The following is a 144,179-nucleotide window of genomic DNA, read 5'->3' on the forward strand; positions in this document are numbered from 1 at the left end:
CTATATTTTCTCCTTGATTTTATTATGAACATTCAGCATCTCTCTTTATTCTCTCTCTTGCCCTCAACTTTTCAAAAAAAAAAAAACACTCAGTCTTATTTCAAAATCATGATCCTTTCCCTGATTGAAAATCACACTTATAAAAAATTTAAAAAGGTTGAAGTCTGAGCCAGAAATAGCAAAGGAACCATTTAAACACCAACAGGTCTATCCTAAACTCTAACCAAAAATACTAAGTTATAGAACAATCAGAGAAGGAAACTAAAGCGTGGGCCCCTTTCTGTTCCTGGCAGGGATGGAAGAAATGATCAGTAACACCATTTGTGTTATGAAGAACTCCAAAGGGTATTTGGCGCCATCTACTGGACGTCGAGCAGCTAAGTATAAAACAAAGGGTTTTTCTAGTTTTTCTAGAGATTATTTTACACAAACATATTACAATGACCAGTTAAATAAGATAATCTGAGAACATATGTTTCGAAGAAAGAACTGAAATCCTAAGACAGAGTAGAAGTGGTGTGACCCCCGAGCACCTAGCAACTCAAAGGCATTACATGAGCACTGACAGACAGGCACAACCCTAGAAATAAGACTTAGAAATTCCAGACTGTTTGAACCAGAGCTTTAAGTTAAAAAGTTATGCGTAATAGCAAAAAAAAAAAAAAGTAGGAGTTCCTGTTGTGGCTCAGTGGTTAACAAATCTGACCAGCATCCATGAGGACGCAGGTTCAATCCCAGGCCTTGCTCAGTGGGTTAAGGATCTGGCGTTGCTGTGAGCTATGGTGTAGGTCGCAGATGTGGCTCGGATCCTGTGTTGCAGGCCAGCAGATACAACTTTGATTTGACCCCTAGCCTGGCAACCTCCATATGCCACAAGTGTGGCTCTAAAAAGCAAAAAAAAAAAAAAAAAAAAAAAAAAAAAAAGCTATGTGTAATAGCATAAACATAAGCTGGCAACAGTTTTTATCTTTGAGTAGGCATCAAGCTAAACTTATTAGACTGGGCAGTAAAAGGAAATGTTGAAAATGATAAGCACAAAAGATTAGACTTGTCAGATAATCTTTTCTGCATTTTTGAAAAATCCCCAGTTTCCTTCCTTTGAGGTGCTTATACTCTAGATAAGGATAGTATGTAAATACCAATGCTGAGTGGCAGGTTCATTAACGCCATGGAACTTCTAACAGAGATGTGCCAGTCAATAAGGACCTCAGAGTGGCAGGGAAGACAACTGTTTGTATTATAGTATATAATATATAACTGTCTAAAAAGTTCCAAAACTGCTGAATTAAAAAACTATTTAGGAGTTCCCACTGTGGCACAACAGGATTGGTGGCATCTTGGAAGTGATGTGATGCAGGTTCCATTCCCAGCCCAGCACTGTGGCTTAAGGATCCAGCATTGCTGCAGCTACAGCTTAGGTGGCAACTGTGGCTTGGATCTGATCCCTGGCCCAGAACTCCATATGCTGTGGGGCGGCTAAAAAAGAAAAAATAAAAACAAACAAAAAAACACTATTTAGGGAATTACTGCTGTGGCACAGTGGGTTAATGATATGACTTGTCTCTGTGGCGTTCCATCCCCAGCCCAGCACAGTGGGTTAAGGATCTGGCATTACCACAGCTCTGGCATAGGTCACAGATGTGACTTGGATTCTGTCCCTGGCCAGGAAACTTCCATATGCCATGGGTGCAGCCAAAAGAACAAAAAACAAACAGGAGTTCCCACTGTGGCTCAGAGGGTTAAGAATCAGACTAGTATCCATGAGGATGCAGGTCTGACCCCCAGCCTCGCTCAGTGGGTTAAAGGATCTGGCACTGCCACAAATGCAGCTTGGATCTGGCATTGCCGTGGCTGTGCAGCTGCAGCTGCAGCTCGGATTGGACCCCTGGCCTGGGAACTTCCACATGCTGCAGGTGGAGCCCTAAAAAAGTAAAAAATAACAAACAAAACACTATTTACAAAACTGAGTTTGACACAGTTAAGCACAATGACATGAAAATGAATTTTATTTTCTAAGTTTTGGGGGAACTGATTTTATTCTTCAGAGTGTAAAAATCAGGACTGTAATTTTCTGCTTTAATAACATCAATCCCTCTCTGTGGCTATTTTGGACACTCCAGTATCATGATATCCAATATCATGAAGTTAAATTTTAAAAACCTCTAAAAATAATGCTTTGCGAAAATTACTCTACAGATATTTGTGATTTAAAAAATAAAGCAACAGCTAAATAGGGGTCCATATATTACACACACTATGTAGCAGTTAAAAAACCAAAAGGTAGAGGTACATATACCTGCATGGAAACATCTCCAAGACAATGCTGAGTAAATAATTAAGTTGTAAAATGATCCTTACAGCATATTATTTGCGAAAGAAAAAAAAAAAAGCCCAGGAGTTCCTACTGTGGCACGGTGGGTTAAGAATCCAACTGCAGGAGTTCCCATTGTGGCACAGCAGAAACAAATCTGTCTAGGAACCAGGAGGTTGTGGGTTTGATCCCTGGCCTCACTCAGTGGGTTAAGGATCCAGTGTTGTTGTGAGCTGTGGTGTGAGTCAGACATGACTTGGATCTGGCGTTGTGGCTGTGGCATATGACAGGTACAGATCCAATTCGACCTCTAGCCTGGTAACCTCCATATGCCGCAGGTGCGGCCCTACAGAAACAAAAAGACAAAAAAAAAAAAAAAAAGAAAAAAGAATCCAACTGCAGTGGTTCGAGTAGCTGCAGAGGCATGGGTTCGATCCCCTTCCCAGTGTGTGGGTTAAAGGACCTGGCATTGCGGCATCTGTGGCTTGCATTAAATCCATGGCCTGGGAACTTCCAAATGCTGTGAGTGTAGCTGTAAAAAAAAAAAAAAAAAAAAAGCCTAAACAATACGTATTTTCATTTACAACACTAGCTGTTACATACATAGATGAACAAGGGTCTGCAAGGAAACACTGCGAAGGATTCACAATGAACTAGGACTGTTCAAAGGGGATCAGCGGTCATGTTTTATAATTTTTGTAGGAAAAATGTGTTCATGTATTAGTTGGGTAGCTAAAGGTTAACTTAAAAACCAAGGGAAGTGGTTAAGTGAAAAAAAAAAAAGTTACTGAATTGTATCCATGAATTCCACAGGTACTTACTGAGTGCTTTACTCTGTGTCAGGCACCCTGAGGTGCTGGGGCTACGGCAGCAAACGAGACAGAAACCCTACTTTGCAAAGCTCAAAGTCTAGTGGAAGAACCAGACAGTAATAAATGAATACAGTGTGTCAGGCAGTGATAAGCTGTACAGAAAAGGAACCTGCACAGAGCATGTGGAGAAACGGGAACCCTCACACATTGCTGGTAGGAACGTAAAATACTGCGGTTCCTCCGGAAAAGAGTTTGACGATGCCTCAAAAGTTTAGCATAGGAGTCCTGTAGTGGCTCAGTGGTAATGAATTCAACTAGTATCCATGAGAACTTGGGTTCGATCCCTGGCCTTGCTCAATGGGTTAAGGATCTGGCGTTGCCATGAGCTCTGGTATAGGTTGCAGATGTGGCTCGGATCCTGTGTTGCTGTGGCTCTTGCGTAGGCCAGCGGCTACAGCTCCAATTCGACCCCTAGCCAGGAAACTTCCATAGGCCGTGGGTATGGCCCTAAAAAAACAAAAAAGAAAAAAAAAGTTTCGCATATAGTTTACTTATATGACCTAGTAATGCCACTCCTAGTTATGTACCCAAGAGGATTGAAAACATATTCATACAAAAACTTATTTCAGCAATATTCATAACAGCCAAAAAGTAGAACCACCCAAAATCCCATCAAATGATGAATTATAAATAAAAATGTGGTATATCCACACAACAGATTACTAGCCGTGAAAAGGGATAGAGGCCTGACACTCACTACAACATGAAAAACCTTGAAAACATTATGCTGAGTGAAAACAGCCACATACAACAGGCCACGTATTGTGTGATTCCATCCATATGAAATGTCCACTTACATAAAAAGGGCCAGAAGAGCCACATTTAGAGACAGAAGTACATTTAGTGGTTTCTGGGATGGAGGTAGAGGTGGATGGGGGGGTGACTATTAATGAGTGTGGGGTTTCTTTGGGGATGATGAAAGTATTTTAGAATTAGATAGTAGTGATAAATAGCTCTGTAAGTATACTAAAACCACTGAAATGGTATACTTTAAAAGGGCAAATTTTATTTCAATTTTTTAAATGCTGAAAAAACAGTAAAACAGGGTGTAAGGTTGGAGAGGACAAGAGGGCTGCTATTTTGGATAAGGTGGTCAGGAATGACCTTATTTTGAGCAGCAACCTGAAAAACATAAAGAAGCTACCCATGTAAATCTGAGTTAGGGGGAGGGGGACGAACATTCCAGGAAGAAAAGCAAGGAGGAAGACGGTTGAGGTGGATACACATCTGTTCTCAGGGAACAGCAAGGAGGCAAGCAGCGTGGCTGAAAGCAGCAGCCAGGGGCAGATGCTGCAGGAAACTGGGGTTCAAACTTCACAGACACGTACACCACACTAAGGACTGGACTTCACTCTAAATGATAGAAAAGCCCTGAAGCCAGGAGCAATGTGACTAGACGGACATTTTTAAAGGTTCACTCTGCTGCTAGGTGGGGCATCACCTGAGGTGGTAAGAGAAGGAAGGAAACCTACTGGGGGTTATCATAATGGTCCAGGCAAGACAGATGGCTGTAGTGTGGATGGTGAAAAGTGGTCAGATTCAATGTACATCGAATCACCACAATGAACACTTTAATATCTTAAAATTGTTTATGTCAACAATAATGCAATAGATCTGGGGAAAAAAAGTGGTTGGATTCAAATTATACTCTGAGGTTAGAGCTAAAGGGATTTCTCATGAACCAAATGTGGGGCACAGAAAAAAGTGAGGTGTCAAGGAAGACCCTAAGGATTTTGGTCTTGGCCAAGGCGTAAACAGAGGGGTTGCTTAATGAGATGGGGAAGCCTCAGAAAAGAAGACTGGGCAGGGAAATGAGAGTTCAATTAATCTTAAATTTGAGGTGCCTAATAATGCAAGCCCATATACAAGCCTGGAATTCAGTGAAATGGTCAGGCTAGACGTATACATTGGAGAGCCACGGCAGAAGATGTATGAAGCTATGTGAATGGATGACTCACCAGAGAGACTGGAGCATCTGGGGATTGGGCCCTGGAGCGCTCTAATCTTTAGATACTTCGAAGATTTAGCAAATCTTGGCAGCAGCTTGTTAGAGGAAGACAAGGATGCTCCAGCTTTGTTATTCTTCCAGAATCAGATGACCTGATGGATGAAAGTTCCTTCAAACCAAGACTTCTCTTCAGATCAGAGGTATCGTCTCTCTGGATTTTTAAAGATTTCCACTGCCATATCTTTGGTGTTAGCTCACAGAGGGTGAACCTACTGACCTATCCGATGTTCTCAGGTTATTTCTTTACAAAGTATGCTGCCTTGAGGATCTCAAGTCAAATCTCTACTAACATTACACTAAGATAACAATCCAAAAACCTATAATTCGATTTTGGGCATATTATTTCATCTCAGAAGTTTTAGCTTCTTATTAGACAACAATTGGGTCTGCTTTCCCTTAGATGTACACAAATGTGGTCAGAAGCAGTCCCTGTCGTATAAACAATTTACAGACAGACAGTACCTTTACAGAAAGGAGGGGATAAGGGATTCTATTTAGCTCAACTGGCAAAAAGTCTAAGCAAAATGACACCCGTGCAATGGTTACTAGAATTTGTGCAGTTGATGTAGCGTATTTAAATATTTAAGTATTGGAGACAGTAGGTAGATAAACACTAATGATTTCCTTTTGCTCTTTGCTTTTTAGGGCTGCACCTGTGGCATATGGAAGTTCCCAGGTTAGGGGTCGAGTTGGAGCTACAGCTGCCGGCCTACACCACAGCCACAGCAACGCAGGATCCAAGCCACACCTGCGACCTAAACCACAGCTCACAGCAATGCTGGATCCTTGATCCACTGAGTGAGGCCAGGGACTGAACCAGCATCCTCGTCAGGTTCGTTTCCGCTGAGTCATAATAGAAACTGCATAAAACACTAATAATTTCTGCCCCTAAGGTCTGAGCAGCCTCAGGTTTCTCATGTGGGAATGGAGATAATAGTATTATAAGGATTAAATGAACCAAGGTGCTCTATACACTGTATTATGCAATGCAGTCATACTACTATTATTTTCTTCACAGGGGACTAATTAGCCAGGAAAGCTTTTAAAAAATTCTAATAGGTGGTCAAATTTCCCAGATGCAGTAAGGATTTAAAAATCCAGCTAAAGACACTTGTGAAATTATGTACATATAAGAATAGCGATTACAGAAGTTCCCATTGTGGTGCAGCAGAAATGAATCCAACTAGTATCCATGAGGGTGTGGGTTTGATCCCCGGCCTTGCTCAGTGGGTCTAGGATCTGGTGTTGCCATGGCTGTGGCTTGGCTGGCAGCTGTAGCTTTGATTACATACATATTTTTTTAATGGCAAAGCATTAGAAAGAACTTGAATGTCTAACAATGCGGAATTAGTTAAAATATAGTCCATCCTATAATGAACTATAATTGCTGGCCTTAAAAAAAAAAGCAGAATTCCACTGGGGTGCAGTGGGTTAAGGATCCGATGCTGCAGCTGGGATTCAATCCCTGGCCTGGGAACTTCCACATGCCACAGGTGTGGGACTTAAAAAAAAAAAAAGGCACTATTACTTATACTAATAAGAAAGTCATAAAATGTAGCAATAAGTAAAAAAACACAGGTGCAAAACAGTCTATAGAGTTTGCTCATATTTGAGCAATAACATGCTTGTGTATATATGAAACATCTCTGAAAAGATACACAATTAGCTCATCACTATTTACCCATTTGTGCTGTCTATACTGTTCCACGTGTTTGTATTACTGAAAAAAAAAATTAAAATCTAACCACAAAGGCTCAAATTATTAGTGAAATATGAAAAACAGAATGGGTAATGGCATTATGATCACTATAAAAAGAGCTTCTTTCAAATAAGAAAAAGAAAAGCTTACCAAAAGACAAATGGAGCCAAGGTATGGAATTAGTTCCTCACAAAAGAAATACGCATGGCTAACACATTCTTAAAATGTTCACTTTCCTTAGAAATAAGAAGCAAGCATAAATTGACAGAATATTGTAAATCAGCTATAATAAAAAATTTTTTTTAAATAAATTAAACAAAACCAAATACTATCATTTTACCCATCAGAAACTTAAAAAAAAAAAAAAGATTACACTCAAGACTGGAACATGTATATGAAATGGGAATGCTCATGCTTCACTGGTGAGACTTGGCTGTCACCTCTCTAGCCACACACACACACCTTAAAAGCCTTAAAACATGCACACGAAGAATAAACTCGCACACTTTACCTCACCCAGCAATGCACATCCAAGAACTAACATGAGGCAACAAGTACAAAAAGAAATATGTAACAGGGAAACTATTCACTTTTTTTTTGGTTTGTTTGTTTTTGCTATTTCTTGGGCCGCTCCCGAGGCATATGGAGGTTCCCAGGCTAGGGGTCGAATCGGAGCTGCAGCCACCAGCCTATGCCAGAGCCACAGCAACGTGGGATCCGAGCCGTGTCTGTGATCTACACCACAGCTCACGGCAATGCTGGATCCTTAAACCCACTTAGCAAGGGCAGGGACCGAACCCGCAACCTCATGGTTCCTAGTCGGATTCGTTAACCACTGTGCCATGACGGGAACTCCACTTTTTTTTTTTTTATCCCTGAAATAATCTACTCAGTTTTAATTATAACAGCAAGTCATGGGAGATAAGTCAGTATTCACCAATGAATGATTAATTAATAAATTATGGTATAACCAAGCAGCTATATAAAAGCTGAGTTTCCAAAGAATTTATAAGAGCATTTAAAAAATGTTCACAGTACATGGGAGAATAAGGATTAGAAAAAGAGAGCAGCATAAACATTCTGATCTCTTTGGCCACAGAAGCCTGGAAAACACAGATACCAAAATGTTAACATTCTGCGGGTAGAGTACAGCGATTTTTTTTTTTTTTTTTTTTTAATTTCTGACTCTTCCCAATTTTTTTTTTTTTTTTTGGTAACAAGCATGTATTGCTTTTCCATTGAGAAAATAAATGGTATGTGGAGGGCAAAAAACAAAGACACAAAAATCCAGTTATAATTTTTCATTCTTCTAATTTTTAAACTATGAAGAATCATGATATCTAAGTCTTATGTATGAAAAAATCAAATGTATATTTATTTATTTAATTTTGTCTTTTAGGGCCGCACCCATGGCATATGGAGGATCCCAGGCTAGGGGCTGAATTGGAGCTGTAGCCACTGGCCTACGTCACAGCCATGCCAGATCCGAGCCAGTCTGCAACCTACACCACAGATCATGGCAATGCTGGATCCTTACCCCACTAAGTGAGGTCAGGGATCAAACTTGTGTCCTCATGGATATTAGGTTCATGTCCACTGAGCCATGCTGGGAACTCCAAAAAAATGTAAAGAGACTCTTTTATCTAGTAATAAAAATATTAAATACAAAAGGGTAGAAATATTGCTTTATTTGAGAAACTTACTTCCAAATTACTTTCATGTGTTTTAAAAAGTCCTAAGGAGCATCCAAGAAGAGAACATATACAGCTTCCATAGGAATAAGGACAAAAAAATGGGGTTGATGACTGCCCCAAATGGTATTTCCTAAAGGAAAAAAATGTAATATTTAACCTTTTTTTGAGGCAGGGTAAGTGAACTACACACATCATAAATAAAATTTTCTTACTTTACAAGGAGGAAGGACTGTGATCCTGTTTTTGATGCACATTAAATACAAAATACAAAATCCACAGCTCTGATCAAGATGAGGGGAAAACATCATTCTTCAACATTCCAATTCTCATGCAATGAAATCCAAAGGTCTGTTAAATCCACCTTTTCGATTCATGTACTGCCTATGATGAAAAAAGAAAATTTATTGTTTATTTTAAAAAAAACCTCTTCATTCTTATTAAAAAAGCCAATAATTGACAATGCTTCAGAAACCTATAAACCATTTTTTAAATGGCAAAGTCTAGGGCAAAAAATATTCAAAGTTAAAATCCAAACAGAAGTATGGAAATACACTTTCAAAATTATTTGGGAAGATTCTATAGATAAAAAAACATACAAGTGAAAATGGTACTATTTTAGCTAGTTTAAGGCAACAGAAAAGTTTCAAAATAGGTATTCATCAAGCAAATTCGATTTCACACTATATATTAGTTCTTCCCTTAAGGACCTTATTTGAAGGTAAATGTACAACAGACTGCTGATGATTCTGGTACCTTTACTCACAGCAGTCTCAAATCACACTACTGATGTTCAAATTAATTGGAATATTAGTCTTTTGTCAGTGATAAAAGTAGAGAGAAAGGCAATGTTGATGTCTTGACTTTTTGGTTCATTCAGTGAGATTTCAAGTATGGATTGGTTTCTTCTGTGGTATTAATAAAATACACCTATACCTAAACAGAAGGATATTTACATTTAAAAAATCCTTACACAATCAATCTAGATAAGTAATTCAGGAAGAATTCATTTTAAAACCTGTAATTATAATGAAAGTAAAGCCTAAAGACTTGAGGTTATGCTATTTTAAAGAAAGAAGTACCTACAGCCCTAAAACATTTAAGCCAACCACCCTGTCCTACAATAGTTATTAGTTCACATGTAAATTTGAAAAACATCAGAATATAAGCAAGATTAAAACAAGGACAGGAGTTGCGGTGCAACAGGATCAGCAGCATCTCTGCAGCAACAGGACGAAGGTTCAATCTCTGGCCCAGCACAGTGGATTAAAGAATCTGGTGTTGCCATAGCTTCGGCATAGGTCACAACTGCACCTCAAATCAGACCCTTGGCCCAGGAACTCCATAGGCTGCAGGGTGGCCACAAAGAAAGAAAGCAACAACAACAAGGAATAGTATGGAAACTATTAATAAGGGACTGTATGGAAAACTGCTACATTTCATACAAATATGATTATCCCGTCACAAATTCTTTCCCAAGTATATAATTTATGTTAGTTCAAACATAATAATGGCAACTTTGCATACCTATACTTCCTCTTCTGAGACACATTTATGGCATAGGCATTTACAGAGCCATCCACCTTTTTTCCCTAGAGAAAAATAAGAAACAAAAACCAAAAAAAAACCAAAACAAACAAACAAGAGAAAGGATATAGTAAATGTCCTGATCAAAAAGCTGGGTCCTATAGATACATTTAAATGGTAAGATTCAGGAGTTCCTGTTGTGGCTTAGCCGTAACGAACCCGACTAGAATCTATGAAGAGCAAATTCAATCCCTGATCCCACTCAGTGGGTTAAGGATCTGGCATTGCCAAGGCGTTGCTGTGAGGTGCGGTGTAGGTCACAGATCCAACTCAGATCTGGTGTTGCCTCGGCTGTGGCATGGACCCCTAGCCTGGGAACTTCCGTAGGCCTCAGGTGTGGCTCTAAAATAAAATAAAATAAAATGCAACATTTATTTAAGAATGAGATAGCCCAATGAGTGAGGAGTTTCCTGTCGTGGCGCAGTGGCAATGAATCCGGGACTAATATCCATGAGGATGTGGGTTCGATCCCTGGCCTTGCTCAATGGGTAACGATCCTGCGTTGCTGTGGCTGGGACGTAGGCCTCCAGCTGTAGCTCTGATTGGACCCCTAGCCTGGGAACTTCTATATGTTGAGGGTACAGCCCTAAAAAGACGAAAAAAAAGAATGAGGTAGCCCAATGAGTGAAAGAATTTTCAGACCCCAATGAACTCCCAAGTGTTATAACTCTCTGTTCACATTTTCATAGTTACATACAAGCAATTAAACCAATATTGAAACCAACAAACACTCATGGTACATATATTATGTACAGCCATGCAGGGAAATAGGGTAGCAGATCCTCACCTTTTCTGATCAAAGAGATCTTCAAAACCAAATATAAGTTATAGATATTTTTTCTAGAAAATTCACATTCATAAAAATTTAACTTGGGACCTTAGCTCAATGCATTCTCAAATCAGTCACCATTTACATCTAAATCCCATTTCTGGCCCAGGCCTTGCAATTTTGATTTTTAAATCAAGAGTCAGAATACAGAATAACAGATGTTAATGTTGTATTACGTGCATCTTGGACTTTTTCATTAATTCCTTTATGGGTTTTTTTTTTTTTTTTTTTTTTTTTTTTTTTTCCTTATGCCATGGCTGCGGCAGCAATGGATCCTTTAACCCACTGTGCCACAGCGGAACTCCCTCTATGGATCTTATGATTCATCCAAATCAACTCATTTTTTTTTTCTCTCTCCTCTTTTAGGGCCACAGGTGCAGCATAAGGAAATTCTCAGGCTAGGGGTCAAATCACAGCCGAAGCTGCCAGCCACACACAGCCAAGCAACGCTGGATCCGATACGAATCTGCAACCTATACCACAGCTCAAGGTAACGCTGGATCCTTAACCCACTGAGCAAGACCAAGGATTGAACCCTAATCCTCTTGGATACCTGTCAAGGTTCATTTCTGCGGAGCCACAAGGGGAACTCACCACTTTCTGTTCCTCATGCCCGAACTGCTTTCCCAACCCCCATCCAACCTTCAACCAACTGGTTCTTATCCATCCTTCAAGGCCCAGTTCAAATAATCCGCTGCCAGGAAGTGCCTTCTTCTTTAACTCTCACAGAATGTTAACTGTGCTGTCCTCAAAACAGCCTCCATTTCCTACCCCGCATTATCATGATGTATATACATGATATTATTTCCTGAGACTACAAACTCATGTGGAGGGATACGGATGCGAGTAACTTTTGCATTCTCAAATCCTAGGCCACTGCACTTACAGGTGCTTAGAAAATGACTAAATGTATGAACATCACCAGTTAATGCCAATATGCAGGCACACACGTGACCGGCCCCATTACTCACGGGCGTGTACCCTATCTGTGTGGCACATTTGTTTGATGGGGGAGAAAAGGATTCTTATCCACTGGCATACACAGATGAGGTACATACTTGAAGCTGAATGAAAAAAATATATATCTGGTCTTCCTTTTCTATTCCTATCTTTTAGGGCAGGGAAAATACTAGGTGAATTACTTAAGGTGTATTATTTTGACCTCCCAATAGTAGGAGGTAGGCATGTTCTGGAAAGACTGGCTTGGAAAAAAAGTAAATGATATAAATCTTTTTTCAATTACTGATGGCTTGCTGATTTTGAATTTGCAGAGTGCTCTATTCTCATTTGCATGTTGGAAAAGAAAATTACCCATTAATAAATATAACCAAGCTTTGAAACTTGCTAGAATGTTAAAATGGGAGAGAAAATAAGTGACTACACTGGCATATGAAGAGGTTCCAATACAGATTAATGATGAAATATCACAAGATACACATTACTGTAAAATATAAATGGGCTGAGACTTTCTGATAGTCATGGAGCCAAATGCATTTGAATTAAATTAACATCCTTGTAGCTGTCCCCCCAAAATTCTAATTCTAGTAAGAATTCTTTCCTAGTCTTCCAAAAATAGTAACATTTAGTTGTCTTATTCAGAAATATCTTCATTCATCCAATATATGTATTAATAAACCAGTTCACTTATAAAATAGTCTTTGTAATAACAAAGATTCAGTATATTCAAGGAAAAAAACTTGATAAACTGCATGAAGCTCTAAAATGGGGTTCACATAACCATTTGTGAGAACAAGAGCTCACTCTTAATGTTCTCGCCTTAAAACCCCAATCCCTCTAGTACTCCTTCTTAGGTTATACACTGACATTTTAAGAAAAAACCATAGGAGCTCTACATAATCACATCAGTTAGAAAGAAACTCTAATAGCATCTGAGATTATCCCACTCCATTTACATTTAATGGAATACAAGATCAGGGGAAGTGGATTATTTTTGACAACTTCCCTAAAAAATCTCAATTTCCCACTTGCAAAATGAAAAGGACTTAAAATTCTGTAAGAGAGTTTTAGAAATACATGTTCTCCCTCTCCACACACCCTCTCCCTGTCTATCCTTATTAGCTTCCTCTCTCTATCCTCCCTTCTCCCTTCATTCAATTTCCTCTCCCCCTCATCTCCCCTTTTGCCCTATTTCTCTCTTCCACCTGCCTTCCTCCCTCCCATCCCAGCCCTCTCTTCATCTCCTTCTCCACGATTCCTCCCCCTTCCCTGCCCCACTTCCTTATTCTCTTCAATATGAAGACCTGGGCTAGAGAGCTCTCACTCTCCAATCAGGCCCTCTTCCAGCAATGCGAGAAGTATGCAGCTAGGCCACACATCTTTATTTGGCAGCTGCATTTCATTTCTGTCTCACAGCACTGCCCCTTCCTATAATCCTTTCTCAGTTAACGCTATCGGCTTGACACCTCAGAGTCATCACCTGACTACTCAACCTTCACTCCCACCACCAACTGGCTCCTGAATGGTTCTCAATATTGCAGCCCCCTTCGAAGTTCAGGCCTTCATTATATCTTTCACTGCATGGTTCTGACTGAGCAGTTCTCCCAGCCTCCCATGTGTCCTCCATGATGCCCCAGGTCATTTTTCTAAAACACACATTTAATCTGTTACTCCCTTGCTTAAAAACCATTACTTTCTCTTATCATCTTAAGAATCAATTCTAGGAGTTCCCTGGTGGCCAAGTGGTTAAGGATCTGGCATTGTCACTGCTGCAGCTTGGGTCACTGCCATGGCAAGGGTTCAATCCCTGGCCTATAAACTTCTACGTGTACCACTAAAGCAAATAAATAAAATAAATAAATCAAATATATAATCAACTCTAAATTCCTAAGCACGTCTAAGGGTATCAAAAGCCTTTGGTCAGTTGTTTCCGCCTTTATTTCCAGCCTTATTCACAGTCATAGTCACAGCCCATCAACAACCTTTTACAAGTCCATGAATTTGAAATCCCCACAATACGCCATGCTATTGCTCCTTCATGCCTACATGACATCTTTAGAAGGTTTTCCCTCTACTTCAAATGATCTTTCTCCTGATCACCTCTACTGGCCCTTAAAAATCTAGTGCAAACATCCCAGGCAAATACTCCCTGAATTCCAATGGCAGTTTACCATTTCCTTCTCTTTGCTTTCATGTATCTCTTCACACAAATTGTTACTATCTTCTAATGGAATAAACTTGTAGCAGTGGAAGAAATTACAAGTGACAGTAAAAGAACAAGGAAAAATGGGATAGTCATAATACATTAATTCAAGTAAGACTACCTAAGTGGCTACACGTTTTACTTACTTTTGTAGAGTCAAAGGAGGCAAATCCCATTAACTTCATCATTTCTATTTCTTCCTCTGTTTTGCCCTCTAAGTCTTCCTCTACAAAAAAAAAAAAGTGATAAAAATTTAAACTCTATCATTATATATATATAAAAACAGAGGCAACAATAGATTAACAGTCGTTCCAGCTTACCAGCAGAGACTACACTAGACAATTATCTAAAGACTTGAGTTTTAATTAAACTCTTCAATTTGGATAGAATATAATTTAAGGTGCAAGAAAGTATTATGCTCTCTATCCTCTATTGTAAGAGACTGCTTAAAAGGATATGCTTGGAGCCTTTAGGCAGGACCACCTTTATGTTATTTATTTATATTTTTAGGGCAACACCCACAGCATATGGAGGTTCCCAGGTTAGGGGTCTAATCAGAGCTGTAGCCACCAGCCTACGCCACAGCCACAGCAACTCAGGATCCGAGCTTTGTCTCCAACCTACCCCATAGCTCATGGCAATGCCAGATCCTTAACCCACTGAGAGAGGCCAGGGATAGAACTCACATCCTCATGGATACTAGTTGGGTTTATTAACCGCTGAGCCACAATGGGAACTCCAGGACTACCTTTAATATCAGACAGGACACTAATCTTCAAGGTACTTTCAAAACAGAATATGCTCATGTTTTTAACTGTCCTTCCTGTGTCAGGAACATCAGATAACCAACAACTAAAGTACAACTGAAACAAAATCTTGGAGTTCCCATTATGGCTCAGCATGTTAAGAATCTGACTAGCATCCATGAAGACTCAGGTTCAATCCCTGGCCTTGCTCAGTGGGTTAAGGATCAGCATTGCTGTGAGCTTTGGCGTAGGTCGCAGATGTGGCTTGGATCTGGAGTTGCTGTGGCTGTGGCGTAAGCCAGCCGCTGCAACTCCAATCTGGCCCCTAGCCTGGGAACTTCCATATGCTGCAGGTATAGCCCTAAAAAGAAAAAAAAAAAAAATTACAAAAAAAAAAGGACACTGTTTAACTTTTAACAATTCTCTCTTAAAAAAAACTCAAAACCACATGCAATGAAACATAAAAAATAGTGTTCCAAAATTATACTTTTATAATTTTATCACAACTGAAGTTATCTATAAAAGGCTATACCTTTCCTACAGTAATTTATCTAAAATTGTTACCAGTAATCTGACGTTCTTTGCTCTTTATTTCTTTTGTTTCTTTCTTTTCTTCGTCTCTTCTTTCTTTCAGTCGAGAAGGGGAGGGAGATGTGGATCTATGTCGCCTTGGAGACCTAATATTTAACAGATAAAGATGTCAGAAGCAGAGACATACTTGTAAGTAAGTTTCTCAAGTAAAGCAGTATTTCTGCCCTTTTGTATTTAATATTTTTATTAATAGACAAAAGAGTCTCTATACATTTTCTTAGAGTTCCTGTCATGGCTCAGTGGAAATGAATCTTACTAATATCCATGAGGACGCAAGTTTGATCCCTGGCCTCGCTCAGTGGGTTAAGGATCCAGCATTGCCATGAGCTGTGGTGTAAGGTGCAGATGTGGCTTGTGCTGATGAGCACAGAATACATGAATACCTGAAAAGTAAAGGCTCTCCAGAGCAGGAAATTTGCTCCCCAAAGCAGGATGAGGAAGAAGGTTCTGCCTAGAGCTTGACTGTTAACAAAATTATTTACTGGTTAACATCAATTACACTCAGTATAGCTAGGCTAAAAAAATTTTTTGCGAGGCAGAAAAAATTAACTGTTTCTAACAATTGCACACAAACACACAAAAAGTATTTTTTTCCTGATCTTAAGAATCAGATTCCTAGAGTTCCTGTCCTGGCTCAGTGGTTAACAAATCCGACTAGGAACCATGAGGTTGCGGGTTTGATCCCTGGCCTTGCTCAGTGGGTTAAGGATCCAGCGTTGCCGTGAGCTGTGGTCGCAGACGCGGCTCTCGGATCCCGAGTTGCTGTGGCTCTGGTGTAGGCCAGTGGCTACAGCTCCAATTTGACCCCTTGCCTGGGAACCTCCATATGCTTTGGGAAGTGGCCCTAGAAAAGACAAAAAAAAAAAAAAAAAATCAGAATCCATTTCTAAGTTTCATCCAAGCTCTCACATTCTTTTTTTTTTTTTTGGCTTTTTAGGGCTGCACCCTGTGGCATGTGGAGGTTCCCAGGCTAGGGATCCAATCAGAGCTATGGCTGCCCGCCTACACCACAACATCTGATACGAGCCACAACTGCAAACTACACCACAGCTCATTGGCAACGCCAGATCCTTAACCCACTGAGCAAGGCCAGGGATCAAACCCGAAACCTCGTGGTTCCTAGTTGGATTCCTTTCATTTCCGCTGCATCACAAGAGGAACTTCAGCTCTCACAATTCTTTTTTTTTTTTTCTTTTTTTTTTGTTGTTGTTGTTGCTATTTCTTGGGCTGCTCCCGCGGCATATGGAGGTTCCCAGGCTAGGGGTCGAATCGGAGCTATAGCCACCGGCCTACGCCAGAGCCACAGCAACTTGGGATCCGAGCCGCGCCTGCAACCTACACCACAGCTCACTGCAACGCCGGATCGTCAACCCACTGAGTAAGGGCAGGGACCGAACCCGCAACCTCATGGTTCCTAGTCGGATTCGTTAACCACTGCGCCACGACGGGAACTCCTCTCACAATTCTTGATTACATAATTGAATAAACCATTATCACGAAAAGTTAATAAAAAATAAGATTAAAGGACAAACACATCTCTTACTCTTGCCAAGCTAAGTGCTTGCTATGTGCTTTTAGTCTATTTTTTCTCATTTACTCCTCAAGGCAACTCTACTATGTGGAATGTTATCCCCCCCCCCATTTTACAAATGGGATTGTGAGGTTTAGAATAAACCTCATAGGATGAAGTTCCCTTCATTTCAGGAAATTAAGTCCCTTTATAAGTGATACAAACAAAGTTAAGGGCAGTGAATACTTACGCAGTTGCGGTGAGACTTGCGGTAAAACTTCTGATAATTTTCTGCACTTACCTGGAACGTCTTCTGTGGGGGGAACGAGAGCGGCTCCTTCTCCGATCTCGCTCGCGGGACCGGGACCTTTCTCGGCGCCTGCGTTCTCTCTCCCGGGATGTGGACCGGGATCTCCTACGCTCTAACACAAACACACAAAATTGCAGAGTCAAAAATTACTTCAAACACCTATAGCTGCGTCATCCAACGGAACTATCATGTGAGCCACTTTTAGTTGTCACATTAAAAAAGTAAAAAAGACACTGACAAAATTAATTTTAACAGTATATATTTAACACAATATAGTCAAACTATTATCATTTACATGTACTTGTTACAAAGAAATATTAGATATTTTATATTTTTTCCCTGCACTAAATCAAGGAAATCTGGTGTGTATTCTACACTTAAAAACAGGAGTTCTCAATTCAGATTGAGATCATGTTAACTTTTAAGATCAAATCTGATTAGTTGAACAAGGGGACAGAGCCAAGGGCCTAAGTGAGATCTCCCGATCGAAGTCTCGGCTTCTCTACCCCTTTGTGGGGACGGGGGCCAGAAGACATTACGACGTGAGCTCCCTGCACAAAAACTCCCAAACAACGATTTCCCTATAAACTGGAAAGGAAACACTGAGCATCGAAGAACCTGGCGGTTACCATACGCTGAGTGTTACGGAGTGTGTCATCAATTTTCACGGCAGTTTTTAAAAATAGTGTTACCCACCCACCCCACCCCCATGTCTAATTATTACTGGAATTCGGACACAGGAAGATTGGACGGTTTGCATTCGGCCACTTACAAATCAAGGGAAACATGGTCTGATTCTAAATGCCCCAGCCACACGACAATAAAGGTTACTGTACGAGGCTGACAAAGTCTCGGCCAAACCCTAACTTTGGAATAAAACTGCCTTCAAACCGGAGGGTTGAAGCGTGTAGGGCCCGGGTCTTCGTTCCCCCATCTACCTCCGCTCTTCTCCTCAGGAAGAAAGGGTCGCCTTCTCTGCTGCCCCTAAACTGGGGGGAAAGGGGGAACAGGTCTCCAGCGGAGCCCCAGATCCTAAAAAGTGCTTCTGGACTTACCCCTCCGCGGAGAGCGGCTGCGGCTGCGACCCATTCGGAGTCCTCTTCCACCTCACACCGCCCCGGAAACGACTTTGCAACTTCCGGGGGGCCCGGAACTGACCTTTCACCGCCGACTGGAAAACGACAAAACGACTCGCCAGGGTTCCGGTTTCTAAAGCCTGGAGGCGGTAGTGAGCTTGTTGTGACTCTAGCGGCTACGCCGCGACGCTCCCTCTTCACAGTGTAGGGATTCAGTTGAGAACAGAGTTGGCATCTCTCTCCCTCCAACCCCCCTTTTCGCGGTGGCTTCCCCATCTTCTCTGTGGGCCTTAAACTATGCTACCTGATGCTGTTACAGAAATGTCTGGGAAGGGCTGTATATAAACCACACTAACACAGACCTCATTTTCCCTCATTTTCCTTTGCAACTGTCTTGTCCACATGCATATTTCATATCAGACCAATTCTAAATATTGCACGTACAAACAGTTTAAGTCCACACGGGGAAACACTAGGGTGGAACAGGTGGCAGAGAAGCAAAGGGAAAGAAAACATGGGTGAGAGCTTTTATTGAGTTTTGTGGGAAGGAATAGCAGAGGCAGGCATGTTAGCTAAACAGGTTTACGATTACTAATTTGAATAATTTCAGCGGGCCTTGGGATGTAGGGGCTGTCCGATGCCTATACTCCCGAGTTTGGCAGGGAAGGTGGGCTGCTGAGTACAGGCTTTCCACTGGCTAGTCTGCATATGAAAGGCACGGTCAGAAGGGAAATCTTTTGCTGTCTCTGGGAATTAGCTGGCCCCGGGAAGGGCAGTCTCAGCAATGCCCTAGATGACAAAACACCAGAAAAGAAATTAAAAAGGTATGATTAATAAAATTATTCATACAAATATTACACACCTATGTACCAGAGTATTAATCAGTGCAAAAGACACAAGTCAGCTCTTGACTAGGGTGCAGTCAAGTGAGGGATACAAACAAGTATAGTGTCAAGATGCATTGATGGGGCTGATCAAGATATTATGTGTACATAATAGGGGTACCTGCTTTGAGGGGGAGGGTTGTCAAGAAAAGTTTCCAGGGGGAAATGATGTTCAAACAAGACCTTAAGGTTGAAATACCAATTAGTCAGGTAAAATGGGGTGACTTCTGTGGTGGGGACAGGTGTAAGATTATCCAGGCAGAGATTGCAGGTGCCAGGGCAAGAGGCAAGGGAGAGGACAGGCTGAAAGTAAAGAACTAAAGTATGGCAGCTACCTAGGGAGCAAGGAGGGAAAGGTAGAGGCTAGAAGCCTCGTGAGCTACGGTAAAGAATTACCCTGAGGCAAAAGCAATTGAGAGCCTTTTAAGGGTTTTGAGGATGAGAGGGAATCACAACTGAGTTTATTCAGAGGATACTTTGGGTAATGTGGAGTTTTCACTAGAGGGGAAAACACATAGGGAAGAAGGTACAATAATCTATATTGGAAATTACAGTGGCCTGTACTAAAATGGTACCAATTGGTAAGGTGGAAAATGGCTGAATTTGAGAAATAATTGGTAAAACTGGGAAAACTTGGTCATTTTTTGATGCAGAGGATGAGGGAATTAGGATTCAAGCATAATGTCCGGGTTTCTGGTTTGTGAAACTGGGTAGATGGCAGCATCATTTACTAAAATAAGGCATATACATTTGGAGAAAGGAGCTATGTTCAGATCTGGACGTGCCCCTTTGAATACCAAAAAGGAGATGCCAAGTAGATGTGCCTGGAAGAAAGATCTAGGCATTAGGGAACCACTGACTGAAACCATCCGCCCTTGGCCAGGAATGATAATCTTTTGCATGAGGTGTCTTACAACAGGAGGTCCCAATTAGTAACAAGGTGCTGTGGCCAAAAACTAACTAGGAGAATTCAGGAAGGGCCGTAAGGAGGAAGGAGATGCCAGCCCATAATGTGTCCAGCCAACCTCCTAGAAACCTTCATGCTGGAATCCATCTTGACTGACACGCCACCAGGAAGGGCCTTGAGTTGGATCAAATTATAGGCACAAGCAGGTTGATGGGCCAGAGGCAACCTGGAAACCAACCCAACTTCCATGAAACCTGAGACTGTGAGCTATATGGCAGAGCAGATCCCGAGTTCCCTTACACCTGCTGCTCCCATTTGACTACCCCTTTCCAATGAAGTCTTTTGGTTTGTCAAAACATGTGACTCCTAGGACAATTCATATCAAGTATTATACAAGAGCTCACTCTCCAGCCCTGGAAAGTGTCCCCCTTCTGGTAACATACGTTGTAACTACAGAGAAAAAAAAAAAAAATCATCAGAATACAGAAGTTCATTTGAAGCCACAAGAGTACATGAAACCACCCAAGGGAGACTAAGGAGAGAAAAGGGCCTGGAGACAAAGGAAGAATCCTAAAAGGATACTAAGGAATAGGCAGAGAAACAGAAGGAAAACCCATTAAGTGTGGTATCAGAGAAGTTTTAAGAGAAGGCTTTTTTTTTTGTCTTTTTAGGGCCACACCTGTGGCACATGGAGGTTCCCAGTCTAGGAGTCAAATCGGACCTACAGCTGCTGGCCTCACACCAACATCGGATACTTAACTCACTGAGCAAAGCCAGGGATCAAACCTGTGGCCTCATGAATGTCAGTCAAATTTGTTTCCACTGAGCCATGACAGGAACTTCAAGAGAAGGCTGCTTTTTAAGGAGAGCAAAGTGGTTAATTTTAAATGAAACAAACCAAAAAAAAACATCTAATATAAAGGCGTTAGCAACGAACTTTTTGACTCAGGAAGTTTTAGTGGAGTTGAATTGTGAAAGGCTTTTGCAGTGAAAACAGAATATGCAGAACCATCTTGAGAAGTTTGGCTTTATGCAGGGCAAAATACAGCAGTCGTAGAGGTAAATGTGTAAGGCTTTTTGAAGATGGGAGAAACTTAAGCACATGTAACTATTGGTGTGAATGGGTATGGGGGGGGGGGAAGAAAAAAGTACAGAAGAGAAAGAAAAAACAAAGGGGTAAGTTTCCTAAAGGGACAGCCCTAAGATTAACCATAGCTGGGAAAAGAAATGCTGTCTCCAAGTAGCTCCTCCTCCTTAAAGATGTGGGATGTGTTCTGTCAGGGCTTCCCCCGCCTTTTTTTTTTTTTGGCTGCACCCATTACAAGTGGAAACTCCTTGGCCAGAGACTGAACCCATGCCTCAGCAGCGACCTGAGCCACAAGACGCCGGATCCTTAACCTGCTGTGCCAGTGGGAACTTCTGTGAGGGCTTCTTTATTTAGTGATCAAGTTGCTTTCTTACTAGGATGTAGATTATCCAGCACTGTATACTTTTAGCCCTGTATCTAGAAGAAAAATCCTGTTTCCAATACAAGGTTTGATGTTCCCTCATTTTAATGGCCACTTTAGTGGATTCTGAGTTGGGGTAGGGCTGGGGTACCATCAACATTTGCGATCACACTTGCTTACAAGTTCCCTCTCCAACCAGACAGCAATTTTTCAATAAAGGCAAATTGTAAAGTATGTATATGTTTAACATAAGAATTAACATTAACCACCTGTGATTCCTGCAAATGTACTATTTCCAGCCTTGGTTAAATGTTTTACTGTTGCTAGTCCTACTTCATATAAAATCACCAGATTTTATAAAACTATCCTACTTTATCATTGCAAATGGATGCATGCTGTTGAGTCCATAATTTCTCCACCTAATTAGATGTAGTCTTATCACTAGTTAACACTGACTGATGATGTTTTAGGATTTTTTTTGCTTTTGCATCCCTGTACCATGGACCTTGGGAAGAATCACAAACTCTGTGGTTGGGAGGAAGTGGTACTATGACTTTTGTTTTTTAATGTAGTCAAGTAATTTAGGTACACATTGCTTGACCTTATGATTCGACATACTGTTTCAGCTAAGTGACTATCATTTGCACCCCTGGCTCTATTATCCTTTCCATTTTTTACACAGGTTCATCTTTAAGGGAATAAAACTTCCAACATAGTTTCAACACAGGCAGTCTAATATCCTAGATCAACTGCATTCAGAAAGAACTTTCTGTAATGATGGAAATATTCTATACTGGCCCTAGTACAATAGCCATTAGATACCTTGTGGTTAACTAAGCACTTACAGTGTGTCTAATGCGATTAAGGAAGTAAATTTGAAATTTTATCTAACTTTAGATAACCACAGTTACTCTTGGTAACCCTATTTTTGCATTTGATGTTGTGAACTATTAATTAATGATGGTAATCAATCCTACTGAAAGACTTGAAATGTGATAGTGCTGGCTGATATACACTTGGTAAAAAAGCTAATGACTGCCATTGTTCATTTAATTTTGCCTACATTGCTAAATTTCAAGCTAGATCTATTTAAGAAAAAAAAAAAAGGTACACTTACATCCATCTTTCATAATTTTGCATTTAGAACATTTTCTCTTAAGGACCTCTTCTTTACTGATAGCCAAGTAATTACTAGAGGGTAAATATTGTTTTCTAGCCTCTGCAGGCTTAAAAAAAGGCTTGGCGAACATTATAAGGCAAAAGGTGACAAACACAAAAGTTTTCATATGTAATGGTTTATGATACTTTAGCTGGCAATTTTAATACTTTATTGAAAATATTCCAAGTAAAAAGAATGAAAAGTATGCAAACATTAAAGTGTTTGGTAAGAAAACAAAAGCCGATCTTTACTATCAATGTGAAGTACTAGCTGACAATTATCAATTTCTCCAATGAGAACACAGCTTACTTGTGACTGAAGAAATAATTATTTTATGAATGACATAAGCAACGTGGCCAAGGAAAGAATCAATGGACAGGAACCATATGTAATTCCAATTTGATTGACTCATATAAGTGAAATGAAGTAATTTTTTACTAATATACTCGAATTTTATCTTTACTCCCAAGGTTTGTAAAACTTCAATTATTCAAATAATTCAATTTAAGATTGGTATTTATATCTTTAAATACGTAAAGGTAAGGAATCTCTGATGTTATAGTAAGACAGTAAAAAAACAAAAGCATCTCTTGAAAGAGATATAATTATAGCCAAATACAAAAACAAGAAATGCAGCCTCTTGATAAGCCAAATTATTGTATTAAAACACCTAAACTACAGTTCTGGGGGTGGAGATAAGGGAGACATTCAAAAGCTTCCTTTAAATTCCCCATGAGGATGAATTTTGAAAGGACAAAAGTGACTTATGAATCTGTGGACGTATCACAAGGGAAGAAAAACTAGCAATAAATTATAAAAGCTAAATCTAATTGGAACAAAAATCTAAATTGAAAAAAATTTCTGGCTTCCACCAAGGCTTTTTTTCCTTCATTTTATATAATAGCTTATTTATTCTTTTTCCAAATGGGTATTTCTTACTTGTACAGATACATAAAGGTATTTCCAATTCTTAAAACATACTAAAAATAGACATTAACCACAAAAAGCACTATGACTTGAAAGATAATGAGCATGGCTATTTTTGAAATAGCAATAAACAGAAGCAGTCAACATATATAAATCATGACAAATGTACACCTCATTTTGATAAAAATAAGTTCTATTTGTACATTAATGCTTTATTATCAGCTTCTGTATGATATCCTCCAACCTTATTTACATTTACTATGAGATTTCTAATAGCATGTATAACTTAAAGGCACTCAATTCAGAGGTTATAGAGTCCTGAGCTTAAGTAGAAAATAGGATTCCCAACTAAAATTTGAACATAAATAATTCTAAAGTTCATAGAATATGGAAATGTTTAAAGTATAATATCTGGTCCATAAATAATCTATGACCTTATAATAAAATTGTACAGAATGTCAAAGAAAAGGCCATGTAAGGCAAAAGAATATCCTCAGATTCCCGGCACCACCACTCCATTCAAGTGCATTTGAAAGTCTGAAGCTGATTTTTTTGTTGTTAAAATCCTAAGAAAGCTAAATAAAAAGCAAAATACAATAGTATGGAAATGCTTAAGTTAAATAAAAAGTTCCTCAGCTTAGTCTTCAAAACTGTGAAAAAAAATTTAATGATTAAAAACATATATAGATTAGAAGAATATTGGACTAGGAGGAGGAATCATAAAGAGCAGTTGAAAAAAATTAAAGGACAGCTTTAAATGCACTAATTGAAACAGTATTTATAATTGGCCAAATTACTCCTTTAGCATTTTTTAAACCAAATAAAAATAAAACTTATAGATGGATAACTGAAGTTTACTAACATTAGGTAGGAGGATCAAAGTTCAAGCTAAAAATTAAACCTATATTTGGTTGCAGAGAATTGTGAAATTTACCTACAGCAATTTTCTACTGATGTCAAATTAAAAAGCATGAATCAACAACATCTTTATAACAGAAATGGTTTGACAGACATTTTCTTGGCTTTAAAATGTTTTTTCACATATGCATAGAAATGTAATGATGATCAGAATAGTCTTCTGTATTATCTGCACAGTTCATAAGGCCTTTGTCATTATTAGTCACCTTAGATGTGAATATCAGTAGGGCCATTAAATTAAAGCTGGCCAAACAAGTTTTCAAAGTGCTACTGCTTCCAACTGATGGGATCCTCAGTTTTCTGGATTTTCTGGATGACGATTATTTTCAGTTCTTTTTTCAGGCGATATATACAGGAAGTTACAACAGATATATAAAGGGAAGATCAGAAGCCTGCTGTCCAAGTTCATCACTACTTGTTCCTATAAAACAAATTTATAGCTTTAATGGTAATAGTAATATTATAAAAATAAAACAAAGACCTAAGCTATTGAAATGAAGGTTAGTATGGTGGTTCAAAGCTTGCATCTGGAGTCTCAGAGTCACTGCTCAAACCTCCAAACTCCCACCCACTAACTGTGTGGTTTTTGGCAAGTTACTGAACTTATTAACTGCAGCTTCTTCACTGTAAAAGGAGACATTAAGAGTACCCACCTCACAGGATTACACTGAGGATTAAATGAGACAATAGAGCACAAAGAGGGCTCATTCATAGTTGTTCCTATAATTCAAATAGCAGGAAAAATTGCTACTGTAAATCAAGGTGCCCAAGTTAGAAAATCAGGTACTATTGCTGACTATCTTCCTCACCCCCACTCATACTTGTGCACCATATTCTTTCAATTGCACCCCTTTATTTCTAGAACCCATCAACATTTCTGCATCTCTACTGCTACCTTCCTTAAGTTAAGGTTCTCATCATTTCTGATTTGGATTATAGCAATAGCTTCTAAACTCTTCTCGCCATTAGCATGTGTCTAATCCTTCTTACACATTTCTGAGATCCTTTTATAATGCAAATCTAGTTGGTAGAGTCCTGTAAGATGAGTTTTAAAATAAATATATAAAAATCACTAGCCTTCTTAATATGTCATCAAAAACTATTACGAAAAGATTCATTTCATATGAACAATTAAAATATAAAATACTTAGCATTATACTTCCAGGAAACACAGGAATAATATGGGGGAACACTAAATTTTAGAGACTTAAGAGACCTGACTAAATGTAGAAAATATCATACTGTAGAAGGGAAGATATCAATTTCCCACAAATTACTCTGTATTTAACAGTATACAGGGGTTCCTGTTGTGGCTCAGCAGGTTAAGGACCTGATGTCTCTATGAAGATGTGGGTTTGTTTGATCCCTGGCCTTGCTCAGTGGGTTGAGAATCTCAATTGCTGTGGCCGTGGCGTAGGCTGGCAGCTACGGCTCTGATTCAACCCCTAGCCTGGGAGCTTCCATACGCCACAGGTGTGGCCCTAAAAAGACAAAATGAAAGAAAACAACAGCAACAAAAAAAACCCTCCCAATATATAGCAAAACCCTCATAGGATTTTTTGAAAGGAAACTTGAGAAAATGATTCTTTACCTCATACAGAAGAATAATCATGCACAAAGAACCCAGGGATTTTTTTTTGAGAAGATGAGCTTGATGAAGATGAGTTTCCATTACTGGTATTAAAATTCTTTTTTTAAAGTGAGTCTAAGAGTTTCCATCATGGCTCAGCAGTAACAAATTTGACTAGTATTCATGAGGACTTGAGTTTGATCCCTGGCCTTGCTCAGTGGGTTAAGGATCCAGCATTGGTGTGAGTCTCAGATGTGGCTCGGATCCAGTGTTGCTGTGGCTATGGCTAGGCCAGTGGCTGCAGCTCTGATTTGACCCCCAACCTGGGAACTTCCATATGCCACGGGTAAGGCCTTAAAAAGCCAAAAAATAAAAATAAAAACAAAGTGAGTCTAAAAGTTCCCTGGTGGCTCAGTGGGATCCATCCAGCATTGTCAGCACTGTAGTTCAGGTTCATGTCCCCGGGAACTTTTGCATGCTGTGGGTGCAGCCAAATAAATAAATAAAGTCTAATTAAAACAAAGTATTACTGATTGTCTCCACAATAAAATTAGTAAACATAACAGAAATAAAACCAAGTATACAAGGACTTAGTATATGATAAAAATGGCATTTCTAATACATTGATATATCTGATACATTTCATTTGTATCAGCAAAATACTCCAATGAAAAAATTAAATAAAAAGTAGAAAAAAGCCCAAATGGCTGTTTATGTAATCCCAGTTAGAAGGCCTAAATATCACATCTACCACATCAAAAGAAGAATTCATTAAAAGGAGAGACAGATTGTTTCATGAAGGTTGAAAGACAAATGACCAAAATGGGAAAAGTACTGCATATCACAAATGTTATTATTATTATTCTTTTCTTTGTTTTGTTTTTGGTTTCTTTTTGTTTTTGGCTGTACCCACAGCATACAGAAGTTCCCGGGCCAGGGATCGAATTTCTGCCAGTTATAACCAGAGCCACAGCAGTGACAATGCTGGATCCTTAACCTGCTGAGCCACAAGAGAATTCCCAAATGTTATTATTCTTAATACATAAAATTAATAAGAAAAATACCCTTGTTAATTAAAAAGCAGAATTATCAATTTATATATTTAATAAGTATAATAAAAAACCCGACCATATCAGAAACCAAAAGATGAAAATTAAGGAGTTCCCATTGTGGCGCAGTGGTTAACGAATCCAACTAGGAACCATGAGGTTACAGGTTCGATCCCTGGCCTTGCTCAGTGGGTTAAGGATCCGGCGTTGGCGTGAGCTCTGGTGTAGGTCGCAGACGCGGCTTGGATCCCACGTTGCTGTGGCTGTGGTGTAGGCCAGTGACTACAGCTCTGATTAGACCCCTAGCCTCGGAACCTCCATATGCCGTGGGAAGTGGCCTTAGATAAAGCAAAAAGACAAAAAAAAAAAAAAAAAAAAGGAAAATTAAAACATGATTTGTTTCTACTTACTGTACTGGGAGAAAGAAAGGATAGTAATACACAGTGTTGCATATACTCTCCCATACTACTGGAGGGAGTTTAAGTTAGATGGTATTTCTGGAGGGCAATTTGGCCATTAGAAAATGTATACACCACTTCTTGGAATTCATCTTTAAAAAATAAATCAGGGAGTTCCTGTTATGGCCCAGTGGGTTAAGAACCCAACCAGTATCCATGAGGAGGGGGCTTTGATCCCTGGCCTCACTCAGTGGGCTAAGGATCCGGCAAATTGCAGTGAGCTGTGGTGTACGTCGCAGACATGGCTCAGGTCTGGTGTTGCTGTGGCATAGGCTGGTGGCTGTAGCTCTGATTTGATTCCTAGCCTGAGAACTTCCATATGCCGTGTATGTGGCCATAAAAAGACCAAAAAAAAAAGAAAAAAAAATCAGAAAAATATACAAAGATATATGTACTTTTTTTTTTTTTTTTGGCATGGCGTGTACAAGTTCCTAGGCCAGGAATCGAACCCAAGCTGCTGCAGTAACAACAGCAGGTTAAGTATCCTGCTGTGCCACAAAAGAACTCAAAGATATATTTACATTTTCTTTTCTTTTCTTTTTTTTTTTTTTTTTTTGTCTTTTTGCCATTTCTTGGGCCGCTTCCATGGCATATGGAGGTTCCCAGGCTAGGGGTCAAATTGGAGCTGCAACCACTGGCCTACGCCAGAGCCACAGCTCTGCAACCTACATCACAGCTCACGGCAACGCCGCATCTGCAACCTACATCACAGCCGCATCTGCAACCTACATCACAGCTCACGGCAACACCAGATCCTTAACCCACTGAGCAAGGCAAGGGATCGAACCCGCAACCTCATGGTTCATAGTTGGATTCGTTAACCGCTGAGCCACAACAGGAACTCCTATTTACATTTTCTATGACAGTGAAAAAAAGGAAAAAAAACAACAAACATCAATATTTTCTTCCACAAAAGAATTATCTAAATTATGGTATATGTAAAGTAAATATAAGCAGTAATAAAAATGATGTGTATGTATATTTATTGACAAGAAAAGCTATATAATAAGGTAGAAGAAAAGTAGGTTACAAAATAGTTAACAGTAAGATATGCAATTTTGGAAAAACGATATAGGTGAAGAAAAAAATGTCAGCAGTGTCATCTCTCAGTGGACCATGTATGGTATTTTTCCCCTGCTTATTTATACTTTCTATTTTTTTTTTTTATAACAAACATCTATAAGCTAGGTAAAGCAGACTATACAAACTCCCTACTAAAATCCTTCCATAGCTCTCTACAGATCTCAGGAAAAAGTCCAGACTCCATCTGCAGCCCATCATGCCCTGGCTCTACTCCTCTTGCAAACCTCAGGACCTTGCATGAACCACATGCTCCCTTGCCTCTATTTTAGTCATCATTTGAGGCTTGGTATCCACTGTTTTCACCTTGTCCAGGAGAGATTTTCCCTGGGCTGTCTTCCCTTCTCCTCTTCCCCCAATAACCGCCCCTGCCCCAACCTTATAGTAAAGGTTGGAGACGTCTTCCTCAATATACTACACTCTCTCTGAGCTCATCTCTCTCCTACTACTTAGCTATACAGCATAACTCCTCTTTATTTCCTCCACTCCTAGCATAGAACCTAGTATGCAGCAGGGACATAAATGTTTGCTGAATGAACAAATCAAGGAATACCTGGGATACAATTATTTGGTGTGGGGCTTTTTAATTAAGTGTCTGGCTACCCAGAGCGATGACATTATTTTTTAATGAAGTTAAGGTAAAGACAGACATTGTCCATATAGCTCCAGAGAGTGTGAGAGGGACCAAAATAGAATTCCACTGGTGGAAGATTTTTAACTTTCTTATATATCCACTTTCTTACTAACTACCTACCATGTGAGAGGACCAGCTCTGTCACGAGCTCCAACAATGGTGGAGGAACCCTCCGTAAGAATGCTGTTAAAGGATTCTCATGAACAGGGGAGGTGAGGGTAGAACTATTACTTCCAAGCCTCCTTGCAGTACTAAATTTTGATTTTCTAAGGCAGTCTCTTCAGTCTGAGGAAAACTGCTACCCTCTAATAATTTATGTCCACTATAGGCTCTGAACCCTTTCTTAAAACAGTATGTTCTGGAGTTCCCGTTGTGGTGCAGAGGAAACGAATCCAACTAAGAACCATGAAGTTGCAGGTTCATTCCCTGGCCTCACTCAGTGGGTTAAGTTTCTGGCATTACTGTGGGCTGTGGTATAGGTCACAGGCACGGCACCGATTCTGCATTGCTGTGGCTGTGGTGTAGGCCACAGCTACAGCTCCAATTCAACTCCTAGCCCAGGAACTTCCATGTGCTGCGGGTGCGGCCCTAAAAACAAAACAAAACAAACCCTACAAAAAAACAGTATGTCCTTTGGAATGGTGGGACTAGCTTTAATAAAAATAAATTTCCTTCATACTTTAACAGCTCTCATTTTACTTTTTGAAAATGGTTACCTTCTCATCATGACATTTTGAAATTTCTACATGCATGTTATATAGGAGGAAACAAATGGCTTTAGAGATAATCTTGGGAACATAATAGATTTGTCATTTTAGAAATTTACTGTGCTAGAGGATATAATGTTCTCTTAATACCCAGGAGCTATGGAGGCACACTGGACTGTTTTTGAGGTATCTGTTATTAATGTATAAATAAATGCACTAATGAACACAATAAGAAAATAATTAAAATTCATAACTTTTTGAAGATCGTGTTCAGGATGAGTAATTATTTACCTATTGTCAGCTTTTCCCTATCCCTCAAATCATTTTCTTTTTTTCTTTTTAGTTATACTTCTGGTAGAGTGGGTCAGATTATGCAAAGTGAACATAGTATTTTCATCTTTACCCTCAAAAAAATTTCAAACCGGTCTTTTTTTACTTTTTTTAAAATAAATTTAGTTGACCTAGAAAGTTGTGTTAGTTTCAGGTGTAGAGCAAAGTTAATCGGCCGCACATACACACATATCTGTTCCTTTTCAGATTCTATTCCCATATAGGTTACCATTCAAACCCATCTTTAAATCAAATGTTAAATTTACTTAAGCATTTTCAAAAGAGGATTCAAAAGGCAACTATAATGAAAAAATTAACAGAGAAATAAACATACCTGATCCTTTTCAAGTGTAAGTATTTGATAGCCAGTTGTTCTACTACATATTAGTTTTCCACTGCTATCAAAAGAGGCCAAACGTAATCTAGAATTTTAAAAAGCACACAAATAAAAAAAATGATTTTTAAAACTTCAGATTAGTTTAAATAAGCCTTACCTTACTTTAATATTTACTGCCCCCATATTCTTTGTAAATCTTTTATTTGATGGGACTTTAAACAAGTCTTTCCAAACTAATTCCATTTAAATTCATAAGCTTGTACTCTTACACATTTTGAGATACAAAAATAATGGATAGGCCTTTTTATAAAATTTACCATTTAACCATTTCTAAGTGTATAGTTCTTGGCATTAAACACATTTCACAGTATCTTGCAGTCATCACCACTATCTTCCTTTTCTTCTTCCCCACCTGCAACTCCATACCCATTAAATACGAATTCCCCATTTCCCCCGACCTCAGCCCCTGACAATCACTGTCCTACCCTCTTCTACACATGTGTTTACTCCAGGTACCTCATATAAATAGAATCTGTAACTGGTTTCTTTTTTTTTTTTTTTTTTTTTTTTCTTTTTAGGGCCACACGCACAGCTTATGGAGGTACCCAGGCTAGGGGTCAAATCAGAGCTATAGCTGCCGGCCTATGCCAGCCACAGCAACGCCAGATCCAAGCTGAGTCTGCAACCTACACCACAGCTCAGGACAACGCCGGATCCTTAACCCACTGAGCAAGGGCAGAGGCCGAACCCGCAACCTCATGGTTCCTAGTCGGGTTCGTTAACCACTGCGCCACGACGGAAACCTCCTCACTGTGGTTTTGATTTGCATTTTCCTAATGATTAGTGATGCTGAACATCCTTTCCTGTGCTTGTTAGCCATTAGAAGATTTTCTTTGGAGAAATGGTTAAGTTCTTTGCCCATTTTTGAATCAGGTTCTTTTTGCTGTTCTTATAGAGTTTTTGGAGTTCTCTATATATTCTAGATATTAACATTTTTTCCTTTTTTAAATGGCTGCACCTGCGACATATGAAAGTTCCCAGACCAGGGACTGAATCCGAGCCATAGCTGCAACCTATGCAGCAGTTGCAGCAACACTGGATCCTTTAATCCATTGCACCGGGCCAGGGATTAAACTCATGTCTCCACAGTGACCAAGCCACTGCAGTCAGATTCTTCACCCACTGCGCCACAGCAGTAACTTCTGGATATTAACTTATCAGATGTACAATCTGCAAATATTTTTTTCCATTCCATGGGGTGCCTTTCCATTCTATTGTGTGTCTTTTGACACACAGTTTCATTTTGATGAACTTCAATTTATATATATATATATAAAATTTTTGTCTTTTTCTGGGGCCACACCCGAGGCATATGGAGGTTCCCAGGCTGGGGTCTAATCGGAGCTGTAGCTGCTGGCCTAGGCCGGAGCCACAGCAATGCCAGATCCGAGTCATGTCTGCAACCTACACCACAGCTCTCGGCAACACCAGATCCTTAACCCACTGAGTAAGGCCAGGGATCGAACCCACAACCTCGTGGGTTCCTAGTTGGATTCGTTAACCACTGAGCCATGATGGGAACTCCTTCAATTTATATTTTTGTTGTTGTTGCCTGTGCACTGGTATCATATTGAAGAAATTATTCTCAAATTCAATGTCATGGAGCTTTTCTTGTTTTCTTACAAAAGTTATTTTATGGTTTTAGCTCTGATGTTTAGCTTTCTGAACCATGTGGGACTAATTTTTGTATATGGTGTAAAGTAAATTTCCAGTTCAACTATTAGGCAAAGCTGGATATATGAAATCCTATAAAAAGTTAAGGATAATACCAGACATGTTTTCCTCTAAAAATACCTTGTTGTAGTTCCAGTTTGGACATTTTATTTGCTAGGAAAAGTAGCAAAGTAACAGCTTCAAACTCAGTATCAATCCTGTCATTCATATTTCAGCCTATTCTTTCTTCCTGACATACTAGATCTCGGTATTACAATTTTGATTATTAATACATTTTGTAGGAATGGAGCCTTATTTCCTTGCAGTTTCATATACCCTGTCTCTTCCCAAAGTTCTGCTAGTGTTGGTATAAATGATGGTTTTATATCATTTCTTGTAATTCTTCTGGAGTAAGGAAGAGTAGGTGGGAAAATCTCATCCTACCTAAATGCTATGCTCCTTCGAGGTTGTAAACTGACAGATCCACTACATGGCTGATTCAGTGTGTTGCGTTTAAAAATGATGTATCGATTGGTGTAAGTTACCAGCAGGTCAAAGCCGAAGTTAAAACCTGTCCACCGCCAGCAGTACTAAAATACAACGGAGAAAGAGTTACTTCAGTTTATCATACTAGCCAGTTTATCATACTGGTGAGCAAAAAATAAAAACTTCAAAATGTCTTTTCTTTTTCTAATTCATTTCAAATATTTCTCTCCCATGGGTCCCTATTTTTTGTCAGTGCTTTAAGGCTTATCACACAGGATGTTTGCCACATAGACATGGCATATATCAAAGACAGAAAAAACAGCTTTTATGATCATTATTACTTATGGTACTTTCCTAATATTATCCCTTCATGATCTGTTTCATTAACTCTCCACACTATAATTTTATCGTAAGTAAATGGCTTTTCTCTGCAACTCTGAGTAGGAATGGCTTAAGGAGTCTAGATAGAGGTAATAAGAATCCATTAAATTTTATCCTGCTTTAAAAATACTCTGAAATACTTTAAGTGATTACCTTGTGTGATCTCTTGTCTATGAAAAAGCTAAAAAAAATGTATAAAAAAAATAACCAAAACCCTAAGCTCATAGATACAGAGAACAGTTTGATGGTTCCCAGAGGTAAGGGGTAGGGATTAGGAGAAATGGGCAGACTTTTTTTTTCTTAGTTTAAATAAATTTTTCAAATATCCTAAAATAAGTTGGTTACGTAACTAAACAACAGATACACAACCATATGATTTTAAATACCATCATGAAGTTCACCAGTTTATTTATTCTATCACCTCATAGCTAATGAGAGACTACTAAGTAAAGTAGCATGGTATAATGAGATACAGTGAGGGCTTCGAGTGTTTGGCTGACAGTCTGAATTACAACATTAATTCAACACTCCACTGATATTTATTGAGCACATATTTTGTGCCAGGTATTGCTCTAGGCATTGAAGAAGTAGCAGTAAATAAGTTTCTGCCCTAGTAAATGCACATATTATTTTTGCTTTTTTTGTTTTTTGTCTTTTTGCCTTTTCTGGGGCCGCTTCCATGGCATATGGAGGTTCCCAGGCTAGGGGTCGAATTGGAGCTACAGCTGCTACACCACAGCCACAGCAACTTGGGATCCGAGCCACATCTGCAATCTACACCACAGCTCACGGCAACACCGGATCCTTAACCCACTGAGCGAGGCCAGGGATGGAACCCGCAACCTCATGGTTCCTAGTCGGATTTGTTAACCACTGAGCCACGACCGGGAACTCCGTAAATGCCTATTTTAATAAGTGCATATGTTTGTGTGGAAGAGATGAACAACACACATAGAATAGAATGGAAGAGAAGAGGACAGAAGAGAATGTCAGGAGAGAGTGACAGTTTAGAGGAAGGAGGCTGGCAGCTGGGTGGCCTGCTGATTCAGACAGATGGTCAGGGGAACATCTCTCCAAGGAGGTGCTATGTGAGTAGAGCCCTGAGTCAACTAAGGAACTGATCAGGTAGCTATCTGGGGGAAAGAGTGACTCAGACAAAGAGAACAGCAAGAACAAAGTTCTGGAGGTTAACAACATACTTGGTGTATTTCAGGAACAGCAAAAAGGGCTATGTGGCGGCAGCAATAACTGAGGGGATGGAAGCTGGAGCTGAGTTCAGAGAGGCAGTCAGAGGCCCTAACGGTACACAGTAAGGAAGAGTCTGGATTTCTTCTAAGTGTGGTAAGAGGCTAATGGAAAATTTTAGGGAAGAAAGTTATATGATCTAATTTGCAAGATGACTTTGGCCACTCTGTGGAAAAGAAAATGTATAATAACAAGAGTAAAAATAGGTAGAGCAGTTACGAAGTTTCAGCAGCAGTCCAGCCAAGAGATAATGGTGGCCTGGACTTGGGTTACAGTGGGAGACGTGCTAAAGAATATATTTCGAAGCTATACATGCAAAGGAATTTCTTATGGACAGCAGGTGTGGAATGAAGGAAAGAAAAATCCAAAGTTTGGAACGAATGCAATAGATGAACAAGGGGCTATTTGAGGATTACAGAACACCTGAGGAGGAGGGAGTTTGGTAATGAAAATCAAAGAGCTCAGCTGGGACCGTTATATTTGAGATGCTATTAGGATTCTAAGAAAGATGTCAGGTGTGTAGCTGGATACAGCAGTTGGGAATCAGCGTAGAGTCATGGGATTAGATGAGATCACTTAGAGGTCAGCACAGGGAGCACAGATAGGGAAGATGTCCAAGTAATGAGCCTCCAGTTATACCAACAGTTGCTGAGAAAGAGAATGACCTAGCAGACTTAGAAGGAGCAGCCAAAGAAGTAGGAAGAAAACTAGCCCAGAATGCTATCTAGAAGTCAAATGAAGAAAATCTCTAAGGAGTGAGTTCCCATCGTGGCGCAGTGGAAACAAATCCGACTAGGAACCATGAGGTTGCAGGTTCAATCCCTGGCCTCACTCAGTGGGTTAAAGATCTGGCATTGCCATAGCTGTGGTGTAGGTCACAGATGCACCTCAGATCTGGCATTGCTGTGGCTGTGGTGTAGGCCAGCAGAAAAAAAACAAAAACAAAAAAAATCTCCAAGGAATGAGTGAACAGATGGGTCATGCTGCCAAGAGCTTTCAGAAGACTAAAAACTACTTGATTTGGTAATGTAGGAATCACTGGTAACAACAGCATAGCAGTTTCATTTGAGTTTACTGGAATAAATGAATTGGAGTGGATACAGGCAACTTTATTCAATGCATTTTGCCTAAAATGGGTGCAGCAAAATGGAGTGGAAGCTAGAGAATCAGGGTATGGTTTAAGATGGGTGATGCTATACCATATTACAAGCTAAATGAGAATGATACAAAAGAGAAAAACTGAGGATGCAGAGAAGGAGGTGATGACTACAGGAGCAAACCTTCTGAATAGGTGGCAATGGACTGAGTCCAGCATAAGAGCAGGGAATAGACTAGGATAGAAGCAGGCAGTTCACCCATTCTAATAAGAGGAAGAAGCACAGCATACTGCTGCAGATGTAGGTAGCCTGGGAGCACTGTTGGTAGGAGGATGCACAGATTCTCTTGCTACTGCTTTTATTTTCCAAATGAAAGAGGCAAGGCCATCAAATAAGAACAAGGGCAGTAGTGCGACCACCCTTTTGAGAAGGTATGGAGCATTACTCTAAGAGCGGGAGAGTGAATTCAGTGTAGGATGATTACCATGCAGCACTAAAGACCAACCTGAAAGTTATGGTTACAAACGTTCAAGTGAAACCTGCTGGGCATGTATGGCACTTTTCTTCAGTCACATTCATTTGTATGGGAGCAGGCATGGGGTACACCATAGGGTGGGATTTAACAAGAACTAGGGTTTAGTCAGGTAAATCTGACAGAGTGAAAAAGGAAAAGGAACACTTTCGGAGTTCCCATCGTGGCTCAGTGGTTAACAAATCCGACTAGGAACTATGAGGTTGCAGGTTCGATCCCTGGCCTTGCTCAGTGAGTTAAGGATCTGGCATTGCCGTGAGCTGTGGTGTAGGTTGCAAAAGCGACTCGGATTCCGTGTTGCTGTGGCTCTGGTGTAGGCTGGTGGCTACAGCTCCGATTCCACCCCTAGCCTGGGAACCTCCATATGCTGCAGGAGAGGCCCTAGAAAAGGCAAAAAGACAAAAAAAAAAAAAAAAAAAAAAAAAGGAAAAGGAATACCTTTGTTTCCTTTATGTGCATTTATACTGGGTCGTAACAATAAAATAGAAAGAATCACTTTTAAGACTATGTAATATCTCCCATTTAACTTCTTATTTATCTTTTTTTTTTTTTTCCCAGCACTATTCCAGTTTTTATTTTTTATTTATTTATTTTTTTAAATTTTCCCACTGTACAGCAAAGGGGTCAGGTTATCCTTACATGTATACATTACAATTACAGTTTTTCCCCCACCCTTCTTATTTATCTTAATTTCTGGATTGTTGAAGGATCTTCTCACATTTCTTATCTAGATCCCCAAAGTTCAACGGTCTTATGCAAAGCTAAATAATCAATAACCACTGAGCATGTAACTCCTTGCCCAGGAGATCATGCCATAGAAACTACCAAAAGAGCTCTTTCAAGGTATAATGTATATCAGGATTGTTACTGGAAGTTTATTTTACACTAATGGTACAGTGATTTGTATAAGAATATTGAGAGTCACAGTTCATACTTACTTCACCATCTTTGGCAAGCTTTCTACCACATCTCATGCTATTTCCCTCTAGTTCTTCTTTATTGATTTCTTGAGGCCTAGAAATATACATAAAACAGGAACTTTCATAGAAAGTAAGCAATAATTGAAAAATAATTGAGTTAAGGAGAAAAACATGCTATTAGACTTAAAAATAAAATTTTGTGGTACAGATAAAAATCAAAATGCAGTGATTAAATCTAGCCCATTACCTTTGCTAAATAAAAAAAATTTAACTCTTTGGTGTTTCACTTGTGGCCCTGACTTCTAGAATACTTTTATTAGGGCACAGTAAAACCAGAGAAGGGGGTGGTCTTTCTGCTTACAAAGTAAATAAAACACTTAAAAGTCTAACTACTAAGTAAAATAAATTAAAATCTATTATTTAAGATGTGATGTGGTATCATCCACCATTTGATATTACTGTTTCACATGTAAGCCAGCTTTTTAAGTAGCAAAACCACAAAAACTCAGTATTTAATAGAAAACAGCTGTAGAGTTTTATCAATTAATCTTCACTTGGCCCCTTTATTTTTGGCCACGCCCATGGCATATGGAAGTTCCCCAGGCCAGGGATGTGACCTGAGCTGTGGTAGTGACAATGCCAGATCCTTAACTGCTAGGCCACCGGGGCGTGGCCCCTTACTTTAAAACCCTTAATCCAAAACAAACAAACAAAAAACAAAAACAAAAAGGAGTTCTCATCATGGCGCAGCGGGAATGGAAACGAATCCAATTAGGAACCATGAGGTTGCGGGTTTGATCCCTGGCCTCGCTCAGTGTGTTAAGGATCCAGTGTTGCCTTGATTTGTGGTGTACGTCGCAGATGCAGCTCAGATCTGGCATTGCTGTGACTGTGACGTAGGCCGGAAGCTGTAGCTCTGATTGGACCCCTAGCCTGGGAACCTCCACATGCCACAGTTGCAGCCCTAAAAGAAAACAAAACAAAACAAAAAACCTTGATCAACTACAAGAAACACTGTTATTTCAAGATATAATAAAAAAATGACATCTTTATTAGTTTAGAATTCCAAATTCTAAAAATAATACAATATATTCATTCATATACAGCATTTATTAACAGTACCTAGATACTGGGGCCCTCATCATCAACTAATAAATACACTGAAATGAATACATGAAAAATAAATGGAAATAAAACTAATAAAACATGTCCTTCACATCCAATAGCTCAGTCTAGAAGGAAACTTACATATACTTATATATAAGTAATAACAAGATGGAGAGAACTGATGTTTACAGCATGAAGAAAACACTGACTTACTGCCTGGGGTTAGACTGGGGATCATCACAGAGGAAGTATTATTTGTGCCTGAGAAGGAGTTTGTTGGGGGTAGAGGTCAGGGGTGAACTCTCCGCAGTGGAAGGGCATTCCAGGTAGAAGGAACAGTCGGTAAAAAGGGACTGGAGCTTGGAAGGATCCAAATGTATGAAGAATTTAGTTCAGCTAGAGATCAAAAGGAGCATAAGAGGAGAAGAGGCGAAGGCATTTGCCGTAGACTGTTGAAAGGCCCCCCACAGGCTATGCTTATAAGAGTTTCAACTTTTCCTGTAGATGAGAGTTCCCAAGCATTTGCTGTTACTTTCAAGTTTTTTCTTAAGAAAAATTTCAAACATATAAAAGTAAATAGCATAATGAGCCAAATTTTCTCACCATCTAGGTTTAATAATCTTGTTTTAGTTTTAGTCCCAACCCACTTCTCCCCACATTCTTTCCAACTGATTATTTTGAGGCTGACCCTCCAAACATCATATCCTTTAATCTGTAAATAGTTTAGTATGTATTTCTTAAAGGACTTTTAAGAAAAGCTAACAATAAATATCACCCATAAAACAATAATCCCTATCATCAAATGTCTCTGGACATATTTAAGCAGGGAAGTGAAATTATATTTCCTAGGAAGATAATCCTGGAAATGTGGAAAAGAGCTTAGAAGAGAAGAACCCAGGAGGGAGACTTTACTACACTATAACCTGGAGTCCAGGGAGTTCACTGTCTTCCTCACTTCAGGGGCCCTGCAGTAGTGAGCAGATGCTCAGTATCTGTGAAATAGAAGGCTTCATCAGGGGCAACAGAGTCATACACTTTTGAGGGCAAGAAAACCACTTATTCTATCTCAGTCTCTTAGGTGAGACTTTATATAGAACTCAAAAAGGATAGATGAGACATATTTTGAAAAATAAACAACATCCAATATTTAAAAACTGCATATACGAAAGAAGTAGGTAGGATGGTTTATAAGACATTTCATACATTACAAAATGCTTCAAATCTGAATTCCAGTAAATAATGAATTTTTTTGGAGGGGCTTATTCTATCTATTTCAACAATCTTACTATATTTGTACAAGATAAGTAGGCTGTGAATGTATTTGGAGAAAGATGGGATATAAATTACAAATAAAGTAGAAACTAAGAACACTGGATAATAATCTTATAATCATTATCATGATGTTACACTATTTCATACACTATTCATACACTATTTAGATATAAACACAATGAGGCTATTATTTTAGTAAGTTCTTTGGCCTATAAAAATAAATTAAAAGAAATTGAGGCAGAAAAAAAATTAAATGTAAAACCTTTCTATATTCTCACAGGCGGATTATCTCTTCACACTGCCTAAACCAAGAAGCTAGTATAAAGATCAAATAGTAAATGCAGAAGTACTTCTGTGAACTGCAAAGCAATACACATTGAAAGAACAGACAATGTACTTTTTCTTAAAATGAAGAAAGTTCATGGGAGTTCCCCTGTGGCTCAGTGTTAACAAGCCCGACTAGTATTCAGAAGGATGTGGGTTCAATCCCTGGCTTCGCTCAGTGGGTTAAGGATCCAGCATTGCCATGAGCTGTGGTGCAGCTCAGATCTCACATGTCTATGGCTGTGGTGTAGGTCAGCAGCTACAGCTCTGATTCAAACCCTAGCCTGGGAACTTCCATATAACTCAGGCACAGCCCTGAAAAGCGAAGGGGAAAAAAAAAAAAAGTACATAAATATTTTGTAAAGTGGTCATACGCTTTTGATGAAGGCACCTGTTAGTTAGATGGTGTTAGTTCATCTTAGACTCAAGCCTTCAAAAAACCTATTCCATTAGTGAGAATTTGATGATATTACCACAAATAGAATATTAGCTTTACCTATACATATATATGAAAATCATGCTTTATGAAAGCATTATTCCAGGTAATATTTCAATAGGTTGAAATAAAATCATAACACTAAGTGAAACAAAATACATGAATTATTCATTTTTACTAACATATCAAGTGACAATGCAAACATTCCATTATACTAACTGACTACAAAGATAAATATTTATAATATAGAAAGTTACAGAAATACAAGAATAAAAGCTGATTACATGATCTTTTCTCTAACAGCTTCTTGATTTTAATACTGTTACTAATTTTTCAACATAATGAATGCATTTAAAAATTCACAACAAAATCCACACATCTGTGGTCAACTAATCTGCCACAAAGGAGGCAATAATACAATGGAAAAAAGACAGACTCTTTCACAAGCAGTATTGGGAAGTTGGATGGCTACGTGTAAATCAACAACATTCCCTCACGATATATACGAAAACTCAAATATGGTTTAAATATCTAAATATAAGACACGACACTATAATCTAGTAGAGAACACAGGCAAAAACATTCTCCGATATAAATTGTAGCAATATTTTCTTAGATCAGTTTCCCAAAGGCAGAATAAATAAAAGCAAAATGAACAAGTGAGACCTAATCAGACTTAAAGGTTTTTGTACAGCAAAGGAAACCATAAGTGAAAAGACAACCTATGGAACAGGAGAAAATATTTCCAAATGATGTGACCTAAAAGGGGTTAACTTCCAAAATAAACAGCTCACACAATTAAAAAAAAAAAACAACCCCAAAAAACAAACAAAAAAATCAAAAAATGAGCAGAAGATTGAAATAGATACTTCTCCAAAGAAGACATAGATGGCCAACAGGCACATGAAAAGATGCTCAACATCACTAATATTAGAGAAATGCAAATCAAAATCACAGTGAAGTATCACCTCACAATGGTCAGAATGACTGTCATCAAAAAGTCTACAATTAATAAATCTGGAAAGGGTGTGAGGAAAAGGAAACCTTCCTACACTGCTGGTGGGAATGTAAACTGGTGCAGCCACTATGAAAAACAGTATGGAGGTTCTTTAAGAAACTAAAATTAGAGCTACTATATGATCTAGCAATCCAACTCTGTGGCACATATCCTGAAAAGACGAAAATTCTTAATTTGAAAAAGATACATGCATCCCAATGTTCACAGTAGCACTATTTGCAACAGCCAAGACATGGAAACAACCCATCAACAAGATGACTGGTTTAAGAAGATGTGACATACGCCTGTGCATACACACACACAGGAATATTACTCAGCCATAAAAGAGAAATATACTGCTATCTGTAGTAACATGGATGGACCTAGAGAATATCATACTAAATGAAATAAGTCAGAGAAAGACAATTATATGATATCACTTATGTATGGAATCTAAAAAACAATATGAATAACTCTATATAAAAAACAGAAATACATGAGGTTGCGGGTTCGGTCCCTGCCCTTGCTCAGTGGGTTAACGATCCGGCGTTGCCGTGAGCTGTGGTGTAGGTTGCAGACGCGGCTCGGATCCCGCGTTGCTGTGGCCCTGGCGTAGGCTGGTGGCTACAGCTCTGATTCAACCCCTAGCCTGGGAACCTCCATATGCCGCGGGAGCGGCCCAAGAAATAGCAACAACAACAACAACAGCAGCAAAAAGACAAAAAAGACAAAAGACAAAAAAAAACAAAAAAAACAAAACAAAACAGAAATACAGACATAGAAAACAAACTTATGGTTACCAAAGGGGAAAGGGAGGGGGGAGGAATAAATTAGGAGTATGGCATAAACAAACTATTATACATGAAATAAACAACAAGGATTTACAGGAACCATATTCAATATCTTGTAATAACCTATAATGGAAAACAATCTGAAAAAATATATATATAACTGAATCACTGCTGTATACCTGAAAACTACCACAATATTGTAAATCAACTATATTTCAGTAAGAAAAAAAGTTATTAAAAAAAAAGAACAATGGTATGATGTAACATACTTACCCCACCTCACTGTCTTGCTCTGCCCGGAGCATAGCAAGCCACTGCTGTTTGTACACAGCAGACAGCCATTCTAAAATGTAAAAATAAATATAATAAGAAATATGGAAAACATAAACGACTTACAGATTTTAAGACGTTGATAAATTTTTATCATTTTAGGAGTCCCCATCGTGGCTCAGTGGTTAACGAATCCGACTAGGAATCATGAGGTTGCGGGTTCCATCCCTGGCCTCGCTCAGTGGTTAAGGATCCGGCTTTGCCGTGAGCTGTGGTGTGGGTCGCAGACGTGGCTCGGATCCCGCGTTGCTGTGGCTCTGGCATAGGCTGGTGGCTACAGCTCTGATTAGACCCCTAGCCTGGGAACCTCCATATGCCATGGGAGCAGCTCAAGAAAAATGTAAAATGACAAAAAAAAAAAAGAAAAAAAAAAAAAAGAAAAAAAGAAATAATGGAATTCAACTATGCTTGACACAGTTAAATCCTAAAATAAAATGCTTCTATGCAAAGTCTTGATTTAACCTGAAATTAATTTCTATTTTAATTATAATTTGTTTTCTATTAAAATTTTAATTTTTTTCTACCTTTTTTTTTTTGGTCTTTTGTCTTTTGAGGGCCGCACTCACAGCACATGAAGGTTCCCAGGCTAGGGGTCGAATCAGAGCTGCACCTGTCAGCCTACGCCACAGCCACAGCCACAGCCATGTCAGATCTGAGCCACATCTGCAACCTATACCACAGCTCATAACAACTCGGGATCCTTAACCCACTGAAAGAGGCCAGGGATGGAACCCACAACCTCATGATTCCTAGGTGGATTCGTTTCCGCTGTGCCACGACGGGAACTCCTTAGTTTCTATTTGAATTTAATTCTGACCTAAAGATGATCAAAATGTAAATACTAAAATTCCCTAGACTACTAAATGCATAACTTTGAATAAAGTTAACACATTTTTAGCACTGTTTCTGAAAAATGATTAATGAATTTTAGCTATAAAATCATTTTCATTTACTTCAAATTTAGGATACATTTCTACTGAGAGCATATACCAGTGTATCTTGAAAATGTGAGTTATATGGCCACTTTTTGCCCTCTCACAAACAGCATGGAACATAATTTTAAGTTATAGTGTTTTTGGAATGATAACTTTTATTTAGATACACAGGAAAAACTATCTACTGTCATTTTAAGTCTGAAATAAAATGGATGAAATCTGCTCACAAATTTAGGATCTAAATTCTTTTCAATTTTATACTAAATAAAATATTTTAACTAGAAATACTTGTATTCATCTTGCATTCCAAAAATGTAACACTTATCCCCTTGCATCTCAGACACAGCTAAATTATTTTACGCTACTTAGAATAGACTTTATTTTTTAACCTCTTTCAAAATTCATTACTAGAGAGCCTTAACCGGAAGAACAATTAGAGTGGGAGTATGTAATAGGCCTTGGCATCTAATACTACACCATTGCTAGGACCTGGTGTATAACACAAACTAAAACTATTATAGAACTGCTATATTACGGGGGAACATAATCTTCGAGAGAACCTTAAAAATCCCCAAACCCCAGTCTCACAACTATACAAACAAAATACAAATGATCCATACAAAAATACCAAAAAAGGAGTTCCCATCGTGGCTCAGTGGAAAAGAATCTGACTAGGAACCACGAGGTTGCAGGTTCAATCCCTGGCCTTGCTTAGTGGGTTAAGGATCCTGAGTTGCTGTGAGCTGTGGTATAGGTTGCAGACGCGGCTCAGATCTGGCATTGTGGCTCTGGCATAGGCTGGTGGCTCCGATTAGACCCCTAGCCTGGGAACCTCCATATGCTGCAGGTGCAGCCCTCAAAAGACAAAGACAAACCAAAACAAAAACCCAAAAACACCAAAAAAGCACTGTCTATAAATCTGCCCAGAGTGCTTTTATAAAAAATGCATTACTTAAAATTACCAGAAATTTCAACTCTAGGTTTACTTTCCATTCAATACCTTTGTAAATAAGTGTATAGATTTCAAAAATAGGTTAAATCTATAAACACACAGCTATGTTAAAAACTGAAATCACTTATGATGGAGCATGATAATGTGCAAAAATATAATGTGTAGATGTATGTTGTAACTGGATCACCATGCTGTACAGTAGAAAAAAAAAATTGTACTGGAGAAATAACTATTAAAAAAAATAAAACAAAACAAAAACAAACAAAACTGAGGTGTCAAAAATTACAACTTTTCAAACATCTATACAAATTTACATGTAAATCTTCAAAAACTCTATTTTCTATTTCTTATATGCAAATATAGTACTAAACTTAATCCTACACAAGTATAAGACAGAGAATTAAATCAGTAATTGTTTCAAAAGTTTTGAATTAGCAAAGACATTACATTTGCTTTGACATAAAATTTAAGACTAGAATAAGCAAAAAAAAGAAGACAGCAAAGTTAAGGAGTATTAACAGAAAAAAGCTGTTATAACCTCTAAATTATACTTCAAAAGTCTTTTTAAAAAGTCTAGTCCAGGAGTTCCCTGGTGGCTCAGCAAGTTAAGGTTAAGGATGTGGTGTTGTCACTGCTGTGGTGTGGATTTGAACCCTAGCCTCGGAACTTCTACATGCTTCAGGTGCAGCAAAAAAAAAAAACTAGTCCAAAATAGTGTACTGGTTATGCAAATTAAAGAACAACCACATTACTGAGTACAATATAGCCATTTAAATGTTCTGAAAAGTAACAATATGGGAAAATATAGTATATTAATGTGGACATAGAAAATTATTTATGTGGTATGATTCTGCTTTGGTATAAAAACATATACCATGCTGGAATTAAGGATAGTTTTCCTGTTTTCTTCATTATTCTTTTATATGATATATATTAGCATTATAATCAGAAAGACAGTACTTGAAATCATAATTTCATCATGTTCTTACCTGAAGGTACCAGAGAATCTTGTTCAATAATTCTTGCAGAGGCCAAATCACTGATAATATACTGTAACCTTAAATGTCTGAATACTGACACAAATGGTTTTCCTTGCTCAGTTTCAAGGAAGGTAATACCTTCAAAATCTGTAAAACAAAATAACCCCCACATTAAATAAGTAGCCATTCTTTTCAAATCCATTAAAGTATTTATTTCTAAATATTTTTATGGGTAGGGACAGACACACACATAGTACAAATCAGCTAGTTTCAAAGTTTTCAAGGATTTTTATAAACTTCAGGTATGTGGATAAAAAACTTGGGGAGATTCAGAAAAAGCCCCAAGAAATTAACTTTGATCCTAATTAGACCCTTGAGCTGAAAAGTCAATTGACACCTTTCTAGGGTTTGGAGCTTACAGTGCAGCAAGGTTGGAAAGGAAGATTTGAGAAGGATGGTTAGGGTTAGGGTATCTTTCCAGAATCCCTTTCCCAGGGATTGAACACTACTCCAGTGGAACTCTGAGCCCATGGGTCTTCACAAGATACACAGGACGTGGAACATCTCTCTGGATTCTTCTAATAATTTATGCTTTAGTTACATATGATGAACACTAGTTAATACATTCTCTATTAAAATACAAAATACAAAGACATTGTAGCTAAGGATTTGCAACGCGAGGGTAGTATTTACTTTTAAAATAATTCAGGTGTACAAAGAACACAAATTTTTTTCTTTCAGGGAGAATTTACAGTTATTTCTTTTTTTTTTTTTTTTTTTTGTCTTTTGTCTTTTTGTTGTTGTTGTTGTTGTTGTTGTTGCTATTTCTTGGGCCGCTCCCGCAGCATATGGAGGTTCCCAGGCTAGGGGTTGAATCGGAGCTGTAGCCACCGGCCTACGCCAGAGCCACAGCAACGCGGGATCCGAGCCGCGTCTGCAACCTACACCACAGCTCACGGCAACGCCGGATCGTTAACCCACTGAGCAAGGGCAGGGACTGAACCCGCAACCTCATGGTTCCTAGTCGGATTCGTTAACCTCTGCGCACGTCGGGAACTCCTGGTTATTTCTAAAAATAGTTACTCTCAAATGTATTTCCAAGTGCTTTCATGAGTGGGAAGGAAAGGTCTGGAATTACTCCTATCAAGCAGGGAATTGTACATAAGCCCTAGCCTCTTTTCTTTCTTTTTTTTTTTTTTGGCTGAGTCTGCAGCATGCAGAAGTTCCTGGGCCAGGGACAGAACCCATACCACAGCATCAACTAAAGCCTCAGCAGTGACAACACTGGACCCCTAACCCGCTGAGCCACCAGGGAACTCCTCTAGTCTGTTTTCTAATACATAGTACATCCATGGGAGTGAACTCGGCCCTGCTGCTATTAAGGATAGAAAATAAAAGCTGAGAGTTGCCATTCTAGACTCTATGCCTCAAACAGTGCTCCACATACAAAACAGGTTTACTGTGAAAACTACAAAGGAGGCGTTGTCCACTAAAATAATTTTCTCCTGAAAACTGCAAAAAGACAATCAAGGAAATGAAATGAATTTTCACAATATTCATATTTTTATCCTATACTCTTTTGTATTCCTTTGACACCTGTCTTGAGTCAAACTAAACAAATGAAAAAGCAGTTAAAAATCATTTTAAAAATTAACAGTTAACTTTGCTTATTTACATAACAGGCATGTAACTGTGGATTTTATATCTTACCTTAAAAAAAATTAGCTCTAGTTCATATGTGGAATTAAATGTTTAAATTTCATGGGCTGAACTGAGAATGCCATCATGTTCTTACAGTACGCTATCACATGAGCAAAGTTATAAAAATCTGCTTCCAGACTGTCTCATAGAAATCTGGAAATTATTATAGGAAGCCTCTTCTTCAAGGGCATAGAAGATATTGGCTCACTTCTGTGAGAATTCATGGAATTAAAAAAATATTTTGAAGATTCTAGCTGGCCAAATGTGGCCATGTCAATTGCACGAGCCAAATTCAACAGCAAGCCCTATGATTAATTGTGCAGGAAAATTTCTAAATTTCTATTGTTCTCATAGTCCTGACCCATACATATCTGAAAAGTCAAATAATTAAGAAAACCTAAGAGAAATATACTAAAATATAGTGGGTACGGGGAGCACAAGTGATTTTTTGGTCTTATTTCTTGAGTATTCATCACTTTTATAATTCATTTTTTAAATTTTTAAATAAATTTTTATTTTGTTGTCTTTTTTAGGGCCGCACACGTGGCATATGGATGTTCCCAGGCTAGGGGTCTAATCGGAGATACAGCTGCTGGCCTACACCACAGGACACCAGATCCAAGCCATATCTGCGACCTACACCAGAGCTCACGGCAATGCCAGATCCTTAATCCACTGAGCGAGGCCAGGGACTGAACCTGAAACCTCATGGTTCCTAGTCGGATTCACTTCCGCTTCACCACGATGGGAACTCCCTCACCTTTATAACTTAAAAACTGTTCGAACTGGAGTTCCCATTGTGGCTCAGTGGGTTAAGAATCCAGCGTTGCCATGAGCTGCAGCGTAGGCTGCAGGTGCAACATGGATCTGGCATTGCTATAGCTGTGGCACAGGCTAGCAGCTGCAGATCCCATTTGACCCATAGCCTGGGACCTTCCACGTGTCACAAGTGCAGCCATAAACAAACCCCCCCCCCAAAAAAAAAAAACCCAAACTATTTACTCATAAAGTCCTCACTGAAAAACATGGGCATCAGATACATATTTTGCCTTGTGCAATAAATGTTTTCCTGAAAAGTTATCTTAAACTGTGTACTTTCACACTACTGAGGCTGGGATGGAGAGCCTACAGTGGGAAAACCAGAATATGAGCTTATGCCCTTAGGCCACAGAGTAATTGAGTTTCTGCCACTTAGTCTACAGAATAATTTCTCTCTTGATGGACTGTTGTGTTTAGCCCAACTGGAGCTCAAATGAGCATAAATTTATGTCAACATTTACCTAACATCTACTATTCCATTAAGTCTCTTTGTCCTTCTAGCTTCTCCACCTTCCTTATCTTTTCAGCTTTTATCTCTTCCCTTTTTTTTTTCTTCCTAAGGGCTGCCCCTGTGGCATATGGAACTTCCCAGGCAAGGGGATGAATTGGAGCTGCAGCTGCTCAGCCTACCATACAGCCACTGCAAAGTCAAATCTAAGCCGTCTGTGACCTATACCACAGCTCACAACAACGCCGGATCCTTAACCCACTGAGCGAGGCCAGGGATCAAACCAACGTCCTCATGTATCCTAGTTGGGTTCATAACTGCTGAGCCACAACAGCGACTCACTTTTTTTTTCAACTTAAATTTTCTCCTCTACCTTTTTCTAATTTCTCAAATCCCTCTTTAGTTGCCATAATGTAGCCCTGACGTATAATTTAAGATAGAAATTTAACATTATGTTCTTCAAGCAAATCAAGTTAAATCATATTGATATGATCATTTACACACTTTTGGTTCATGAGCTTGAAGGAAAAATAATCAGCTAGGAAACCTCGATACATAAACTAATTCTACAAAATCTATTTAAATGAGACAAAAAGAGCAGTAAATTTTTTTCTCTTTTTATGGCTGCACCTGCAGCATATATGGAAGTTCCCAGGCTGGAGATCAAATAGGAGCTGCAGCTGAGACCTATGCCGCAGCCACAGCAACACTGGATCCTTAGCCCACTGAGCAAGGCCGGGGATTGAACCTGTATCCTCATGGACACTATGTCAGGTTCTTAACCTGCTGAGCCACAACAGGAACTCCAAAAAGAGCACTCAATTTTAAAATTAAGAACTTCTATTCATCAAGAAACTTTTTTTTTTTTTTTTTTTTTTTTTTTTTTTTTTGCTATTTCTTGGGCCGCTCTGGCGGCATATGGAAGTTCCCAGGCTAGGGGTCGAATTGGAGCTGTAGCCACAGGCCTAAGCCAGAGTCACAGCAACACGGGATCCAAGCCGCGTCTGCAACCTACACCACAGCTCACGGCAACGCCGGATCGTTAACCCACTGAGCAAGGGCAGGGACCGAACCCGCAACCTCATGGTTCCTAGTCAGATTCGTTAACCACTGCGCCACGACGGGAACTCCCTCATCAAGAAACTTTTTTTTTTTTTTTTAATATTTCAACATTATTTTACTTTATTTTATTTTTTTATTTTCCCACTGTACAGCAAGGGGGTCAGGTTATCCTTACATGTATACATTACAATTACATTTTTCCCCCAGCCTTTCTTCTGTTGCAACATGAGTATCTAGACAAAGTTCTCAATGCTATTCAGCAGGATCTCCTTGTAAATCTATTCTAAGTTGTGTCTCATCAAGAAACTTTTAAAGGAATTCCCATCATGGCTCAGTGGTTAATGAATTCGACTAGGAACCATGAGTTTGCAGGTACGATCCCTGGCCTCGCTCAGTGGGTTAAGGATCTGGTGTTGCCATGAGCTGTGGTATAGATTGCAGATGCCGCTTGGATCCTGAGTTGGAGTTGCTGTGGCTGTGGTGTAGGCCGGCGGCTACAGCTCCGATTAGACCCCTAGCCTGGGAACCTCCATATGCTGCAAGTTCGGCCCTAGAAAAGACAAAAAAAAAGAAACCTTTAAGAAAGTGGAAAAAAATCTACAAACAGGAAAATAAATGCAACACATATTTATGACAAAGAATTGATTACCAAGAATATATAAAGAATGTCCAGAACTCATTAAGAAAAGACAAATATGATATTAAAATAGGAAGGAGGAGTTCCCATCGTGGCTTACTGGAAATGAATCTGACTAGTATTCATGAGGATGCAGATTCAATCCCTGGCCTCACTCTGTGGGTTAAGGATCAGGCGTTGCCATGAGCTGTGGTGTAGGCCAGCAGCTGTAGCTCTGATTAGATCCCTAGCCTGGGAAACTCCATATGCTGTGGGTGTGGCCCTAAAAATAAAAAATAAAATAAAATAAAATAAAATAGGAAAGAGACCTGAACAGATATTTCACAGAAAAAACATGGCTGACAAACACATAGAGAGCTATTCAATCTCTTTGGTTTTCAAGGACATGAAAATCAATACCACAATATGAAACAGTTCAATAACAACAAAAACAGGATGATGTGCTATCCAGTGGTGTGCTGGGTCTGATTGTACTGGCTCACAGAAGCTGATGGTGTGGATATCTTTCCAAGGTTTCATTCAGTGGTGTCACTTTGGCAGCATGCAATCATGCATACTGGGAGAATTTGTATCATGAAAATTTAAAAAATGCTACAAATAAATGATTATTTTTTTCAGAGAGCCAGTTTACCAGCGTATCACTATGTTATAATGTACAGATATACATGCAAAATGCAACATTTTTAAAAAATTTTTTAATTCTTTTGCTTTTTAGGGCCACACTTGCGGCATATGAAGGTTCACAGGTTCAGGGTCGAACTGGAGCTGCAGCTGCCTATTCCACTGCCACAACAACGCAGGATCGGATTTGCATCTGCAACCTACACCACAGCTCACAGTAACACCAGTCAGATTCATTAACTGCTGAGCCATGATGGGAACGCCCCAACATTATTTTTTAAAAGCAAGGGAATAATAAACACAAAATTGAAGACAGTGGTTGGGAGAAATCAGAGTGACACAAGAGGAAAGAACATGAGTAGACAAATTATTAATGTTCTAGTACTTGAAAGTTAGTTCACTGAAGTTCAATACATTATTAAAAATAAATGAAAAAGGTGGTCATGCACACACCAAAAATGACAGTGAACTAAGAAAATCATGAACTAAGATTATGATTTTTTTAAAGTTAAAGTATAGTTGATTTACAATGTTGTGCCAATTTCTGCTGCACAGCAAAATGACTCAGTCGTACATAAATGGATTTTTTTTTTGGCTGCACCCATGGCATACAGCAGTTCCTGGGTCACGAACTGAATCTGAGCCACAACCTATACCAGATCCCTAACCCACTGTGCCAGGCTGGGGATCAAACCTGCACCTTCACAGAGACAACACTGAATCTTAACCAGATGTACCACAGTGAGAACTCCTACACATCCTTTTTTTATATTACTTTCCACCATGGTCTGCCCTAGGAGACTGGATATAGTTCCCTGTGCTATTTAGCAGGACCTTGTTGTTTATTGAAGGATTCACATTTTTTATTACTTCTTTGCAAATGAGGGTCATAAAAAATTCTTTTTAAAATATCTGTTTTATGGAGTTCCGGTCGTGGCTCAGTGGTTAACGAATCCGACTAGGAACCATGAGGTTTTGGGTTCGATCCCTGGCCTCGCTCAGTGGGTTAAGGATCCAGCATTGCCGTGAGCTGTGGTGTAAGTCACAGAGGCGGCTCGGATCCAGCGTTGCTGTGGCCCTGGCATAGGCCAGCAGCTACAGTTCCGATTAGACCCCTAGCCTCAGAACCTCCATATGCCGTGGGAGCGGCCCTAGAAAAGGCAAAAAGACAAAAAAAAAATCTGTTTTATTTAGCTTCAGTTTTCTCAGTGTGAATGAGGGGTTTATTTAGATCACTGCTCAAGTCCTCCAGCTCTAAAATTCTCTGGGTTTATAAATAAGTCAGGGCCTAATTTTTATTAAACTTCAATTAAAAAAAAAGACAAGTTCTCAATAAAAACGTTAGGCATACCTTTTTTCCTCTTAGAAAACCAGACATCTGTTTCAGTCAGAAGCTGTTTTAAAGACCCATTCCAAGAAGGCACAAGTTGAAGGAACATCCACTAGGTTAAAAAAACAAATTAGAAAAAAAAATTACAACACTTATTTTATGATTTTACATTTTCAAACTGCTTCCTGAAAATATCTAAAAAACTTAATTTCCATTTTATAAGCAATTGGAAGTAGAACTATTACATGATTTAAAACTATGAGTGTATAAGGAATAAGCTAATCCCTGAAAAGTACTTTCAGTCTCAAACACAATGTAGTTTACAGTATTAAAAAGGTAAATGTTTTATGTGTATATATATCTATACATAAGTATATGTATCCATATGAACATTTATATCTGTAAAACATTAGTAATTATTTCCTAATTTATTCCACCTACCAATTAACAATTCAGTTTCACTACATACTGTGTGAGATTATAAAAGAAAAATTAAATATGGGAAAAAGGAGTTTCTTATTGTCCTATTGTCTTACTATTCTTGAGACAGTATGTAGAGTAGTAAAGAGCACACATTTTACAACCCTGGCCTTGCCATTTAATAGCTAGGGAAGGAGTTCCTGTCGAGGTGCAGTGGTTAACGAATCCGACTAGGAACCATGAGGTTTCGGGTTCAGTCCCTGCCCTTGCTCAGTGGGTTGACGATCCGGCATTGCCGTGAGCTGCGGTGTAGGTTGCAGATGCGGCTTGGATCCTGCATTGCTATGGCTCTGGCATGGGCCGGTGGCTGCAGCTCTGATTAGACCCCTAGCCTTGGAACCTCCATATGCCACGGGAGCGGCCCAAGAAATGGCAAAAAGACCAAAAAAAAAAAAAAAAAAAAAAAAAAAATAGCTAGGGAAAGATTTTTTTTTAAAAAATGTTATGGTCGCCACCTGTGGCATATGGAAGTTCCCAGGCCAGGGACTGAATTTGAGCCACAGCTGTGACCTACATCACAGCTGTAGCAATACTAGATCCTTTAACCCACTGCTCTGGGCTGGGGATTGAACCTGCACCTTCACAGCAACCCAAGCTGCTGCAGATGCATTCTTAAACCCACTGTGCCATGGCAGGAACTCCAGAAATAACCTAATTTTTCATTTGTAAATTCTTCATTTGTAAGATGAGCATGATAATATGTGTACCTAAGAGGATATTAAATCAGAGGCCTCAGTGATAGAAGAGTGGCTTTCTACCCCTCCTTTAATAATCATAAACCCAGTTACTAAGCTTCCTTGAGGAAAAATAGTAATACAATCTCATCTCTATCATAAAAACAAACAATACCAATGATATAATCTGGGAGGTGTCTTACTCCTAAAATTCATGACCATGTTAATGTTGACTCAGTGCTAAAGACAAAAAAGCTAAAGGTAAAATTATGCAGTGGGAAAAGCAATGGACTAGAATTCACAGACCTGGGTTCTGCCTCAAGTCTGCTATTTGGTAACTTCAAGAATTCTAAGTCTCATCTACAAAACAAGAGTAATAGCTGATTTGGCTCTTTAGAGAGTTGGAAAACAAAGTTATACTAAAAATGTTGAAATCTTTCAAAAGGATGAAGTGAAACACATGCCTAAAGTACTAAAGAACTTAAAAGAATTTCAACATTTTCTAGAAAATGTGTGAAAAATTCACCATAAAGTTATTAATTCAACTAAAGCTCAATTCTGAGAAATTTCTGAAGACCATGAACAACATTTGACATTTCAGGAGTTCCCGTCGTGGAGCAACAGAAACAAATCTGACTAGGAACCATGAAGTTGTGGGTTCAAACCTTGGCCTCGCTCAGTGGGTTATAGATCCAGCATTGCTGTGAGTTGTGGTGTAAGTCACAGACATGGCTCAGATCCTGGGTTGCTGTGGCTGTGGCCGGCAGCTGTAGCTCTGACTGGGCCCCTAGCCTGGGAACCTCCACATGCCACTAGTGCAGCCCTAAAAAACTAATAAATGAATAAATGAAGACATTTAACATTTCAGATTATGCAAATAATATAACAACATGTTAGCTGTTGGAAAAAAGTCTGGGAACTGCCATGTTTCAATCCCTTATTTGCATGGCGGGAACTAAGAGAAGATCTGAGTTCCCTTAAAAAGAGCCCAAACCACTACCCCATGACAGATAAGCAATCCTGCCCACTGCCTCCCTTAGTAGTCCATTCAGTAAATCTCTTCTTACCTACTTAAAACAAAAACAGAAAAGAAAGAGAGACTCTGAGAACAAACAGAAATGTATTCCCAGAAGAGGAAAGTATAAAATATACAATTAAGGAGTTCCCATTGTGGCTTAGTGGTAAAGAACCAAACTACTATCTATGAGGACACAGGTTTGATACCTGGCCCTGCTCAGTGGGTTAAGGATCCAGTGTTGCCCTGAGCTATAGTGTAGGTTGCAGACTCGGTTTAGATTTGGCATTGCTGTGGCTATAGTATAGGCCAGGAGCTGCAGGTCCAATTCAACCCCTAGCCTGGGAACTTCCATATGCTGCAAGTGTGGCTCTAAAAAAGCAAAAAGCAAAAAGCAAAAAGCAAAAAGCAAAAAAAAAAAAAAAAAAGGAAATAATTAAAATCACTCATGATACTGACTCCCTAAACATAAAGACCTTTTTTTCCTAACACTTTAGTATATATCCTTTTACTTTGCTCACATTTATATTATAACCATTCCCTTACCACTGGACTCCAGCAGTTCCCAGTTTTTCACTATTATAAGCAATGCTGAGGGGATGGCCTTACACACAGAATATTATGTCAATACCTTTTTAAGGGCTGTATAAACATCCATCTCCACTTGCATCACAAATAAGTTAGATGAACCAATGAGTTGTTTCATGACATTTATACTAGGAAAGATAAAACAGAAGTAGTGAGCCTCTCTTTAAGCACAAGCTAAAAGACCTTGGTGGAACTGAAAACTTTAAGTATTTTTTATCAAAAGAAAATGTGAAATTAAAAATTACATCAGTCTTTTTCAGGTTTTTTTTGCCTGAGACAATCTTAGAAAAAAACAATCTATCTGAACACAAAGATACTTTTAATTCAGATAGTATGCTGTGAAAGGTCTTTTCTTGCACTGATTGGGGGAAAAAAGAGCTTTGTTCTGCTAATTAATCAAGTTAAAGCAAGGTCTCCAGAGAAAACAATAATTCAAAAAGATACACGCACCCCAATGTTCACTGCAACACTATTTACAACAGCCAGGACATGGAAGCAGCCAAAATGTCCATTGACAGAGGAATGGATAAATAAGATGTGGTACATATAAACAAAAGAATCTTACTCAGCCATAAAAAAGAATGAAATGCCATTTGCAGCTACATGGATTGAACCTAGAGATTATCATACTAAATGAAGTTAGTGAAAAACAAACATCATATGATATCACCTATATATGGAATCCAAAAAAAGGATACAAATGAACTTATTTGCAGAACAGAAACAGATTCACAGACTTTGAAAAACTTATGGTTAACAAAGGGGACAGGGTTGTGGGGGATGCACTTGGGCTTTGAGACTGGCATATATACACTAAGGTATATGGAAAGACTGGCCAATGGGGCACAAAGAACTCTACCCAATATTCTGTGATAATCTATGTGGGAAAGGAATCTGAAAGGGGGGGGGTTCCCATCGTGGCATAGTGGAAACAATCTGACTAGAAACCATAATGTTGTGGGTTCGATCCCTGGCCTTGCTCAGTGCGTTGATGATCCGGCGTTGCCGTGAGCTGTGGCGTAGGCCGGCAGCTGTAGCTCTGATTCGACTCCTAGCCTGAGAACATGCCATGGGTATGGCTCCAAAAAGCAGAAAAAAAAGAATCTGAAAGCAAATGAATGTGTATACATGTATAACCGAATCACTTTGCTGTAGAGCAGAAATTAGCACAACTCTGCATATCACCTGTACTTCAATAAAACTTTAAAAAATGAAAGATACTATATCGCAGTCAAAAAAAGAAAAAAAAAAAAAAGAGCAAGGTCCCAATAAGATAACTTAGTATGCTCTGTTAGAATGGCAGCCTTCTGCTTTTATCTTTCTCCCTCACTCAGCATAAAAAAAAAAAAAAAGGCACTTGTCAAAAATTCACTGAAAGAGATATACCTTCAAAGTGATATTTCACCCCTAGGCTTAAGAAAATTAGTCATAAACATGTTTTTATTACTATTGAGGAAAATAAAATCAAGAAATATGTGTTTTTTTAGAATGGAAATGATGTCACTCCCATTGGAATGGAACAGCTGTTTTCTTTTTTCCTTTTTCTTTCCCTCCTTTAAGCCACAAAACGTCAGAAGAGCATTGGGGTTTTTAAGCTGGCCACTATGATTTATCTTCCTTTTGAAAGAGCTCAATTAGAAATTATAAAAGAGAAAAAGTGTGTTCTAATGACTTTCAAACTAAAAATACTGCAGTGCTTTGTTTACGTCTTCACATCATTAGGTGACTTTTTGGTAGAATAATGAGTCTCAAACTTTTCTAGTGAAGTTAAGATCTCCTAAGGGCAGAGGAAAGGAAAGGACCAAGGAATCAGGGAGTATTAAAAATAGTATTTCTGGAGTTCCCATCATGGCACAGTGGGAACCATGTGGTTGCGGGTTCAATCCCTGGCCTTGCTCAGGGAGTTAAGGATCCGGCGTTGCCGTGAGCTGTGGTGTAGGTCACAGACAAGGCTTGGATCCTGAGTTGCTATGGCTGTGGTGTAGGCCGGCAGCTGTAGCTCCGATTCGACCCCTAGCCTGGGAATCTCCATATGCCATGGGCGCGTGCCTAAAAGAAAAAAAAAATATATTAATTTTTGCATTTCATCTTGTAAGTCCGAAGAAACTTGAATTTTATTCCACAAGGTATTTAAACGTAAAAATGTTTACCTCTCTCCTACCCCTGCCCACAACTCTACCCCCCATCAGTAAAACTGATATCCAAGTAAGCTATTAAAGTTAAGCCTTTGGTTTTGTACATTTCCATCAGAATGCTATATACTCCTAGGGACTTTTGTACTTGTCTCCGAATCACCACTGGAAAGGAAATGCAAGCTTAGAAAGTGCCTGTACAGTCCAGTGGCTTTAAAAGCTCATTTCAGAATTGAACTGAATTTCTCAGACCCATTGCAGATATGACAGCTCCACTGTTAGAAATAAGTTCGTGATGGGCAGAGAACATAACATAATCATCTCTGCCTTTTTCACAGCAAACATTTAGGAATTATTATTTAAAGGAAGGAATAATAAGCAAACTTAATTCAAAAGGCCAATTTAACTGTGAATTTAATTTCATTAGGCTTAGCAAAAAGTATAAAATAATTTCCTCAAACTTAATTTCTCAATGGTAAAAGGTAGTTTTTATATTTATTTTTATGTATTTATTTATTTGTTTTGTTTTTTAGGGCCGCACCTGCGGCATATGGAGGTTCCCAGGCCAGGGGTCAAATCGGAACTGCAGCTGCTGGCCTAACAGGATCCTTAACCCACTGAGAAAGGCCAGGGATCAAACCTACATCCTCATGGATGCTAGTCAGATTTGTTAACCACGAGCCACGATGGCTCCTCCAAAAGGTAGTTTTTAAAGTCAACTTTTAGGGAGTTCCTGTCATGGCTCAGTGAGAGCAAATCTGACTAGTATCCATGAGGGATGCAGGTTCAATCCCTGGCCTCGCCCAGTGGGTTAAGGATCTGGCGTTGCCGTGAGCTGTGGTGTAGGTTGCAGACTCGGCTCAGATCCCGTGTTGCTGTGGCTGTGGCATAGGCTGGTGGCTAAGCTCCAATTCGACCCCTAGCATGGGAAGCTCCAAATGCTGCCAGCGCAGCCCTAAAAGCCAAAAAAAAAAAAAAAGTCTTGCAAACTTTAACAAATGAAAAACTGTATTTTATAATGCAACACTGTAAATCAACTATACCTTAATTAAAAAATAGGGGGAAAGAGCCAAAAAAAAAAAAAAAGAAAGAAATACAGTATTTTAAATGATTAATTATAAAGCCATTTAAAATTAAAATACCTGAGTTCTTTAAAAAGTTCAACATTCTGGTGAGTCATCAAATTGTTTAGAAGCCATTCAAGGCACCTGAAATTAAAACATGAATCTTTACACTACATATCATGTATTTATCATTTAAGCAGGACTTAACAGTTAAAAATAGAATATTAATCATGCTCAAATTTTTAAATTTAACGACTGGAAATTTAGTATTGTTTTTGTCAGCAGTTAGTATGGGAATATTCCCTTTATATTAATATAAGAGCATTTCTAATTAAGAAAACCATTTTCAAGTTCGTGTTAAATGGTTTATGAAGGGATTTACATACTTCTATTACCTTCTTTATAATTTGAAAATGGGAACTGCAAGTCTCAAGTTAAAACCTTTGCCAGTAGTTGCACTGATATACAGTCAGCCCTCGGTATCCGCGGGTTCTGTAGCCGTGGATTCAACCAACCGAGAATTGAAAATATTGGAGAAAAAAAATAATTCCAGAATGTTCCAAAAAGCAAACCTTAAATTTGCCACAAGCCAGCAACTATTTACATAGCATTTACACTGTATTTACAACTATTTACAGAGCATTCACATTGTATTAGGTATTATAAGTAAGCCAGAGATGACTTTAAGTATACAGGAAGATGGTTGTTTGCAAATACTACACCATTTTATATAAGGAACTTGAGCATCAGCAGATTTTGGTATCCACCCAGGTCCTGGAACCAATCCCCTGCGGATAGTGAGGGAGGACTGTAAATGGCTATTATGCCTATTGCTTAAAAAAATGTAATAGAAATGTACAGTAAAGAGTAACCACAGTTTTCATAAGCAGGTATAACCCACCCAGTCACTTACAAAAACCACACTTCTGAGGAATTTACCAATTAGTCCAAATGTAAAAAAGAACCTTTGTAAGACATCTATTCTCCTTTTCATTTTTAGAGCTATACATTCTCTTAAGAAACTAAAGCAGCCAAATTCCCCAAAGTGGGATGAGAGGAAAAACAAGAAACGTAACTCACTTTTTCTTTACAGAATCTAATCCATAGGTCCCTGCTGATGTGTAATAGCCACATACAGTTTTCACATTAATTGTTTCCTTCATTGTCTCACCACACTGCTGTATTAAACCATCCTGTAAATATAAATAAGCACTAGAAAGGCCCATTTCACATGGGAAAAGTTAGCTCTGAACATGTGCTTTTACATATTAAAAAGTAGAAAACAAAGGAAGAAAGAAAACTTTGAGTGTAGCAAAATTAAGTTTTCTTAAAAATAAATCCTGTAAAAATAACTTAAAAATCCAGCAAGTATTCAACTAAATACTTGGAACTGAAAAATGGAAGGTCGGGGTAAAAGCAATAAGACAGAGATGATCATTGCTATTCTCTTTCTTTTCTGTTCTTCCCACCTCGGGGACCTTTGAAAATTTAAGTAGCATTCTGTCTGTTTTGCCTGTTCTTTTTAAACTAAGACCTTTTTGCATAGCTCATCACATGACCATGTGATGAGCTAGCCAAGTAAACAATATGATTCATCAGAAAATTTTTTGGTTTGTTTGTTTTGCTTTTTGGGGCCACAAGTGCGGCATATGGAGGTTCCCAGGCTAGGGGTCAAATCAGAGCTGCAGCTGCCGGCCTATGCTACAGCCACAGCAACGCCAGATCCCACCCAGTCTGCAACCTACACCACAGTTCACAGCCAGATCCCTAACCCACTGAGAAAGGCCAGGGATCGAATCCAAGTCCTCATGGATACTAGCGAGGTTCATTACTGCTGAGCCATAACAGAAACTCCAAAAGTTTTTATTACAGTTTAAAACTTTATTGATATCTAAGAAATGCACAAATATATTACTATTTTTAAACTCAACATTTAAATTTTAATCTAAAATGTTTTTATAGATTTCAAATAGCTAACTTTAATATATGGATAGAATACTATCATTTTTTTCACACGAATGTCTAAGAAATATTCATCATGCGAGTGTATTATTGTTAAATAGTTAAGTCATAAAGGTAATGCAGAAAGTGAACTTAGAACAAAACCAAAAAAGGATTAAAAGTTAAAAAATAAAATAGAAGTTCCCATCGTGGCACAGCGGTTAACGAATCCGACTAGGAACAATGAGGTTGCGGGTTTGACCCCTGGCCTTGCTCAGTGGGTTAAGGATTCGGCATTGCTGTGAGCTGTGGTGTAGGTCAGACGAGGCTCGGATCTGGCGTTGCTGTGGCTCTGGCGTAGGCAGGTGGCTACAGCTCTGATTCGACCCCTAGCCTGGGGACCTCCATATGCCGAGGGTGCAGCCTTAGAAAAGACAAAAATAAATAAATAAAATATAATTATTGGAAAAAGGACTGAAAGGATCAAAATATTTTAAAAATCAAATTTCTCCAGCCAAGTATATTTAGCAAGCTATTAACTAATATTTCAAATAAACCAGTATAAAAATGACACATAAAAAGAAAATTAACTTTTTTAAATGGTCAAAATAAAATGTTGACAGCATGGGGATTTTAAACATCTGAAAGTCTTCCTTTTGACATCTCACCTGTCACCACAGTCCAGCGGATTATCCCTGCTTAACCTCTCCAGTATCCAGCTTTCCTTCTCTATGCTTTTTGCTACTGTCCCCTCCCTTGGATTACTAAAATAGGTTTTATACTTATCTTTCTTTCAGTTCATCCTTCACACTGTTCTTGAAGCATTCTTTCTGAAATGTAATTGCCTTTCCCGTGATTTGAAATTTCCAAATGTACTTAGAAGTATTAAAGTCTTAGCTTCTGAAAAGCTATAGAGGGACTTTCACGATCTGGCCTCTGTCTCCCTCTCTATAACCCTTCTTATATTCTATGCTAGATCTATATTCCACTCAGATTCTCTAATCCCCCATTGTTTCAGACTTCTAGGTCTTAATTTTCTGTCTGAAATGTTCTACCTTCCCCTCTTTTCTTCACCAAATAAATACATTTTAAGTTTTTAAGGCTCAGCCTCAAACACATATTCCTTGAAGTCACCAGGTTAAACCGACCACTTTGTGCATCCACTGAATGGTACAGAAAGTTTATTATCACACTTACAATATTAGACAGCTCCTACTTCACCTTTGGGTCTGTATATCAACCCTCCCTCCTCCACTGTACAAACTCATTAAATTTTGAGCTTCTTGAAGATGGGGATTGTATCTTAATTAACCTTTGGATCTCTATGCCTAGCCTGACACATTGCTCAATACACTTCTGTTGAATGAAGAGATCTGTCATCCTAACAATAGATTATACACTTAGGTGGCTTATAAACAATCATTTCATAATTAAGAAAACAATGTTTTCTGAACCTATGAACTAAATAAATAATCATAAGCCACATGCTTAGTAACAGTCAATATTAATGAATAGAAATCTGTAAATAGACTTAAGACAACTACATCCTTTCCACATTATAGCCAATCTAAGATATCCACACAGAAATAGCTTGCATTCTTTTTACACAGGCATTGTGACTCTCTCATTTGTAATAAAGTGCTTTTGGTTAAACATTTAAAATGATTTATCACTAAAGGAATATTTATACATTTCATTTGAAAAACTATAAAAAGCTGAGTTGTATTATTGTTTTTGGAACAGATACCTTGAAATAAAGATACAACTGTGATCCTTTATTCAAATAACATGCATACTTACCAACTGTAGCATACAAGCTGCTGCCAAAATGGCAATGACTCGACTGGGCTTTATTAAGACATCATCACGATACAGTGACCCAAATGCCACTTGCAGTGCTGAAAGCAAAAGTATACAGCTAGAATGAAACTACAATTTTAAGAGTATTACAAAAATAACAATAACTGTCTCCATACACTAAGACATATGTCTAAATCTAGTATGTACATGAAAGGATAAGATTAGCATCACTAAATAAAATTCTAGTAATGGTTATGGACTGATGGTGCTAATTTTAATAACAATGACATATATTTCCACTTATTCTTCCAAACTGCACTGGATTCTTCTACAGCTAATCTTTCTCTTTTTTTAAATTTTTTATCAAATGAATTTATCACATCTGTAGCTGTATAATGATCATAACAATTCAATTTCACAGGATTTCCATCCCAAAACCCAAGCACATCTACATCTAATCTTAAAAATAGTTAGTGGTGCAACAACAACATCAACAACAACAACAACAAAAGACAAAAAAAGGCAAAAAAAAAAATAGTTAGTGGTCACAATTAAGACATCCTTGGAAAAAGTTTTATAAAGATACTCCTGAGGAGACCAATCATTAAGGACAAGTACACAGACCCAATGATAATCTCAACCCTAGTGCTTTCTTGTTGGTGCTTCACTGCTGGGGAGTGTGGAATTGCTCCTGGTCCTATGCATGCCACACTCTCACCCAGCCACCACAGCTATTTAAGCCTGTCCAGCCTTTTCCCTACTGCCACTCTCATGCATGTCCTACATGATGTGCTTTACAAATATCCTTCTCTCTTTGCCAATGAGGTGATACTATGTACTTACACTTGAGCCATCCAAGACAGAAGCAAGAGCAGTGGAACAGGAGTCAGGCGACCTAGAGTCTGATCTAGCCTCACTAAACTACTCTGAGGCCTAAAACAAATCTTTTAAACCATCTGGGCCTCAGCTTCCTCATCTAAGGACCCTTATAGCTCTAAAAAATACTGGCTACATGATTTACATACTTGTTCCCAGAAAAGGTCTTCATATATAGAGAATAATCAATGAATTACTATTTATTGGCTTGCTGTTTATAGGCCATACTTTTCTTTCCTTCATTCTACATCCTCCATATCCCAGGCAAACATATTTACAAAACTGAAGTAAAGAGACTGATAAGGCCCACATAACTAAAGAGATTAGAGATAGGTGAAACAGAGCTGATAAACTATGGAGTAAATCAATATAAAGACATCATTCTGAGGTGGTAAATGGAGCTTTTTTTCTTTCTTTCTTTCTTTTTTTTTTTTTTTTGAATGAGAGTTGCAATGTTTATTTCAGGTTCTCCCTTGTTTTGTTTTTTTTGGTATTTTTTTTTTCTTTTTTGCCACACAGGCAGTATGTGGGAATTCCTGGGCAAGAGATTGAACCTACGCCGCACAGCAGCAACCAGAGCCACAGCGGTGAGAACGCAGGAGCCTCAGCCCACTAGGCCAATCAGAGAACTCCCTGGAGCTTTTTTTCTAATCAACAAGGTTAGAAGAAAATATTTTCTACCAAAAGAGTAAAAAGGTTATGTTTTTATGATTTTTGCAGAGTAGTAATTATGATGGTGGTTACCTTCTATGTCAATATTCTGGTCAGGAATCTCCAATTCAATAGTATTCATGCTGGATTCTTTCCAAGAACCGCTGAACATACTAGAAAAGTAGCCAGACTTAAAAAAAAACAACAACAATTATCCATACTTTGTGTCTTCCAAATTATTTTCCCATTTCTGACTCCAAGCAACTACTCTATCAAAACTAATCCATCATACTATTTCAAGAGAAAAAGAACTGTCGAATATGTCTATAGGACAAAAGAAATTAAGATAAGGACATTATAAAGTTTATCAAAATACTTTAATGAAATTTAATAACTTAATGAAAACTAAACCAAACTCTCATATTACTATCTGAACTGAATTCCTATGTTACTGTTTGAACCTTATTAGCTTAGTTGAAAGCCTTAACAGAGACATTTTCATCCTTAAATTAACAAAACTACTTTCAGAGAAAAAAAAAACATAAGGACTATGTCCTCAAGTTGATGATTAAAGTGTAAGAGAAAAAAATTCCTTTCAAATCTATTGAACAATCTTATACTACACAGTCTTAACAATAATTATTGTCATATGGTAAAAAGAGGGAAAATATAAGCTCAAGATAAAAACTGAATTGTTCACTATTCTATTTCTACTGCCTCGAATGGTGACTTGAGAACAGACAGATCTGATAGAATAAATGATTAAAATATCTGAGTCAGGGAGTTCCCGTGGTGGCGCAGTGGTTAACGAATCCGACTAGGAACCATGAGGTTGCGGGTTCGATCCCTGCCCTTGCTCAGTGGGTTAACGATCCGGCGTTGCAGTGAGCTGTGGTGTAGGTCGCAGACGCGGCTTGGATCCTGCGTTGCTGTGGCTCTGGCGTAGGCCGGTGGCTACAGCTCCGATTCAACCCCTAGCCTGGGAACCTCCATATGCCGTGGGAGCGGCCCAAGAAATAGCAACAACAACAAAAAGACAAAAAGACAAAAAAAAAAAAAAAATATCTGAGTCATTAGAACACTTCATTTTGAAAGTTCTGAATCTTTAAAATGGGGTGGCAGATAGTAATATTTTTATAGAAATCAAATAGGTATATCAGCTAAAGGACTTAGTCCATATACTTTTTTGGTTTTGTCTTTAACTGCATTTTCCAGGAGAGAGAGGAGAGTAAGTGCCAAGAACTTTACATACACATTCGACCTTAACTACAAAGCAACATTTCAGGGAGTTCCCTTCGTGGCTCAGTGGTTAACCAACCCGACTAGGATCCATGAGGTTGCAGGTTCGATCCCTGGCCTTGCTCAGTGGGTTAAGGATCTGGTGCTGCCGTGAGCTATGGTGTAGTGTAGGTCACAGCCGAGGCTGCGATCTGGTGTTGCTGTGGTGCAGGCTGGCAGCTAAGCTCTGATTCGACCCCTAGCCTGGGAACCTCCGCATGCCGTGGGTGCAGCCCTTTAAAAAGTGCAATTCAGCTGAATTTATCCAACTGAAATAATAGTATACAAAATAAACAATTTCAGCAATCCTAACTTTAATGTTAAATGATTTTTCCCTTTTCCCCTTTTGTCAATAGAAGGTACCAAAATTAAGTACCTTAATTGGAATAATGATAAAAAAGTATTCCTAGGCTGGTGTAACAATGAAAACTCAAAATCTGTTTTCTAGACCAAACTAAGTTTTCATTAACTATGTTCATCACATTTTTTTACAAAACAGAAGTTCTCATCAGATAGGTCTTAAACAACTACTATTAATGCAAAAGATTACTGGGAAATGCAGTGATAAAAAACAAGGCCTATAAGAGTTTAAGTGACTACCTTGCTTACTCAAACAGAAAAACAAAATACTTACTTGACATAAATATATTTTGTGTAAGCTCCACTCTTCCCCTAGAGCACAAATCTTAATGTCACTGTTTTCACCGTTTAAAAATAATGTTTGATAAATATATTTGGATGTACTCTTCAATTTTTTCCTGTTGAAAGAAATGCAAATGTTACATATGTGTAAAACTGAATGTTTCACTAATTTTGTGTATAACTCAAAATACTGGAGTTCCCGATGTAACACAGTGGAAACCAATCCAACTAGGAACCAGGAGGTTGTAGGTTTGATCCCTGGCCTTACTCAGTGGGTTAAGCTCCGGTGTTGCCGTGGGCTGTGGTGTAGGTTGCAGACGAGGCTTGTATCTGGCCTTGCTGTGGCTGTGGTGTCGGCTGGCAGCTGTAGCTCTGATTAGACCCCTAGCCTGGGAACCTCCATATGCCGCTGCTGCGGCTCTAAAAAGACCAAAAAACAAACAAACAAACAAACCTCAAAATACTCCTTGTGCTCAATTTCTATTAAATAGAGCCAATTTATCCACTGCGTAAAGAGATAGAGGATGTTATATATTCAAATGTGCTCATGTATAGAAGAGTATATAAGAAACTAGTAATGATGGTTATCTCTGGGGTACTCTGTTCCCAAGAGTGGTAACAGTGGAAAGACGGGGGCAGCACGGGAGGGAGACCTTTCACTGCACACCTTTTCACAATTTCTTTCTCTCTCTCTTTTTTTTGGGGGGGGGGCTTTTTAAGGCCACATCAGTGGTACATGGACGTTCCCAGGCTAGGGGTCAAATGGGAGCTGTAGCTGCTGGCTGACACCAGAGCCACAGCAATGCTGTGAGCTTCGACCTACATCACAGCTCACAGCAACACCAGATCCTTAACTGAGTGAGGCCAGGGATTGAACCCACATCCTCATGGATACTAACAGGGTTCTTTACCGCTCAGCTACAACGGGAACTCCTTTTTTTGCAATTTCTGCTTTTTGAACAAAGTGAATTACCTATTTAATAAAGAAAAGTCAGCGTGGTGATTTTTGCTTATTTCTTTATTTAGAAATCAGCACTATGGAAGGTGTCAATACAGTTGCATGACACTACTATACAACTACAAAATGAAGAAAATTTCACTTACCCAAGTAATTCAAAAAATAAGTTACATTTATTTTAGCATACCAAACTATTCTTAAATTACTTAAAATGTTTTCCTCCCCACAATGGACAATGGTTTGCAGCCTTAGACCAAAGTTTTCAAAACTATGCTCAATAGAGGAGTTCTCACTGCTGCACAGTGGGTTAAGACTAAAACTGCAGTGGCTTGTGTTGCTGCAGAGGTGCCAGTTTGATCCCTGATCTGGAGGGAACTTCCATATCCGAGCTATAATCCTGTTGCTCGGAATCAATCCCTGGCCAAGGGAACTTCCATATGCCATGGGTACAGCCATAAATAAAGCAAAAACAATAACAACTATGCTCAAAGGAGAAGTGTCTTTAGGGGCCGCCAAGGAGAGCCAAGGAGTTAACTCTGGGCATCGCAACTAACTTCAGCCAGAGCAGCATCATATATCATATCTGTAAACATCTTGGATTTGTGCATAAGATTTAATTCAAAGGAAGAGATGTAATTTTTTAAGTTTGACAATCATTGCTCAAGATGGTCCAGTAAGAAGCCATAGGCAGAGGCTGACCAATATCTTTTATATTCCTAGCCAATCCTAATAGCTTTCCTAGTAGTTACACTTTATAAATCTTAAAAAAAAAATGAATTGTTTCAGATGATGTCTTGAATCAGTGGATTTAACACCTCTTCCCAACAGATAATAAAATCACACATGCTTTGGTGGTGGACAGACTTGGGTTTGAGTTCCAGCTCTACCACAGCTCAGTTACCTTAGATGTGAAAAGAGGATGTTAATTAATATTTTCTTCATCAGGTTACTGTAAGAAATAAATGAGACAATGTAGTTTCCAGTTCCTGAATGCATTCTCCCCAAATTACGTGAAAAGATTAAAAGTAGAGAAACTCACAAGAAAAGGTGAGGGTAGGCTTATCACATGACGAGAGAATTCCACGGATCTGGAAGTTAGAAAACAAACTGGAATGGAGAAGAGCAGTGAATTCCAGAGCTCAAATTTACCACAGTCTAGAATGGAGACCGAAGCTCATCTGCCCTTCAGACTCCTAGAGGTGGGGATGGGAGGCTGAAGTCTCAAAGGAAACAGAAAGCAGAAGTGAGGCAGAAAATGGGGCAACTTATTCCCCTAATGGCCTCCTCCACTCTGTATGAACAGATAGCACAAATAACCAGAGTAGAGATAGGCAAACAGAGTCCATAGTTTTTCTAGAAAGAAACAGAATAAATCCAGAAAGAGAACAAATCTATCAGGAAGATCAAGGATTTTGGTGTAGTTGTAGATGCCCAAGACAAAGCAATCCTCATTCTGGCATCTGAGGAATCTGCAGCCTGTTAGCTCCCAACTTACTTACCCTAAATCATGGTTCCCAAACTGTGTGTCAAAGCGCACTCAGGGACGTATGTGAAATATTCTAACTTTAGGAGTTCCCATTGTGGCGCAGCGGAAATGAATCCAACTAGGAACCGTTAGGTTGCGGGTTTGATCCCTGGCCTCGATCAGTGGGTTAAGGTTCCGGTGTCACAGACTTGGCTTGGATCTGATGTTGCTGTGGCTGTGGTGTAGGCTGGTAGCTGTAGCTCCTTTTCGACCTCTAGCCTGGGAACCTCCATATGCCATGGGCACAGCCCTAAAAAGCAAAAATAAAAATAAAAATAAAAAGAGAAATATTCTAAGTTTAAAGGAAACATGGCAACATCTTTCAGATACTATACAATCTACATAATGAAGTTGTTTGGACCTAACTATGAGATATTTCTTTAGGACCAAAGATATGAAAAAAACTGCTGATACACTTAGGGTACTGTGAACCAATAAAGCTTGTGAATCTCTGCTCTAAAACAAAGCATGCCCTACCCAATCCGACAGGTAGGCAGTCTTCCTCATAAAAGGGGAGGCCTAGTAGAAACACATCTATTTAGTCTATTAAAATACACACACCCTAATTACTCAATCTGAAGTGTGAAACCAAGGATCTCCCAACATGAGGAAAATTAGGAGCACTGAAGACTATTTTGAAAAAGAGAGACATCAGCATCAGAGGAAGCATATAATTTAGGGAAAAGAAAAATTAAAAAAAAAACAAAAACCAAACACTAATTATAACTAGTACATCTAGAGAGTTGAGATTATTATATTTATAAAATAATAGGATGTTATGATAAAGGATTATTCAGAACAAGGTATGGGGGGAATAAAACTCTTAGGGACCAAAAACAGTTGCTGAAATTATATATATATATATATATATATATATATATATATATATATATATATAAAGGATGAGAAAATTAAGGAAACTTCCCAGAACATAAAGCAAAAAAGAGCTAGAAAGGAAAAAAAAAGAGAAAGAGGGATAATCCAAGAAATCCAAAACCCAGTTAAGAGGGTTCCAAGGAAAAGAAAAAGCAAAGATAACAGGAGAAAGGAAATTACTGAAGAATGCTTCACCAAACTAAAGTAGTCTCCAGGTTGTAGGACCCACCAAGTACCAAGACCATTAAGAGATCTACACTTAAAGCATTTCTAGTTAAATTTCAAGATATCAAAAGAATTCCAAAGAGAAAAAAGTCACTTAAAAAGCAAAGAGAATTAGATCAGCATATTTCTCAACAATATGGTAGGCTAAATGACAATGAATTAACACCATCAAAGATAACAAAAGGCATTTTATTTATTTATTTATTTTTGTCTTTTTGCCTTTTTTTTTGAGGGCCACAGCCACGGCATATGGAGGTTCCCAGTCTAGGGGTTTAATTGGAGCTGTAGCCGCTGGCCTACGCCAGAGCCACAGCAACGCAGGATCCGAGCCACGTCTGCAACCTACACCACCGCTCACAACAACGCCGGATCCTTAACCCACTGAGCAAGGCCAGGGATCAAACCTGCATCCTCATGGATACTAGTCGGATTCCTTTCCGCCGCATCACGAAAGATACTCTGAGAAAAATCTTAAGATATCGTGAAGTACTGAGTATTATTCTTTTGTCAATGGCAGGTATGGGAGGGAAGGCAGACAGAAACTCTAGGAAAATAAAAAAGCAATACAAAAAAGACACTGCTCCAATAAGATACAAAGAAAAGCAGGGCCTGACTTTATGCACATGATGGAATGTAAGAAAAAGATTCCATTTAATTATGAGGTCAGAAAATTTCTCCCAAGAGAAACAAGCAGTTGTGACATTGGACCCACGAAATATGATTTACAATCCTAGCATACTAATTGACTCTGCAGTGAATAATATTTACATAGCTATAACGACAAGTAACTGTTTACTAGATTTCAATTTGTAGAGACAATCTATGGATGAAACATTAAAGATCTGGTTGCATAATAGTTGAGTTTTAAATCATGTTAATGTAAAAGTAAAACATGCATTTGACAAAAGGTATTAGGTAGAAGGTGGGCCTGGAAACCAAAGCTTTTCACGCAGTAGCTGAGGTGGAAGTGCACACCAGACATCCTGAGGAAGCATATTAGTGCCAATACACAAAATTCTTAATCTTAAAATCTTCTTACACCCTTCTTCCATGCTAAGCTCAATAAACAAGGCATCTTCCAGTGATATAATACATACTAGATTTTGATATGCATTTTCTAATAAAGATTTGCTCTGGAAACAATCCATTCCATTCCACAGATGTAGTTAAGGGGTTGGCAAAATTTTCTTAAAAAGGTCTAGACAGTATATTCAGCTTTGTGGGCCCGAAGTCCCCAAGCAAGTTTTGCTGGCATGCTAGTGGGCAGTTTCTTGCTTACCAGCCTCAGCCTACCACATCTTAGCAAACTTCCCTACCACCTAGTGGGCCACAACTCTTCCAACACATAAATCTCAACTTGGAAAAGGTGCCCCTATTTCAAATGTGTTCCTTCTTTTGTGTATTCTGTTCAGCCCCAGAAGTAGTGATTACTCCCTATGTCCTCTACTCTATTTTCAGAGATCTCTTTAGCAGTAAAAGTAGAGGTCTTCTATTTTTTAGAGATCTCTTAGTATATTATTTTAGAATTTACCTTTAGTAGTTAAATGCTGGTTGCTTGTTAATAATAATTAAATTTTCCCTGTTCAAATTACTATGTGCTTTTTCTCTTTCAAATGGACCCTAACATATACATTTCTACAGTGACATTAAATATAAGCATTCTAAACACTAATTAAAAGGCAGAGATTATTCCATTGGATTTAGACCAACTAAATGTTGTCTACAAGATACCTCCTTTAAAAGCAGGTTAAATGGGAAAGGATGCTAAAAGATATACCATTTAAGATGTGGCACAGGACTCTGACTAGGAACCATGAGGTTGCAGGTTCCATCCCTGGCCTCGCTCAATGGGTTAAGGATCTGGCGTTGCTGTGGTGTAGGCCAGTAGCTACAGCTGATTAGACCCCTAGCCTGGGAACCTCCATATGCCGCAGGTGTGGCCCCAAAAAAGACAAAAAAAAAAAAAGAAAAGCTTAAAAAAAAAAAGATATACCATTTAAATACTTATCAAAAGAAAGTGGCAGTGGCTATACTACAAAGGATGTAAATGTTTTTATATTTTGTAAAGATAAGAGGAACCAATTTGAGGAGACATAGTATTTACTGAGTACTTCCATACTAGACCTGTATATAGTATGCATTCTAATATTCGTCAGGCCCTACAGGGCAAGTATTAGTATCTCATTTTACGTCTAAGGAAATAAGGTTTTGTTTGTTTGTTTGTTTTTTTGTCTTTTGTTGTTGTTGCTATTTCTTGGGCCGCTCCCGCGGCACATGGAGGTTCCCAGGCTAGGGGTTGAATCGGAGCTGTAGCCACAGGCCTAAGCCAGAGTCACAGCAACTCGGGATCCCAGCCGTGTCTGCAACCTACACCACAGCTCACGGCAACGCCGGATCGTTAACCCACCGAGCAAGGGCAGGGACCGAACCTGCCACCTCATGGTTCCTAGTCGGATTCGTTAACCACTGCGCCACGACGGGAACTCCGGAAATAAGGTTATTAAGTGCAAAATGCAGACTAGAACACAGAATCTGAGCTCTTAAAACTATACCACACTACTTCTCCAAAAAGGTAAGTGAACAACTTGACAGTGGGGATCCATTTTTGGAAATAAATAGAAGTATTCATAAAGCTGTATGAAAGGATTTATAAATCAAACTATAAACAGAAAGTACCTATGATTCTCTTATTTTACAATAAATATGTAATGTGTGTAGCATAAAATTTTTGAATCTTTTAAAGTTTCATTAAAAATTTACACCTATGTGTCCCACTGATGACCTAAAACCAGAAACAAACACAGAGCAACCAGATTGTGAAAATATATTCGACTTACAAACTACATTTTAGTTCACAAGTAACTATTCCGTTTTTCAATTCTTCTAAAAAAGGTTAAGCAAGGTGCCTTACACATACCCACGGTCAATGACTTCTGAGTACTAAAGACGGTGAAAGACTTTGTTCCTAGTGAAGAACAAACGTACCCACTCTTGATAAATTTCCTCTTTACCGTTGAGGAGAGCTTCTGAGTGTCATTTCCCCTCCATTGTGTGGACAACATGGGTGCCCGTTTCAGAGACTTAAATTTACGTGTTTTGTACTATTTAAGGCAGCTGGATGCAAAACAATTTATTCATCTGCCATCCACTCTGAGAGAAGCGAGGTGTACGACCAAAGGCCAGCCCTATCTGAGGTTTAATAAGGCGCAAGCTCAGGTTTGGCGTTTCTTAGCCTCAAGCTAGGGCTGTAATACTACCCTGGCAACGTCCGAGGTTTACAATTCACAATACCCGGCGTCTCCCCAGGTGTTCCCCATCCTCCCAGACCCCAACCGGTCCCACCTTTACCCTATCAAGAGCACGTCCGCTCTTCACGGGCTAGGGGGCGCCGCACTCCCCGAAATCTCCCCGGTGCCGGGCTCATCCCCACACTCCGCCACGGAAGCCGCCCAACAGGTGTGGGGGCGTCCCCCACGTACCTTCGAGGGGTGTTGAGGAGCCGCTGCTGCTCGTCCCCCTCCTCCTCATCCTCGTCTGTCTCGGAGTCGGGGTGACAGTAGCAAAAAGCCCCGCTGCTCCTCTTGCGCTTGCGGCTGCCCGGACAGTAACAGAAGCCGTGGCCGGCCGCGTCGCCCCCAGTCTCCGGCCTCCGGGCCGAGGCCCCCGTCCCAGAACCCGGCTCCTGCTGGGGTCCGGCTCGCCCCGGGTGGCGCAGCACTCGGCTGCTCAGCGAGCCCATGAGTCACAGCTCCCCAGGACTTCAGGGAGCGCACCTCAGGGAGCCCAACCGAGACAGACTCCCGCCATGGCCTGGCAGCTGCTGCGGGCCTCCACGTAGCCTAGACGCCTACACCGCCACCTTCTCACGCGCAGCCCCGACCGTTGCAGCGGACACTACCGCCTCCATCCTCCGCCCCGCCCGCAGCGTCTGGCCGCGCAGTGCGCACGGACCGCAGGACCTCGCCCCCAGCTTTCGCAACAAAGCGCGGACCCGACAGCGCACGCGCACGGCGAGCCTCCGGAAGGGGTGGGGAAGCTCGTGTGCGTCGCGGGTGGAGCATGCGCAGAACGGGATGAGGGTGGGCGGTGGGGCTTGTGTACGTGGGTTGGCCCCTTCTACCCTGAAGTGTTCTGGGGTCCTGTGCCACACTGAGTTGGGGGAGACCTAGCCTTTAGCGTTACTTCGTAGATCCTTTTGTTTTAGTGCGACCCGCGACTCCAGCTCATTTGTTCTTTCTGCAAAGGTTCCTTAAGCTCCAGAAGTCTACTGAACAAGCGGCAAAAAAGACGTTGCTGTTTGGGGGTCTTTGGAGGAATTTACAACGTAATAGGGCCACGCCCTGCGCACGCTTTCCTAGTGAGAGGGACCTGGAATGTGGAGCTTTGCCAGACGGTTGGGTTTTTTAAGCAGCACCTCTCCGCTTTCCTTGACTGATTATGGTAGCCAATGCCTGCACTCTTTTCCTTCCCTGCTAGTGGCAGTGGGATGTCTAAATAGAATCTGTACCGGGGCTATCAGGGCTTAAAGTGCCTTCTGGAGGCCCAAGCAAAATTTTACAAGTGTCTGAGCAAAAATTACAGGTATATGCCTCGAGTACGCAGCTATCGCTGTGGACCCTGGACAGTCAGCTTCAATACCTGATTCTCTTCTGCCACATTTTAAATATTTGTTTTTGTCTTTTCTAGGGCTGCACCCACCGCATATGGAGGTTCCCAGGCTAGGAGTCTCCTCGGAGCTGTAGCGCCGGCCTAAGCAACGTGGGACCTGAGACAACTCTGCGACCTACACCACAGCTCACAGCAACACGGGATCCTTAACCCACTAAGCGAGGCCAGGGATCGACACTGAAACTTTGTGGTTTCTAGTAGGATTCGTTAACCACTGAGCCACCACTGGAACTCCCTAAATAAAATATAATGAATTACTCAAATAGGGTAGTATGTTAAATCCCTGTGGACCCACCACAAGTATGGTAACTTACATTTTAATAGCTTTAATGTATTATACTTGCTTTGTTCATTCTTTTAACTAGAACCATGCAGACAGGCAGCAGCTCTCTCTCCATCTCAGTCTCTCTCCCTCCCCTGTAATGAGCACTATTCTCCTAATGGTGTGTATCATTATTCCCACACATGTTCTTATAACTGTATCCATAGCAATATATTTTCTTTAGCGCGTTTAGACATGTAATTAAATGGAATCAGTCATACCTGTCATTCTACACCTTCTCTCTCAAAATTATACTTCTGTGACTTGATCAATGGACAAATCTCTAAATTTTCATTTCTTGTTGTGTGACTAACTCAAAATTTATCCTTTCCCCCATTGAGGGAGTTAGGTTGTATCTACTTTAATGCTCTTATGGAGCAACAATGAACATGTGCAAGAGATTCACCAAATAGAACCCCAGAAATGAATTTGCTGGGAACTTTTTCTGTTGCCAAATTGCTCTCTGAAATGACTGCATCAATTTATACTCCAATCAGTGGTATACCTAGTTTGGGAGTCCCACTGGACTCACTCTGAGAAATCTGAACTTAAAGAGGCTGGTTGGCTGAGTCTGCTTGGTGCCAGAAAGGGTGAAGGGAAGAGCAGAAAATGATGGCCACAAGCACATAGCCTGCATGCCCAGAATTTGTCAGCACAAAGGATGTGCATGGGACAAATGTGGGCCACCATAAGACAGCCAGTATGGGATCATCTTAGATCCTGTCTAAGGGGCTTGGGTAGAAGGACAAGCAGACTTCAGTACAGACAGCCTGACAACATCATCAAATTCCTATGGGCTGAAAAAGGAGAATTGCATTTGCTTTGCCAAAGGAACCCAGGATGAGTACTTTACTGGTGATGGAGTTGTAAAGGAACTCAGAAGAATGCCCACAAGAATCAGCTGTCACATTGCATTGACAATGTCTCATAGCATTGATCATCTATACCAAAGCACTAATAGGTAAAAAGGACAGTGGGAGAAAAAAAACAAAGTCGCTCCGTAATTACATTCCAAAGTCATGCTTGTTCAATATAACAGACAATCATTCCTACAAGTTGGCTTTATCCTACTCTCTAGAAGGCTTCCCATCAACGTACGCAGTGTGTTTTAAAATTCTGGCTAAGTGTGTATAATATAAAGATAAAACTACCAAAAATTTGTAATGCTTCCAAAGCCAAATAAAATTGGAGATTCCATACTCTTCTGGGTAGGTACTAAAGCAACAGTACTATTTTCTATAATTAACTGGAATGACTAAGTATTCATGTAAATAGCTTTCAGGGTAGTCAAGCACATATAATAGGCAAGTAGAAAGAAATTAGAAAACAAATCCTTATATTTCACCCATCAAAATATAATAAATATTATAGAATGAACAAGGAAGACTAATATTCTTATTTGAAATGAATGTTCTACTTAGTATAACAGAGAGCATCACTCATTTCCAGAGAGAAATGAAATATATCATTTAATATCATTAAGTAGTGTTTGGTATATATGGACATTAGTTTTACAGCAGTAGGGGTGCATACTCAATGTTATTTTTTTCTCAATGTTGTACTTTCTAATAGAAACTGAGTATCACAAATTCTTTAGAACTATCTTCTTTCAGAGTTCGGGATGAAAAAAATCTAAAGAGGAAAAGTCAGAGAAAGAACATACCTCATTTGAAAGATACCATGTTTTATTAAAATTATTTTTCCATGTTGTATACAAACTGAAATTTTTAATTAAGTCCAAATACACCTTTACAATAATTCTAGCGTTGAAAGGCACAGTGCAAGTGTAAATTACTACAAATCAACAAAATTGAAAATGATTTTAAAAATTATTTTTAGCACAAAAATTTTTCTCTAAGTAAATTTTTTTGTATTCCTCTTCAAGCTGGATTAAGACCATTATTATTATTTTATTTTGTTATTATTAATCACAATATTGTGGACTGTTCAGCATTTATGTTTGGTAAGTAGACATATATGATCTGTATAACCACACTTAGAATTTAATTTGTTCAGATGAGTTGGTGAGTTTGGTATTCTTCAACCCGGAGAGACTAAATGATCTTAACATTAGATATGCTAAAAGAAGTCTCCTGAGACAAACTTAATAAAGATAAAAGCACTTTAGATAAAACTAAACAAAGGAGATTTGCAGATGCTTTCAAACTATGATTCTGTAAAGTAGCAAATGACATAGATAATCCTACCAACTAGATACTCACCATTTCAAATCAAGAAATACAAACTCCCTAAAAACAGGATTGGGAAAGAAAAATGATTTAAGAACAGCTTTCCAACCTTCCACTTCAACAGTTTTCCCCAAAAGAAAACATGAAATAATTTAATATTTTCCAATTCCTATGAAACACAAAGAAGAGATCTGTTAAAAACAAGGAGCACCTTTTTATTTCTAATTTTAAATCTCCTTTTAGGTTTTATAAGCTTTGAAAGGCAAGTACAGCTTTAAAGCATCATAATGAGTAATTGCAGATGAATAATAATACAGTCTGTGTCCTAGGAGGCGTCTGTAGGTGTTTTAATTGGAAGTAATAGCAGTGCAGAAAAATGAAGTTAAAAGAAATCCAAGGTGTAGGGAATCCTCCTGTCCTTTCTGGATTTTATTTTTCAATCATCTCCTCCGCAGAGAATAAGTAGTACCTTCCTGTAGTCTCCCGATGTGTCACCCTGGGGGCAAGGAAAGCAAAGTTACAGTCAGGTGAGTGAGTTTTGAAATAGAGTACACAGCTCAAGGTCATCTAGGTTAACTTTTTCAATCCTGCCTGGACTTTTCTTGGAGAGATATTTTTTAAAATGACATTTGTTACTTTTTATTACAAAAAGAATACCTATTCAATGTAGGAAATAAAGAGATAAAAAGAATATAAAAATCATCCCTAACTCCAACATCTAGAGATAACTATTCCTAACATTTTGGTTTTTGCATATCCTTCCAGAGTTTTTTTCTATACATATAGATTCCTATGTGATGGGATTGTAGTATTCTCCCATGTTCTGCTTTTTGACTTAATATAGCCTATTTCCCTATTTTAATTTGTTAAATATTCTTCATCATTCCTTAATAGTTACAGAGTCTTTCATTATACATAGGTATAATAACTTATTTGATCCCCCGTTTTGGAAACTTATGCTGTTTGTAATTTTTCACTATTATAAACACTGTTGCAATAAGCATATTATAATTTTTTGTGCTTTTTTTCTTTTTTTGGCCTTGCCCAAGGCATCTGGATGTTCCCAGACCCACACCACAGCCTTGAAGCCAGCCGCTGCAATGACAACATTGGATCCTTAACCCGCTGCACCAGGAAATCTTTTTTTTTTGTTTGCATTTTCTTAATGATTTATTTGGGATAAATTTTCATAAAATGGGAATTGCCAGATTAATGAACATGCATTTTATTTTAATATGGGTTGCAAAATAGCCTTCCAGAAAGGTACTATAATTTCTACATAGAATTTTTCATGGTCTAATTATTAATAGATCAATTTTTGGTAGTGCTTCATGGACACTAGAAAAGATGGAATGCCTGTCTATAGGATTCAAAGTTTAATGTATATCTATTAAAATCAATCTTAATCTCATTCATCTGCCAAAGGATAAGGATATGTGAAAGTCTATCTAGCATAATATTTCCACCAAATACTTTTTGAGGCCTCAGGTTTCTTACTTATATATTTGACATGTAGTTTTGTGATAATTTAATCTCTGTTGTGACTTGTTGCCCTCATCAATATAAAATGATCCACTTTTTCCTAGTTAATGCCTATTCCTCTTAAATTCTTTATCACTTATAGTATAATCCTACCTTTCTTTTTTATTTGTCAAATGTTCTTTTCCTTGGCCTTTTTTTTTAAAAAAAAAAGCTTCTAATGTATTACTGTATTTCAGCTGTTCCTAATAAATGGCATAGAGTAGGATTTTATATTTTTACCTAATTGGAGAGTTTATTATTATAACTTACATTTCAAATTTTACTTGTTTTTTTTTTCTATTATTTACTATTTTCTATTTCTCTCCTGCTCCTTCTGACATTTATTATTGAATGGGTAATGTATTTTTTTTTTTTTTTGCCTTTTTGTCTTTTTAGGGCTGCACACAAGGCATATGGAGGTTCCCAGGCTAGGGGTCTAATTGGAGCTGTAACCGCTGGTCTACACCACAGCCACAGCAACATGGGATCTGAGCTGCATCTGCAACCTACACCACAGCTCATGGCAACACCAGATCCTCAGCCCACTGAGTGAGGCCAGGGATGGAACCCGTGTCCTTATGGATACTAGTTGGGTTCATCAACCACTGAGCCACGAGGGGAACTCCATCCCTAAGGAAATTTGAAAACGTGTAATAGCTAATAAGAGATATAGTTTATTTTTTAAACATTTATTGCCAAGTCGCCTCCTGGAAAAGTTAGACTAGTGTACAATGTTTCATAAGCGATAGAGAGTTTTTCCCAACCCTTTTTCAATGCTAGTATGATCTCTTTAAACTTTACTAAGATATTAAGTAAAAAATGATGATTTGTTTTTATTTATGATCCACTGTATATTATTAAGATTGAACACTGTACATACATATTTATTGCCCATTTGTGTTTCATCCTTCATAAAGCTCATGTTTTCTTTTTGGATTTTTCTCCTTTTTCTTAGTGATTTGCAGAAGCTTTTCATATAGGGGTATTAACCGTATAGGTTACCAACATATTTTCCCATAGCTTCATTTATGGTCATCCTTGAATCTTAAAATTGTGTTACTTACAGTTAGTCTATATTTCAGCTCTGCAAAATAAAGTGACCTCACTGTCTGTACAGAAATAGAAACAAGTTCCTAAATGCCTTGTAGACATAATCATGAACTCTGTAGTTCAAAGCACCTAATAGTTATACCTCTCCCAGCTATAAGTAGGATTCAGAATATTTAATTCACAGGTCAAATCCTGATTTGACGTTTACTGTGCAGGCAACACCAGCTTCTAGGGAAATCGGTCTTGGCTCCATTCCTGAGGTACTTCTGGCTTCCTCAACAAGGAAAATCCAGGAGTTCCCGTCGTGGCGCAGTGGTTAACGAATCCGACTAGGAACTATGAGGTTGCGGGTTCGGTCCCTGCCCTTGCTCAATGGGTTAAGGATCTGGCGTTGCCGTGAGCTGTGGTGTAGGTCGCAGACGCGGCTCGGATCCCGCGTTGCTGTGGCTCTGGCCTAGGCCGGTGGCTACAGCTCCGATTCAACCCCTGGCCTGGGAACCTCCATATGCCACGGGAGCGGCCCAAGAAATAGCAACAACAACAACAACAAAAGACAAAAGACAAAAAAAAAAAAAAAAGAAGGAAAATCCTAGGAGTTCCCATTGTGGTGCAGTGAAAATGAATCCGACTAGTATCCATGAGGGTTTAATCCCCACCCTCACTCGGTGGGGATGTGGTGTTGCTGTGAGCTGTGGTGTGGGCCAGGAGCTGTAGCTCTGATTCAGCCCCTAGCTTGGGAATTTCCATATGCCGTGTGTGTGGCCCTAAAAAGAAGAAGAAAAAAAAAAAGAGGCCAAATCCCAGTGATGAGGGATTTTGAGGGATGTGAGCCATTTCTCGTCATTCCTATGCCATGTTAGGACTCCTAGCAGTCTGGTGCAGGTAAAGAACAGCAATCCAGGATACTCTACCATGCTTTCCCATATTTCCAGCAGAACTCCACGGGCCTTGGATGGGGTTCTAGATGATGGATTCAGGTGCTTATCTTTTATTGTAAGCAGACAGAAATGGAAATCGCACCATTCATTAACATATAATCTCTGTCTGGGGTCAACATGAAATAATTACTATATTTAAAGGGCAAACCTCTCCAGCTTCTAACCTGGCAGAAATTTAAACATCTGTGTGAAAAGAGAGAGACTGGAAATATCTGAATGAGAGTACCAGCTTTAAAGGGAATGATATCTACCAAGAAGGATAAGAAGCATCTAAATCCCTAGGTCAGAACTCCTTCCTTTCATCAGAGCTTTCCCCCGGCCGAAGCAAAGCTCCTGTGACCTACCTTTTTTTTAAGAGTATAGTTAAGTTGTAGTGCTATGTCAATTTCTGCTGTACAGCACAGTGACCCAGTCATACATATATATGCATTCTTTCTCTCCTGTTACCTTCTATCATGTTCTACCCCAGAGACTGGACAAAGTTCCCTGTGCTGTACGTAGGACCATGACCATGCATTCTAAACATAATAATTTGCATCTACCAACCCCAAACTCCCCATCCATCCCGCTTCCTCCCCCTAACCCCCCGTGACCTACCTTGATGAAGGAGTAGAGAGACTTGCCATAGAGTCTCTTGAAGTTTGCCCGGATGTCCATCATGTCAATCTCCGCTCGAGAAACCATCACTCTGATGAGGGTGTTGTCATCAGTGCCCAAGCCCTAAGGAAGACACAAGATCCCTGCACACAAAGCCGAGCTGCTTTTCAGACAGTGCTCCCTGTTAGTCTATCAAGGGAAGACCACACACGGCTCTGCTGGTGACTCTTGCACCACAACCTTAGAGGCCTGTGGACTATCCCTCTTCACCATGGAGCTTAAGTCTTCTCTCAACTTACCTTTCCAACACTCTGTGTTCTGAGCAGAGGAGACTGCTCTCTGCCCTTCCAAGGACATACCATGTTCTCTGGTCTGCCTGCAGTACCTCCATTGATCCCCCACCATATATATCATCCTTCTCTTCCCACCTTTACCTTCCTTCCTACCATGTGAAATCCTCCCTTGTAAAACTTCCTCTAAGGTCCTGCTCACATATACCAACTTCTTTATATATATTCTTTTCTGATCCTCACCCCTGACACTTTTTTTTTTCCTTTGCTTTCTAGGGCCATATACATGGCATATGGAAGTTCTCAGGCTAGGGGTCGAATCAGAGCTGTAGCTGGAGCCTACACCACAGCCACAGCAATGCTGGATCCAAGCCACATCTGAGACCTGTGTCACAGCTTGTGTCAACACCGGATCCTTGACCCACTGAACGAGGCCAGGGATTGAACCCTCATCCTCATGTGTAGTAATCGGGTTCTTAACCTGCTGAGCCACAACGGGAATTCCAGCAAGGACTGCATTTTGATCTTTCTTGCCCCTCCCATAGTTCTTAGCAAGGGCGCTCAAGCTTACACAGAGTACAATGTATGGGTAGGAGCTAGGGTTCTGAAGCCTGTCCCATGACTTTCCTCACTTAGGACCTTGGGAAAATAGACTCTTCTGCTCTATGCCTCAGTTTCCTCAACCTGTAAAATGGAAGATAATGGTACCTGCCCCATAGAGCTGTGGTGGGGATAAAATCAATCTATATGTATAAAGCATTAGGGACAGTGATCACACATTGTAAGTACTCAACAAATATAACCTAGCAATATTATTAGCAAGCACTCAGTGAATTATTTCAAGAATTGAACTGAACAGCTCAGCTGATTATGGCTAAATTGTGGGGGAGACATAAGTAAGTTTAGGAAGGTAGATATCAGGCTTGTCAGAGCCATTCAGATGCAAACAATGAGGCCATTTACCTTCATGGATTTATAAAGCCTTTCAGCAAAATATGCAGATTTGTTCCTCATGCACTTTACTGTCAAGAGATTTAAAAAAAAAAAAAAGAAAGAAATGAAAAGATTACCGATAAAATCTATGAGAAAAACATGACAATTGTTCCCCCAGTCTCTACAAAGGTATGAAATAGTATCTCTTGATTGCTTTGTTGGAAAATGTAGCCAAACAAAGTTGTATGAGCATAGGTTATGCTAAAAGCATTTTCATAGATGGAAAGTACTCTAAATTTATTGTCAAGTTCCTGCAGAAATAATTGATAAGGGTCATTAAAGCAAAATGCAGCATATAATTTCAAAATTATTGTTACTATCTGCACCATATGAAATAGTAATTCTAAACATATACAGACTTGCAAGATGCAGCTAGTGTAGTATTTATCCTTTCCTCCTGCTGCGCGTAGCACTGGGAACTATGTCTAGTCACTTATCATGGAGCATGATAATGTGAGAAAAAAGAATGTATACATGTATGTGTGACTGGGTCACCATGCTGTACAGTAGAAAATTGACAGAACACGTAAACCAGTTATAATGGAAAAAAAAAAATCATATACAAAAAAGGATTATCCTTTCCATGTATAGAGATATAAAGGCACAGAGGTTATAAAATATATAAAGCCATGTGGTACAATAATAATCAGGTTGTACATAATATTTCTTGCTTAAAATTCTGGATCACACATCATGAATGATTTAAACAATTTTTTTTATTCCTAAAGAAAACTATCTGGGACCCTCATGACAACAAGCTGGTAATACAGAGGAAAGTCTATCAACATTGGTTTTTCCTCTCCCCACGCCCTCCCAGCTTACCTATGGCCAACAGAGCATCTTCAAAGCTACCAGATGTTTCAGATTTAATACTCTGTTCAATATCCTTCTGTGATATCCTTTTGTATTCATCAAACACTACAAACAAGAACAAAATGAAATGATAAATACTAAAAAAGAGCAAGAGGAAACTAAAATTTATGGAGAACTGAATGAGCATCTTTTAAGTAGGCCGCACTATTTATTCATATTTCAAGAGGAAACTAATTAGCAATGTGGGTGAGAACCAGGAGGCACAGGGTGAGTGGAATGGGCTGGAGAAGTAGGAATACCATGAATCTTAGAGGACATCAGGAAAGTCCTTTCCCTTATGTGAGACCCTGTTTTCTCACACATAAAATGGAGATAACATCTGGAGAGACTTGCTTTCTTTTCTCATTGTTCTCATCATTTCCTTAATAAGCAGAATGTATCGCTTTTGTAATTTTGGCCTTGGCAATCACCTGCATGTTCATCTTCCTTTTCGTTCATCAAAACTAGAGCAATTCCTATTTACTACAGTCAAGACATGGAAGAAACCTAACTGTCCCCTGATAAAGATGAATTGATAAAGAAGATGTGGTATATTTATACAATGGAATATTACTCTGCCGTAGAAAGAATGAAATAATGCCATTTGCAGCAACATAGATGGACCTAGAGATTACAAATGAAGTAAGTCAGAGAAGCACAAATATTATGATATCACTTATAAGTGGAATCTAAAAAATGATACAAATGAACTTATTTACATAACAGAAATAATCTCACAGACATAAAAAACAAACTTATGGTTACCAAAGGAGAAAGGTGGGGGAAGGAAAAATTAGGAGTTTGGCATTAGCAAATACAAAATGCTATGTATAAAATAGGAGTTCCCCGTTTAGTGCAATCTGACTGCAGTGGCTGAAGTTGCTTTTGAAGGTGTGGGTTTGACCCCTGGCTTGGCACAGTCAGTTAAAGAATCCAGCACTGCCACGTTGCAGTGAGCGTCACAGCTCGGATTCAGTCCCTGGCCTGCGACCGTCTATATGCCGCAGGTACAGCCATTTAAACAAACAAACAAAAAGATAAATAACAATGTCCTACTCTATACTTAATATCTTGTAATAACCTAAAACGGAAAGGAATCTGGAGACGAATATATATATACATATTTATATATACCTCCTGGTTGCTAATTAGTTTCCTTTTGAAGTATGCCAAAGAATACTCAGAGTGGTCTAGTTAAAACCTGTTCATTCTCTCCATATATATATAATCAATCACTCTGCTGTACACCAGAAACTAACACACCATTGTAAGTAACTATACTTCAATTACAACAAAAACCTTGAGCAAGTCAACCTCTTCAAAACGGAGTCATGTTTGATAACAGCAGGTTGCATCATTTAACAGACTTTAACATAGTTAGAAAATGCCCTCCTTTTTACCAAGTATTTTTGAATGTTATGAACACATTTTCTTCTCCTGCCACCTCCTTCTGGAGCCTTAGAATGGCTTTCTGTTGTTTATCTTCTGAACATTGGCCTTCTTTGGGATGCTACCCCATCTCCCTATTGGAGTGATTCTCACAGAGCTGTCAATCCAGGGACACCCTTGCCCACTAAAACATACCACAGCTCTAACAAATGAGTGAGCAGTTCATCCAACCAGGACCCACCAATCTTATCTCCCTGGGAATTTTTAAATCGAGCAGATCATGAGGCAGGCCCAAAGCACTGAGTCATCATTAACCTCAGAGAACCTAAGAATCACCTGGGAAACCTGTTCACCTCCTTGGAGGTCATGCTCAGAAATTCTAAGTCAGCCAGTCTGAAATAGGGGTTCAAAAATCAGCATTTTATCATTATTATTATTGGCTTTTTAAGGCCGCACCTGTGGCATGAAAGTTCCCAGGTCAAAGCAAAACTGCAGCTGCTGGTCTAAGCCACAGCAACAGGGGATCCAAACCATGTCTGTGATCTACACCATAGCTCACAGCAACACTGGATCCCTAACCTACTGATTGAGGCCAACGATCAAACCTGCATCCTCATGGATGCTAGTCAGATTTGTTAACCACTGAGCCACAACGGGAACTCCAAGAAACAGCATTTTAAATGGAGACCATATTTTAAAAAACTCTGCCTTAGAAATAAATCCATGACTTCTTTCTACTGAGGTCCCAAGAACTGCCTTGATTATTATTCTTTTTTTTTTTTTTTTTTTTTGTCTTTTTGCCGCTCCCGCGGCATATGGAGGTTCCCAGGCTAGGGGTCCAATCGGAACTGTAGCCACCGGCCTACACCAGAGCCACAGCAACTCGGGATCCGAGCCCCGCTCTGCGACCTACACCACAGCTCACGGCAACGCCGGATCATTAACCCACTGAGCAAGGGCAGGAACCAAACCCGCAACCTCATGGTTCCTAGTCGGATTCGTTAACCACTGCGCCACGATGGGAACTCCTGATTATTATTCTTTGTCAAGCTGTTCAGCTGTCCCTTCAATTCAACGGGCTGCTAGTATTTTGCATTTTCCTTCTTGTCCCATTCTACATTATTTCCTCTTTTCCTAAGTAATTATTCAGTTGTGTATTGCTTGGAATTAAAAAAGCTAATTGACACATTTTCTGAGCCTCAGTCTTCTCCACTATAAAATGGCTGCTTCACTGGGATGTTATAAGAAACAATGCTTGTAAGATGCTTATCCCTGCACCTAGAAGGTAGCAAATTAACAAACTCTTAGTTATTATGAATCCTCATTATTACTGTTGGTGGGTAAGAAGATTATAACATTTTCCTAATTCAGATAATGCTTAAAAGATTTCTTCCATTGGTTTATACACAGATGTTTTATAACTGCCCAACTATTGACTTGTGCCTGGAAGCAAAAATTGGTATAAATATATTTGCAATAAATCTGGCTTCTCAGGACCTGCAGTTCTTAGAAAATACCACTAGGAAGAGCTGGGCCTTATTAGTAATCAGGCAAAGGGAGGCAAAAAAAATAAATAAATAAAAATAAGGAGCTGAGTCAGAAGCTGGAGCATCTGATGATAGCCTGCGACATTTATTAACTAGAGTAAGCGCCTACTGTCACTGTGGAATATGTGAAATGAATGCTTCCAAATGTGCTGTAATTTTAAATTACTTTTTTATGTTTTCAATTTAGCAAACTCATTTTTCTCAAATTTCCCATAAGTTTTGTAAATTGTGAGTGATTATATAGGCATGGTGAGTTTATAAAATTAGGATTATAGCAGAAGGACCTAAAAAGCTTACATAAAAGATGAAATATCTTATTAAACTCTTATTGCTACTTACAAGAAGAAAATAAACCTGAAAACAAATAGTCTACGATTGTATACTATCTTTTCCCCAAAGAAGTTAAAAGCACATTACAAAGACTAGCATTATCAGAAGCAAATTAGAAACTTTACACATAGGGAGTAAACTCTGAACTTATCTACTATTCATCTTCTGCAACATGCCCCCTAAAGAAATCACTTTTATTAGCTTTACAACTTGGATGTTAAATAGGAATAAATGTCAACCAACATTTCTCTTTTACTGCTTGCTGATGTACTGAAGATTTTCTTTTTGTCTTTTTTTTTTTTTTTTTTTTTTTTGGTCTTTTTGCCATTTCCGGGGCTGCTCCCGTGGCATATGGAGGTTCCCAGGCTAGGGGTCGAATCGGAGCTGTAGCCACTGGCCTACACTAGAGCCACAGCAATGCAGGATCCCAGCCACATCCGCGACCTACACCACAGCTCACGGCAACGCCAGATCCTTAACCCACTGAGCAAGGCCAGGGATCGAACCCGCAACCTCATGGTTCCTAGTCGGATTCGTTAACCACTGAGCCACCACGGGAACTCCCTGAAGATTTTTTTTTTGTATGTAACTAAATTTAAATGGAGCTGCTTTAGAAAATGGACAATGAACTGACTACAAACAGGAATGTCAAACTTCGATGAACACACTACACATTTGCTATTTAGTCATGATTAATCTTTCAGAACGTGGCCCTCATGCACATTGTTGCACTCATAAATTTCTGAGGTAAGACAGCTAAGACAGTTCAGTACAATTAGGTCTTCGTACAAGTAAAGGAAAAAACGCTATCAATTATGGGTAATATAATTTTCACTATCTTTCAAATAGTTTCTTTGGAAAATGAGGCAAGTGCCTTACCATGCAACAAATGATTTCGATTCCGGGAACAGAGCACAGTTAGAAATTTCACCTCATCTGTCCCCCATTTCTTCTCTCCAGCCTCATACAGGTCCTGAAGCCAAACAAAGCACAAGCTTAAAACACAACAGAGAAGGTGCCAGGACATATGCAAATATTTCCAGAACTTCAAAGAGTAGAGTTGGCTTAGTTTTATTTTGTTGGTGATGGGGTGGGAGACTTGGCAGTGAGTGGAAATGACTCAGGACTTTTCCTTAGGCATAAGACTAATGGGTCTCTATGATATCTCCTTGAGAGTCAGGGCAAACAATAGTGGCTCCTGCTATGCAGACTACATAGTTATGTCTTAAGAGCCAAAAGGAATGACTTGGGCTGTCCCACAAAGTGGCCACTAACCACATGCAACTATTTACATTTTAATTAATTAGGAGTTCTTGTTGTGGCTCAGTGGTAATGAACCCCACTAGTAGCCATGAAGATGTGAGTTCGATTCCTGGCCCCGCTCAGTGGGTTAGGAATCCAGCATTGCCATGAGCTGCGGTATGCGTCACAGACGTGGCTCAGATCAGACATTGCTATGGCTGTAGCATAGGCTGGCAGCTACAGCTCTGATTCAACTCCTAGCCTGGGGACTTCCATATACCTCGGGTGTGGTCCTAAAAAAATTTTTTTTTAATTTTTTAAATTTTTTATTATTATTATTGCTTTTTAGGGCCGTACCTGAGGCATTTGGAGGTTCCCAGGCTAGGGGTCCAATTGGAGCTACAGCTGCCGGCCTACACCACAGCCACAGCTACACGAGATCCAACCCGTATCTTTGACCTAGACCACAGCTCATGGCAACGCCGGATCCTTAACCCACTGAATGAGGCCAGGGATCAAACCCACTACCTCATGGTTCCTAGTTGGCTTCATTTCTGCTGCACATCGACAGGAACTCCTAAATTCTCAATTAATTAAAATTAAATAAAACTTAAAATTCAACTCCTCAGTCACATTAGCCATATTCCAAGTGCTCAGTGGCCACATGTGGCTAGTAGCTACTCATACCAGACACTGCTCATGGCAACAGGATGGCGATGGCGTTTGAGCTGTGGTGTAGGTCGCAGATGCAGCTCGGATCCCGAGTTGCCGTGACTCTGGCATAGGCCGGCAGCAACAGCTCCGATTAGACCCCTAGCCTGGGAACCTCCATATGCAGAGGGTGCGGCCCTAGAAAAGACAAAACCAAACCAAACCAAACAGGAGTTCTTTTGTGGTGCAGCAGGTTAAGGATCAGCATTGTCACTGCAGTGGTTTGGGTCACTGCTATAGTGCTGGTTTTGTTCCCTGGCCTGGGAACCTCTACATGCTGTGGGCATGATCAAAAATTTTTTAAAAAATTATAAAAACCAAATAAGCATAAAATAACAAGTCTTGATGAGAATATAGAGAAATTGGAACCCTTGTGCTATGCTGGTGACAACATAAAATGATACAGCTACTATAGGAAATAGTATGGGTGACGTCTTCGTGGCTCCTATTTGACCCCTAGCCTGGGAACCTCCATATGCCGTGAGTGTGGGCCTAAAAAAAAAAAAAAAAATTAAATCTATTTGGAATTTATTATGAGGTCAGGTGAACGCAGGATCTAACTTTACTGCTTTCCAGATGGTTAGTCAACTGCCCCAACTCCACCAAGTAATCTGTCTTCTTCACTAACTTGAAATGCTCCCTGTATATTCTCTACCTGTATATTTTTAGTTTTGCCCTTAGACTTTTTTCTTTTTTTTTTTTTTGTCTTTTGTCTTTTTGTTGTTGTTGTTGTTGCTATTTCTTGGGCCGCTCCCGCGGCATATGGAGGTACCCAGGCTAGGGGTTGAATCGGAGCTGTAGCCACCGGCCTACGCCAGAACCACAGCAACGCGGGATCCGAGCCGCGTCTGCAACCTACACCACAGCTCACGGCAACGCGGGATCATTAACCCACTGAGCAAGGGCAGGGACCGAACCCGCAACCTCATGGTTCCTAGTCGGAACCACTGCGCCACGACGGGAACTCCCAGACTTTTTTCTTTTTTGAGCTGCACCTGCAGCATATGGAAGTTCCCAGGCTAGGGGTTGAATAGGAGCTGCAGCCGCCTGCCTACACCACAGCCACAGCAATACCAGATCCAAGTTGCATCCTCAACCTGTGCCCCAACTCGAAGAGACACCAGATTCTTATCCCACTGAGTCAGGCCAGGGATCAAACCCACATCTTAATGGATACTAGTCAGATTCTTAACCCACTGGGCCACAGCAGGAACTCCTCTAGCCCTCTGTTTATCTCTGCTTGCCCTTCATCCAGCTCCATTTGCAGCTCCATTATTTTCTTTTTCTTTTTTTTCCCCATTATTTTCTAATTGCATCTCTTCTTGTGTGTGGCTCTTGTTGAATTAAAATCCATCATTCCCTCATCTGTTTCAGGATCCACAGCAATCTGAACCTTGTTTCCTCCTTACAGTGTGCCCAGCTTTGCCTCCCTCTGTGCCTCAGTTTGTTAACAGACCAGAGAGTGAGTTGGGGTGGGCTGATCTTCATGCTCTTTCATCCTGAAATGATGAATAGCTATCTAGTCCTAGTTTTGCCCCCAGAACAAGGGAAAGTGGATTCTTCTTAGAGCGCCTCACTTTTCCTTTGAATGGATTTCAAGCAAGAGGACTTGCTGCTAGTCCAGTGGGAGCAGCTGAGCCAGAGCTCTTGTCTTTTCTCTGAGGAGTTTTCCCATTTGCAGGAAGCCACTGTGCCTGCTTCCAGTGGGGGTATGTGCGTGTGTGTGTGTGTATGTGTGTGTGTGTGTGTGTGTTTGTGTGTGCGCATGCGCTTCCTTTCTGTGGCAGGAATGGCCATCCCACATCCTTGGCCCAGCTTTGCTGCCCATCTGGTGTTTTAATGGCCCTCCTCCATAGTTTCCAGTGTCGATGTAGATTTTCTCTTTGCTCTATTTCCTGTTTTGTTTGTTTTTCAGAAGGGAATCAAATATGTGCCATCTTAGAACAAAAGCTTCGAAGGGCATCTTTAATGTTGTTTTAATATATTATGAATTTCTTTTTAAAGCAGGAATTCTGAACACTAACCTATTATTTCCTTGAATGCAATCTTCACCCCAAGAAAAGATAAAATTGGACTTGTAGATAATAGCTTCTCTGTATTTCAAATGTTCTACATTTTGTAATAAATTACTACCTAATTCCACTTGTCCTGATAATTCTTCTCATCTCAAACTCATTTAGTTTCCTATATCAAAATCCAGCCTCCATACCCAAAATCTATAAATGTCCCTCAACACTGACACAAGTTAAAGAGCAAAGGTTGAACAGATTTTTCTATTGTCTTATCTTGGAAGAGCTGAAACCAGAGCTGGAAGTTGTTCTCAAATCCTTTGCCTCTTTGTGAGCCTTGGAGGATCCAGAAAAAGCCGCTCCTGAATTCTACTCCTGCCCACCCCCCACATACCCCCACTGCCCAAATTTGTTTGGAAGCACCTTTTCACCTGGTCACTTTCAAGGAGAACTGTGCTGCTTGAAAAACCCCTAAATACTTATTTGTTGAATTGCACGGTTTCTGTTTTGTTTTTTTAAATTTAAGTATAAGTGACATATAATATTAGGCTAGTTTCAGGTGTAAAACATGATTTGATATTTGTATATATTGTGAATGATCACCATGAGTCTACTTACCATCTATCACCATACATAGTTGCAAAAATTTTTTTTCTTTTTTGGCTGCCCCATGGCATATGAAATTCCTGGGCCAGGGATCAGATTTGAGCCACAGCTGCAACCTGCTGCAGTTGTGAGCCATCCTATGATGAGGAGTGGTTTTTTTTAAAAACCTTTTTGGAGGGCCCCTCCTTCGGCATATGGAAGGTTCCAGGCTAGGGGTCAACACCAGATTGGAGCCACATCTGTGACCTATGCCACAGCTCACAGCAATGCTGGGTCCTTAACCCACTGAGTGAGGCCAGGGATCGAACTTGCATCCTCATGGATACTAGTAAGGTTCATTCCACTGAGCCACAATGGGAACTCCTAGGACTTTTAAGATCTATTCTCTTTGGGGAGTTCCCACTGTGGCACAGTGGGTTAAGAATCGAACTGAGGTGGAAGTACAGGTTCAATCCCCACCCAGTGTAGTGGGTTAAATGATCCAGTGTTGCAGCAGCTATGGCATGGGGTGTAACTGTGGCTCAGATTTAATCGCTGGCCCAAGAACTTCCATATGCCATGGGTGCAGCCATTTAAAAAAAAAAATTTATTCCCTTTGGAACTTTCAAATATGCAATGCAGTATTATTAACTGTAGTCCCCATGCTATGAATCACATCCTTATGACTTATTTTATAACAAAGTCTGTACCTTTTGACCCCCCTTTATCCATTTTGCCCACCCCATCCCTGCTTCTGGCAACCACCAGTCTGTTCTCTATATCTATGAGCTTGGGTTTTTTTTGGTTGTTGTTTGTTTAGATTTCACATCTAAGGGAGATTATACAGGTATTTGTCTTTCTCTTTCTGACTTATCTTACTTAGCATAATGCCCTTAAGGTTCATCCATATAGTTGTAAATGTTAAGATTTTATTCTTTTTTACGGCTGGATAGTATTATTCTACTGTATATATATATTATAATTTCTTTATCCATTCATCTATTGATGGGCACTTAGGCTGCTTCCATATCTTGGCTATTGTAAATACTACCATGATAAGGGGGTGCATGTATCTTCTCGAGTTTGTGTTTTCCTATTTTGTGTGGGAGGGGGATACCAGAAGTAAAATTGCTGGATTACGAGGTAATTCGAGTTAGTGTTTTCATATTTTGTGTGTGGGGAGGGAATACCAGAAGTAAAAATTTATTTAAAAAATAGTATTTTTTATTTTACTTAGGAAACTCCCTACTGTTTTCCACAGTAGCTGTACCTATTTACATTTCTACCAACAGTGCATAAGGGCTCTTTTTTTGTCACATCCTCACAACACTTGTTATTTGTTGTGTTTTTGATGACAACCATACTGTCAGGTACGAGATCATATCTCATTGTGATTTTGATTTGCACTTCCCTGACAATTAGTGATGTTGAGCATCTTTTCATGTGCTTGATCGCCATCTGTATGTCTTCAGAAAAATGTGTATTCATATCTTCTGCCCATTTAAAAATCAGATTTTTTTTTTTGCTGTTGAGTTGTGTGAGTTCTTTATAAAATACCAAATATCTGATAAAATATCAGATTTTAACCCTTTATCGGTTATGTTATTTGTAAATATTTTCTCCCATTCAGTAGGCTGCCTTTTCATTTTGTTGATGGTTTCTTTTGCTGTGGAGAAGCTTTTTAGTTTGTCCAATTTATTTATTTTTGCTTTTGTTGATTTTGCTTTTAGTGTTAGATTTAAAAAATCATTGCTAAGGAGTTCCTGTCGTGGCACAGTGGTTAACGAATCCGACTAGGAACCATGAGGTTGCGGGTTCGATCCCTGGCCTTGCTCAGTGGGTTAAGGATCCGGCGTTGCCGTGAGCTGTGGTGTAGGTTGCAGATGCGGCTCGGATCCCGAGTTGCTGTGGCTCTGGTGTAGGCCAGTGGCCACAGCTCCAATTAGACCCCTAGCCCGGGAATCTCCATATGCCTCGGGTGCAGCCCTGGAAAAAGACAAAAAAAAAAAAAAGCACAAAGCCTAGAGTTATTCCTGAAATAATGCCACCTTGTAAACCCACCAAAAAAGTGACAGTAGATACATTATTTCAGGAATAACTCTTCCTTTAAATTCAGGATTCACCTGGGCTATGGAGGTTCCTACTAATATGCCCCAAAATGATGTCCTTGAGGTAGCTGAAATTCATTTAAAAACTGGAGATTTACAGTGTTTTTAAAACTTTCTCCTTCCTCAAACCTTCTGGATTAAAGGCAGCTTCCTATATCTCCTATAGGGGATGGACTTCCCTGAGCCCTCAGAATTCTTAGGACCCATATACTCCTCTCCCTTCTGGTAAAAGCAAAAGGTTTTTTCTCCACAGGATCTCTAGTGGTTCATAACTCACATACTGAAAGGGACCAATTTCTCTCTAAACTTAAATATTGGCTAAGAGTACAGAGTTTAGATCCAAAATGCCTAGGTTCAAACCCCAGTTCTGCCATGAATTATCTGTGTGAACTTGAGCAAGGTACTTGACTTCTCTGAACCTCAATTTCCTTGTCCATAATGTGGGGACAGCAATACTTACTTCATACGGTTATTGCAAGGATTCAATGACAGAATTCATGTAAAGAGCTTAGAATAGTGTTTGGTGCCTGCTAAGGACCAATTTTTCAGTAGCTATTATTATGAGTGCTATCTGGCCACAGTAAATAGACCAGAGGTTGGTGCCAGGTCAGCCATCAGTGGGCTGGGTGCCAGGAAAACAACTGCCTCTTGGGGGTTGGTATTAGTTTTACCCAACAGGGTACTTGCTGGGCCATAGGTGACCCTCACATAGGTTGAGGTAAATGTTCTCTTTGGGGAAGTAAAAATGTGAGGTGAACAAAGTAAAGGCAGGTCCCTTTACTTCCAAGTGATTCAGAAGATACTCCATGGCCCAGTGGGACAGCCACCACAGTCCCAATGGCAGGAAATCTGGAATGCAGGCATGGTTATATAATGGTGCCCCATGCTACCCCCAAGCCCCAGGTATCTCTGCATGAAACTTCTGCTATTAAAGGTCATCTGTGGGAATCTTTTCTCATAACACATCCCAGCCTGGTCCGCATACACTGAACTATAAGAAGGTGTCCACCAGTTCAGGTCTGCCTTAATGGCAAAAGAGAAGAAAGAAGCTGCAGTTCTACTAACCTGGGCATCCTGTCTCACGAGAGCATCATCCAGATAATTTCCTTCATCTCTGCCACCCTGAGGATGAGGGGGGGAAAAAAACAAAGAGACTGAGAGAGGATCCTAAAAGATTTGGGGGCTATGATAAGACAGAACCCAAGGACAAGGGAATTAGACAAAGGGGTCATGACTCCAGCCTAGGAAGAGAGGACAGATGTCCTCGAATGTGCTTAGGTTATGCCCATGGCTCTGATCGGACCCAGCCAGAGGGCAAGCCCGGTGTGGCTCCCTGATGTTGCCTGGTGTCTCTGCCAGTTGAAGGGGCAGGAGGTAGCTTCTCCCTCCCTGACTATCCCTTCCTCTTCCTCACCTCCGCCTACACCCATGTCTCCCCAGCTGACTTATGCCTTCCTACCCAGCAAGTCTACCCTGATCAATTCTGCCAAATGAGGGAGGGGAAGGGAGGAGAATCAAGAGACCCTGGGACCAATGGTGGGGCTTGCAGAGCACCTGAAAGTGCCCCGTTCCTTACCAGTACCAGTACTGGGAGGGCAGGGTTCAAGCCAGGGAAGGATGCCAAAGAGCGGCAAAAGGGGCTACATTCTGCCAGCCTGTAAGACTCTATTATTGTTATGCTGTCCAATACGCTGTGGTCTAGGCATGTTTCAGCAGTGGTAAAATTGGAAGGAAAAGAAAAAGTGGGTAGGAAATAAGAAACGCAGGCCAGGAGTTCCTATCATGGCTCAGTGGAAAGGAATCTGACTAGTATCCACAACAACGATGCAGGTTCAGTCCCTGGCCTTGCATGTGGGTTAAGGATCCGGCGTTGCCATGAGCTGTGGTATAAGTCACAGACACAGCTTGGATCTGGTGTTGCTGTGGCTGTGGTTTAGGCCAGCAGCTACAGCTCAGATTCGACTCCTAGCCTGGGAACCTCCATATGTCATGAGTGTGGGCCTAAAAAGACAAAAATAAAAAATAAAGAAAAGCAGACCAGCATTATTAAGTAAATAGCAGAGACAGAGGGAAATGGGAGTCAGAGGTGGGCTTCTGCTTTGGTTGTTGGAAGAATAGCAACGATATTAATAGGAAAAGACAAGCCAGGAAGAAGAGCTAGTTTGGAGGGAAAATGTGCTCAGGTTTTAGTTGGAGGATTGATTTGAGGTAATGGCAGAATATACAGAAGGAAACATCTAAAAAGCAGTGAGAAATGAGTCTCTTACTCAGGAAGGAGGTCAGGGATAAGGATGAAATTGTGGAGTTGTGTGAGACACCTTGCAAATCCTTCTCTTTTCTGACACCCCTGCTCCCACACTAGCCCAGTCCCGCTTTTTTCTCATCAGGAATACTGAGGCACCTCCCGCCTGGGCTCCCCGCCTCCACTCAAAGCCAAACCTTCAGAGGCTCCCCATTGCTCTCCAAATAAAGTGTAAAATCTTCCCAACATAGGATCCTGGTTCCTCTTTCCGCCCTGCTCCTAGAATTACCAGCCTGACCGCCCAGCCCATGGATCCCTGAACACACCCAGTGTTTCCTGCCTCCTTGATTGATGTTCTTCCCGCCTGGAAGGTACCTACCCACACCCCTGCCTCGTGAAATCCTAGCAACCCTCAGAGTCCTCTCTCACTCAGCACCTCTGCCATGAAGCCTTTTCAGTGATCCCACAACCAAGATCTCTCCTTGAACCTTCCTTTTACTCCGTGCCTCTTTTTTGACACTTCCTTTCATGCCTTTGTTACAGCAACCTCTGGACTTGCTATCCCCCTTTAGGCAATATAAACTCTTAAAGCCCAGGACTGCCTCTTCATCATGTTCCTAACTTTCAGTGCACTGAGGAATGATTAAGAGGACCTGGCAGGTACTGGGTATTTGTACATACAACTGAGAACAAATGGGCAGACATGAGTCTTTAAAGGAGAGAAGATAAAATGACAGGAAGGCCCCCCCAAAAAACCCACAGGGGAAAAGTCACAGTCAGGAGACTGAAAGGATAAAACAGGCTGGAAAAGAGGATAGAGAGTAAGCATCTTAATGAAACCCGATCCCGCCAAAAGCAGCCAATGGAGGGAGCAACTCACAGCGGACAGAGACACCAGCACCCGCTGGAACATGAACGACGTGTCAGAGCGAATGTCATCTTCAAGGCTCCGCCCATATTCTGGCAAGAGAACACAATCAGCCACATCAGAATAAAGGATCCTGCCCGACCCTGGGCCACACCCCAGAGCTTTCCATCCTCCCCAAACCAGCTTGTTTCTTAAAGTGGCTTGTCATGAGGTTTTTGAGCCCACATACAGTTTTCCAGTCAACTTTGGTAAAATAGTCAAGGTAGGTTTAGCTTGTCCTTAGAGGGGAAGTGAGATGTTCCTGCTCCTTAAATTGGGGGATCAATAAAGTGGGGCTGTGATCCCCACTCAGTGCTTCCTTCTGTCCTGACTGTGGTTTGCAGTAATGTGGAGAACCAGTTGAGCAGCATGTGGAAAGGCAGACAGAGCAGTTTCTGAAGCTGCGTTTGGGGACGGAGGCGGCTGTCCAGGGGAGGAAGACTCGTATTGGGCAGATGTGGGGACCCAGCACTAGAACTAGACTCCCAAGGTTGAGAATCTCCTGCTCTGGACACTTGCCAAAAACTCGTAATATTTTGTTTTCTTTCTACCAAAGTGCACATGCTTATTACAGAAAACTTAGGAAAAAAGAAATAAGTAAAATGAAGGGAGAAAACCAAACCAAACCAACCAACCAAACAAAAAAAAAGCCTCACCATAATCTAATCCCACAGAAATAATAATCATTAACATTTTGGTAAATATCCTTCCTCGTTCACACCTATTATTTTTCTCTTCTTTAAAACTGGGACCACAGCATACCATTCTCTGATTTGTCATTTTCACCCATCCCTACACCATAACCATTTAATGTAATTTAATATCCTTCAGTGTACTTTGTTCTCTTATATGTATTTGTCTTTTTAGGGGCTCACGCAAGGCATATGGAAGTTCCCGGGCTATGGGTCAAAGTGGAGCTACAGCCGCCAGCCTATGCCACAGCCACAGCAATGCAGGATCCAAGCTGCATCTGCCACCTACACCACAGCTCATAGCAACGTTAGATCCTTAACCCACTGAGTGAAGCGAGGGATTGAACCCATGTCCTTCATGGATACTAGTCGAGTTCGTTACCGCTGAGCCACAACAGGAACTCCTTAGTGTAAGTTTTGATCACCACGTAATAGCCCATTGCGGGCGTGTACCAGATTTTGTTCAGCTAATCTACTACTATTGGACATTCTAAGCTAATAGAAATAGTAATGAATAAACACTGTGGGATCTAAATCTTTTTGCATTTTTTTATTATATTCTTAGGCCAAAGGCATGTATCTTTTAAAGACTCCTCATATGTATTACCTGCTGGAGATTTTTAAGAGGGGAGTAAATGGCTATCACTGTGAGATAGCTAAGATGCTGGGCAAGACTGCTCCTGCAGGCCATTCCTGGAGGGCTAAGATGCAATGGTGCTACCAGTTCTGAACAAACACCTTTGATTCTCTGCTTGATCCTAAGGAAAGCTTTCCAGCTTTCAGGGTAATAAAAAATTTTGCTGGGTAGCCTAAGGTGAGTGGCAGGTGCACCTGAGAAGTCTTGAAAAGCCAACAGACTTTTTTTTTTTTTTTTTTTGCTTTTTAGGGCTATACTTGTAGCATATGGAGGTTCCCAGGCTAGGGGTTGAATTGGAGCTACAGCTGCCGGCCTACACCACAGCCACAACCACGCCAGGTCCAAGCCGAGTCTGCAACCTACACCACAGCTCACGGCAACACCAGATCCCTAACCCACTGAGCAAGGCCAGGGATCGAACTTTCAACTTCATGATTCCTAGTTGGATTCGTTTCCGCTGCACCATGACAGGAACTCCCTCCAACAGACATGTATCTTGATGGGGATCTGCTGAGGGCAGAGCCTGGTCCTGAGGGTCCCTCAGGGTCAGTGTTTCTATGAGGAGAGTCTGATTCTAGGTAACCACCTGCTGCTAGTCTAGTTCTCAGGGAGGCCTTGGCCAGGGCCACTGAGGATGCTACATACGCAGCTGATAGGTCTGGTTTATGCGCCGAATCTCCTCGGGCGTCCGGGAAGCCAGGATCTCAATCAGACAGCCCTCATCCGTGCCAGCTCCCTAAACACAAATCCCAGAGTAGAGGGTATTATAAATCAGTCTACCAAACTGAGTTCCAGAAACAGGAGGAATACAACCAAGAATCCACAGAGAATAAAGACAACTCACCAAGTTCCACCAACAGGATTTGCTCCTTTTTAGTTGTCCTATCCACATTCCAACATATTTACCATTATCGTTATTAGCACTAATATTTATGGGCTGTTTCTAGGAGTTGGTTATTATGCCAGGTTAGGGACGGTCTCTGCTCTCTGGGGGTTTAGCCTTTCCTTGACCTCCCTGTACTTCTCCTTTGAAGGGCTGAATCTTCTGGCAAAGGCTGTTCCCTCTTTGTTTTCCCAGAGCCTAGCCCAGAACCTTCCCCAAGGCTGAGGATTTATTGACATGGAGGAGGAGGGTAATTGTATTGGAATTTCATACTTGTCATTAAAAAACAGGAGATCCTGGCATAGGGCATAGTGGATCCAGCATCTAGGGAGGATGAAAACCCTTTTTTTCTGCCAGTTCTAAGCTTACAGCAGACCCAGAGGTGTCAGTCATACCTCGAAGTAGCTAATACTATAAGAAAGTTTCTGGAGTTGCACCAAAAGCACAAGCATAATCATTCCCCAGCAAGCCACGGGAAAGAGCAAATTATTCCTTAATTTGGGGGGCTACAACTTTTTTTTTGGCCACCCCGAGGCATATGGAGTTCCCAGGCCAGGGATCAGATCTGAGCCACAGTCACGACCCAAGCTGCAGCCGCAGCAATGCAGATCCTCAATATACTGTGCCAGGCAGGGCACTGAACCCGAATTCCAGTGCTACTAAGATACTGGTCATCCTGTTGCGCCACAGCAGGAACTCCAACGGGGGCAACAACTTTTAAATTACAATTGCTGTAGGAGTTCCCTGGTGGCTCAGAGGGTTAAGGATCTGACATTGTCACTGTTGTGGCCTAGGTCACTGCTGTGGCTAGGGTTCGATCCCTGGCCTGGGAATTTCTGCAAGCAATGAGTGTGGCCAAAAAAAGCACACCTGCTATAATGCAATGTCATGTTTTCAAGTTGTCATAAATGAAGGGGAATCTTTCCCCTATGCCTCCTCCTCCTCATCTCAGAAGGCCTCTGTCACAGTTTCTTGAGAAAGTGTGTCTGAGGTCAGCATTTTCACTAACGCCATGGAGAGTGGAGGGGAGGAGCACGAACCTTCATGGCTCTTCGCAGCTCCTGCACGTCGTACAGCACGGTGGGTGTCATCATCCCCAAGATCACCTGTTCAAAGTTGCCACTCAGTTCCGACTTCAGGTCATCCAGCAGGTCCTGGGATGCAAGAAAACGCTCTGCTGAATTGTTACAATAACTGAAACAAGCTGTCCTCAGTGGTCCAGGGACATCTGGGGTCTCTGAGGCCCTTTCAGGGGGCCTGTGTGCTCGAATCCATCTTTCTTTTTTTTTTTTTTTGTCTTTTTGCCTTTTCTAGGGCCGCACTCGAGGCCTATGGAGGTTCCCAGGCTAGGGGTCCAATCGGAGTTATAGCCACTGGCCTACACCAGAGCCACAGCAACACAGGATCTGAGCCGTGTCTGCGACCTACACCACAGCTCAAGGCAACGCCGAATCATTAACCCACTGAGCAAGGCCAGGGATAGAACCTGCAACCTCATGGTTCCTAGTCAGATTCGTTAACCACTGAGCCACAACAGGAACTCCGTCGAATCCATCTTGATAATGACAGTAAGATGTTGGGATCTGACTTTACACTGTCAGCCTCTCAACAGTACAGTGCAGTTTTCCAAAGGCTACTTGACACATCTGCAAACCTACAATTATGTGAAAGGCTATAAAAATACTCTTCCCTTTAATCAATCTCCAAAATATATAAATATCTCATACAGCCTTTTATCAAAAAAACAAACAACCCAAATGATTAGAGGATCTAAACAGACATTTCTCTAAAGAATACAGATAGATGGACAAAAAGCACATGAAAATATGCACAGCATCACTAATTATTAGACAGATGCAAGTCAAAACTACAACGAGATACCACCTCACATCAGTCAGAATGGCCATCAACAAAAAACAATCTACAAACAGGGAGTTCCCATTGTGGCTCCGTGGGTTAAGAACCCAACATAGTGTCCATGAGGATGCAGGTTCCATTCCTGGTCTTGCTCAGTGGGTTAAGGATATGGCATTGCTGCAAGCTGCTGCCTAGGTCACAGATGTGCTTTGGATCTGGTTGGTGGCTGTGGCACAGAGCTGCAGCTATAGTTCTGATTCAACCCCTAGCCTGGGAACACCCATATGCTCCAGGTGTGGCTGTAAAAAAAAAGAAAAAAAAATCTACAAACAATAAATGCTAGAGAGGGTGTAGAAAAAGGAAACCCTCCTACACTGTTGGTATGCATGTAAGCTGGTGCAACCACTATGGAGAACAATGTGGAGATTTCTCAAAAAACCAAATAAAGGGAGTTCTCATCGTGGCTCAGCAGAAACGAATCTGACTAGCATCCATGAGGATGCAGGTTTGATCCCTGGCCTTGTTCAATGGGTTAAGGATTCCGTGCTGCCGTGAGCTGTGGTGCAGGCCAGCAGCTCTGATTCCACCCCCAGCTTGGGAACCTCCATATGCTGCAGGTGCAGCCCTAAAAAGATCAAAAACAAAAAAAAACAAAAAACAAAACCCACCAAAAAACCAAAAAACCCAAATATAGTACTACCATATGATTCAGCGATCCCACATCTGGGCCTGTATCTGGAGAAAACCATAATTAGAAAAGACACATGCACCCTAATATGCATCACAGCATTATTCATGGAGACAACCTATATGTCCATTGACCAGATTGGATAAAGAAGATGTGCTCAAGGCAACAGAAATAAAAGCAAAAACAAACCAATGGGAACTATTCAAACTGACAAGTTTGTGCACAGCAAAGGATACCATGAAAAAAAAAAAAAAAAAAAAGACAACCTATGGAATGAGAGAAAATAGTTTCAAACAATGAAACTGACAAGGGCTTAATCTCTAAAATATGCAAACAACTTATACAACCCAACAGCAAAAAAACCCAACAACCCAAATGAAAAATATGCAAAAGGCCTGAATAGACATTTATCCAAAGAAGATATACAGATGGCCAACAGGCACATGAAAAAATGCTCTACATTACTGATTATTAGAGAAATGCAAATCAAAACTACTATGAGGTACCACCTCATATCTGTCGGAATGGACATCATTAACAAGTCAACAAATAACAAATGCTGGAAAGGGATGAATATCAATTTACAAAAACAAAAGTGTCCTCAATACTTTGAGTATAAAGGAGTCCCTAGATGAATGCGCCTGCTCACTTAACAACATACCCTGAATAGGAGTTCCTGCCATGGCTCAGTGGTAATGAACCCAACTAGGATTCATGACACAGTTTCGATCCCTGGCTTCACTCAGTGGGTTAAGGACCCAGCATTGCTGTGAGCTGCAGTGTAGGTTAATTGATATTCATCCCCTTCCCCCTCTAAGAGGGTGTGGAGAAAAGGGAACCCTCCTACACTGTTGGTGAGAATGTAAATTGGTACAACCACTGTGGAAAACAGTATGAAGGTACCTCATAAAACTAAATACAGAACTACCATATGACCTAAATCCCACTCTTGTGCATATATCCAGACAAAACTTTTATTGAAAAAGATACATGCACCTGTATATTCACTGCAGCACTATTCACAATAGCCAAGACATAGAAACAACCTAGATGTCCATCAACGGACAAATGGATAGAGAAGATGTGGTATAGATATACAATGGAATACTACTGAGCCTTAAAAAAGAGTGAAATAATGCCATTTGCAGTAACATGAGTAGGCCTAGAGACAGTCATACTAAGCAAAGTCAGACAGAGAAAGACAAATACCATATGAGATCACTTATATGTGAAATCTAAAAAAAAAAAAAAAATGATACAGATGAACTCATTTATAAAACAGAAACAGACTCACAGACTTTGAAAACATCTTATGGTTACCAAAGGGGAAAAGTGGGGGGGGAGGGTAAGTTAGGAGTTTTGAGATTAACATATACACGCTGTTATATATAAAATAGATAATCAACAAGCACCTATCAGGTATCACAGGGAACTCTACTCAATATTCTGTATTAATCTATATGGGAAAGGAATCTGAAAAAAGAATAGGTATGTGTTTGACTGCATCACTTTGCTGGGCACCTGAAACTAACATATCCTGGTAAATCAACTATACTCCAATATAATATAAAAATTAAAAAAACAGTAAAAAACACGAAATAAGGTGGAGGAACTAAGTTTAAATAGATCAATAATTATAATACACATGAAGAGAATAAACTCTTTATTAAAAGAAAACAACAACAACAAGGCAAAGAATCCATCTTTTAAAAACAAAGGGCCAGAGTTCCCATCGTGGCTCAGTGGTAACAAACCCAACTAGTATCCATGAGGATGTGGGTTTGATCCCTGGCCTCGCTCAGTGGGTTAAGGATCCAGCATTGCTGCAAGCTACAGCTTAGGTCGCAGATGTACTTGGATCCGGTGTTGCTGTGGCTGTGGTGTAGGCTGTGGCTGCAGCTCCAATTCAACCTCTAACCTGGGAACTTCCATGTGTCGTGGGAGTGGCCCTAAAAAAAGACAAAAAAAAAAAAAACCCCAAAAAACACCAAGAAGGGAAGGGCCCCGCTTCCCTGTTGCCTGACAGGTTCCTCGTCAATCACGCAGAGCCCAGGAGATGGTGCCTACCCTGCCGATGGTACTCTTGTAGGCTGTCCTGATTTCCTGGCGCTGGGCGGTGCTGCGGTAGGCGAGGACGCTGATGATGGCATCTTCATCTGTGCCTGCAGAAGAGGGAGATGGTGAACGGGATTTGAGAGAAGGATGTGAAAGTGAGTTCCTCTGTGGACACTGGTCTAACCCAAATACTCGTAGAGAGCTTTCCAAGAAGTTCTTCTCTTTTTTTTTTTTTTTTTTTTTTTTGTCTTTTTAGGGCTGCACCCAGTGCATATGGAGGTTCCCAGGCTAGGGGTCAAATGGGAGCTGTAGCCACCAGCTTACACCACAGCCACAGCACCACCAGATCCGTGCTGCATCTATACTAGATCTATACCACAGCTCATGGCAATGTGGATCCTTAACCCACTGAGTGTGGCCAGGGATCAAACCCATGTCATCATGGATGCTAGTTGGGTTTGTTAACCACTGAGCTATGATGGGAACTCCTAGAGCTTTCAGAGCAGTTCTTGTTCAGAGGGTCTGTCTTTGGGGGGGGTGGGGGGGGAGGTGTGCAGGACAGGAGGCAGGAAACAGACAATAGATTTGAGTCTCATTAGCTATTTCTCCTTTCATTAGCTATTTACCACTCAACAAAGTAAACTTCTCTGAGAGTTAGTTTTGTGCGAAGTAACATAATGTCTTTTCTATCAAAGGAAATCTTGGTTACTCCATTTTGCTCAGGTTTCAGCTGAAACACTCCCTGTGACACCCCACCTCTCCTCTTTACCTTTTCTCCCAGCAACAGTCTGTTACAATTAGCCAACCGGGAAGAATGTGCACCCTGACCTGACCAATGGGAAGGAGACAGGAACATCACCTGCCTTAGGGATAAAAAGGGAGGGCTTTTTCTTCCCTGCACTTGCTTGAGTACCCATGTCCTTCTGCTGAAGTAAAGAGCCTTGTCGAGATCTCCTCATGTTCATGTGACTCATTTTCCAACACTGAAGATCGGAGCCATTCTCCAACAGTTTCCTTATCTATAAATGTGAGTGGTCACAATACTTTTCCTGGCAGGGCTGCTGCAAGTGCTCAATAAAACGATGCAATGAGTTGCTGAGCACAATGCCTGGTGCTTTCTAAACATCCAGTAAATGTTGACTGGGATCATGCTTTTCCCCTCCTCCGGGATTCTTATCAGAGTCTTTGGATCGCCTAGATTCATCTTCCACGTTCCTTCCTTTTCTCTCCTCGTTTTTCACTCTTTATCATCTCCTGTAAGTTTTGGAACAGTTCAAACTCGGCTTTTAATTCACAGATTGGGCACTTTACAAGGTTTAAATTGGCTGCTTGCTGCATCCACTGCGTTTCACGGTTTGTAATTGTGTTTTTTCATTTCTAAGCTCTCTTTCCTGATCTCTGATCAGAGAACTTTTTATAACTGCCCATGGATTCCCACGATGCAATATCCTTCCAAAATCTTTCACTACAAATTACAAAGTAAGAAGGTCCTAAATTTGGTTTGCCTGTTTCTTGCAGCGGCTTTTACAGGGGGACTTTATTCCGACCCTTTGAACTGGTCCCTCGTCCATGTCACTGCTGGATGTTCATGTACGTGGGGCGAATTAGCTGTTTATACCTATATGGGAAGTTGTGGCAAGTTACAGAGGAGGGTCTTGAAATATTTCAGGGAGAAATGAAAAAAATATAGGTTTACAAGAGTTGTTCTTTGCAAAGTCAGAGATCCAGAAAAGTTTGAGGTATAGAGAGGAAGCTACAGAATTTTAAGTTTAGATACCCTAGGGACCTACTCTGTTCTCTTAAAAAAAAAAGTGGGGGTAATAAACACAACCATCCTTTTTCCTGCAGAACTCTCAGCTGGGCGGAGAAGGTTTGTCACTTTTTGCTTATTTACACCATTTCTGTGAAAGGTGCCACCCCTCTTCTGGTCTGTCAGGCTTGAACGCTCAAAACGGCTTTGATTTTTTTTTTTTTTTTAACCATCTCTCTTCCTTCACATTCAAATTGCCTGTCAAGCCATGTAAAAACCTAGCTCTAAAACCTTTTTTTGCATCTGTGAACAAGGTTTTGCACCTTTTTAATTCCATTCCAGTTCAGGGTTGCTTCTTAGACAACTGTGAAGTCTGCTAAGTAGTATTCTCACCTCCTAACTGGTCTTTCCAAAGTCTTGCCCAGTTCATTTTCCTACAGAGACAAATTCTCACAGTGTCCCTCCCCTGCTCAGGCTACACCAGGGCTCCCCATGGTCTGCTGGATTTACTACCAGCACTGCAGCCTGCCTTTGGGGACTCTCTACCATACCCTATTCACTATGGTAAATATTCATACAAAAGGATAGAGGCAGCCAAATCCAGAGACTTAGCTCTTGAATTACTGTACGTGACCCAGCTATACTGCACTCCCTTCTCCTGACCTCCTTTATTACCTGTCTGTGGGTTTATGTCTCCCTAACCACCTCCATCCAGCTAGCATCCTGATTCTGGCATTTGTCGTTTCCCAGACAGTGCCTTTGGGCCATCCCCCCAACATCAGTAACACCCTCAGGACCTCCCTGTGCTACCTGCCTTCCCACAAGGATCTGAACCAGCCAGCTCCTGCTTTGTAAGTATTTCCTGCTTGCAATCTATGTATTTACTATGACTCCCTGAAGCCTCAGCTAAAATGCAGAAGAGGGCAATGCTCATACTCAACCCATGGCTTTGCTCGTGCTATTCCATTCACCGAAACCCTCTCTTATCTATTTACTTACTGAATAAACTCAACTCATTTCGACATCCTCTAAGAAGTTCTGCCTGATACTCCCAAACGAAAGGTGATCTCTCGGACCGCTCATGGGCTCTTATTTGTGCCCCTCCTGTCACTATCATACTATGAACTGATCCTATTTCTGTGCATGCCTCGGCTGGCAGCATCCGTGGACTACTGGACCACAGGGCCAGGTTTACTACAGTCCTTGTCTCCTCTAACCATCTGCCTTGCGCTGGCCCACACAGCAGGCACCACAAAGGGTTCGTTGTGTCAAATGCCTTCTGACTCTGACTGTGAGAATTCCAAATGTCACACGGTCCATGTTCTGAATTATGGTATTCTTGCTGTATACTGAAGAATTAGGAAAAACCTGAAAAAAGGGTGGGCCAAGTACGTCCCCCATCTTTTTTATGAAAAAGGGAAAATGAGGAAAAGATAGATTCAGAGCAATGTTCTGTTCAGAGGTGGGCAGCAGGATAGCACAGGGGGCTCAAGCTCTGGCAGCACCAGAGCCGGACTTCCAAGAACTGCCAAGAGTCCTGACTCTAACACTTACTACATCAGAGACCTCAGGCAAGTTAGTTCATCTCCCTAGACTTCAACTTTCTCATCATAAAACAAGCTGCTGTCAGAATTAAAACAGAAGCTATTGGAGTTCCCACTGTGGTGCAGCGGAAACCAATCCGACTAGGAACCATGAGGTTGCAGGTTCAATCCCTGGCCTCGCTCGAGGGTTGCAGATCTGGCGTTGCCGTGAGCTGTGGTGTAGGTTTCAGACATGGCTTAGATCTTGTGTTGCTGTGGCTGTGGTGTAGGCCAGCAGCTATAGCTCCGATTAGACCCCTGGCCTGGAAACCTCCATATGTCGCAGATGGGGCTCTAAAAAGCAAAACAAAAACAAAAAAACCCAGAAGCTATATGGAATACACCATGCCTGACACAAGAAGAGCTTAATAAATGTTCACTCTTGTTGTTATGGTTGCTGTTAGTAGCGCTGAGGCTGAGTAAGATGAACCCTTTTTGGATAGAAAAACTGGGATAAAACAGTTCATGATGAAGTGTTTTTATCCAAATCTTGAGGCGATGTTAAATAGCAGTGATGAACCAGAGAGCACTTCTCTGGCCAAGTGTCCCCTTGGGCAAGGCTGGAGGCAGGGTCTAGCCCAGTGTAGCCTGTGGTACCCTCCCCCGCACCCCCCAGTGCATGCCTCTGCCCACCTAGGGGGAGGCCTCTGCCCTCAGGAGTTACCAGAGGGTGGTGCTGCAGAAGACAAACCTCTCTGGTCATGTCCGCACAGCCTGCTCACCTCAAGTCCTACACGATGCACAAGGGTGCTATCCCAGCTGTGGCTGTCACAGTAGCAACAGGCAGAGACTCAAGGGAAAGACGCTGGACTCAGAGCTGTCAGGCTCCGCAGAGCGTGACTCGAGGCTCAGTTCCACCTACTCTGTGCCTAACTTCGTTACTTCTCTGCGTCTCAGTTTCACATCTGCACAATGGGGTGAATAACAAGACCAGCTGCTCTGACTGCATCCCAGGGTTATCATGTCTATCTATTCAGACGATACTTGTGAAATGCTGGCAAGGGTGTGGAGAAAAGGGAACCTTCCCACACGGCTGGTGGGAATGTAAGTTGGTGCAGCCACTGTGGAAACAGTATGGAAGTTCCTCAAAAAACTAAAACTAGAGTTGCCACATGGTCCAGAAATCTCCCTACTGGGCATATTATCTGGACAAAATGATAATTGAAAAAGATACACACACCCCTATGTTCATAGCAGCACTATTCACAATGGCCAAGACATGAAAGCAACCTAAATGTCCACAGATAGATGAATAGATAAAAAAGACATAGTGTATGTGTATATATATATGTGTGTGTATATATATATATAGATGTATACACACACATAATATATAATGGACTATTACTCAGCCATAAAAAAGAATGAAACACTGCCATTTGCAGCCACACAGATGGACCTCAAGGTTATGCCAAGTTAGGTAAGCCAGAAAGGGAAAAACAAGTACCATATGATATCACTTATATGTGGAATCTAAAATATGAAATAGGAAATTCCCTGGTGGTGCAGTGGGTTAAGGGTCTGGTGTTGCCATGGCTATAGTGCAAGTCGCAGGTGCAGCACTGCTTCCATCCCTAGCCTGGGAACTTCCAAATGCCTTGGAGCAACCAAAAAAATAAAATATGACACAAATGAACTTATCTACGAGACAGAAAGACTCACAGACATACAGAACAGATTTGTGGTTACCAAAGGGAGTGGGAGTTTGGGGTTAGCACCTGCACACTATTATATGTAGAAGGGATAAACAAAAAAGTTATAGCATAGGGACCTATATTCAATATCCTGTAATAACCCTAATGGAAAATACATTAAAAAATAATGCATACATATGTATAACTGAATCACTCTGCTGTACAGCAGAAATTAGCACAACACTGTAAGACAACTCTACTTCAATAAAATAAGAAATTAAAGACAGACAATATTTGCGAAAGTGCTTTGTAAAACCTTCCAGCATGACAGGTACATAACAGTTAACTGGAAAACAAATACATTTCTCAAGTTTCATATATAGATTCATAGTGCTGGAATGCAAAACAGATTTAAATAATTGAGGAAATCCAGAATGAGTGTATCAAATTTAAATTCTTTAGGAAAAATGCGTACTGCATGCCCTCCTACCTAGTTTATCTTGAAAAGCTAACTTGTTCCCCTTGTGTTTTCTCAGAGTGAGATTTCCGCACAACTGCCTGTGGACACAACACCCTCTGTGTGACTGTGTGATGCACCACACATGACGGGGGTGTTTACCTTCAGGAGGACACTTACCGAGCCCTTTCATGGCCTTCCTCAGGGTCTGGGCATCTTCGGCGGCGTTGAAGCCAGAAGCAGCTTTGACGGTGCCTCCCTTGGCTGCCTGGGCACACAGAGAAAGAGGTGACTCATAGGCCCCTGCTACCATCGTGGCGGCATCTGCTAAGCACCCACCGTGGCCGACACTCTTGCAGGTGCTGGGACACAGCAGTGACCGTGAGAAATGAGGCTCTTGCTCCCCTGGAGCTGATGCTCAGAGGTCTGCAGCAGGCAGACAGTAAACAAGCCAATAAACAAACATTCCAACAGAGGATGGGCTGGTAAGAGGAGCTTCAGGGCAGAGGGAGAGGTCCTGGAGGGGCTGCTCTGCTCCTAGGTCAGGCTGAGGTGGTGTGTGTGTGTGTGTGTGTGTGTGTGTGTGTCTGTCTGTCTGTCTGTCTGTCTGTCTGTCTGTCTGTCTTACAAGCAGAGGAAACAGCGCAAAGGTCCTCAGGCTGGGATTAGCTTCTGTGGGAGGAGTGGGACCGAGGCCAGTGTGGCTGATCGATGGACAAGTTGGGGAGTGAGTGTAAGCTAAGTTATATCACTACCTGTGAAATAATCTTGTCTCCCCACAAAAGGGGAAAATCAAACCTGAATCCAATCAAGCCTCTAGGGCCAAATACCATTTTATGGCAAAGAGGAGAGAAAAGAAAATGTTAATCACACCACAGGGCAGTAATCAGTACAATCCAGACTCTCAAACACTACGTGATGATCTAGATTCTTCAACAAAGAAATCAGGAGGATGATTAGAAAAGAGAAATGGAGGGGAAATATTGCTTAAAAGAGATGAAAGAGGCATATCAATAATCATAATGGGTGAACCTCATATGGTCCTAAATCACACAGTTAAAAAAAAATGACACTTAGGTGTTCCCGTCATGGTGCAGCAGAAACAAATCTGACTAGGAACCACGAGGTTTCGAGGTTGCGGGTTCCATCCCTGGCCTCACTCAGTGGGTTAAGGCATTGCCCTGAGCTGTGGTGTAGATCACAGACATGGCCGGATCTGGCGTTGCTGTGGCTGTGGTATAGGCCGGCAGCTGTAACTCTGATTCGACCCCTAGCCTGGGGACCTCCCTCCATGTGTCTTGGGTGCAGTCCTCAAAAACAAAAACAAACAAACAAAAAGGCATTTATAAGACAACTGGACATTGAACACTGACTTGATATTTGATGACATTAAGCCATCAGTGTTAACATTTTTAGGTATGATTATGGTATTGGGGTTATATTTTTATTTTTTAAGAGTCTGAATCATTGTTTTGGTTTGATTTCTGTCTTTTGTCTTTTTTGGGCTGCATCTGTGGCATATGGAGGTTCCCAGGCTAGGGGTCGAATCAGAGCTGTAGCTGCCAGCCTACACCACAGCCACAGCAACACGGGATCCGAGCCGTGTCTGTGACCTACACCACAGCTCAAGGGAACACTGGATTCTTAACCCACTGAGTGAGGCCAAGGATCAAACCTGCGTCCTCATGGATGCCAGTCAGGTTCGTTAACCACTGAGCCACAACGGGAAATCCAAGAGTTTGAATCTTATACACGTTGAAATATTTTATAGATGAAAGGATAAGAAGTCTAAAATTTGCTTCACAGTAATACAGGTTGGAGGAAATAAGTGAAGATAAATTCAAGGTTGACCATGAGTTAATAATTATTGAGTTATTATTATAAAATATAATAATGATTGACCATGAGTTAATAATAATTATAGGTACACATGGGTACCTCTTTAATATTTGATCTATTTTTATATGTTTACACTTTTCTATAATACAAACTTTTTTAAGAAAAACATCAGAGAGGTGGCATGGGGCAGCACAAGGGCCTTCGCAAGCTGGTAGGGAGTTTTTATTTTATTCTAAGTGTAGTAGGAGCCATTGGGAGGTTTTTAACAAAGGAATGGGGGAGAAGATTTGATCTCTATGTTAACAATATCACTTGGGAAGTTCCCCCTATGGCACAGTGGGTTAATGATCCAGCTTGGGCTTCTCTGTGGAAACGCTGGCTCAATCCCTGGCCCAGACAGTGCGTTAAGGATCTAACATTGCCACAGCTGCAGCATAGGTCGCAGATGTGGCTCAGAGTCCACCCCTGAGCTGGGGAACTTTCATGTGCCATGGGTTCGGCCAAAAAAGGGGACATGAAGAAGATCACTTGGGCTGCTGTAGGGAGATACAGAGACCAGTTGAGAATCTGAACCCAGATCCAGGGATATGAAAGTAGACGAGGGTGAAACAGTAACCACGGAAAGAGACAAAAACTCAGCACATGTTTGGGAACAAAGGAGGCAGAACTTGCCGGTGGACTGATGCGGAAGGTGAGGAAAGAGAAGAATCACGTGTATCTCTAGACGATTTTCCCTGAGCAGCCAAATGGGGAGTGTATCATTTACCCAGACGGGGAAAACTGGAGGACTCTCCGATTTGGGATGGCAGTGGGAGTGGGATTTAGAAGTTCTATTTTCAAAAGGTTAAGTTTGGGAGGTCCATCAAACATTCAAGTGGACACAAACGCTAATGTGTCAAAAGGATGGCTGGACATACAAAGAAAATCTAGAGGTCAAGTCCAGAAGAATAAATTTAGGACACATTAGCGTTTGGATGGTATCCTGGGGGGAAGTGAAGAACAAGCCTGGGTCTCTCCGGCAGTACAGGTTTCCAGCAAGAAGGACTCAGAATAGATGACCAAGAAGGACTGGTCCTTGAGGTAAAAGGAAAACTAGGATGGTGTGTTGTCCAGAGGCTGAGGAAGCTGGGAGAAGTCAGGGCCTGCTAAGGTAGGTATGCGTGGAGGTCACAGAAGGGATGGTCAGACTCGGCCGCGGGGAAGGTCCTGGTGACCCTCACGAGAGCGTCTGCAGTGGAAGAGAGGAGACAGGAGCCTGACCTAGTGGCAGAGGTGAGAGTGGGAAGTCAGGAGGAAGCGAACTAGCATCACTGGTAACGAGCAGCATCCCTAAAGTGATTCATACTCTGATGTGTAAAAGGGACCAAAAGTTAGCAAATCCAACCCTCTGAAAATTAAAAACATCAACATGCAAAACATGGGTTAGTGACCAGTCTGAACCATTTCAGTTGGATTATGACTTAGAGATAATTTAATGATTAAGATCAAGGTGCCTTGAGTATTTATCATGTATTTACTAATTTATTAATGTAACTGAGGCAGCATAGAGAAATACATAAATACAAGAGTTCCCATCATGGCTCAGTAGAAATGAATCCAACTAGGATCCATGAGGATGCGGGTTTGATCCCTGGCCTCGCTCAGTGGGTTCAGGATCTGGCGTTGCCTTGAGCTGTGGTGTAAGTTGCAGATGCAACTCGGATCCCGTGTTGCTGTGGCTGTGGTGTAGGCTGGCAGCTACAGCTCTGATTCGACCCCTAGCCTGGGAACCTCCATATGGCGCAGAAGAGGCCCTAGAAAATATGGAAAAAAAAAAAGAATTGTAAATATAAATATATAAATTCAATATAAAAATTAAACAAATAGATAAAGAAACTCAATGACAGGACATGAAGCACAGAAAATTCTGGGAAAGGAGGGGATGGGGAGGAAAGCAACATGGAGACCCTAAGGGGCTGGGGAGTTATTTGATGTGAGCCGTGGATTTCTCTGCCTAGAAGCCAAAGCAAGAGGGCACTGTCATCAATAATGAGACTTGCAGTGTCCACGAGAGGAAAAAGAGATCAGTTGCTCAAGAAAAACCTCGCTTTTCTTTGCACTGATAGAGAGAAGCAATCTGAATTAGCTGGGCTCTCCTGGGCTTCCTGATTTAACAGCAGACGGTAGAATCAAACCAGCCATGGTTTTTAATATATCTTCCCCTCTATTCGCCGACACCAGCATCATTTTAACCCATTAGCAACCTGTGCTTTGATATTCTGAATTCCATTTTCTTGTCTTTAAAACCGGCCTAATTCCTCATAAGCGGCACTTTCTAAACCTGTCTGCCTCCTTCTCCTTTCCCTTAGTTAATCTGTCAGGACTATGCCTGGATTGGCAGGGGCTGCACGTGCCTTAGGATCTGAGTGATATCCTTGGTACCCTGATGTCAGTGGAGTTCAGACCCACCTGGAAACCTTCCTCTGTTCAGAGTGGGCGCTGTGAGCTATTATGATGCTGAGAGCTCACACGCTGAGGGTAGGAAGAGCTAGTCAAGGCTAAACTTAGGGCTGAGGTCACACAGGGGTCTGTTTCTCCTGACTCTCTGATATGCCCCTTTTGGTAAATGGTAGAATTTACCAATTACCAGTGGTAGGATGTGATGGTGATGGGACAGAACAGAATAGGGAGATGACTATGAATTCCTGCAAAGGGAGAGGGTTTACATCTTATATAAGCCTTGGTTGAACCCCCATAGCCTTGTGCCCATGACTCCAGGAAGATCTAGTCTTCATGGAGACAGTCAGCTCTGTGTTTCCTCTGCATCACTTGGTGGGTCATGAAACTATAAAGGGAATCGTAATATTGGGGCAAATTTCCATGAAGGACCCATGTGGCCTAGAATGAGGGGTGGGAAAGCTTCGTGGAAAGGAGCACAGGCACTGGAGTGGGACAGACCCAGGCTGGAATCCTGGCTTCAACCCTTTTGAGCTGTTGGTCTAGGGAAAGTCTCATTTTTCTCATCTGTATATTAAGAATAATGATCTCAATCCACGGAATTGTTGTAAAAATGAAACAGGGTGCTATAGCAAAGCATGTAGCACAAACACAGCAAAGAGTAAACCTCTGACATTAACTTTCTTGGACACTGACTTGCATCCCCCAAGAAAAGAGATGGCAAAGTCCCACCCCCAGTACTTGAGAATGTGCCTTTACTTGGTAATAGGGTCACTGCAATTAATTAATTAATTAAATCAAGATGAGGTCATACTGGAGTAGGGAAAGCCGCTAATTCAACATGACTGGTGGTGTTCCCATCGTGGCTTAGTGGTTAACGAATCCGACTAGGAACCATGAGGTTGTGGATTCGATCCCTGGCCTCGCTCAGTGGGTTCAGGATCCAGCGTTGCTGTGAGCTGTGGTGTAGGTGGCAGACACAGCTGGATCTGGTGTTGCTGTGGCTGTGGTGTTAGGCTGGTGCTACAACTCCAATTTGACCCCTAGCCTGGGAACCTCCATATGCCTCAGGAGTGGCCCAAGAAATGGCAAAAAAAAAGACAAAAAAAAAGACAAAAAAACCCAAAAAACCATGACTGGTGTCCTTCTAGGAAGACCACCACATGATGATGTGATGATGTGTTGCTCAACTCCAGTCTCTGCCAAACAGTGCCTAAGATATTGAGCAAACCACCAGAAGCTAGAAAGAGGCAAAGAGAGTTCCCCTACGAATTTCAGAGGGATCGTGGCCCAGCCAACACCTTGATTTTGGATTTCTAGCCTCCAGAAATGTAAGACAACAAATTTCTCTTCTGTTAAGGCTCTCAGTTTGTGGTACCTTGTTGGCCCTAGGAAATTAATGCAGGCACTTTACTTCTTTTCTTCTACATCAGTAGGAATAAGCAAGTTGGTGACTTGCTGTCAAAGTTCCAAATGGCCTAGCTCAGCCCTCAGGTCCACCCTGAGTCACCTTTCTGAGACAAATATTTCACGAAGTTCTTTGGAACTCCAGTATTGACAAAATTTTGGATGGTACTCAAACACTCCATTTGACTTTTTAATTAATTAACTAATTTATTTATTTATTTTTTGTCTTTTCTAGGGCTGCTCCCACGGCATATGGAGGTTCCCAGGCTAGGAGTCTAATTGGAGCTGTAGCCACCAGCCTATGCCACAGCCACAGCAACTCAGGATCCGAGCCTTGTCTGCAACCTACACCACAGCCCAAGGCAATGCCAAATCCTTAACCCACTGAGCGAGGCCAGGGATCAGACCCACAACCTCATGGTTCCTAGTCATATTCGTTAACGACTGAGCCACGACGGGAACTCCACTGCATTTGACTTAAAGCAAATTTTTTCTTTTCTTTTTTTTTTTCTTTTTTTTTTTTTGTCTTTTTCCAGGGCCGCACCTGCAGCATATGGAGTTTCCCAGGCTAGGGGTCTAATCAGAGCTGTAGCCGTCGGCCTATGCCACAGTCACAGCAACTCAGGATCCAAGCCTTGTCTGCAACCTACACCATAGCTCATGGCAAGGCCGGATCCTTAACCCACTGAGCGAGGCCAGGGATCCAATCCACAACCTCATGGTTCCCAGGAGGATTCATTAACCACTGAGTCACGATGGGTACTCCTAAAGTAAACTTTCATTGCTGAGGGACACTCTTAGAGGACTAAAATTAATATCTAACAAGATGAACTGATAGGAATTTGCAAAGATAGATCAGCTTATCTATTAGCATTCTTTCCTAGTGACTCATTTCTCCAGGAACAAGATAAGCATGGGAAATTTGTTCCTGTTAGCTCTGAAGTATCCATATTGATTAAATTCCAGGGCATAATGTATCATTATCTGTTTCGGGAAAGGCAGGGGATCCCACCCCAGGAAGGCTCCTTGTGGCAGCAGGCAAAGAGAACAGAGAGGATGCAGGAAAGAACAATTTTAAAAACCAGCTTGAAGTCGGTGTTAAATCACAATCAATAAAATGCTTTTCAGTGATTAAAATAATAATGAAGATGACAAATATCCAAAGATTGGAATACAATACAATGAAACATTTAGTAATACAAAGGAGCGGAAGAACAAAGTGACACAGCAACATGGATGGATGGCACAAAATACAGTGTGTACAATAACAGATGTAACATAAACATGTGTTAGGGTAACAGAAATCAGAGAGAATACATTAACTCTTCCTTATGTTCTTATTACTACCATTTCAAAACCACTATCATTCAAGGAGTCTAAAATAAAGTGATGGAAATAATCAGGAACAATATTGTGATTATATTGTTTCCTTTAAAAATGTCCTTTATCTGTCCTATAAATGACAAGCATAGTGGAAAAACAGGTTCTAAGAGGAAAGATGAGAGCAACTGAGGCAATTTTCCTCAGTGGAAAGCTCACTGAAGGGTCACTTGGATGCAGTCTTTACGTGTAGAAAAGCTGTGAGCTTGTTAAGGACAGCAAGAGCGTCCCATTAATTCTGAGGCCCCAGATGTCTGGTGCTGTACACATTTATGAATAAATGTTCTACGTGTTGAAGGAGAATCAATCAAGAATAAATGGATTTTTTTGGGGGGGCCACACTCGAGGCTTGAGGAAGTTCCTAGGCCAGGGATTGAACCTATACCTCAGCAGTGACCCAAGCCCCAGCAAGGACAATGCTGGATCTTTAACCCGCTAGGCTGCCAAGGAATGCTGAGAACACATGGATTTTTAATGAAAGCATAAAATATTTGGGGCAGACCTGAATAAACCTTTGACTCTCAGGGATGATGAAGAAAATTCTAGAATGTTTAATGACAGAAAAAATGTTAAGGAGTTCCGAATCCGACTAGGAGCCATGAGGTTGCGGGTCGATCTCTGGCCTCGCTCAGTGAGTTAAGGATCCAGCATTGCCATGAGCTGTGGTGTAGGTTGCAGATGCAGTTTGGATCCCGCGTTGCTGTGGCTCTGGCGTAGGTTGGCAGCTACAGCTCTGATTAGACCCCTAGCCTGGGAACCTCCATATGCCATGGATGCAGCCCTCAAAAAACAAAAAGACAAAAAAAAAAAAAATGTTAAGAGTATATTACAATTTATTCAGGATAGTTCACACATCCATCTTCCTAGAGGAAGGCATCTGCAGTTGGCGGAATGTCTAGTTCCTCTCCAGGTATAAGATTCTACTGTCATTATTCCTTCCAAGAAGACCAGGGATCAGCATTACCTGCCTATTGAGAAACCTTACTGGGGTAGGAAGAGAGCAGGTGGCCAGCCTCAGGTAGAGCCATGCTTGCAGCTAAAAGGCTCAGCTTCCACATCAGCAGGAACTTTATGGAACTCCCAAAGGGACCTAATTCTCTGCCTGTCCCCAAGATCAGATATCCAAGCTCTGCGGAGCCCAGTCTCAGCCAAAAGCAGGAGGCAGATGATAAGCTTAGAAACACTCTCCTTGATAAGCCTGCAATGATGGGGTTACACTAAAATGTGAACAGCGATCATCTCCTGGTGGGAGAGGCTGCAGGATTTTGAGTCTTTCCTTTTTTATTTGCCTACAGTTTGTACAATGAATATATAGTGCTTTTGCAGAGAGAAAACTAACTTGTTTCTGTATCATAGGATGTTAGAAGGATTCAAAGAAGTCTCTCTTTGAATTCATTTTCAGGGTCAGGTTACTTACCATCCCTGAAAGAAGTTAAAACAGTGTATTACAAAAAAGAATCTGGGAAGTTCCTGTTGTAGCCCAACTAGTATCCACAAGGATGCAGGTTCTACCCCTGGCCTTGCTCAGTGGGTTAACGATCTGGTGTTGCCATGAGCTGTGGTGTAGGTCACAGACGTGGCTCGGATCCTGTGTTGCTGAGGCTCTGGCGTAGGCCGGCAGCTACAGCTCCGATTCGACCCCTAGCCTGGGAACCTCCATATGCTGCAGGTGTGGCTCTAAAAAGCAAAAAAAAAAAAAAAAAAAAAAAAAAAAAGAAAGAAAGAAAGAAAAGAAAAATGGAGCTGAGTTTCCGTTGTTGCTCAGTGAGTTAAAAACCTGACACAGTCTCTCTGAGGATGCAGGTTTGATTCCTGGCCTCCCTCAGTAGGTTAAGGATCCAGCACTGCCACAAGCTGCAGCATAGGCCACAACTGCAGCTCCAATTAGAGCCCTAGCCTAGGAACTGCCATATGCCACAGGTGTGGCCATTAAAAAAAAAAAAGATTGAAACTGCCTCTCCATTTCCTCCTCCCCCCTAAGCCAACACCCCCTGAGTACACATCTGGTACCTATCTGTGACTGGCACCAGTGAGGGCGAGGCACTTCCCAACTTACCATGGCTATGGCTCTAGGTCGGGATCAGAGTTCAGTGAACCAAGGAGAAGTTCCTCTGTGACAAAAGCAGAGCGGAAATTACTGTGATGAGAGCAGTGTCATTAAAATCATTAATCAGGATAACTTACAGTTTCCACAAAGTTAAGCCACGGGAAAATAACACCCATTTCATCAAAAGGTCTGCTATTGATTAGCCAAAGAGACAAAGGCCAGGCTAATCATTAAAGAGAAACTGTTTGAACAGGCACATTTACTACACCAGCAAAACACTATCCTACTTGCTCTTCTGCTTGGAGATAACACATTACAGAAATGACTCCTCTCACCTAACTAGGGTGAGGTGCATTGCTTGTACTCAAGCCAAACCCAGACTCTGAACTGGAAGCTCGAGCAGATCATACGAGGTGCCTCTTGTAAAAGATAATCCAACTGCATCAGGGAAAAGTATTGCACTCCAGCCTTGCTCTGAGTGTGTATGTGTGCACACGCGTGTGCATCTGTATATGATGCAAACAAGATTAGACTTTTCATTTCCCAAAGGCCACTTTCACTGCCACCATCTCAGGGCTTAAAAATGTGCTTTTTCCCTTCAAGCTGCAGCCTTACATGCTCAGCTTTGCTCTTAGTTCTCTACAGCGTCCCCTCCTTGTTCAAGAAGACCTGAGTCATCACACATGTATTCAACCGTTTCGAATGCAAGCAGGCCTCTGAGGGGCAGACCCACTCACTGGCTTCCTGTTTCCCTACCCAGGTCCTACGGAAAAGGCTCCTTTCCTAGGTGTTTTGTTAGATCCTTGATACTCAAAAAAGCATCCTGGAACCAGAAGCATGGGCATCACTGGGGAGCTTCTTAAAACGCAGAATCGCAGGCCCCCACCCCAGACCCATTCCCGGAATCTTCATTTCAACAAGATTCCCCAAATAGCGGTCTGCACAGTGGTTTGAAAAGCACTGGCCTAGAGAATCCTACAAAGCAACCCTTTTACTCCATTCCCCTGGAATAACTTCATTCTTCTTGCCCCACTTTAATCACCAAGTCATGTTTGGCCACATTCATTCTTTGGTTCCCACTCTCTGAGGCTCAGCTCCACTGTTCCTTGCTCCCCGCACTCACTGCAGATTTCGCTCTATATAACTGCGGGGCCAAACCCTTCCTAAGGGGACTGTCAACTGGCTCTGGGGCACGATGCGAGCAAGGGTACAGAGGTGGAAATGAGCAGTGGCTTCAGGGACAATGAGGTGATGAGGCTGCTGGAGCAGAGGGCTCCTTCCAGGGAAGGCTCAGAGATAAGGTTGGAAAAGCAGTGGGGAACTGGTTACCGAGGGCCATGTATGTCCACCTGAGGAGTGTGACTTCCTACTGTAGGTGATGGGAAAATATGAAAAGTGGGGTTTTGCAGATAAATGATGTAATAGACAAGATATACTTTAGCAAGTTATGATACTATAGGGTAGAGCAGCGTCTAGTTGACCAGAGTCTAGCCGACTAGAGTCTACTAGAGGTACACCGGACGCTAATCAAGGGGTCAGAAAGGCTTGAAGTTCTAGTATGGAAACAAAGATCTGTACTAAAATAAAAGCAAAGCTCGAAGCAGAGATGGCCCCTGGAATAGGATACACATATACAAGAGATCTGTAAGGAAGACTTCATTGGATTTAATGGCTTCTCGACAATATGGATTTATTCATTCAGCCACTCAATACTCATATAGCACCTCTATATTCCAGGCACTGTCTTAGTTACTAGAAATAATGCAGAGAATCAAAGTACCTGCCGGCAAGAATCTCACAGTGTACCAGCAAAGACAGACGCCGAACAAACAAATGAAGACATAAGATAATTCAGATACCAGTCAGATAAAAATATAACAGGAGAATGGTACACAGGACAGGGGCTTGTACTTTCAGCTTACGAGCCCAATTCTATTTTTCTATGGCCTACGAGCTAAGAATGGCTTTTTACATTCTCAACAGTTGATCGAAAAATCAAAAGAATAATATTTCATGACACATGAACATTTTATCGAATTCAGAGTTCAGAGATGGCTTGAGCAAAGCCTTCTGGAAATACCAAGAGTCACTGACCTAGAAACATTTTACTAAAGAAAAAACTGTATTACACTTGAACACAGGGTGTTTTTGGCCAATTTATTTTAAAACTTGGACAGCACACAGAGTAAGTCCATTTATATAGAGACAGCTGTTGTATATTTATTATTTACTAGTGGCAATGGAGTTTGTAAATGGACTTCAGAAATGAATGCAGAAAATGGCATCCTTTGATTCCTCCATTAGGTATCAGATAATATGTATAAAGTGAACCCACACAAATGCTTGCTAGCTCCTCAATAACACTTGGCAAGAAGGGAAGAAGGAATTGAACCCTCCCCTTCCCCAGTACAGAACGGCTACAGGCCTCTTCTCAACTGCACAGAATGATCAGCCACCAAAGGATGAAAGGTGCTATTCCCGAAACTCCATCTGGAAAAGCCCGCCCCCATGTCCATCAGCCTGCAGAGCCAAGGATTCTTCACAGGAACCTTTTCTGCCTCAGCCCCCGGGGACTCATTTGTCCTTTCTCTCTGAAGGCTGGCCTACAAGCCAATAAACTGAACCATATGACCAAGCTCCCAGTGACTCAGACTTTGTGTTGGGGTTTTACAAGCTCCTTTGCTGCTCACAGGGGGGACAAATAATTAGTAATCGTGCCTCCGTTTTTCCATCTGTAAAATGCAGACACACTCAGTTTGGGGAACGTGGCTCAGATGACCTTAAAAGCATCAGGACTCCTCAAGATGGAAAGATGAAGACTGATGGGACCATACGTTGGGGATGACTTTAAAAACCCTACAGGTGATGCCGTATGTGAGTGGGAAACGGCCCGTTCTTCATGACAGCGGGGCTCCTCAACTAGGGCTCAGGTTAGGATTCCTGAACATTTTAGGACATAGTTTTACGGCAACTGAAAGAAAGCTGGGAACTAATAATCATAAGAGACTTATCCCAAGGGCAGTTACATAAGAGAATAATAAGTTGCAAATAAGTTCAACCTATTTTAGGTAGATTACATACATTTTCAGGAATAATTTACAATGAATTCCTAAAGAAAAATTAGATATGTCGGAACACATTCCTATTGTTTTCCTGTAGGATGTTCAGAAGGATAATTATTACACTATCCCACAAATTGCCCTATTACATCACTGCCAGGAACTGGCGAGCTAGGTGCCAATTCAAGCCTAAAGTTTCTTATGTCCTTCTGCCAGACTGTAGGTATGTGAACAAGGCCATGACCTGTCCAGGTAATATTTCGGTAAGCCACACAGGCAGCACGCGGTGCCCTCCTCCCCACTGACCTGGAATTTAGAAAGCAGGCAAATTAGATTGACTAGTCAAATCAGCAAATAATCATCAAAACAAAGATATGCAAACTCATCTCATGGAAAAAGAATGGCTCCCCTAGAGATGAAGCCAGTTTGCTGAAAGGTATTAGCCTATTAAAAGAAAAATTGCGTCCATCAGCAATTCAAGCTCAATCCCAAACCACGAGAGAGGCTTACTTTGAAATGTTTATGAAAACCCTGGCCTCAAGAAAGAGTGGCTTGGCCCCAGGATCAATGGTCTAGGCGTCAGATACTTCCCCACTGTGAAGATGGGTTTCATCCACCTAAAACCCTTTGTTTCTGATTCCATGGTTGCCAAGCAACCTCTGGACTGGAGTTTGGCTTCCCATGTGGATCCGTCTACACATTACTGGAGTAAGAGAATTTTTATCTAAGTAACAGTTCTATTTTTCAATGTCAATAAATAAATTAACAGTGTGAGCATGCACATGAGTACATATGTGTGATGGGCATATAAGTATCAATGCATCCTGAGAGCTGAACTTGTCCTTGGTGTGTTAATAAATACAATTTCTCTGCTCCTGCTGGGTGTGGCACCATGACGAATTCACCCCAGGACCAGATGCTCTCCTTGAGACCCTAATATAACTTGGTGGCCTCCGTTCAGATTCATAACCCCGACCCACAGCCCAGGACAGGCAACCCCAAGCTTCACTGTGAAGGGATCTGCTGTCCTTGTGACACACTCTTACCGAATCCCTCTCTTCTCTGGAAGATCATGTGAGTGAGTCATTTGCCATTTTTCTTTGGTAACTGGTTTCAGTTTACATCCCACAAGATGACAAATTTAAACTTTTAGCCTGTGGATTTGTGGAGAGTGTGACTTGGCCCCACCCAAGCACTAAAATCTGTCAAGACTCTATGAAATAAGAACATGAATGCAACTCTTTTTCCTTAGAACTGAGATCTTCTAAAGGTAAAGGAAATTTTGTTGCTGGGATGGGGCTTGAGTTAGGAGAAATCAACATTCTCAAACATTTAGTGTGTTGGAGTGTGTTGGAGTTCCCTGGTGGCTCAGCAGGTTAAGGATCCAGTGCCATCTCTGCTGTGGCATGGGTTTGATCCCTGGCCTGGGAACTTCCACAGGCCATTGGGTGTGCCCCGCCCCAAATGCAAAGTGTGTAGGCTAAATGAATGCAAAGTTGGAAACCCATTTGCCAGGCAATCTTAGGGAAGAATCTATTCCAACCCATCACCTGGCAAGTAACAGTCTTTTCTCCAAATCTTAGCCACTTATTCAGAGCACTGGGAACAGTAATACAAACATCAATCAATCCACAAATTGTTAAAAACACATTTTACGTATAATTTAAAACATCCCCTCTCCTCCTCTACCACTCCCATGTCATGCCAAAGTCAATGAAAATTTTCCCTCTACTTGAACCACACCTTGGTCCAAAAGGCAGGAAGGAGGAGGCAAGGAACACTGATTAAATACCCCTCTACACAATCTTAAGCTGCCCAATAAACTTTGGAGTCATGATGTTATCTTCACTTTACAAACCAACTTGATGAGATAATGATGAAAGCTGGCTAAGGTGAGTTCTATATTGCCTTATGAGATAAGATTAGAAAAATAAAAAGAGCAATTAGGTGGCCTTCTCAATTGTTGGGAGAGCTGGCTGGACCCTGCACTCTTAGTTTAATGCTTTGCCAGATGTCTCTCTACTACACATAACACCTCAGCTTACCAAGGCACAAGCTCCTACTGGGGCACAAATCAAAGCATATTCTAACAAATTTTATCAATGTTTCTCTGGGTGCTGTATGCAGCCTGTGTAGTATAATGCTGCAGACTTTCCTAAGTGATTTTCTTTTGTTGTCTGAGTGGCTCTGAGTGCCAACTGTGGACTGGAGACCTCTGGAATTCCAGTTGGCTGGTTTTTGGTTGGTGGTGTTTTTAAATTCTTCTTTTTTTGTTTTGTTTGGTTTTGGTTTGTTTTGCTTTTTAGGGCCACACCCAAGGCATATGGAAGCCAGAGCAGAGCAACATCAGATCCGAGCCGAGTCTGTGACCTACACCACAGCTCACGGCAAAGCCAGATCCTTAACCCACTAAGCGAGGCCCGAGACAGAACCCCCAACCTCATGGTTTGTTACTGCTGAGCCACGATGAGAACGCCCTTCTGCCTTTTAATTGCAGACCAACTGTTTGGATTGCTCTCCTCCTGGGCTAGTGACCGAAGAACAAGACATTGAGGCATTAGGTAATGCTGATATTGCTCTCCATCATGGGACTGATAGGATCCTTTTGCTGACATTTCATGCCCATTCATTCAACAAATATTATCCGAATGCCTGCCCCAGGCCAGGTACCATTCTAGGTGCTAAAAGGCACACCTTCATTTCCACCCCAATTCCCTTCTTGGAGAAATATCACCCACAGTGTCCCCTCTGTTCAGGAGTAGCCTATCAAAAGAAGATCCTGGAAGTGGTTGGCAATAACTGCGCTGAACTTCCTTCTCATTGCAAGACTCTACAACTTTTCTTTCTTTGTTTCTTTTTTTTCTTTTCGTTTTTGCTTTTTAAAGCCGCACCTGCGGCATACGGAGGTTCCCAGGCTAGGGGTCACATCGGAGCTGTAGCCACTGGCCTACGCCACAGCCAAAGCAATGCAGGATCCAAGCTGCATCTGTGAACTACAGCAAAGCTCACGACAATGCCGGATCCTTAACCCTCTGAGCAAGGCCAGGGATGGAACCTGCATCCTCATGGATACTAGTCAGATTCGTTACCTGCTAAGCCATGATGGGAACTCCATGTTTCCTATTTTTTATTAAGATAACATTCTTTTAGTTTTTTATTTTTTCCTTTTTCTGCCACATCCGTGGCATATGGAAGTTTCCAAGCCTGGGATCAAATCTAAACCACATCTGTGACCTAGCCACAGCTGCAGCCAGGCTGGATCCTTAACCCACTTCGAGCAACTGGCAATGCCACAGAGACAAACCGGATCATTAGCCCACTGCACCACAGCAGAAACTCCTCTACAACCTTTCTGAAGGCTCCTCTCCAGCCTTTAGTCTCTTCCCTCTGGTCAAAGGGCTGCACCTCCATAGAACAGGCTCTGCTCAAGGCTCAGCATCAGAAAAGCTGGCCTTGTACTCCTCGTTATGTGTGCCAGAGCTAAAGGGACTTTGTTTTGAAATAAATATGTATTGACACTTTAGTTGTATTGACAGCCTAGGTGCTTTATCAACACTGTATCATTCCGCCTTCTCATTCTCCAGGGAATGGGTGTGATTTTAGAGAAGTTAGGCATGATGCCCAAAGTCACTTACACAGTAGGTGGTAGGAATATGTTTTCAGCCACAGCCGTGACTCTAGAGAACTTTACACACACCATGCTAAGTGCACGCATGTGTACACTCGTGTATAATTATGCAAGAAGGCAAGTGTCAATGTTAGAAGCTTTTACAGAAATCATGGGATCAAAACTTTAAACTGTCCCATCTTTTGCTGAGCTAAATGTTTTTTGTTTTTCATGTCTTTCACAAGCTGGATGCTAAACAAAATGACAAAAATAGCATTTTTGTTACCAGCTAAGTCCTCTTCCAGACTCATCTGGTAGAAACTGGACCACAATTTGACCGGCAGACGGCCCCCAATCCAAAGTGTTGAAAACAGGCTCTTGGCTATCTGAAGAAGGCACATTTCTTTCTTTTCTTTTTTTTTTTCTTTTTTGTCTTTTTAGGGCCCCACCCAAGGCATATGGAAGTTCCCAGGCTAGGGGTCGAATTGGAGCTACAACTGCCGGCCTACGCCACAGCCACAGCAATGCCAGATCTGATCCAAGTCTGCAACCTACATCACAGCTCATGACAATGCCTGATCCTTAACCCACTGAGTGAGGCCAGGGATCAAACCCACGTCCTCATGGATACTAGTCAGGTTCATTACCGATGAGCCACAACAGGAACTCCAGACAGCACATTTCTAACTTCCTCACGCCATGCCGCCTTTCCAGTGGGAGTACAAAGCAACACGGCTCTGTGGCAGTGTCTCTTGGAACTGCCACATGGCCAGAGTCATGCCATCTCCAGCTGAGAGAACATAAGGATTCCATCTAGGAACATTCTATGCTCCTTCCCCCACGACAGGGCCCTGCATCCTGTACTCAGTGCAGGGATTCCAACCACAATAAAAGTGCCCCGAACATCATGCCTCGGGGTAGACTGAATCCAGTGTCAAAGGCTGGAAATAAAGACCCCATTTGGTTATGCGTATCCTAATGCCAGCGATATACAGACGACCCAGTGTACAGCAGTAGGAAGGGAAAGAAGGAATGCTAGAAATAGCTCTTCCAGCTTATGTTATGAACTGCGAACAGCATGGGCTTTCATTCAAAGTCTAACATGGGTTTGGCGCAGCTATGACATGTTTTCTCAAGCCCCAGATGGCAGTTTACTTACACGATTAGAGGCAGTGCCCCTCCGGACTGAAAACACAGCTCTTCTTTTGATCTCCCTAAAAAGAAAAAAGAAAAAACATCTGTGGTGTACTGGGTTCAGGCTTTCACATTTACCAACATGTCAAACCAGCTTTCCCTTAAGGGTCTTCTGGCCACCGCGTCAGTGGTGTCTATGTATATGTTCTCTGACATCATCATGGTCTCAGAGTTATCAGAATTCTTTTTTTTTTTTTTTCTCTTCTCTGTAGGGCCACACCTGCAGCATACAGAAGTTCCCAAGCTAGGGGTCAAAACAAAGCTATAGCTGCCGGCCTACACCACAGCCCCAGCAATGCAGGATCCAAGCCTCATCTGCGACCTACAACACAGCTCACAGTAACGCCGGATCCTTTAACTCACTGAGCAAGGCCAGGGATCAAACCCGCATCATCATGGATACTAGTCAGTTTCGTTACCACTGAGCCACGATGGGAACTCCCTGTCTGAATTCTAAGACAGCACCTTTCCTGGAATCTGCTCACCAGACTTCCATCCTGAGCCCCCACTTTCCTGCTGTTAATTCTTAGCAGGGCCTTGTACCTAGTAGGTCTATAAGAAATGCCTACTGACTTTAACCGAACCGGCTGCTCCTGTGCCAGAGGACTATGTTAACGGCCCTGGCTCCTTGGGCTTCCAGCAGGCCTGGTCTACAGGAAGGGCCCTCTTCCCATGGGGAAGATTAAAATTAAAGCCACAATTAGATAGTATTTTACAGCTCCCAAAATGGATTAAAAAAAAAAAAAAAAGACACCATAAAATGTTAGAGAAGATGTAGAGCAACGCAAAAATTATGGACTTTAGCAAACCATTTGGCAGTTTCTAATAAGGTTAAACATGAATCTACTCTTTGACTCAGCAATGCCATCTCTTATTTATCCAAGATAAGTGAAAATCCATATCCACAAAAAAACTTGGGCAGGAATGTTTACATGAGCCTTATTCACAACTGCTCCAAACTGAAAACAACTGTTGAAATATCCATCAACAGATAAATGAATAAACAAATTGTAGAATATTCATGCAATGGAATACTATTCAGCCAACTATGGATACAGTGGTAACATAGACCAATCTCAAAAATATTACTCTGAATGAAAGAAGCCAAACAAATTATTTATTTGAAATTTAGGAGATCCTGTCATGGTTCAGTGGTTAACGAATCCAACTAGGAACCATGAGATTACGGGTTCGACCCCTGGCTTTGCTCAGTGGGTTAAGGATCCGGCGTTACTGTGAGCTGTGGTGTAGGCTGCAGACGCGGCTCGGATCCCAAGTGGCTGTGGCCCTGGTGTAGGCCGGCAGCTACAGCTCCAATTAGACCCCTAGCCTGGGAACCTGCATATGCCGCGAGAGCGGCCCAAGAAATGGCAAAAAGACCAAAAAAAAAAAAAAAAAGAAAAGAAAGAAATTTTTATGAAAACCTGGGGGGGTAGCTAATGTAGAGTGCTAGAAAGCACAAAAGTGATCACCTAGGGCCAGGGATGGGGGGTGGGGAGGGGGCAGTGGAGGGAATAGCCCTATGAGGGAGCACGAGGGAAGGAAATTTAGGGGGTGATAGAAATATTCCTTATCTTGACTAGGGCAGTGGTTCCTAGCTACATACATTTGTCAAAACTCATTGAATTAATCTTGCTACTATTAAGACAAAACCAAACAGAAAGTTAGTGTTGGTGAAGATGTGGAGAAACTGGCAGGCTTATGTACTGCTGGTAGGAGTGTAAGAAAGTACAGCCACTATGGAAAACAGCATGGTGGGTCCTCAAAAAGTTAAAAATAGAATAATTACTACATGATTCAGCAATTCCACCTCTGGGTATATATTCTAGGTATACATACTTCTCAGAGTATGTGTGCACAAATTGTTTCAAAATGATGGAGGAGTTCCCACAGTGGCACAGCAGAAATGAATCCGACTGGGAAACATGAGGTTTCGGGTTCCATCCCTGGCCTTGCTAAGTGGGTTAGGGATCTGGTGTTGCCGTTGGCTGTGGTGTAGGTTGCAGACGTGGCTCAGATCCTGTGTTGCTGTGGCCCTGGTATAGGCTGGTGGCTGCAGCTCCGATTGGACCCCTGGCCTGGCAAATTCCATAAACTGCAGGTGCGGCCCTAAAAAGACCAAAAAAAAAAAAAGTTTGAAAGCAGGGACTCAAAAGAGATATTTGCATAGTCAAGTTCACAGCAGCATTAGTCACAAGTGCTCATGGAAACAACCTGTGTCAACTGACAGATGAATGGATGAACCAAATGTGGTACAAAGATGCGACAGAATATGAGCCTTAAAAAGAAAGGAAATTCGACACATGCCACAGCACGGATGGACCTTAAGGACATTACGCTAAGTGAGATAAGCCAGACACAAAAAGATCAAGACAGAAAAATTCCACTTATATTAGGTACTTAGAGTAGACAAACTCATAAAGCAGAGGGTAGAAGGGCAGTGCCAGGGGGTGGGGGGAGGGGAGAATAAGGAGTCAGAGCGTAGTGTACCAAGTTTTAGCTTGGCAAGATGAAAAGGCTTCTGTGGATGGACAGTGGGGAGGGCTGCAAAACACGGCAAATGTACTTAATGCTACTGAACTGAACCCTTGAAGATAGTTAAGATGATACATTTTATCTTACATGTATTTTACCACAATTTATAAAATAATTTTTTAAAAGTAAACTCCTTTAAAAAAAAAAACCTAATCAAACTAACCACTTAAGATCTGTGTGTTTTACTGTATATAGATTATACCTCAATAAGATAATAAATGTATCTATAGCCAAAAGTACATGCTTAAGATAATACACATACACAGCTTTGTGGGCCGATGGTGGCCTCTCAGGAGAAGCCTGGTGCTGTTACCCTTGATTTAGCAAAGCCCACTCAAAGGCAAAATCCAACTCAATGGAATTTAAAAATCTAGGTAGCTTTTGCACAGCATTGTGGGTAAAATCATGTCTCCTCCAGTTATAACAACTATTCAAAAAGAAAGTCTGTCCAGCGTAGTTAAGCTTTGTTGACACTGTTTTTCCTGGTCTGTTTTCATAGTTACTCACTTTATTTATTTAGTTTTTTTAGGATGGCACCCACGGCATATAGAGATTCCCAGGCTAGGGGTTGAATGGGAGCTGAAGCTGCTGGCCTATGCCACAGCCACAGCAATGCCAGATCCGAGACAGGTCTGTGACCTACACTACAGCTCATGGCAATGCTGGATCCTTAACCGAGTTCAGGGATCAAAACCACGTCCTCATGGATACCAAACTAGTCGGGTTCATTACCCACTGAGCCACAACCAGAACTCCATTTTTCAGAGTTACTTTAGAATCAAAGGCCCTCAGGGAAACATGAAAGTTCACTGATTTCCATGCCCGTCCTTCAGAAACACCATAAGTAAACTATGCCACATAAGGAAGACTCTAATACAGGAACCCCAACCAGCTGACCACAAGCTACTGGTGTTGATCTCCAGTTCTTGTCTCTTCTACCACCAGAGCTTCTGTATGTCCATCTGCACTGGGATCACCCCACCTGCTCCTTATGAATCACAAACTACAGGCTGCCATGTCTTGAGACCCAAATTCCAAGGTTGACCAATATTCTCTCTCTCTTTTTTTTTTTAAGGAGCACACCTGTGGCATATGGAGGTTTGGGCTAGTAGTCCAATCGGAGCTGTAGCTGGTGGTCTACACCACAGCCACAGCAACACGGGATCCGAGCTGTGTCTGCAGCCTACACCACAGCTCACAGCAATGCCAGATCCTTAACCCACTGAGCAAGGCCAGGGATCGAACCTGCAGTCTTCATGGATACTAGTTAGATTCATTAACTGCTGAGCCAAGATGGGAACTCCATTGACCAGTACTCTCAATCTCCTTTCTTGTCTCTGCTATCAGAAGACTTAGGGGTAAACAAAGGAAGTACCTCATCAGAAAAAATAACTCTGAATCTAACATCTGGTTTTGGTCTTAGAATCTTTCCCAGAGAAACTGAAATCCACTCCATCTTTCCTTACAAAACCCTTGAGAAGAGGAAGGGAAGAAACAGATGGGACCTGAATGAGAAATTAAAGTACAGGAGGGGAGGGAGAAGCAGAGGGAAATCCCATTGTGGCCAGGCCTCCTCTTGTCCTGCTGGGTTTCATTTACCTGCAGGAAGGAAAACAGATACTATGCAGCCCAGTCCTTTCCTTAACACCACCACCGCTTCTGTTTGCCATGAGGGGAGAAAACTCTCCTCCCAGATGAACAGGGAAAAGCAGCCGAGGTTCCTTCATAGATTTACACTGCTTAGAATGTGGAGATTTGGAAGTGAGCAGAGAATAAGCACTGCTTGCTTAAAAGTCACATTTTTCTTCTGGTGTGGCCCGTGCCCTGCAAATATGCAAGTTCTAGCTCTCTGGGCAATTCCTCCCCCCGCCCACCCCGGATCAGCCACTCCCTTTGTGGGCAAGGGCAGGGTTCTATTTCCAAATCTTTCCAGAGTTCAAGCCCACTCTGGCCAAAGAATACAAAAATAGAACTGTTAAAATTCTTCCATAGTGGGTGTCTGATTCACATTGGGAACTTGCCGTTTCTGATGCAGCCTCTCCCAATTTTTTCATTAAAAACCTCATGAAGGCACGGGCAGGCGATGGAGGAAACTTGTGACAAAACCCAAAGGACTAGGACTGACACAAGAGAAGCTGAGAGGAACTGAAACTTAAGGCAGATGGGGAGAAGGAGGCGGGGAGAAGGGGGGAGAGAGAGAGTGAGAGAGACAGAGACAGAGAAAGACTGTGTGAAAATGGGTTCTGTGTCTCCATCAGCTCTCTCTGATGTAGGGATCCATTTGGAAAACCCTACTCCAGTCCACCCATCCGAGTCGGTGAGCTGCAAGGTGGACCCATTACTGAGCCTACTCACCGGCAAACCAGCCAAAAGTTGCTGAGGTGGACACCGTGGTGGTGGCAGAGTAGAGTAGATGCAGAGTAGATGCAGGGAAAGGTGACCAATGGGAAGAACCCTGGCAGAAATGCATGCAGAGAGCCAAGGAGGAAAAGATGCCAACCCAGAGAGGCAGAGAGAAACAGAAAACCAGCTAGAAACTGGGATTGGACCAAGCACTGTACAAACAACTTGCTCTCCTGCTTAAAGCTGATGCCAACACAAAAAGGTGCCCAGGATGGGACTAAGGGGTTCTGTACACCCTGTCTTTTGATAGACCACCTATACCTGAGTTGTGCAGTGCAGTAGCTACAAGCCCCATGTGGTTACTGAGCAACTGAAATGGAGCTAGTGTGATAGAGAAAACAACTGTAAATTGTCTTAATTTTCATTACATTTAAAATTGAAGCAGTATCAAGTATTTTTCCATAACACACAACTGCAATGTTTTGGTGGGGCCACGTTTCCCTTTAACCACTGCACCGTGCAGTGTGCGTGTCAGGCACATTGCCATCTCTTCTAGTTTTCACACCTAATCACCACGTCAATCCAGTTGGTGGCAACAGATTATTCACTTTGATATTATCTATGCATCGATGCAACATTTTTAGTGTGTTTATCTGAATATGTCTTACAGACAGCATGAATTAGTGATATCTATATAAATTATAATTTGTAATGAAATGTAAATATTTTAAGTATAACATTTTTTAGTGTGGAAAAATAGCTTTAAATTTTTTTAATTTAAATGTTTAGAATTTTTTGAATTTAACATTTTTAAATGAAGGCAGCTTACTGATATGAAAATGGGGGGAGAGGCAGAAGCATTATGACTGGCATAGTAAGGAAAGAGAATCAACTGGCATGAGTTAGTGAATTAACTTGGACAGAAGCAGTTTCAAAAGTGACATGCTTTTCATTTTAAAGTCATATCAATCTTTCTAAAAAAGATGAACCAGTTTTTTCATTGTGGATGCAAACGTTAAAGGAAAACGGCTTTTTGGTCCTCAATTCAGATACTGGAAAACTTTTAAGTGTCTTTGAAATAATTGGGGTATGTGAATCTACATGAAAACTACATTTTATTCAATCTAATTACAGATCAAATATTTCTGATGAAACTTCAGCATCTGAATTCTGACATTTTATTAGTGTAAAATACACACCAGTTTGTTAAGACTTTATATGAACGGAATACAGTAAAATGTCTCTTTGATCATTTCTTATATAGACTACATGTTGAAATGATAATAGTTTGGATCTATTGGGTAAGATAATCGCTATTAATTAACTTTTAAAGCTAATTTCACCTGTCTCTTTTTTACTCTTAAAAATGTGGCTACTAGATTAATAATACCTTGATTAATAATAATTATTACAGCTATTGTTGAGCACTTATTTTATTGTGTGTCAAACACTGTCCTAAACACTTTATGTGAATGACTTTCTCAGAACATCTTTTTTAAACCTCACCAAAAAATAATTTATCTTCTTGGTGCCTTGATTTCCCCGTTTGTTAAAAAAAGAAAGAAAAACACATTATTAGCCTACGACAAAAGAACAAAACCTTCAGAATGTTGAAAGGCAAAGCTTATCCTTGAAAATAATCCACTTAATTATTCAGAAGAAACTTTCAGGGAACCATCAGGCATCATCAATATTTGGCAGACATACAGCATTCTAAATTGGAGGATAAAATGATTAGCATAATAATATCAAGAAATCCTTTGAGACTAAAGATTTTGGCTTAAGTGTTCTGTATTCAGAACATCAAGACCAAGATTAATTTTCTATGATCACCCTTTCCTCCCTCCCAAATGGCAAGAGATTTGATTTTTTAAAACATTCATGTATATTTAAGATGGCTTACCAAAACATATCTAAATAATATTTGTTTCACTACTGTTTGGTTTCAACTAACTTTTTCCCCATAAAAATAGAATTCTCCAGCAGGAATCCTTCTAAAAGACAGAGATCATAAAAAATTTAATATTAACACCTCAAGAGGGAGTTCCCATCATGGCGCAGCGGAAAAGAATCCAACTAGGAACCATGAGGTTGTGGGTTTGATCCCTGGCCTCGCTCAGTGGGTTAAGGACCCAGTGTTGCCGTGAGCTGTGGTGGACGTCACAGACACAGCTCGGATCTGGTGTTGCTCTGGCTGTGGTGTAGGCCGGCAGCTATAGCTCCGATTAGACCCCTAGCCTGGAAACTTCCATATGCTGAGGGTGTGGCCCTAAAAAGACAAAAACAAAAAAACAAAAAAACAAAGAACACCTCAAGAGATCACATGAACGATAAAACAGAAAATAAATAAATACTGGTGGTTAGCTTTTTTTTTTTTTTTTTTTTTTCAGCTGCATCTGAGGCATATGGAAGTTCCAGGCCAGGGATTTAAATGAGAGCTGCAGCTATGACCTATGCCACAGCTTCAACACCACCAGATCCTTAACCCACTTCACTGAGCCAAGGGTCGAACCCATGCTGCCTCAGCAACAACACTGGATCCTTAACTTGCTGTACCACAGCAAGAACTCCCTGATTAGCTTTTTAAAAATAACCTCTATTTATTATATTAAAGATAATGAATGTACATGGCAGAAAATTGATTATTTGGTTGTATTTCTGTTTCAGCAATCTCAGGATTTTGTAGTTGTAATAATGAAGCATGGACCCTGGAAAATTAGCACTGATTTTGTCATTATTAGCATCTCTTTCCCTCCAGCTGTTATTTAAGTTGCCTGCATGATTTGATACATTTGTTTCCCAAACCCAGTAAGAATGTGGGTAGAAGTTGAACTTTCCATTGCATTGCTGAAAATTACGGATCTTTCCTACAAATGTAAAAGATCAACTTTCACAGACTTTTAGAGACTACAAGGACTTTAGCAATCACCTCTATTTCTCCCTTCCATTTTGTTTTATAAATTATTAAATCAACTTTAAGCACCGAAAAGGCCATTTTAAAGCACTATAAACTTAACATCTACTTTCACTTTCTGTTCGTTCCAATCCTTTAGCACAGGTGTGATCACAGTATGTATATCATTTTGTGTTTTATTCTTTCCTCTTGATTCTCCATATTCCACATAATCATCATATTTACTTTTACTTAATTCATATTCTTCCATCATATTGATATAATTTTTTCAATGTCCCTACTATTGCTTGTTCAGGCTTTTCTAACATGACTGTAATCTTTATAATGAGCTTTGTACGTACTTTGTTCTTTTTTGACCTATTCTTTGTGATATCTGATAATCATGAGTATTTCCAGTTGTCCTCCAGATTTACAAGGAGATCCAAGTCCCAGCAAACCATAAGCTTGTTTGCTTGCTTTATTCGTTAGGTACTTATTTATAATTTAACATTAGGTGTAATATTGAAACTCATTATTGGTTAACTTGGTTTCTTGATAAGTAGTGGAAACACTGAAATTTTCTTTGGCTACTTGTATCCTTCTTTGTGAACTGTCTGCATTTTTTGCCCATCTTTGGGATCTTGGTGCTTTACTAACATTATTTCTAGAAATTATGCATATATTTATAAAATTTTATATCTAGAATGTATTATTATGTATTTTTCCAATTTCATAGTCTCTGTTTAGTGTAGTCAAAACTTGGGAGAAAAATGTTATTTTATTTACTTATTTATTTAGCCTTAGAACCATATAGGTGTTGACTTTATCTTCTAGGCAGAGATGAGCCATGAGGGTCTTTTGAGCTAGAGGGTGATGACCAAGGACTGTGTTTATGAAAACAAATCTGGTGGAGAGAGAAGTCAAAGGTGCATGAGGTTCCTGACCCCGACTTGGGGACCTCACAGGTGGGGATGCTGTAGACAACCTAGGAAAATGCACTGGGGTGTCAAAAATCCTGGACTGGCTATCACAGAGTCAGTGCCATTCCTTACCCAGGCTATACTCCCCAAGCACATCCAGACGCCAAAGAAGCTGGACGTGAGGATGGTGGTGGCCTTTATTGATCTAAAATTTTCTGGGAGGGTATGGCTTTTCAGTTATTGACTGTGACGTTTCAGAAGAATGTTTTTGGGAGAAAAATTTTAAATGATACTTATCCATCTTTATCTTTGTACCCCTTCCTCTTACTACTTTAGTTAGAAAAGTCTCTTTTTTTGGTGAAATGCTGGTAACTGTTGAGCTGGGTGATCAATAGGTACATGGGGTTCATCTTACTTTTCTCCCACTTAGGGGATATGTTGGAAAATGCCCATAATACTTTTTTTTTAAGTCTCTCTTTCCCATTGCTAGAATAATCACTATATTTTATTTCTCCCAGCTTTTCTCCCACTGCTTTCATGTTCCAGTAGAGAGAAACTCTTGCCCAGGAGATTTAAGGAACTTGCTTACTATATGACTCTTTCCCACCCACTAAGCCACAACCGCTTTTTTAGGTGCAGGGAAAACACCCAATGACATGGCTATTTGGGAAGCACTAGAATTCAGTTCAAGGATGTTTGGCCAGAAGATTCCCAGTGGCTGGTGCTTTATTCCTACTAACTTATCCCAACCTTGCCCAAAAAGACATGATAAGACCAGAGAGGTGTGTTCATGAACTTAACAGCCGGCTCTCCAAGGAGAAGAAACTCTGATCTGTAGCCATTTCTTTGGTGTAAATATTTCCAATATGACCAATTCAAGTTACTTATGTGGTGTCACTGAACTTAGAGTTCAGAATAAGTAGCCAGGAGTACACCATTACACAATATTTCCACCACAGACATAAGAGACAAAAAAACTTCAAAAGCGTATATAATAGTAAAAACTAGCAAAATAATTAGAAAGTGATGGGTTGTTTTAGATATAACTTATTTTTTTCCAGTATCTTGGATTTTTTATGATTTTTATTTTTTCCATTATAGTTGGTTTACAATGTTCTATCAATTTTCTACTGTACAGCAAGGTGATCCAGTCCCACATACACATATACATTCTTTTCTCACATTATCCTCCTTCATGCTCCTTCACAAGTGACTAGATACAGTTCCCAGTGCTATACAGCAGGAACTCACTGCTTATCCATTCCCGTGCAACAGTTTGCATCTATTAACCCCAGACTCCCAGCCCATCCCACTCCCTCCCCCTCCCCCTTGGCAACCACAAGTCTGTTCTCCAAGTCCATGAGTTTTTCTGTGGAAATGTTCCTTTGTGCCATATATTAGACTCCAGATATAAGTGAAATCATATGGTATTTGTCTTTCTCTTTCTGACTTCACCTAGTATGAGAGTCTCTAGTTCCATCCATTAAATATAACATTTATAAATAATTCTACTTTAATATATTTATTTTCACATTCATTTAATTTTCTTTTTCTTTTTTGCTTTTTAGGGCTGCACCTGCGGCATATGGAGGTTCTCAGGCTAGGGGTTGAATCAAGAGCTATAGCTGCCAGCCTATGCCACAGCCACAGCCATGAGGGATCCAAGTCATGTCTGTGACCTACTCCACAGCTCACGGCAACGCCAGATCCTTAACCCACTGAGTGAGGACAGGGATAGAACCCGCATCCTCAAGGATCCTAGTCAGGTTCATTAACTGGTGAGCCATGAAGGGAACTCCAGGATTTTATTTTTTTAATTGTGGTAAAATAGACACAACACCACCTACCATTTAAACTGTTTTCAAGTGTACAAGTCAGTGGCATTAACTACATTCACAATGTCATGAAACCATCACCACTATCCATTCCCAGAACTTTTCCATCATCCCAGCAGAAACCCTGCAGCCATTAAATAATAACTCAATTGTTTCCCCCTCATCCCAGCCCCTGCCAACCATCATGCTACTTCCTGTCTCTATCATTAATCCTTTTGTGTCTGGATTGTTTCACTTGGCATAATGCTTTCAAAGTTCCTCTATGTTTGAGCATATATTAGAAACTCACTCCTTAAGGTGAAAGCAGAATTTTAAGACTAATATTTAAGGCCATCTTTAGTGCCCCAACAACCACGCTTGGCCTAGAGGGAGGGTACGTGGATGTCACACCATCATCTTACTTCCAAGGAACAAGCCGTTCCCAGGTTCACCCAAGTACAGAAAACCCAGGGAATCCACCCAAAGCACCGTCTTGGTTGGGAGCTCATAAGGCAGTCTAATAGGGAGCAAAAAGAACCTGAAAAAAGTAGAAGGTGTCGTGTGCATGATGAAAATCCCACTATGATTATCTTTCCAAAAATCAGACCAGTATTTCAACCTAAAAGAAGTTCACCCAGTGGTTGTGAAAGGCTGGTTCCCTGGCTAAGAATGTCACCATCAACCAGGAACCTGGGAGTTCCTGTCATGGTGCAGCAGAAACGAATCCGACTAGGAAACATGAGGTTGTGGGTCTGATCCCTGGCCTCGCTCAGTGGGTTCAGGAACTGGCACTGCCAGAAGCTGTGGTGCAGGTCACAGCTGCAGCTTGGATCATGCGTTGCTGTGGCTGTGGTATAGGCCAGCAGCTACAGCTCCAATTAGACCTCTAGCCTGGGAACCTCCATATGCCACAGATGCAGCCCTAAAATGCAAAAAAAAAGAATAAAGTAATGGGAGTTCCTGGTGGTGTCTCTGGAGTACCGCTGGGATGCAGGTTTGATTCCTGGCCCAGCACAGTAGGTTAAGGATCTGGCATTGCTGCAACTACGGCTCAGATCTGATACCTGGCCTGGGAACTCCATAAGCTTCAGGGTGGCAAAAAAGGAAAAAAAAAAAAGAGGGGAAAAATGGGAGAAATTATATGATAACATTAACATCTATAACTATGCATCAATGTGAAGCAGGAAATATGTTTGCCAAAAAGTATTTAAACAGCAGAGTTCTCAGAACCATCCACACGCACTCCTCCTGGTAGGCCTGATCTGTTCATTTACAAGATCTGTGAAACTCCAAATTCATGTCTCTTCCCACACGTCAGGGTTGGTGGAGGCTGTAAAGAAAGGCATTCAGGGCTGGAGGGAGGAGGCTGGAATCCAGAACCAGGGCAGCATTCCAGTCCCTGCTCCAAGATTTAACCCCACCTATAAGAGCCAGTTTCCTCTGACATAGAACTGAGATAGTAGTGACTGTTGTGCAGGATTTCTGCCAGGACTAGCAATAAGGCTAATCCTCGATATACCCTCCTTCCTCATTCAGAGAATGTTCAGAGGGATTGAGTCTGGTAAACCAGGAAGGTGGGACGCCTCCAGGAAGAAATAATGACCAGTCCAAGGAAAACCCATTCCGACTGCCACGATGGTCTAAGAGTGGCTAGGTGATTCACTTCTGGCCAGTGAGAAATAAAGGTGAGCTGCCAAGAGGCTTGGAGAAAGAGTGCCCTCCAGGCTAAAAAGACAGAGGCAGACTACCCACTTCCTCCTCTCCTCGGGCCTTGGATGATGTCAGACTCACTGTCTGGAGCTACAGGCTTCAAAGGGATCCTAATTAGTACAGAGGGTAAAGCCCCTAGCATACTATCTGGGACAAGTTCTCAAATGTAATTTTTTTTTTTTTTTTATCTCTTTAGGGCTGCAACTACGGCATATGGAAGTTCCCTGGGCTAGGGGTCAAATAGGAGCTGTAGCTGCTGGCCTATGCCACAGCCACAGCAACACCAGATCCAAGCCACATCGGTAACCTATGCTGCAGCTTGCGGCAACGCCGGATCCTTAACCCACCGAGTGAGGCCACAGATTGAACCCTCACCCTCATGGATACTAGTCAGGTTCTTAACCCACTGAGCCACGATGGGAATTCCAAGTTTTCAAACTTTAATGTGCACAAAAGTCACATGGCCAGTATTTAGAAATACAGATTTGGGGGATACTAGACAGGGAAGCAGGGCAGCAGAGCATCTTGTTTCTCCAAGGCTGCATTTCTGCCTTGATTTCCTTCCTGGTACCCAGATCTTCCTTTTCATTTAAAAACATTTATTGTAGGGAGAGAGGATTAAGATGGCGGAATAGAAGGACTGGAGCTCAACTTCTCTCCTAAAAACAACAAAATTCACAACTAAAAGCTGAGCAATCTCCACCCAAATGGACCAGAAACCTTAAAAAAGATACCCTACTCCAGAAGAAAAATAGGAGGCCACATCAAGAGGTAGGAGAGGTGATTTCATGATATAAACAACCCCATACCTCCCGGGTAGAAAGCTCCACAGACTGAAAACTAACTGGTTCACAGAGACTCACCTACAGGAGTGAGAGTTCTGAGCCCCACATCAAACCCTCACGTGCGGGGACCTGGCACTGGGAGAGAGAGCTCCTGGAGCATCTGGCATTGAAGGCCAGTGGGGCTTGTGCGCAGGAGCTCCACGGGACTGGGGGAAACGGACACCCCATTCTTAAAAGGCACGCACGGACTTTCATATGCACTGGATCCCAGGCCAGAGCAAGGTCTCCATAGGAATCTGGGTCAAACCTAACTGCAGTTCTTGGAGGACATCCTGGGAAAACAGGGAAATGTGGCTTGTTGTGAGGGAAGGACATTGGAGGCAAAGCTCTCAGGAATATTCAGCAGCTGCCTTTCTCTGGAGGGGGCCATTTTGGGAAAATCTGGCCCCACCCATCAGTCAGTGCTGAGAAGCCCCAGGGCAAACAACAATCCAGGTGGGATCACAGCCCCGCCCCTCAGTAAACAGGCTACCTAAAGACCCCTCAGGCACACAGCTGCCTCTAACCCCATCTAGAGACTAAGCCCCACCCACCAGAGGGATTAGAATCAGCTCCACCTACCAGTGGGCAGGCATCAGTCCCTCCCATCAGGAAGCCAACAGCAAGCCCCCATAGTGACCTCAGCCACAAGGGGGGCAGGCACCAGAAGTAAGAGAGGCTACAACCCTATTATCTGTAAAAAGGTCACCACACCAAAAACCTATAAAAATGAAAAGACAGAGAACTATAACTCAGATGAGGGAGAAAGGAAAAATCCCAGCAAATAAGCTAAGTGATGAGGAGATTCTTAGCCTCCAGGAAAAAGACTTTAGATTGTTGATGCTGAAGATGATGCAAGACATTGGAAATAAACTGGAGGCAAAGATGGATAACTTATAGGAAACACTGACCAAAGAGATACAAGACATAAAACTTAAACAAGAAGAGATGCAAAATACAATAACTGAAATAAAAAAATCACTAGAAGCAGCTAACAGCAGAATACAGGAGGCAGAAGAACGAATAAGCGAGGTGGAGGGCAGATTAGTGGAAATTACGGATGCAGAACAGAAAAGAAAGAAGATTGAAAAGAAATGAAGAGAGTCTCAGAGAACTCTGGGACAACATAAAACGCACCAACATCCGTATTATAGGGGTACCAGAAGGAGAAGAGAGAGAGAAGGGGACAGAAAAAATATTCCAAGAGATAATAGCCAAAAACTTCCCTTACATGGGAAAGGATCCACTCACTCAAATCCAGGAAGCACAACAAGTACCATGTAAAATAAATCCAAGGAGGAATACACTGAGACACATATTAATCAAACTGACCAAAATTAAAGATAAAGAGGAAAATCTTGAAAGCAGCTAGGGAAAAGAAACAAGTAACATACAAAGGAACCCCAATAAGGTTATCAGCAAATTTTTCAGCAGAAACTCTGCAGGCCAGAAGGGAGTGGCATGATATACTTAATGTGATGAAAGGGAAAAAACCTCCAACCAAGATTCATCTACCCAGCAAGGCTCTCATTCAGATCTGAAGGAGAAATTGAAACCTTCACAGATAAGCAAAAGCTAAGAGAATTCAGCAACACTAAACCAGCCTTACAACAAATACTAAACGAACTTCTCTAGGCAGAAAAGAAAAGACAGCAACAGGAAACAAAAATCCCACAAATGACAAGGCCCACCAGTAAAGGTATACATACAGTAAAGATAGGAAATCATCCCCGCACAATTATACCACCAAAATCAGAAATCATGAGAAGAGGTGGGTACAAATGCAGGATACTGGAGATGAACTTGCAATTAAGAGAACAACAACTTAAAGCAATCTCATATACATATAGATGCGTATATCAAAACTTTGGAATAACTACAAACCAAAAATCTACAGTTGATACACAAACAAGGAATCTCTGGAGAAGAAATATATCTCATAGTAAATAAGTGCATAATCCACCATGAAGGGGGTCATTTGACATCATTCTTGGAATGCTGAAGTCTTCTTAGAACTGATTCTGATTTCCCCTCTATCAAAGAATTTATGATAATTATAATTAAATAATGCAACTGTACAATTAAATAATACAGTTCTACAACTGTATTATTAATAACCATTTCTCTCCATGGTACAATGTAAGGTTTTAATGTCTTGTTTATCATATATCACCTAGAATGGTGTAATGCCTATATTGAAGAATCAATAAGATGTAACAAATTGTGAGGACATATTTATATAGTTACACTGTTTTTTAACCAATGTATGCATTTTATATTTTACTTATCTTCAGAGGGTATATTATTTTTGTTATTCTTACCAGCTAAGTTATTCTTTTTATTATGCTATGTAAAATATTTAATGGTATATAAGGCTTCCTTCTTTATAAATTTTAGTTGCATAATATACACAATTTTAATATAATGCTAATTTTTAAAGAAAAATTGAAATGTAATAGATAATACTAAATAGTAAAGATGAAAGCCATACAAAATGGGATAAAGTATAGCATAAATTTCCTATTTGTCTCAGCATATTTTCCATTCTACTTCTCCAGAGGGAGTCACTTAATCTCTTAAGATCCATGATATAATGTAAATGTAATTATATTTAAATATATGTAAATTTAATTGTAAATGTGTAAATGTAATTGTATTTAAATATATGTATTTTATTTTGTAAAAAATAAAAATAAAATTTCATACACACGCACACACAAAACATTTATTGTATTACTGTGCTAAGCATTAGAGCAGATGCAAAAGAAAACGGTATAACCTAGGCCAGCAGTTCAAACTAAGGGGTTCCTAGACTCTCTAGGATCTGACCCCCAGTAATTGGTCCTGTCTCCCACAGGCCTCAGACCTTAATTTCTGAGGGCCCTCCGACTCTGCCCTCTGGGACTAGTCCTGCTTTGGCCCGACATGCCACTCCTCCAGTGCGCCTGGTCTTGCTTTCTCATCCCCATGCCTGTGCATAAGCCTCTTGTATCCCAGCTCCAGGATGGCTGCCCCCCACCCCCACACCAGGAAGCCTTCTTTGACCACCTATGATGGACCCAGGTACACCTCCAAAGTTCTATGGCAATCTGGGCAGCATATCAAAACATTAATCATGCAGTCCAATGATTTCTAAATTGTTCATTTGCCTGTATTTCTCCCTAAGGATGGGGTCTGAGTATTTTATCCTTGACTCTAGCATCGGTCATATTGTATAATAAATGAAGGACTCTTTTTCCATTTGGCAGAGGCCACTGACATCCTGCCTACCACCCGAAGACCCTTTCCCGAGGTGCTGAGCTGCCTCTCCTGTCCTTAGATGCTGCCCCAAGTCTTGCTCCCATGGGGATGCACCACCAGCATCTTGACACAGCTCATCATCCTGGTTCAACATCTGCTCTCCTTTCTCCACCTAACAGCTGGGATCCCCTGCGTACTTAGGATGACCCAGGTCAACAACAAGTCCATCTTCAACAAGTGGTTTACACATAGACTCTACCTCTTCACCTCTGAAAAAGTCCAACCCCCACCATCAGTTTCATCTCCCAGCCCTGCCTTTTCAGGCTGATTCCCCATTTTTAACCCATTATACAGTATAACAAAGTACTAGAGCACAGGATACAGAATCAGACTGCCAAGTTCAAATCCTGGCTATATCACTTGCTAGTATGTGACATCAAGGAAATTACTCAATCCCTTTGTGCCTCAGTTTCCACATCTGTATAATGGAGACGATGTTTGTTGTACCTGCCTAATGTGGGTAACAAACATTTTTAAAACATAAAATAAATAAATAAATAATAAAAAATAACATGCCAGGAGTTCCCACTGTGGCACACTGGATTGATCCAGCTCGTCTCTGAGGAGGCACTAGTTTGATCTCTGGCCCAGTGCAGTGGGTTACAGATCCAGCATTGCTGCAGCTGTGGCATAGGTCGCAGCTTTGGCTCAGCTTCAATCCCTGGCCCATGAACTTCCATATGCTGTGGGAGAGGCAGGAAAAAGAAAATAAATAAATAAACAACATGCCAGATGTTTGGCACAGGGTCAGGCTCCTAGGAAATACGTGGGGAACATTATACATGAATACTGGTGGCACAGAGATTCCAGCATACAGAGAGGCAGAGACCTCACAGACTGAACCACCGTCTGGCTAAAGAACGAGGTCTGGGCTCCAAAGTCAAGGCCAGGCCCCCCAGTGATATCACTGCCAGGACTTTCTCTGACAAAGGGCCCCGCCCCAGCAAGTCTATCTAGTCTACAGGCCATGACTTATCCCCTCTATCTCTTCTCTCTGCTTTTGCAGCTAAAGACACGTTGGAACCATCAGACCATTTAAATATAGTACTTTTCCCTGGACAACTTCCACTATTTTTGCAACAAGCTAATGTATAACCAAATGAACTACATGATAAGAATGAGTGACTGCAACTTCGACTCATTAGAAATCAAAGCACAACTGCATCTTAGCTCTTTGTATACAAATAAGAAAGTATATGACCATCTATTAATCTTAAGGCTAGAAAATTTGATAAGTACACATTCTTCAAGTCTGTTTAATTCTCCCTCTTCACAAACAATTGAAATGGGCAGGTGCTATCTGTAACTCTCTATTTAAAAAAACTGATGATACATGAATATGATTAAAAAAAAAATTCAGGTAGTACCAAAAAGCATACGGTGATAAGTCTGTAAGAATTCCACCTCCCCCTATTACAGTGGCAACCACTCTTAACATTTTCCCTGTGTTGCCTCTCAGAAGTATTTATTCATTAACAAGTATATAAAAATATAAATAACCTCCACCATTCTTATATACAGAAATGTTGGCATATCTAACATGTCTATGTTTACATTAAGTTGTATTTTGCTTTTTAAAAAATATATCTATATCTTCAACATCATTCTACATCTGTTCCTATTAACCTGAACCACTTTTTTTTTTTTTTTTTTTGGTCTTTTTGCTATTTCTTGGGCCGCTGCCACAGCATATGGAGGTTCCCAGGCTAGGGGTGGAATCGGAGCTGTAGACGCCAGCCTTCACCAGAGCCACAGCAATGCGGGATCCGAGCCGCGTCTGCAACCTACACCACAGCTCATGGCAATGCCGGATCCCCAACCCACTGAGCAAGGCCAGGGATCGAACCCACAACCTCATGGTTCCTAGTCAGGTTTGTTAACCACTGAGCCATGAAGGGAACTCCCTGTACCACTTTTTAACAGCTGCATTGTGTTGCACTGAATAAATGTCCCATAACTTAGCCAGTATGTTACCGATAGATACTTAGGTCGTCTCTAATCTTTTGGTGCTATAAACAATGCTGCAGTGTATACATCCTTGTACACAGGTCTCCACACACACATGTCCAAGTACAACTTTAGGATAAAATTCCTAAAATTCAAATGGACGGAACAAAGGTAAATGGATTTTTAAATGTTGAGACACGTTGCGAAATTTCGGGGTAATTCTTAACACAATGTCTGTGTACTTGCCAGGTTTCCATGGTTGGGATTAGAAACTGTATGGAAAAATGTCAAATGTGTTTATTCTTCTGGAGAGAGATCCGTGGTTTTAGTCAGACTCCCAAAAGGGTCTGGGACTCTAAAGAGGATGAGAACCAGAGAGTCAGCAGATCCTTGTACAGCATCACAAAGCAGCAACAACAGAAGCTGAAGCTAAGCAGGATCCAGCAAGTGCCTTCCGGAGCCCCCTGGAGGAGAGAGAGGGCAGGTGCTGGGGGCTTGCATCTATAAGGGACCTCCTCCTCCAGGGCAGCCAGTACCCGCTACACATCAATCAGGAGAATTTGTTCCCATTTGCCACTGGGGGGATGGGGTGTGAGTGTCTTAACCCAGAGGACTGCATCCACCGTGATGGGCAGGGAGATCTTTCTGATAACTTGACAAAAGTCCACTCTTGGGACCTCCTGCTCTGTCTCAAGTCAGGCTGCTCATGCTGTGCTATACCCAGGCCTTAAAGGATTAAGGATGTTGACAGGGGGTGGGGGTGGGGGTTAAGGTCTTTTTCAGAGAAACTTACAGTCCGGCCTTTCCCTGCAATTTATTCCTGCTGCTGATTGTGGATAAAATGTTCAATACAGGTTCTACCTCTAGCAGTCCGGACCAATAAACAGAATGGCAATTTACTGACCTCAAACATCTTGAACTTTTAAAACAAATTCTTCAAAGGTGGTGGTTCAGGTTCCCATAGCAAAGCTCTCAGTCCAGTTCAAACATAACTGAATGCTAATGAGCTACTCCCAAGAAAACCAACAATAGGCAGGTGGCTAGATCCCACCCTGTCATACTGGATCAGAATTTTGGGGAGGGGGGCAAGACTCTGTGCTGCGCAAGCTTCTGGAAGGATGTACTGAAGGTTTGGAAACTATGGGCTTAGAAATCATTTCAGTTTAACCTTCTTCCCTTCCCAGCTCCATCAGAAGGGGCTGTGGAATCTCTGCACAGATGTCTCTGGACAGAGTTCTCGCCAACTCCAAAGCCACCTAGCCTATGGGTTTCAGAAGCCACTTCCTTAAATTCAACCAGAACCTGATACCCAAAAAGCTCCTGCCCAGCTATGCCCAGGGCCACAGAGGATGAGGTGGTTCCCTTGTCCACTCACCAAGCCCCTCCAGAATGGAGGGCCATTAACCTGTATCCCCACACAACTGCAATCTACCCTGTCTAGTAGAAACAGACCCAGTACTTCCGGCCACAGTTCACATGTTGGTGTGACCAGAAAAAAAACTGAAAAGGGAAAAGGAAAAGGAAAAAGATTGGTCAAGATTTACTTAATAAGCCAGGAA

At 40.9% G+C, this 144,179-nt stretch overlaps 3 protein-coding genes across 15 annotated transcripts; all 3 read right to left on the reverse strand.

Moving 5' to 3' along the window:
• Positions 1-1,988: 1,988 nt before the first annotated feature.
• Positions 1,989-18,439, reverse strand: SNRNP27 (small nuclear ribonucleoprotein U4/U6.U5 subunit 27). Of its 11 annotated transcripts, none has more exons than XR_014841748.1 (9): positions 18,370-18,439; positions 17,306-17,426; positions 15,468-15,580; positions 14,304-14,383; positions 8,797-8,965; positions 8,594-8,714; positions 7,041-7,126; positions 5,142-5,283; positions 1,989-2,843 (listed from the first exon to the last, which is right to left on the reverse strand). XR_014841748.1 is itself a non-coding variant. In XM_003481192.5 (6 exons), exons 1-6 carry the CDS (start codon positions 18,401-18,403, stop codon positions 8,911-8,913), a joined length of 468 nt encoding a protein of 155 aa, XP_003481240.1. In that variant the 5' UTR covers positions 18,404-18,439; the 3' UTR covers positions 8,564-8,910. The 11 variants fall into 11 exon arrangements, 2 of the variants coding, with proteins under 2 accessions (XP_003481240.1, XP_084875162.1); XR_014841746.1 differs by lacking the exons at positions 1,989-2,843; positions 8,594-8,714 and adding exons at positions 4,168-4,305; positions 10,109-10,173; XR_014841741.1 differs by lacking the exon at positions 1,989-2,843 and adding an exon at positions 10,109-10,173 and having other exon boundaries at positions 4,168-5,283.
• Positions 18,440-22,924: 4,485 nt separating this feature from the next.
• On the reverse strand, positions 22,925-72,569 carry GMCL1 (germ cell-less 1, spermatogenesis associated). Of its 3 annotated transcripts, none has more exons than XM_085019032.1 (14): positions 72,119-72,569; positions 65,048-65,171; positions 63,229-63,325; positions 61,609-61,706; positions 58,948-59,060; positions 57,946-58,011; positions 54,715-54,799; positions 51,936-52,026; positions 45,306-45,443; positions 42,373-42,442; positions 37,191-37,266; positions 32,956-33,101; positions 30,796-30,883; positions 22,925-25,054 (listed from the first exon to the last, which is right to left on the reverse strand). In XM_085019032.1, the coding sequence occupies exons 1-14, from the start codon at positions 72,376-72,378 to the stop codon at positions 24,926-24,928; spliced, it is 1,581 nt and encodes a 526-aa protein (XP_084875158.1). In that variant the 5' UTR covers positions 72,379-72,569; the 3' UTR covers positions 22,925-24,925. The 3 variants fall into 3 exon arrangements, with proteins under 3 accessions (XP_084875158.1, XP_084875159.1, XP_084875160.1); XM_085019033.1 differs by having other exon boundaries at positions 58,948-59,531; positions 60,233-61,706; XM_085019034.1 differs by lacking the exons at positions 58,948-59,060; positions 61,609-61,706; positions 63,229-63,325; positions 65,048-65,171; positions 72,119-72,569 and adding an exon at positions 58,263-58,360.
• A 3,685-nt stretch (positions 72,570-76,254) lies between these two features.
• Positions 76,255-107,634, reverse strand: ANXA4 (annexin A4; the record flags this gene model as incomplete). The annotated part of the gene is given in 11 exon segments (NM_001167639.1): positions 76,255-76,314; positions 79,925-80,047; positions 81,178-81,236; positions 82,030-82,125; positions 86,205-86,298; positions 93,046-93,102; positions 95,103-95,182; positions 97,104-97,194; positions 98,382-98,495; positions 101,954-102,048; positions 107,546-107,634. Coding segments are annotated over 11 exon segments (958 nt in total), but the record flags the coding sequence as incomplete, so codon positions are not given.
• Positions 107,635-144,179: the final 36,545 nt, after the last annotated feature.

The sequence above is a fragment of the Sus scrofa genome, chromosome 3 (genome assembly GCF_054392235.1).
Source record: "Sus scrofa isolate SSC_HxYL_T2T_F1_AM1 chromosome 3, Sscrofa_HxYL_maternal_Yorkshire_Landrace_v2.0, whole genome shotgun sequence".
Classification (NCBI taxonomy): Eukaryota; Metazoa; Chordata; class Mammalia; order Artiodactyla; family Suidae; genus Sus; species Sus scrofa.

What these genes read in the sequence shown, in the direction of transcription:
- SNRNP27 (XM_003481192.5), bottom strand. Translation starts at nt 18,403, where the DNA reads ATGGGTCGCAGCCGCAGCCGCTCTCCGCGGAGGG. An exon ending in CCCCACAGAAGACGTTCCAG is followed by an intron (nt 15,581 to 17,305) that starts GTAAGTGCAGAA and finishes GTTAAATATTAG; the next exon opens with GTCTCCAAGGCGACATAGAT. An exon ending in TCTCAGAAGAGGAAGTATAG is followed by an intron (nt 8,966 to 10,108) that starts GTATGCAAAGTT and finishes TTTTCATCATAG; the next exon opens with GCAGTACATGAATCGAAAAG.
- GMCL1 (XM_085019032.1), bottom strand. Translation starts at nt 72,378, where the DNA reads ATGGGCTCGCTGAGCAGCCGAGTGCTGCGCCACCCGGGGCGAGCCGGA. An exon ending in CCAGAATATTGACATAGAAG is followed by an intron (nt 61,707 to 63,228) that starts GTAACCACCATC and finishes TTTTGCTTTCAG; the next exon opens with CACTGCAAGTGGCATTTGGG. An exon ending in TTTATACAGCCCTTAAAAAG is followed by an intron (nt 52,027 to 54,714) that starts GTATTGACATAA and finishes TTTTTAACCTAG; the next exon opens with TGGATGTTCCTTCAACTTGT.